This window comes from Cydia splendana, chromosome 16 (genome assembly GCF_910591565.1).
Source record: "Cydia splendana chromosome 16, ilCydSple1.2, whole genome shotgun sequence".
Classification (NCBI taxonomy): Eukaryota; Metazoa; Arthropoda; class Insecta; order Lepidoptera; family Tortricidae; genus Cydia; species Cydia splendana.
The window spans coordinates 12,723,651-12,846,025 of record NC_085975.1 but is presented as its reverse complement, the minus strand read 5'-3'; the positions used below and the strand labels follow the sequence as shown (position 1 = coordinate 12,846,025).

General features: G+C 39.4%; 8 protein-coding genes, 2 long non-coding RNA genes and 2 other non-coding genes across 12 annotated transcripts; 6 read left to right on the top strand and 6 right to left on the bottom strand.

Annotated features, from left to right (window-relative positions):
• Positions 1-2,890: 2,890 nt before the first annotated feature.
• LOC134798309 (uncharacterized) lies at positions 2,891-10,979 on the top strand. The gene is made up of 6 exons (XM_063770707.1): positions 2,891-3,028; positions 3,142-3,251; positions 3,748-3,881; positions 4,704-4,741; positions 4,863-4,972; positions 9,029-10,979. Exons 1-6 carry the CDS (start codon positions 2,966-2,968, stop codon positions 9,180-9,182), a joined length of 609 nt encoding a protein of 202 aa, XP_063626777.1. The 5' UTR covers positions 2,891-2,965; the 3' UTR covers positions 9,183-10,979.
• Positions 10,980-10,998: 19 nt separating this feature from the next.
• On the bottom strand, positions 10,999-13,807 carry LOC134798308 (calcium and integrin-binding protein 1-like). Its single transcript, XM_063770706.1, has 5 exons — positions 13,673-13,807; positions 13,465-13,567; positions 12,474-12,621; positions 11,699-11,823; positions 10,999-11,134 (listed from the first exon to the last, which is right to left on the bottom strand). Exons 1-5 carry the CDS (start codon positions 13,762-13,764, stop codon positions 11,024-11,026), a joined length of 579 nt encoding a protein of 192 aa, XP_063626776.1. The 5' UTR covers positions 13,765-13,807; the 3' UTR covers positions 10,999-11,023.
• An 8,607-nt stretch (positions 13,808-22,414) lies between these two features.
• Positions 22,415-34,524, bottom strand: LOC134798306 (uncharacterized). The gene is made up of 7 exons (XM_063770705.1): positions 33,315-34,524; positions 32,513-32,859; positions 31,220-31,375; positions 30,820-30,951; positions 30,184-30,745; positions 29,452-29,627; positions 22,415-23,070 (listed from the first exon to the last, which is right to left on the bottom strand). Exons 1-7 carry the CDS (start codon positions 34,341-34,343, stop codon positions 22,656-22,658), a joined length of 2,817 nt encoding a protein of 938 aa, XP_063626775.1. The 5' UTR covers positions 34,344-34,524; the 3' UTR covers positions 22,415-22,655.
• On the top strand, positions 24,328-26,062 carry LOC134798017 (uncharacterized). The gene is made up of 3 exons (XM_063770351.1): positions 24,328-24,880; positions 24,955-25,847; positions 25,926-26,062. The coding sequence occupies exons 1-2, from the start codon at positions 24,328-24,330 to the stop codon at positions 25,581-25,583; spliced, it is 1,182 nt and encodes a 393-aa protein (XP_063626421.1). The 3' UTR covers positions 25,584-25,847; positions 25,926-26,062.
• An 11,765-nt stretch (positions 34,525-46,289) lies between the features above and the next one.
• On the top strand, positions 46,290-68,960 carry LOC134798305 (uncharacterized). The gene is made up of 9 exons (XM_063770704.1): positions 46,290-46,589; positions 49,185-49,334; positions 50,539-50,690; positions 51,867-52,073; positions 62,944-63,075; positions 64,732-65,107; positions 65,415-65,456; positions 65,646-65,714; positions 66,456-68,960. Exons 2-9 carry the CDS (start codon positions 49,187-49,189, stop codon positions 66,476-66,478), a joined length of 1,149 nt encoding a protein of 382 aa, XP_063626774.1. The 5' UTR covers positions 46,290-46,589; positions 49,185-49,186; the 3' UTR covers positions 66,479-68,960.
• Positions 68,961-71,390: 2,430 nt separating this feature from the next.
• On the bottom strand, positions 71,391-71,463 carry Trnav-cac (transfer RNA valine (anticodon CAC)). Its single transcript has one exon. It is a non-coding gene; the product is annotated as a tRNA-Val (tRNA).
• Positions 71,464-71,660: 197 nt separating this feature from the next.
• On the top strand, positions 71,661-80,410 carry LOC134798304 (trimeric intracellular cation channel type 1B.1). Its single transcript, XM_063770703.1, has 7 exons — positions 71,661-71,901; positions 74,564-74,720; positions 75,339-75,511; positions 76,654-76,753; positions 77,227-77,347; positions 78,515-78,678; positions 79,448-80,410. Exons 1-6 carry the CDS (start codon positions 71,781-71,783, stop codon positions 78,668-78,670), a joined length of 828 nt encoding a protein of 275 aa, XP_063626773.1. The 5' UTR covers positions 71,661-71,780; the 3' UTR covers positions 78,671-78,678; positions 79,448-80,410.
• On the bottom strand, positions 72,697-72,768 carry Trnap-cgg (transfer RNA proline (anticodon CGG)). Its single transcript has one exon. It is a non-coding gene; the product is annotated as a tRNA-Pro (tRNA).
• LOC134797897 (uncharacterized) lies at positions 75,838-76,557 on the bottom strand. Its single transcript, XR_010145126.1, has 2 exons — positions 76,058-76,557; positions 75,838-75,988 (listed from the first exon to the last, which is right to left on the bottom strand). It is a non-coding gene; the product is annotated as an uncharacterized LOC134797897 (long non-coding RNA).
• A 2,125-nt stretch (positions 80,411-82,535) lies between the features above and the next one.
• LOC134798316 (UDP-glucose 4-epimerase-like) lies at positions 82,536-105,494 on the top strand. Its single transcript, XM_063770722.1, has 8 exons — positions 82,536-82,696; positions 99,764-100,017; positions 100,460-100,573; positions 101,224-101,400; positions 102,534-102,714; positions 103,697-103,785; positions 104,514-104,706; positions 105,337-105,494. Exons 2-8 carry the CDS (start codon positions 99,778-99,780, stop codon positions 105,426-105,428), a joined length of 1,086 nt encoding a protein of 361 aa, XP_063626792.1. The 5' UTR covers positions 82,536-82,696; positions 99,764-99,777; the 3' UTR covers positions 105,429-105,494.
• Positions 105,495-106,381: 887 nt separating this feature from the next.
• LOC134797896 (N(6)-adenine-specific methyltransferase METTL4) lies at positions 106,382-113,162 on the bottom strand. Its single transcript, XM_063770245.1, has 6 exons — positions 112,909-113,162; positions 112,599-112,822; positions 111,866-111,994; positions 110,750-110,924; positions 107,823-107,985; positions 106,382-106,541 (listed from the first exon to the last, which is right to left on the bottom strand). The coding sequence occupies exons 1-6, from the start codon at positions 113,110-113,112 to the stop codon at positions 106,402-106,404; spliced, it is 1,035 nt and encodes a 344-aa protein (XP_063626315.1). The 5' UTR covers positions 113,113-113,162; the 3' UTR covers positions 106,382-106,401.
• Positions 113,163-114,581: 1,419 nt separating this feature from the next.
• Positions 114,582-120,099, top strand: LOC134798337 (uncharacterized). Its single transcript, XR_010145176.1, has 3 exons — positions 114,582-115,274; positions 116,455-116,556; positions 118,333-120,099. It is a non-coding gene; the product is annotated as an uncharacterized LOC134798337 (long non-coding RNA).
• Positions 120,100-122,375: the final 2,276 nt, after the last annotated feature.

Here is a 122,375-nt window from a genome sequence, read left to right as displayed (position 1 = left end):
TTAATTTACTATATGCAGAACTGCAGAATTGTCATGTGTAAACATACAGTAGAGTCCGGTTATAACGACGCCCAAGGGACTGCTGATATTACGTCGTACTAACTGGACGTCGTACAAAACGAACTGCCAATTTTAATATATTTTTTTAATCAAAATAATTACATCATTTTGTATACTTATGCGATAATCAAAGAAAAAAAACAGTTCTTTTAAAATATTTATTTACGTTAGTATTACGACACCTTGTTTTAAATGGAGAGACTTGTGTGTTTAGAAGAAGCCACTTTTTAAGGTACCTACGCGTACTCACTCGTCATCCGCAAATTACTCGAATCCCGTAAAATATAAAATCGTAATTCTTGGGGATCTAATCAAGATGACGTGGTTTTATCACACAGTTCCTATGGCCACCTCCTGTGTCCATCATCAGATCAGCTCGAAGGTACTTACCTACCAAAATATGTATTGCATTGTCACCCAACTTACATAATTATGTATGTTAAGTTTAAGCTCAATTGAATAATGGGAATTGGGTTTTATTTAGTTTACAAAATTACGAAAAGTCACATGACTATTTCATCTTGCTCCGTATAGGCAAAAGGGGGAGCGGAGTTGGGTGCGCGGGACGGAGTAAGCTTCTTACCAACAATTTATTTGTAAAAACTACGTCGCTCGTCGTTGTAACCGGACTTGACGGACGGATTTTGAGTCAATTTCCGTCGTTAAAAGCGATCGGTCATTATAAGCGGAGTCGTAATAAACGGTTGTGCTTTCATAGTAGCTTGTACTAAAACCAAACAAGTGCCTATACTTTCGTCGCTATAAGCGGTTGGTTGTTATATGCGGAGTCGTACTAACTGGACTCTACTGTATATTCAATTATACTGGCTTTTTTAATCTGCTAAGGACTGGCAGTAAATACAAAAGAATATTACAGGCCCATTTAAATACAAAAAAATACTAAAATAACTGAAATAAATTCGCATACAGGAGAAAATTAAAAAGTTTATATGGGTATCTGCATTTTCAAAAGATTTTGAACTTTATATATGACTTAATGATCAATATTTTTTGTGGGTAAATCTTTACTTTATGGACCCACGATTTTTGGGGCGGGGAGGGGGGGAGGGGGGAGGGGGTGGAGAGGGCTACCCCCCAGTCCAACCCCCATGGTGAGGAACCCCATGGTTATGGAGATATTCATGGTTAAAGTTTGTATGGAATTACTAAGAAATAAGGGATTACAGCAAATTTTGAAGGAGGGGGTGAGGGGTGAGCGGGGGCGCGCTTCGCCCGAAGGCCCGCTTCGTCGCCCCTGAGGTCGCGAGCTGACGAGACCATAGCTCGCTTGTGGACGTCGCCGGCTCGCTACGCTCGCCACCTCCCCCCCCTGCGCTTCGCTATTTGGTCTCGGTCGCTCGCTGACCTCGGGGCTACTCCGCGAGCCTTCGACCTCAGCGGTGACGCTATTGGATCTGGGTTAGCTCCGGCGCTGCGGAAGAGCAGCCCTTCCGCCCTCGCGTGACAAAGCACGCTCACTACACTCGGCTCCGCAGCTTCGGCTTAATGGTCGCCTTCGGCGACCAGCCTCAGCCGCTCGCCTCGCTCGTTCCCGCGCTCCGTCACGGCGGGCGAGGGCTGCCCTCCCTCCGCGCCTCCGTTTTTGGAATTGCTCTCTAGGGGTAGGACAGACAAGACCACGTGGATAGTGGGGTGCTCTGATTCGGTTTTAAGTGACCTTGACATTTTGGGTACCTTGAGATTCTGGTGACCAAAGATTTTGGTGACCTTGAGATTCTGGTGACCAAAAATTTTGGTGACCTTGAGATTTTGGTCACCATAAAATTTCGTGACCTTGAGATTTTGGTGACCTTGAGGATGGTGGTGTGGTATAAAAGGTAATATAAATTAACAAAAAACGGCACCTATCGACATCTGCTATTACATTTCTCCTTTATTTCATAGTAATTTCATACAAACTTTAACCATGGATATCTCCATAACCATGGGGTTCCGCGCCATGGGGGTTGGACTGGGGGGTAGCCCTTTGCACCCTCTACCCCCCCATACCCAACACACCCTCCAAAGCGTGGGTCCATAAAGTAAAGATTAGCCTTTTTGTGTTTCATGGAATAAGAAAGAAGAAGAAACACTTTCTACATTGTCATAGTCTTTTAAGTTCCTGAGAACAATGTTATTATGGATTAAAAAAAAAACAACCCACACACCATGTCCCACTAACCTAATCCTCACTAGTCATTCCAAGTTTCAAAGGATATTATAGTTATTTTTGGCAAAAACTGAACCCAAATAAACTAGAGAACTAATATTTGCCGCATTATGTACGAAGAACCCTTTTACCGCAGAACTATGCACCATTAGACTGACGTTTCGTGCACGAAAAAAATATGTTAATGATGTCCATGCGACGTAGACGATGTAAAATAACTGCGGCCACTTATTACTTAGATACACGCGCTAATAACAGTCATTAAACCTTGTGCCGAAATGTACTCACCATCTAGGAAGAACATTCTTTTCCTGGATGTCAAAATTATTCCAATGCACTGAATGTAGAGCGGACAAAAATAGTTCACCAAAAATAACAAAGCCTGCTGCCAGCGCACGTTATATTATTTGACTACAAGTCTTTGTGCGTCGCACCCTAAACATAATTATAGTTAAATAGAGAAAAAGCTTTATAATAAATTAGGAATTATTATTGCAAGATGTGTTACAACAAAATTAAGGATTTTGTTTTGACATTTCCAATTGACATTTTAGTACGATGCCATTTTTATTTCGGTCTATTGTCTATGATTACGTTGAGCAAGCAACGAGTAAACTCATAGAAAAAGTAGATAAGTATAGTAAACTCGTCACTTTTGGAAAAAAAAACCGTCGAAACAAAAAACACCTAGTGACATCATTCATCATTTTGATTTTTTACAAGATTTGAAGCAATATGGTTAAATATTTGTTGTTTTTAGATCCTATGCGGGAAGAAGAAGTAAATAAATTTTATACAGTAAGTCTTGGATAATCTCATAATCTGTAGTCGTGAGGTCTCGCCTACTTAACTGAAATGTTAATTATAATAATTAATAATAATTTACCTAAATTTATTCAAATTTATTTCAGGCTTGTCAAATGCACAGAAATTATTATAGAGGATATCCTAAAGCTTATCATCCATTGAGCTACTTCAGCAACAGAGAATATAACTATCAATGCCCTCCTGAAATGTCTCAGTAAGTATTTAAGAGCTCATTTTAACCTCCTTTTTATCAAGCCCCCTCCTCACTCGTGCGCGAATCGCGGCGCGAAGCCGCGCACGCGAGTGTGGCGTCGATTTTCGCAGACAGCGAAATCGACTCCACACTCGCGTTCGCGGCTTCGCCCGCGATTCACGCACATAGTCTGGAGGGGGCTTCAGACACTGCTATCTTGCTGTTGAGAGTAGGTACCTGACAGGAAAATAACATGCACCTTGTTTGTCTGTCTCTCAGCAGAAAGTGTCCAATGAAAATGTAGATGTAATAGCCCCTTAAGTCACTAACGCCATGTTCTGCTTATGATAGCCATGATACTCATATTCAAGGGATAACTTCGGCTTTGTACTTGTTGGATATATCCCTGCTATGTACTTATCTACTATTATCGTGCAATTAAGAAATTGTGTCTTCTTGACTTATTCAATTATTGATACATCTGCCACTGAGTATTTACTTATTCATTTTATTCCAGTGTTTACCTCGGTTATCCATCATACTATGTTAAATACAAGCAGCCGGCAGTTTTGAATATTTCTCGGGGCCGAACAATAGGTTTTCCGCCCCTGCCCGGACGCAGTCTAGCTCCTCGGTACAATAAACCACCCTGTAAAGCATACAGTCGTTAGGAAATTCAGCTGTATAGATTATTAGTTACATCTATTTCGAATAACTATAATAAATAATAACCATGTATAACGTATTTTTTACTGTCATAACCAACTTACCCAACATCATCATTATTGCCGTTTTTAATCCACAGACTATGATGAGGGTAGGCCTATCTTTTGAGTGGATGATGTCACTTTTTATTTGCCTACCCACAAAATATAGAATGCTAGTAAAAAATAGCACGGACCGTTACCGGTATAACTAAAAATCTAAATATAGCATATACAATATTTCATTAATATTATAGAATAGTATTTAGGTAAGGATTGGTAAGGATATATAATGATTGATCAGATTAGCTAAATTATGTACAAACATATACATAAACAATCGTGATACCGAAATTGAATACCGGTTAGTTTGTAAGTATGAAAAATATACCGGTATTTGGTCCCTAAAATTAGAACTAGTAGGAATTAGATCATTTAACCTAATAAAGCCTGACCAGGAATATATGATCACGCGCCATGTTGCAGAATTTCACTGAAACATTTTTTCTTTTCATACTATACTGAATTAACTGTCACTTGATTACCTAAATAATGTTTTGGAGACTATAGTCTACTCAAACTTGTTAATAAAATTTTCTATTCAAACTGACTACAGTCTTGTCTATGGCATTACGTCAAAATTTTATCAATGGGCAATGGCGCTAAAAACAAAATCACGATTTACAATAAATGGATAAATTTCTGTTTCAACAACAATTACTAGTTTCCTGATGATTTTAAATTTTTAACATGGATATTTTATTCGTCGATAATAAACGTCAAGATGAAATTGAATTGTTTTATGAGGTAAGATTTTTTGCATTTTGGTTTATTTGATTTGTTCGCTGCACAGCATTGTTTTCAAATTTACATGGTTACTGTCGCCTTATTACTTTGAATAAAATAATGCATTTTCTACTTTATGAAGGCATGCCAGCGCCACAGGAACTACTACAGAGGCTATCCTAAGGCGTACCATCCTCTAACGTACTTCCTAGACGCAGATTACATGTGGCAATGTCCACCGGATCTAACTCCGTAAGTACCTATTATTTTTCCATAATGATAGTAATCGGTCACCAAAAGTATAAGTAATACATTTTCAAACCCAAAAGCCTTTACACATATTATGCCAAGAACGCCAAGTACACATATGGGACAACGTAATAGGCCAAATATATTAGCACGCAGTCGCCACCCCTCAAGCGCCTCTGAGGGCCTACCTCCAACCACCTCCAACCTACCTCTAACTCTTACGTATAACGTACTAAGACCTTTTTAACCGACTTAAATCTTTTTGTACTCAGTTGGATTAGTCATTTAATAAAAATTCTTAGTTTTAATTTTAATATAGGTATGTACTAGATTTAATAATAATTTGTATTTGGCTTAGATCCCCACGTCACAGGCTAAGCCTAGTGTGGGGATCACTGTACTTCACCTATGTAACATCCAAACTATGAAATAAATATGTTTTTTTTAAATTTACGAGTGCGACAGAAAGGCAACACGTCGATCGAACGTGGTTCGCGTTAGGCCCCCTGTACGGCTACCATCAGTTTGGCATTGACATAAACGCTATCGTGAACGTGACTGGGAGCGGAAGGCAGCGCAGCGGCCCGAATGGCGGCGCCTCATTAATGATAGAGTTAACATTTTTGAGACGGAACGCCGCAGTGAGCTCGACAAAAAACGTGATGAGCTTAAGGCTCGGCCGCCAACCTCAATTTCCTACAACTATGTAGCAGGCGCGGATCCAGCCCTCAAAAAAGGTTGTGGTCACAGCAGCCACTCCAAAATCGGCCAAGTGCGAGTAGGGGGTACCTGATGATTCCCCGACCAATAAATTCGCAGAGGGATCACAAGCGATTTATTTCAGTCTACGAGTATACACACTTAGCGCCACTTGCACCATCCCACTAACCCGGAGTTAACCCGTTAAACCGTTAACCCAGTGTCAAATTGTACTGGTAACCTTGGTATTCTTCTCATATCCTTGCAAATAATTAGGGCTCTGTATTCAGCTGGAGTACCTACCCTAATGATTCCCCGACCAATTTTTAGCAGATTGTCAATTTGCTTACGTTTCGCCGAAAATGGTTTCGTAGAGTCAATTAAGAGCGACCTAAGAGCGCATCAGAGAGTGGATCAGCTACACTCTAATAACACGAGCTAAAAATTGCCTAGTCCAGAGCACACAGTCGCTGGGGCCGAAATCGGTCAGGAAAGCATCATCATTCAGTTCGCTTCTGTGTAAATTAGCAGACCAATTATTAGAGTATTTTTCATTTGGTAGAGTAATCTTTTCATCAAGCAACCTTCAGCCGAGTAACGTTTTATAACTTTTTTTAAAGTTTTTGTCAAGTGGCACTCGATCACACTACATATAAGTATACTTAAGTGCTGTGGACGGTTTTACCTGTGGACACTAATACCGGTATTTAAGACGAAACAGGAGCAGAGTTTTAAATATTTTAGGTAAATATACCCGTCTCGCTAACGGAAGCGGCACTTAAAAGTAGTGCGATAAGGACAAGGCGAAAAATCCTGCGTAAAAATTTCAAAAATCGAGGTTTCGTACTCCTCTGTTTCCTCCTCCAAAACTTAACCAATCGTAACCAAATTTGGAAATCTAAATGATTATGAAATTATCTGTGTCGGACCGTTTTGCTTTTTTGGCTAATTGTCAGTTTTGAATCCCACGCCTCTCATTGCGGCATAGTCAATTAGGCCATTTTGGCCATTTTTGAAGGGCTCTAGCGCCTTAAAAAACAAAAATATCAAAAAAAGCAAAACGGTCCGACACAGATATTGACAATATTAATCTGTGTTGAAAAAATCATTGCTCTAGCTTCAAAAACCACGGAGGAAAACGAGGAGTACGTTTGTATGGGGAAATGACCACTCCCGTTGGCTCTTAAAGAATTACTAACGATATGCTACCATCGTGGACTTAAAAAAATGCATTTTCTTATATTACTAACAATTAGTTATTCACCATATATATACCGGGTGTGGCCTGTAATGTGAGCAAAAAATTTAACTGTAGGATGTACTCCTCATACTGACCAACATTTGTTCAGCGACTTTTAAAAATAACTATTGGTTTGATTTTTAATACACTTTAAAGTTTATTCTAAGACGCAATGTATTGCGAATTTTGTTATGTTTAAGGCGTGACAAGCAACGTCAATCACAATGATATGGCGTGGCGATGGCGTCCATTGAAGATAATATTTATTTTGTATGAAAAATAGGGAGTCTAAATACTTCATAAATTTTAAAAGTTGTTGAACAAAAGTGTCACCGTTTGAGGAGTACAATCTATGTTTTAATTATTAGCTCGTGTTACAGGCCACACCCGGTAAATGTAGAGATTTTTTTGGTTCTGAAAAAAAATTATGTTAATAACTTGTAATTGTATATAATAAAAGTGTTATTATATTAATAAACAAATTTTATCCTCGTAATATAAATGTTTTTTGTGAATTCGGTAAATGTAAGTGTGTAAAAAAATCACAAAATAAGCGTCAAGGTTTCATTGTTGTTTTCTACAGTTTTCGCATTTCGCCAGATGTTTAATTGATAACTAAATAGTATGGTTAATAAAAAGGAGGTAGAGTAGTGTACCTAAGATGGACACCGTGACTAACGAAAAATCAAGCTTTATTCGTCTAAAGCTTTGCGTACTAACGATGATTCCGACGTCTTTGTAGACCCGGCCTGGAGACAATATCAAGTCCAAAATAATTGCTGGAAAGTTGTACCAAGAATATTGACCATAGGTACAAACCCTGTCAAATATCATACAAAAATATCAATTTTAACATTTTTTTTATATCTCTGGTTCCTATTTAGCTACCGTGATAAAACTAGTCTGCAATTATATACTATTTAATAATTGTTTAAAAGAAATAAATAAGTTTTTGACATTGTCAATAGTTTATGATTTATGAACAAAATAAGGCCAAAATCTGGATAATGTCCACATGTAGAGCACTTGCCCCTACACTTAAGTGTAGTCGGAATTTTACCAAAAATGGCATGCGATTTTTCGTAAGGTCTATGGAGCCCTTTCCATATCCATAATATCCATATAGACCTGCGCTCTAAAACTCCTATGACAGTCAATTAAAAGCTGAAATTATTTTAAGCAATTGTACATAAAATTCTGAATGTTTAAATTTAAGACTCCATAAGTTAACAATTTAAAAAATTGCTGTTTATTTTGTATCACTAATTTGAGTTGTCAGCTGATATAAATACTTATGACAGCTAAGAGTTCTATTTCACTAAGTACCTAGGTACCGTGTTTCGGCCAATGGTTAATTTACTCGGGCAATTTTGACGTTCACCAAACGATCATTGTACGAAAAGTAAATCTGCGTATCGATCAACTGACTACTCTGCGTAATTACCTATACCTAATGAAATTCTGCCAAATGTTCCTCTGCCAAAGCGTCTGCGAAACAAAAATCGGCGTAATTCTACTCAGGAAATCAATAGGGCATCCTATTAGGGTTGTGGGCATGCCCACCGTGCCCACAACGGTGGATCCGCGCCTGCTATGTAGGTGGTGTGCTGACGTGCCCAAAATGCGCTCGAGTATTTAGCAAGAAGATAGGGTACGTGAGCCACCTAAGAGCGCATCAGAGAGTGGATCAGCTACACTCTAATAACACGAGCTAAAAATTGCCTAGTCCAGAGCACACAGTCGCTGGGGCCGAAATCGGTCAGGAAAGCATCATCATCGTGAACGTAATTTACTTTCTATGCATCTCGCTCGTACTGACATATTAGTGCGAAAGAGATATATAGAAAGTAAATTACGTTCACGATAGCGTTTATGTCAATGCCAAACTGATGGTAGCCGTACTGGTCCTCGCGGCTTGCGAGTGCCGCGGTCGGTCGTCGAGTTCTATATTACATTTTCAAGATGGTTGAAATTCGACTTAATGTTACTATGACAATGTTCAAATTTGAGTTCGATAAAAGTGAATCATAGAACCCTGTAATATTGAGCCAGCGATATATGACTTCCCGTACTTCACTTCTATTCATACCTACCTACTCGCCAACTTTTCTTTCCCGCAGGACGTACCTTAGTTTCCCAGTGTTCCACGTGAAGTACAAGCAGCCGGCAGTCCTGCCGGGCAGCACGGGCCGCACCAGCGGTATACCGCCCATGCCTGGGCGGACTCTCGCTGGACGTTATAATAAAGCTGCTTGCAAGGCCTTTATCAGATAGACCAATACTCAAGGGTCTGTATTATATCATCAACTTCAGATAGGTACCTACCTACAGAGATCCGCACCAACGGTTCGCCATACCTGCCTAGCTGGACTCTCGCTGGCCGATATAATAAAACTGCTTGCATGGCCTTTATTAGATAGACCGATACTCAAGGGCCTGTATTACCTATACCCTACCATCAACTTCAGATAGGTACCTACAGAGATCCGCACCAACCGTGGCATCAACGGTTTGCCATCCCTGCCTAGCTGGACTCTCGCTGGCCGATATAATAAAGCTGCTTGCATGGCCTTTATTAGATAGACCGATACTCAAGGGCCTGTATTACCTATACCCTACCATCAACTTCAGATAGGTACCTACAGAGATCCGCACCAACCGTGGCTTCAACGATTCGCCATACCTGCCTAGCTGGACTATCGCCGAGAGTTATAGTGAACCTGCTTGCAAGGCCTTTATCAGATAGACCGATACACAAGGGTCTCTATTACCTATAGCCACATACCATCAACTTCAGCAAGGTACCTACAGAGATCCGCACCAACCGTGGCTTCAACGGTTTGCCATCCCTGCCTAGCTGGGCTCTCGATGGACGCTATAATAAAGCTGCTTGTAAGGCGTTTATTAAGGCTCCAGTACACAATGGGCCATTGCCGGCCACTCCAAGGGACGCATTTATGCGTTAGAGGGAGCAAGTGATATTGCTATCTCATTCTACCGCATGGCTGCGTCCCTTGGAGTGGCCGGCGATGGCCCATTGTGTACTGGGGCCTTTAGATAGATCAGTGGTTCCTAACCTGGGGGTAATTACCCCCGTGGTGGCAAAACTGGTATTTTACGGAGGTAATACGCTAACCTAATATAACAATACAACAAACGCACACGTTTTATTTTTTAATACCATTGGGAGGAGGGGTAAAATCAGGTTCCCTAGTTAGTCATAGGGGTGACAGGACTGAAAAGGTTAGGAACCACTGAGATAGATCGATGAACAAGGGTCTGTATTATACCATCAACTTCAGATAGGTACAAACAGCAACACTCTTAACTGTCCATCGGTGGACCTTATGCCATTTGAAATAAGACTAATAAGGTTTACGAACGGTCGTTAACTGACGCGGGCGATAGTACCTACAGAGATGTCAGAGATCCGCACCAACGGTTTGCCATCCCTGCCTAGCTGGACTATCGCCGAGCGTTATAATAAAGCTTATTGCAAGGCCTTTGTCATATGGAAATATTATTTGAATTGCACCTAGATGATGTGGATCACAAACCCTCTCAAGGCCCCTGTACATATTGGGCCAACGCAGGTCAGTCCAAGGGACTCAGCCATGCGGTGGAATGAGATAGCAATATCACTTGCTCCCTCTAACGCATAAATGCGTCCCCCAGACTAGCCCACGCTGGCCCAATACGTACAGGGGCCTTCAGATACAACTAATTTAATTCGGAAAGCAATATTACCAGTTTATCCAAATCTACCTGGCACTAGACAAAGAAATATGTTAACAGCTCGCTGTAACGTGCCTCTGTTTTGTGTTGTGTATCTTGATTTACTGGACTGTTAAAATTTGCCGTACAGCGCCATCTACTTTACACGTGCCATTAACCTATTTCTTTGTGTATGCTCTTACTGAATCACAAGATTATTAATGTCAGAGAGATTATTCAAGGAATTGTCTCCGTTCAAAAAAAATTGGCCTCTTAGATTTCCAGATTTAAAAGTATGTATGGTTTCATTAAATATAAAAAAAAGGAATTTCTGAAATAAAATACAAGCTGTAGGTACCTAGTTGTTTTATTTCAATAGAAATAGATAATGTAGACATGAATTATATCCTGAAATAGAAAGATGTCTCAAACTCTGATATCCTCGACATGCATATTTTGAACTCGCTCAAGCCCATGCTTCCTGCGTGGTCTAATTTCAGCTCATTTAGTATCTGTAAAGTATACAAAATTGGTACTTAATTTGAATTAAAAATGGGGCTTGCTCGGCAACCTAATCCCAAAAACTGGCTTTACCAAGGCGACTACCATCTGATCTTCCAACCCAAAGGGGAAACTAGGCTTTATTGTGAATCACTGATTAATCGTGTTTCCTCACTACGTTTCCTACTCCGTAATATCTGTTAAGCGACCGCTAATTGTTTTTGTAAAAACTTAAAGCTATGCCTATAGGCCCTGTGCATGAACTACAGGGGGCAGCAGATTCGTCAGATTTTTGGCTCGAGGAGTAAATGTGTCGGTTATGCTTTCGATGTAGCCCACAAGATGGCAGAACCACCTCAAGGGAACGTACCGACGAGAACGGTAGATGGTAGCACTTGCTTTGGCAATGTACATGTGCACATATGTTTCCGATTCAGGCCACAAGATGGCAGACCCTCCAACGCGCACGGTCCCTATATTTATAATTTTTTTGGGAATTGAGCAAAAGTGTGAACCGAGTTTGACAAGACAAGTTTTTTTTTATTGGAATTACCAAACAAATAGAAGATACTTACAATGTCAGCAATCTTCTTCTTGGAGCTGATTTCAATGTAGTGTTTTTTGTTACTCGTATGCTCAGTCAGTCTGTCTATTATTCCGCTTATATCCTGAGCAGATATTTGTCCGTCTTCGTCTAAGTCTACAAACAAACTTACATCATTGACATAGATATCTAGGGACTGGCTTTACGGGCAATAATAATGAGGCATGACAGGGGCTAGTACAGCGGTGTGAAACCGCTACAACGCGATTGGTTGATGAGTTCGCATCACGCGCGCGATTGGTTGACAAGTTCGCATTACGCGCGCTATTGGTCGCAACTAGTTGCATTAGACTGCACGATTGGCTGGAATTCGTGAACACCGCTGAACTAGTACCATTTTTAGTTCCCCATTAGCCCGTCCTTAGATATGTATGATACGTCAATGACTTACATTCAATAATCACTCTATACTACAGGTATATATTATAAGTAAGCATTTGACAGATTTGACTCAGCAATGTTTTACCCATTTTTCCCAGCTAGGTATAGGTATGCATGAGGTCCGCAACTTTAAATGGAAACTTTTTTTCACAATTTTAAGGTCGTAGGGTAATTAAAGGTATGAACTTTTCAACATTTTACTACAATTCGAAAAGACCAGAAAACTTTACGAATGGGTGCGCGCAACTGTGCCTGGTGTTAGAGCCTAAAATGACAGAGCACGCCATGTAAAAAAAAATTGGGTTTAAAAAACAATTTACTTGACTTGAGCTACTGATGCGCATAGCCAATAATCACAAAATTACCGTAAATCCTAAAGGCCCATTCAGCCTTCACTTCCACGGGGCATTCGGAGCTCATAGCCGAACACAGGTCTAGCAGGTCCTCGAATGAGAAGCACTCGTCCTTTTCGGAGGAAAACACTCTGAACAGCCGATCTTGGAAAGGGTTGTTCTGAAATGAAGGGAAAATTCATATTAGGATATTAAGTAGGTACGTTTTTTGAAAAGATGTATCCCGCCGAGTTTGTTGCCGGTCCCATATTGGGATTCCCTGCTCCAATTGAGGGGGGATTTAAATCTTCTCGAGGCAGTGTAGGGTTGGAGCCGGTGTAGCTTTATTTGACGTTCATAAGCGCATTGTAATATGCCTACTTGAATAATAAACTATATTTATCTTTATCTTAGGTACCAATGTGGTAGTGTCCAAGTAAAACCAAACAATGTACTATTAACCCTTTGACCGCTAAAGACGACGTCAACTGATGCCATTGAAATAAATACTGATGCGCGTGGCTACAGCGGAATATCGACCTTCGTGCATTGCAACAAGGTTCACGACGACGCGCCGCACACGATAAACTGTGTAACCAATAAAAAAAAGATAGGCGTGACGGTGGGTAGGTACTTACATAGATACTTATTTTGCGGTTGTGGTAAAACATGGTGGACCCCGCTCAATGAACGTCGCGTCCCTTGTGGTGATTATGAAATTAATGTCACTATGAGTACCTATTCATTAACAGTCTTTATTCTTTACTTTTCTCTGCCTGCTCAATAACTTATTTATAACATATAGGTACTTATGATACTACTAATTGACAGGGGCGGATTTGCAGTCTTTGCCGCCCTAGGCCCCAGGCCCTGTAGCCGCCCCTTATTCAGCACCCATCATATTGACTACATTTTGAGTTATTATATCTTAATATCTTGCCGCCCTAGGCCTACTTTGCTTTAGGCCAAATCCGCCACTGCTAATTGATTTGAACACAAATGGTGAATATAAATATGAACTTACTCTAAGCACATCGAACTTTTTCAGGATCTCTTCTTTGCTGAATCTGTGATGATAGTTGGCTTTAATCTTTTCCGGATCGATAGAATATACTTTTTTCATCAGACTAAAACAAAAGAGACGATCATTCTTTACACATTTTCCGAGAATTTAAGTGTTATTTACCTTAATTAACTACATGGAAACTAAAATAATGAAAGGTATATCTTACTATAGTATCTCTCCTTTGTGCAGATAAGTTAACGTCGTATAGTCTTCTAAAATATCCTGCGTAAGCCCAGGATACGAATGAGATCCTCCCATATTGCCACAATGTTCACAACACAACAATACGGTAATTCCACTATCAACAATGAACGAATGTTTCCGATGCTGGATTATCTTATCTTGTAATAAAGCATCGTATTGTTAATTGGCGGAATCAGATAAGAGCTAAATAGTACTCTTGTTTTATCTAGAAATCGAATTAAACGAACTAAGCCACAATGAAAATGATAGTACCGATCGCTAGCAACACTCTTGGTTGATCACTGCTTTTGGTAAATTGCAGCTTTTTCCTTGTAGCCAAATTGATAACACGTTCGATTTTTTAAGTAATCTTAACATGTTTAATTTTAGTGGTTTATTAAGTAGGTACCTATATTGTGCCATATTTTTTTAAGAGAGACAAATTTAAGTCAAAATAGAAAGTGGAGTGGGGCGCTTGGTTTGTAAAATACTACGAGAAAATTGATAATGTTTTAAACTGTTTGAATTTATAATAAAATACTGCTCCGCCATTTGATGTTAATCAAAAATATTTCAAACCGCAAAGAATATTCTTGTATAGTAAAGCCTGACCAGGAATATATGATGTGTGTTCTTTCATGTTTTATGTTTCTTTTTGTACAATAAAGTATTTTACTACTACTACTACTAATATATGATCACGCGCCATGTTGCGGAATTTCACTGGAACTATTTTTTTCATACTATAGTGAACTGTCACCCTATACAATGATAATAACAGCACCCTCTTGACAATGATCATATATTACCGGTCAGGCAATGCCTTTATCCGGTTGCATAGAAGATTCTTCGACAGTTTTTAAAACAACGCGTTGGTGGTTTAAGAATAAAACAGCATGTAAGAGAAAAATAATTTATTACTCTAAAATATTGTGAGATCGTACTCAGCAATAGTAACAAAACACAATAAACGGTCTTAATTCAATTGTTAAATAAAGAATAGCTCCTGCAAAACATAGCGCGCGAAGATTTAGCAATGCAATTAAAGCTGTCTCTATCTCTATCGCTCTTGCATATAGGTAGTGACAGGGATAGATATACATTGGATCAAATATAAACGGTGCTAATAAATTAACCAATCAAATGTCGTTTATAATAGTGTGAGTGCCATATAGGCCCCGTGCATGAACTATAGGGGGCAGCATAGGATAGGAGTCGTTAGATTTTTGGCGCGAGGCGTAAATGTGTCGTTTATGCTTCCGATGTAGCCCACAAGATGGCAGAACCTACTATGCACAAGGAAACGTACCGACGAGAACGGTAGAGGTAGCACTCGCTTTGGCAATGTACATGTGCACATATGTTTCCGATTCAGGCCAAAATATGGCAGACCCTCCAACGCTCGGTCCCTATATCAGCATACACAACACGCCTTCATTCTATATGATCTTGCCCGGTTTGGTGAACCAACCGATATGTACGTTAATTATAAAAATAATAATTAGCAAAACTATAAAATGGGAAGCACAATATGAGCGGTAACATGTTATAGAATAGCGTTATTCTGTTGTCTATGGTCACATGCAAGTAAAGAAATCTTAGAGCATTTAGTAACTGGTGACGTCATGGCTGTAATTTTCTGTAGGAAACAGTCTGCCGATTTTTGCGGGGGAGGGGACGTCAAATGTGTGCTATTTTCTACATGATTTGTACGTAACGTACAAATAGCCATGTCAGTCGATACAAAAGTTTCCACAATTGTGCAAGTTTTTCGGCAGAGGGGTAAGCTCTTAAAGGCGACTCCAGTTATTAAATGCTCTAAGAAAGAAATAGAACTGTAAAGGCAGCCCACACTGGCGAACGGCGCTATGCACATTTTATACGACTTATTATTATGCTTCTTAAATAGGCGAAAAGGTTTAAAGATTCCGTCAATATTAGTCCCTCTATGCATAAGCCTCTGTTAAAATAGGTTTTAATACCTACACATTTTAAATCCACAGATAAAGAATACTCTTTCAGCAGTAAGCCCCCATTCGGACGAGAGCTTTTTCAACGCGCGTTAAAAAAGCGCTTGAATATGTCCGCACTCTAAATTCGATTTAACGACCAAGGCTTAAAGTGGAAAATCCAACAACGCTTGATAAAAAGCGCCACCGCTGTCGTATCCGTTTGTGTCATTCAAACGCTTTTTTAACGCGCGTTGTAAAAGCGCCCGTGGGAACGAGGGCTAAAGGTTAGACAGACGTTAAAGTTTTTATAAATAACTTATAAGTAGGTACATCTACCGTGCCTTTACATTCGTGCGTAGCGTGCGCCGCAGTGGGGTCCGCCTTAAGGGGCCCACTGATTAAGAGCGCTATTACATTTCGGCGTTGAGCGAGTTTAGGTATTTTACGCGCTGCGGCAGGCCGTGCGAGCTCAGTACGCCGATCCCTTCTACCACACTCGCACTACAATGATGGATTAAACATTCTTGATCCTTCGCGAAGCATATTGAAATCAACCATAACAACACTAACTGTACTTAACTTTTAAAGTTCTAAAACTGTTATTTGGTAAGAACGAAAATACTAAATGCAGTGCAAATGTACATAGGGGCTGTTCATAAATTACGTCATCTATTTTTGACGATTTTTGACCCCCCCCACCCCTCAAATCATCCAAAAATCAAGCTTCGGATGAATCTGTTTCCTCCTAAGTCATGTTACCATCATCCGATGTCCAGACCCCCCCACTCCTCCCATTTGAAACGACGTAATTTATGAATAGCCCCATACTTGTACTTATGAAGGTATATTACTCGAAAGAAATTATAGGTACCTACTCGCTTATTTACATGTTTCGTCATTGCATTTGGTACCTATAGGTTGTAAAGTTTGTATCAACGAGGGTTTAAAAACGAACTGGTACTGAGGATCTGATGATGATTAAGGTGGTCACGGATACCAATCAACCATGTAGTAACATGATTAGGCTCGTTTGATTCGTCTCAACAAGATCTTTGACACTGAAGATACACAGGGTCTGATGATGGAGCTTGAAGGTGGCCACGGGTACCAGTCTATCATGTAACTAAACAACTTCGTGTTTGGGCTCGTTTGATTCGTCTCAACAAGATCTTTGACACAAGATAGTACTCAGGGTCTGATGATGGAGCTGGAAGGTACCATTACCAATCAACCATGCAACTAAACCACATCGTGTTTAGGATCGTTTGATTCGTCTCAACAAGATCTTTGACACTAGGTGATACTCAGAGTCTGATGATGGAGCTGGAAGGTGGTCACCGGTACCAATCAACCATGCAACTAAACCATTTCGTGTTTAGGCTCGTTTTATTCGTTTCAACAAGATCTTTGACATAAGATAGTACTCAGGGTCTGATGTTGGAGCCGGAAGGTGGTCACCGGTACCAATCAACCATGCAACTAAACCATTTCGTGTTTAGGCACGTTTTATTCATCTCAACAAGATCTTTGACACAAGGTAGTACTCAGGGTCTGAAGATGGAGCGCGAAGGTGGCGACGGGTACCTGTCTGTCATCATCAGCTCCATCATCAGACCCTGAGTAGTATCTTGTGTCAAACATCTTATTGCGACGAATCAAACGAGCCCAAACACGAAGTGTTTCAGTTACATGGTAGACTGGTACCCGTGGCCACAGTCCAGCTCCATCATCAGACCCTGAGTACTAACTTGTGTCAAAGATCTTGTTGCGACGAATCGAACGAAGCCAAACACGAAGTGGTTTAGTTGCATGGTTGATTGGTACCGGTGACCACCTTCCGGATCCATCATCAGACCCTCAGTACTACCTTGTGTCAAAGATCTTGTTGCGACAAATCAAACGAGCCCAAACACGAAGTGGTTCAGTTACATGGTAGACTGGTACCCGTAGCCACAGTCCAGCTCCATCATCAGACCCTGAGTACTAACTTGTGTCAAAGATCTTGTTGCGACGAATCGAACGAAGCCAAACACGAAGTGGTTTAGTTGCATGGTTGATTGGTACCGGTCACCACCTTCCGGATCCATCATCAGACCCTCAGTACTACCTTGTGTCAAAGATCTTGTTGCGACAAATCAAACGAGCCCAAACACGAAGTGGTTCAGTTACACGGTAGACTGGTACCCGTGGCCACCTTCCAGCTCCATCATCAGATCCTGAGTACTATCTTGTGTCCAAGGTCTTGTTGAGACGAATCAAACGAGCCTAAACACGAAGTGGTTTAGTTGCATGGTTGATTGGTACCGGTGACCACCTTCCGGCTCCAACATCAGACCCTGAGTACTATCTTGTGTCAAAGATCTTGTAGAAACGAATAAAACGAGCCTAAACACGAAGTGGTTTAGTGGCATGGTTGATTGGTACCGGTGACCACCTGCCGGCTCCATCATCAGACCCTGAGTATTATCTTGTGCCAAAGATCTTGTTGAGACGAATCAAACGAGCCCAAACACGAAGTGGTTTAGTTGCATGGTTGATTGGTACCGGTGACCACCTTCCGGCTCCATCATCAGACCCTGAGTACTATCTTAAGTAAAAGATCTTGTTGAGACGAATAAAACGAGCCTAAACACGAAGTGGTTTAGTTGCATTGTTGATTGGTACTGGTGACCACCTTCCGGCTCCATCATCAGACCCTGAGTACTATCTTAAGTCAAAGATCTTGTTGAGCCGAATCAAACGAGCCCAAACACGAAGTGGTTTAGTTGCATGGTTGATTGGTACCGGTGACCACCTTCCGGCTCCATCATCAGACCCTGAGTACTATCTTGTGTCAAAGATCTTGTTGAGATGAATAAAACGAGCCTAAACACGAAGTGGTTTAGTTGCATGGTTGATTGGTACCGGTGACCACCTTCCGGCTCCATCATCAGACCCTGAGTACTATCTTGAGTCAAATAAATACATATAGAATAGATATGAGCGCCGATAGGCATTTAGCCGGCGGCGGCGCGCCGGTCAAAATCGGTCGGCGGCGGCGGCGAATCGGCGGCGTGGCCTTGAAACACCTTTGATTAATGAAAAAAGAATTCAAACCAAAATTTTACCGAATTTACACGTTGTTGCTGTAAGAAAGTTATAAAATAAGTGCATTTTTCAATTGCAAGCAAAATTTATTGAATAAAGGTACGAAAAAAGTTTTATACAGTATAAACGGTATCGAGCGGCATCAGAGGCGGTCTTAATCTTGGCGAGGCCCTGGCCGGAAGATCTTTGCGAGGCCCTTATCTATTGTGCTAAGTAAAAAGTAGCGGATTGACTGTATCAGGGAAACATCTGGTCGACTGTCCAAAGAGCCGAAGTGAGGAAAATCAAGCTCCGTTATTAACCAATATCGACCCAACAAACCAGTTTATGTCAAAAAGTGAGGCCCAAGGCCGAGCTCCACCTAACACCGAAGATCAGATTCCGACGCCTTCCCATCCGAGGCCAGAGGCTGAGCTACAGGTAAGCATACAGCTTAGAATCGAACGCCAAGTGTGACCTTGGCTGACGGCCGAATGCGCGGAGTGCCGATTACGGCGTGCTTCTGTGCGAGGCCGAAGGCCAAGCTGCAAGAGGGCAGAGCTTGGAATTGGTCCAGTGTAAGCAAGACCGAAGGCCGATAAAGACCATGGCCACAGTGTTAAAGACCTCTGGGGCTCTCCTGTAGGTGCATTCGTGCGAGGCCAAAGGCCGTGCTGCAGTGGAGCTAAGATTGGAGAAGAACCAAGCATTTTAAAAGCGAGGCCAAAAGTTACGCTCCAAACGGGCCGAAAACTTGGAGGTTCAGATAGCGGCTTACTTCTATGCGAGCGATGCGAGGCCAAAGATTGGTCTGCGAGAGAGCAAAGCTTGAAATTTGAACAATGGCCAAGCTTAAAATGAGACCTGATTCCGTTTCCGATGCCTTCCGTGCAAAGCCAACGGCCGGACCTTTGGGCGTGAAAACGCTTAATATCTGAAATTAACCCCCTTTTACACCTTTTTAAGACATTTAAACCATGCTTGCAATAATTGAATTCGCGGTGAATGACGGATGAGCTAGCCAGCTGGCAAAATTAGTCATTTCGTTGCTCTAACACTAGTAGCGCGGTTACCAAACAGAAAAGTTTGAATTTACCATCGATATTTTAGAATTATATGGACCTAAAATACCTTTTGAATGTCTATAAGCTATTCAGACTGGCGCCGTTAAAGATCTAAACTAGATAAAATATATATTATCTGATTCTGAAAGTAGTAGTATCTAACAAGGTCACGCCGATGCCACGCCGATAGCGCAGCGTCGGCGGCGGCGGCGCGTAAATTTTGTCGGCGGCGGCGGCGCGCCGGCGCGGCGCTCATATCTAATATAGAATGTCAGGTCGTTTCAAATATTTTTAATCCTGTCCGGTAGTTTATTAAACTGTACCATTATAAATTATAATACTATAAAAACGGTGCTAGGATCAAAGTCTCTCGTTGCGGTTTACACGCACACAGTATAGCGTTTTACACGGCGCCCGCCGCACACAATGATAAAAAACCTCGTCGTCGCCGTTGAAAATGTGCGGAGCCGACCGACACACGTCCTGCCTCTACAAGCTCTGCCGCGGCACTGAGCTGGCGCAGCGCGCGTCATCGGTAATATAGAGTAGTTTTCAAAAAATTGCCAAAAAATTATAGTAGAATTTCATAAACACTAATGTATACCAACAGTATAAGCAAACGTTGCAGATTGCTTGAGTATGAAAATGACTTCGATATTAAGTAGATTTTCGTAGGAATTGACACTTGTTTCGGAGAGAAAATCGAGTTCATTTTACTTTGATTTTCTCTTTCTCAAAGGTATGTAGGAAAAATATAGTTTGATATGCCTAAAGTACAGGGTATTAGTAATACAAAATAGCCAGGTTTAGCAGAGTAAAATTCTCATCATTTCCAAATAAGAGCTCGCCAGTCAGTGCTTCACGGGGTTTTTCGGAAACGACCATCAGAAAAAAAATCATTACTAATTTAATAAGTCCTTTTTCTAATATTTACAACGATATTTATAAAGATAAGAAGACGCTTTTACTGGAACAAGTACTCATTGTTTCTAATAATGAGCGCAAAGTCCTGAATTTCGTCGACTAGTATCATCAATTTTGCATTATTTCGACTTTTCTTGTAAGAGCGCTCTTAACAGTCCGCCGGACGGTATCGGCCTGTCAGTTAGAACAAAATTTTGACAGTTCCGAACAACTGACAGGCCGATACCGTCCGGCGGACCGTTAATCAGTGGGCCCCTTTATATGCCAATCACCCTACATGATCTACAAATATGTAGCTATAGTGTACGTATCTTGACTAATATGACGCGAACACTGTCAAACGTAAAATAACACTTTAAACTTATAAACGAAATAAAGAATCACTACTAAGTAGGGTTCCGTAAGCAAACTCGACTATAGAATAGACTATAGAGGTGCCTGCACCTTGCTTAAGACGAAACAGGAGCTGAGTTTTAAATATTTTAGGTAAATATACCCGTCTCGCTAACGGAAGCGGCACCTAAAAGTAGTGCGATAAGGACAAGGTGAAAAATCCTGCGTAAAAATCTCAAAAATCGAGGTTTCGTACTCCTCTGTTTCTTCCTCCAAAACTCAACCAATCGTTACCAAATTTGGAAATCTAAATGATTATGAAATTATCTGTGTCGGACCGTTTTGCTTTTTTGGCTAATTGATATCAGTTTTGAATGCCACGCCTCTCATTGCGGCATAGTCAATTAGGCCATTTTGGCCATTTTTGAAGGGCTCTAGCGCCTTAAAAAACAAAAATATCAAAAAAAAAAGCAAAACGGTCCGACACAGATATTGACAATATAATTCATAATTCTTATATTAATCTGTGTTGAAAAAATCATTGCTCTAGCTTCAAAAACCACGGAGGAAAACGAGGAGTACGTTTGTATGGAGAAATGACCACTCCCGTTGGCTCTTAATAATTCCTACTTTTTTATTAATTCCTTATTTGGGTGTATTATATAATTACTGTAAATCCAAATAAAAGGTGCAGAGCACCTTGCTTGTACAGTGGCCATCAAATAAATCGGAGCAGCCGAGGTGCTAAAAAATATATGAACACGCACTCTAGTGCCTTTATAAGGGCTGATTTAGACGGGACGCGAACTCGCATGCGATTTTAGTTACATTGCGGACTGTTGGTTACGTCCAATTCAACCGACCGATCAAAAACCGTAATGTAATATAACTCACATGTGCGAGTTCTCGCATCGTCGAAATGTGCCCCAATGCCCCCAATAGAGGCGTGATCAGATATTTGTGAGCACCTTGCCCGCTCTGATATATCTGACGGCGACTCGACTGTAAGGTATGATTATATACTCACGCAAATAGACAATTATTCGCGTAAACTATAAAATGTACGTGTTAGTCACTCTCACGAATAAATGACAATGACAGTGAAATGTTAAAAATTGCTTACAGAACCTGAGGAAAATGGCGACACGATATGCCATATTTTATCAATAATATATTAATTAATTGCATCTGGTCTACAATTGTCACCAAGCAAAAGCGGTTTCTAAGTTGCACATTCAATTCATACTAATACATTTAATTAGCCCTCGCTGTACACCTATGCATTATTTTAAATCATTAATATCTCAGATAAACGTGACAATGACAGTAAATTTTAAAAATTATTATTCTCTTTACTCAACAATCTTATCCTCCCATAGAAAATTCGAATGTCGCGCTTTTTTTCTACTGACAAACTTGTTTGACCGGCTTTAGGTATCCAGCGAGGTAATTAGAACTAATAACTTCAATACGCTCAATCATCTAGTGACGCTAACACATATAAGCAAAGTCATTTCATAAACCAGATATTCTGTGTCATTGCCTACTTAAACCGTTAAAATAATATCTCAAACGCAAACATTATCAAAATCAGTCAGTATCTTAACAATTAAACTTTACAAACACATCACCTTTTAGGAAAATCGAGATTGTCAAAACTAATTTGCCTGCGGGCTCTCATTTTAGCCGCCTCTTCGAATGAAGGCATCGAATTTGATTTGTAGAGGCCTGACTTGTCCAGCATGCTAAATCCACTGCTGCTGTTAGAGCTAGAGTCTACATTGATAAGTTTGTCTTGGAGGACGTTTTTGGAGCCGCTCCGCGGTTGGTCCTGTTTGAAGGAGCCGTTGCAGTTCTCTTTAATTTGTGATGTTAGTGTACTAGGTGCGGCCTGTCTTGCCTTGAACTGTTGGTAGGCGTTGGCTGATATGTAGCCGGAGAGCTTACTGTTACTGTCGTTGGTCAGCTTCATTTGCTCTTCTTGGAAACAGTCCTCGATGCTGCGGCCTTGGATGATCGCGAACACGTATTGCCGAGCGAGTCTGAAAGAATTATAAGTTTTAATTAATAAAATGTATAAAGTTGAGTTCAGAAGGTAACCTGCGTGATAACGGTTAGAAAGTAGTCTTATCTTTTATTTACTTAATTAAATTGGGGTTAACCAATACAACTGATAAATAATGCATTCAATAAAAATAAACCATCCAATTTAACCTTTTGCCAAACAGAGCGCATCCATCTGCCGTGCCACTGACGCCACGGGGGTGAAATTTAGTTTTGTAAATAAATAATGCCAACCTAAAAGTGGGGTGTTTTTCAATAGATTTTCATCAAAAAACGATCGACGTCAAATACCGTCTTTGGCGTCGTTGTCACGATTTTGCGTTGACCTCAATTGCCGTCTGTGGCGTATAAAAAAAAACTAAAAATGTACGGTATCGGGTCGCCCATAATTCCTTTACGGGCCATAAAGCTCTATTCCCACCCGCTTGCCTAATTTTAGTAATTTTATTTTTTGGTTGAGCATTTTTACTACACCTCATGAAAAAAAGGAACGTACGTCCAACTTGCTACGAATATTTTTGTAGCGTTGCCACTGGCATAGATAACTCCAAAGGATACAATCTTAAAGAGCTTTAGTAGGTCTTCTAGGCATCAGAATATAGAGCCTCTTTTCTGGCTGTATAGTAACTCAGCCTCCTTGCGGATCATACGTGGTCCAAAAGGAGCCGGTCACAAGCCCGGGTAAATGAGGAGTGCACTGGTCGTGTTGTTATCTTGGGGGAAACCCCATCATGGCAACACGCCCCAAAACCCCCAGGGTCAAGGTGGGAGGACGTGCCGAGGGCCCTCACAGCCGGCTGTGGGCAGCGGGGGGTTGGTGCTGATTGGGCTCGCAAGCGGAAGAGGGGAGGGGGAGCAGGGCCTGTGATGTGTCTAGTGGAAGGGGAGGGGCAGTTGTCGAGGAACCCCGGGGTGTCGCGGAGAGATGCCCTTGGGGTGAACCGCCTCTGCTCTGAACCGGAAGCTGGAGTGGTGGGAAACATGTGCACAAGTGTTCGCCCCGGGAGGTCATGAGCGACTTCCTTGGGGTAAACCAACGTGCACATTCCCATCACAATGAAGCAACACAGGAGCTGCTCTTTCATGCTTGCGAGCTCACTCAGCATAATCGCTGTCGCTAACGACTATGCGTAGGAGAGTGGCGTCACTGCGTAGGAGTAAATGTTGCTGGGTATAGGCAAGGGAGCACTGCCGACCACCCTAATTTTAGTTTTTCCCACAAATTTAAATAGTGTATGGATTCTAGATTAAAAAAACAAAAACCCAAAACCAACACCGCGCAAGCGGAGAAGAGACCCGTAAGGGTAGAAGTGCGTGAGGGCGGGAAACCAGCTGAGGGACCCCCGACCGTCTCGAAAGAGCGGGAGGGCGGGAAGCCAGCTGATAGACCCCCGATCGTTGAAGAAGGTGGGACTCTGAGCTCCGACGAGGAGAGTGGAGGAACACAGAGAGAAGCAAGGCAGGGCACTCCAGATGTCTTACAACTGGGTGGCCTGACTTTGAACGAAGAGGATGCACTGCTCAAATCACCATCGAAGGGGGAAACCATTAGGGAGGCCACACCGATGGAGCATGAGCAGTTCCACAAGTATGAGTCGAAGGCTCAGAAAAAGAAAGCCAAGCTGCTTAGGAGGAGGGCTGCGACTGCTGGGGAAGGGAGTGGCATTCCCGAGGTATTTACCAAAGGGGAGGCCAAGCCCGGCCCGAGCAGACGCGGCTTAAAGATAAAAAGACAGAGTACTGATGAGGGTCGCTCGGAGCGTCCTCCAGCGAAGCGCCCGAACCAAGGCAAGGCGGCCGCGGAGGGACCACGGAACGTCGCTAAGGCGAATCGGGGTCTCGCAGTGGCTGTGTGCCGAGAGGACGGACTCTGGCGAGACTCATCAGAAAGAGGCTTACGCAGCTGATTGAGGTGGTCGTCCTGAAGGTAGTCAGGGGGGAGCCTGGCTTAGTAGCGCCAAGATTCGCTACGTCGGGGTTGGTGTCAGAAGGATTCTTCCTTGTGACACCAAAAACGACGGAGTCGAGGGAATGGCTGCTAAGTCAGGACTTCGGAGAGTTGGATGGCCACAAAATCATCGTGCGTAAGCTGGAGCAGACCAGGGTGCAGGTTTGGGTTCCGGGCGACACGGACACTGAGTACGTAAAGGAGTTCCTTTACGCTCAGAATCCCGATCGACCGGAACTCAAAATTCTGCACTGGAAGGCAGTAGGTAGGGAGGCTCTAGAGCTAGGAACCCGACTGACCTATATGGTTCCAGACGGAGTCGAGGAGAGCTGGGGGCAAGAGAAGACCAAGATTCTGGACTTCTCGGCCACCAGCGTACGAGTCCGGATTCTGAGGGCGAATCCAAATCCACAACCCTCAGAATCCAAACAAGAAGGACCAGCAGAAGCACCCGAGCTGAAGCAGGAGAGTGCTGAACCCGTCGATGTCCATACGGGAGGAGAGGGGAGTATGGATGTCGCCGGCAGTGAACTCTCCGAGTAGCAGCTTGGGGACAACAACACTACACACAAGAGATGAAAAGAAAGGGAGACACACAGGGAACACTACACAAACACACACACACCAACACACACACGAACATATGCCAAGTAAACCTCCAACATTGCAAGGATGCGATGTCCGAGCTGGGACAATATGTTAGGAGGGCCGAAGTTGACATAGCACTGCTGCAAGAACCTTATGCATGGAAAAATCGGGTGGCAGGCCTGGGACATCTTGGGGGAGCTCTCTACTACGAAGGGAATGGTGAGCTGCCTCCTAGAGCATGCATTTATGTGAGCAACAAAATAAGAAACATGGGTTGTGTCATGACCTATGTTACAGAGACCTTGTTGTGGTGGAGACCTACTTCATGAAAGAAGATGGCAAGAGATACAAGGTGGCGCTAGCGTCCTGCTATTTGCCGGGCGATGGAGTGGCACCCACGAAGGAACTAGAAGAAACGGTACTGTGGTACAGAGGTAAGGGGATTCCACTGATTGTTGGTTGCGATGCTAACGCACACAACGAGGTGTGGGGTAGCACCGACACCAACGAAAGGGGCGAATCATTGATAGAATTCATAATTAGCAATGACCTAGAAATTATGAACATAGGTAATACACCAACGTTTGTAACGAGAGCCAGGAAAGAAGTGCTTGACATTACCATGGCAACGAAAGAGGTGAGCGACAAGGTAAAGGGCTGGAGGGTGGATGTGGAGGACAGCATGTCTGACCACCGCAGATTACTCTACAGCATCGATAGTCGCGTAGAGAAGATGAAGGTAAGAAATCCACGTAAAACCGACTGGACGAAGTACGAAGAGGAGCTAAGGGAATTGGCTGTCTCGGGAGTCAGGTATGAGAATGTGAATGACCTAGAAAATGGGGCTCGCAGACTGAAAGAGATCATAGTAGGAGCATACCACAAGGCCTGCCCGGAGAAGCTGATACAAACAGGCAAAGGGCAGCCATGGTGGAACAGAGAACTACAAAAGGTAAGGAAGAAAGTGCGAAGGGCAATGAGAGTGGCGACAAAGAGGGACGACTCTCAGAGCTGGGACACGTACAGAGAGGTCAGGAATAAGTACACCAGACTAAGAGAGAAAGCTAGACTAGAGGGCTGGAGGAGGTTCACGGGAGATTTAAACAGCTATTCAGAAGGGGCACGAGTAGTGAAACTGCTGGCAGGGGATCGATCGTGCCAACTGGGTAGTCTGAGAGTAAATGGAGACTTAGTTACGGAACCAGAGGAGATATTAAGCGTCATGCTGAAATCACACTTTCCGGACTGCAAAGAGATGACAGAAATGGAGGAGCAGGAAGGTCAGGAGGAGTCAGACTGGGCAGCGGCATTGGAGGTGGTGGAGGAGGAGAGGGTAGAATGGGCGATCTGCTCCTTTGCGCCCTTCAAGGCTGCGGGCCCTGACGGAGTCCTGCCGGCACTACTGCAGAAAGGATATAGATACATAAAAGAGGACTTAGTGGAATTATACAGGGCAAGTATTGCACTAAAATACATTCCAAGGGTGTGGAGAGAGGTGAGGGCGGTTTTCCTACCGAAACCGGGTAAGAAATCATACCAAGAAGCGAAGTCATTCAGAAGCATAAGTCTGTCGTCGTTCGTACTAAAGACTTTAGAGAAAGTGATAGACAAACATATAAGAGAAAATGTGGAAAGCAGTGGAGACCCGCTACATGGGAATCAACATGCATACATGGCAGGAAAGTCAACGGAGACAGCCCTACACAACCTAACTTTAAGGGTGGAAAGGGCACTAGAAACGAAACAGTACGCACTAGGCTGCTTCTTTGACGTTGAGGGGGCTTTTGACAAAGCAACCTTCGAGGCCGTAGAAGAAAGTCTGAAGAGAGAGGGCATCCGACCGACAATAGCGCAATGGATAGGGAGAATGCTAAAAGGTAGATCCATTACGGCGGAGCTGGGAGGAGTAACAAAGACGATTAGTCCAAGAAGAGGGTTCCCACAAGGGGGATGCCTGTCCCCTCTGATGTGGTGCCTACTTCTGGACTCAATGGTAAAAGAGCTCAACAGAGGAGGCATGTACATGCAGGCTTACTCTGATGATGGAGTGCTGCTAGTGAGAGGAATGGTTCTCACCGTGATAAGAGATATAATGATAAGAGGTCTCAGACAGGTACTGAGGTGGTGCAGAGAGAGAGGGTTGGATCTCAATCCATCGAAAACGAAACTAGTGCTATTCACTAATAGAAGAATAAAGGAGATGAAACCCATAAAGATACAAGGAATAGAACTAGACATGGTGGAGGAATTGAAATATCTGGGCGTTACTTTAGACAGTAAACTCAGGTACAAAACTCACATCAAGGAGCAGACGGCTAAAGCTATAAGAACACTGTTCCAATGCAAAAGGACAGTAGGAAAGAACTGGGGACTGAAGCCAGGAATGATCCACTGGATCTACAAGGCGATAATACTACCCAGGGTGCTATATGGAGCAGTGACATGGTGGCATAGAGCACATATTAAAGAAAACCAAAGAGAACTAACCAAAGTCCAGAGATTAGCGTGCCTCATGATGATGGGGGCTATGAGAACGACCCCGACACACGCAATGGAGGTAATGCTAGGCTTGAAGCCACTCTGGATTGAGGTGGAGAAAAGAGCCACAGAACAGTGGTATAGAATGAAAGCATGCAAGGAATGGAGAGGAAGCTGCGTGGACAAGAGACACGCGCTGATACAAAGAGAGGCACAATCAAAACTTGAAATGTTGATGGCTAGTAATGACCTTATAAAGAGGCAGGAGATTTTTGACAAGAAATATAGAATACACATAGGAGAAAGAGACAACTGGAAGGTGGAAGTCGGACACCCGACGACCATCTGCTTTACGGATGGCTCAAGAAGAAGCTCGACGAAATTAGCAGGAGCGGGCATAGTGATCCCCAAACTGGGAGAGAAAGTATCAGTACCACTGGGCAGATATGCTAGCGTGTTCCAAGCCGAGGTATGTGCTATAACACGCTGCGCAAGCATAATCAAAAAGAGCGCAAAACAAGAGGGAGCTGTTGTAATATATACAGACAGCCAGGCAGCACTAAAGGCACTAAAGAAAATATCAGTTACCTCCTCGCTCGTGAGAGAATGCCGAGAGGAGCTCAACTTGATAGGCAAGCAAAGAAGTGTCACGGTGGCATGGGTACCAGGACACCAGAAAGTAACGGGAAACGAGAAAGCAGACGAGCTGGCGAGGATAGGGGCGGAGACGGAATACATAGGTCCGGAACCGGCTCTGCCTATGTCAGCTGATGTCACGAAGGGAGTCATAGAGAAGGTAAAAGAGATGGAAGCACAGAGAGAATGGGAAGAAGAGACTGGATGCAGACAGTCGAAGATGATGATCAAAGGTATAGACCACAGGAGAACCAGGTATCTTTTGAAACTAGGTAAGAGCAGTCTGAGACTACTGACAGGTATCATTACAGGTCACAATACTCTCAACAGACACCTTAAGATAATGGAAATCAGTAGAGACGCCTCCTGTCCACATTGTGGAAAGGAGGAGACCAGCTTACACTTACTAGCAGAATGTACTATGTACGCGGCACCGCGATATAATACATTCGGTAGAGACACACTAGAAGAAAACGAACTAAAGGACGTCGAACTCAAAGATGTCCTTCTGTTCTGCAGGAAAACAAGAAGATTTGAGGAGAATAGTGTGGGAATGCCGCCGGGACAGTAACCTGCAGCTCCAACTCCAGGGAACCGGGCTGAATGAACGCGACAAGCGATCGACAGCCCGCCTGCTTCCGGCCGGGCGTCCCTACACTACATCTACATCTACATCTGGCTGTATAGTCAAATTTATTTAAATACTCACTTGAGCATAGTTTCCGAGGTGGACAGCTTGGGCGAAGCAAACTTGGCGGCGTGAGGCGGCAGCGTCAACAGCCGACGAGTGAGCCTCGCTAGGGCTTCAGCTTTCTCGCGGAAGCCGGCGGAGGACATGCGCCACCCGTGCACGCGGAGCGCCTCTGACACCGCCCATAGGAGTTTCTGAAATATTTATACCGATTTGTTAGGCTATAACTGCGAAGCACTTCGTTCGTAAGTTCTGTGATTGAGCAAATACACGACACGATTTTCACCATACTAACGACGTTATATCTGGATCAGGCCGCGTTCCCAACATGCCAATCGCTTACGCTTCGTAGCGATCGAAACGCAACTGTCACTGTCGCACTAATATGGAAGAGTGATAGAGACACAAAGCGTTTCGTTGTCGTACGATAGCGATTGTCATCTTGGCTAAGCTGGCTGAGCATATTTTTGCAGAGGATGATCAGAGTTGACAGAAGAGTCAGTGTCAGGTGAAATTCACTTTAGAGAAGAAGAAAAAAAAACACTATATCTGGTAAATTAGGTTGATTTTTCATGGATCTGACAGGTTCACTACTAAGGAAAAAATGAGACCGATTGAATCACGCAGGCACAGCTAGTATTTTATTCAGATCCGTGCACAGTTCTTATCCAGAGAGAATTAACGTGTAGAAATCATCATACTAGTCTAGGAAACTAACTAAAATCTAAATTGTGTAAAAAATTTAGTCACCTTCTTGTGAGTTTCATTTAACTCCACAGAATTCCTTCTAGTAAACACTTCAGACGCCCGCCTATTCATGATATGCGGAGGCATGCTCCCGATCGTATCCCCACCGAACGACAGACTCTTCGCGATCTTATTTCTACTGCTTTCCGGTTGATCATCTAACGCATCCAGTTTACGCTTTAAGAAATGATCACTCTGAGTTCCATCAGCGCTTTTTGTTTCAGCACTCCTGTCGGGGGAAGAGAACAGAGCTCTCTTGGACTTCATAGCTTGAAGAGGCACTGATGTGCTAGCGGTGCTTGGTATCGACTTTCTATTCTCCGGACTGACAAATAAAGCTCTTTTTAGAGTCTCACGCGGCTGTGATCTTGTCATACTGTCAGAATCCATAAGTAGTCTTCTCATTATCTTCTTGCGGCTAGAGCCTCCGCTTCTGGTCTTTGGGGTTTTGGCGGGAGTCTTTTTGCCTGGGGTCTTGCGGCTGGGCGTTTTCTTACCCGGTGTGCGTCTATGGCGGGGACTTTTTCTTTCAGCAGAGTTGATGAGCTTCCTGTGTGGGAAATAACTTCAAATTGTTTGTGTTAGATACTTGATCAGAGAAAAATACAAGGGTTATTTTTGTATGTCTATTCTACTTACTTTTTATCAATGAGGACCATTTTAGCAGTGCCTGCTTGGGCCTTTTCATTGATTGTAGCAGCACTGCAAAATGCTTGCCGTCGGCGCGCCAAATGTGATAAGCGTCTACCAGGTGACTTTGCTTGTGCCATCCTGAAAAAATTAATTCGTATTTAATTGTAACTCTTCACATTAAGAGCAAGTAAATGCAAATCTGTAGAGACGTAGCACGTAGGAATAACGCGAGGTAAGAAGCAACAATGATGCAAGATTGGTGGAAAGTGGTGGAATGGACATCAGACGGTACTGATTCAAGTCAAAATAATACAGCCATAAGCATAAATAAGTAAGAAGTTTCATATTACAGCTAAGTGTTTTACTTTTATAAAGTCATTTCATTTGATGTGTAAGATATGCTTACTTGAGGCGAAGTGCCTTCCTCTTATGTGCACTACTAGGCGACTGGTTTCCTCCGGAGTAGACGTTGACACTGGTTTCGGTCTCTGCACCAACATATCTCTCACCGTAGCGCAACGCCAGCATTTCCATCCTCTCGGAGTAGTTTGTCACATTGTAACTGAAACAAATTAACAATAATAATGGCTGGATCAAGGGTTGGATGCAGAAGGAAGTATTTTATAGTGCTTTTATTTATTTATTTGCCTTCGAATTCCTTATAATCATTTTAATAAAAATGTCTAGCCTAAGATCAAATATAAATGAAAGTAAATTTAGGCAAAGGAAGGCTTATGAAAGTTACTCTTTAGATTTTTCTGAGAATGCTAGGAAGTAAGAATTGGTTTGACATCAATACATATTATAAAACAAAGTCCCCCGCCGCGTCTGTGTGTATGTCTCTATGTATGTTCGCGATACACTCGAAAACTACTGAACGGATTTTTATGCAGTTTTCACATATGAATAGAGTGATTCTTGAGGAAGGTTTAGGTGTATATGTAATTGTTAAGGTTTTGTGTAAATTGGTTGACTACACGTGCGAAGCCGGGGCGGGTCGCTAGTTATTTCTAAGTTATTTATAATGCTTAAATTTTTTTGATGGCAACAGATCATAGACTGCTCATATCATAACCTTGTCCCCTATTAGAAAAAAAATTTTTTAGATAATTTCTTCAACATCTGAACAAGTTTTCTGTGTATAGCCAATCTATTTCATTTGATTTATTATGTCTTAAGTGGCAATAAAATGTTGCATAAACACAAAACTAATAAATATAGGTCAGCAATGATAACAAAGATTAAAGTTGTGTATTGTGAGACCTATTTAAGACGTATAATGAAAATATCCTAATAAGAACTGCTTATCTGTATTTGACTTTGACATAAAATTCAAGATAATGGTAACCAAGCCTAATTAATTAGGTGATTAATGTTAACCAAATTATGGTGTGATAGTGAAATATAATAAATAATAACAAAACCTATTTTATTTGTGATCATTGATCACATTTTATCAATGCCGTCATTCAGCATGTCAATAATATCTCCCCTCATTGAAATTAACCAAAATAAATCTAATTAGCAAGAATATTAGGGTACTTTATAGTAGAAATGTCTAGTTAACTATTATTGCCATAGATATAATTTATATGTTAATTATTTGCTTGAAAAAATTGGATTCACTTGACTCAATATAGGTATTCACATGGTAGTATTTACCACCATCATAGCTATACCGATATAAAACAATACTTACTGCACATCATAATGCCTGCACTTCAGCAAATCAGGCCATGCTGTTTCCTTAGCCTCCGCTTCGCTGCACATCTCAAGCACAATACTCTTATCATTCGCACTAGTGTCTAATTCATATACAGGCTTCTCCTCTTGTCTAGAAGACATTGCAGTTTCCTCTATTGATACTGTCGGTATTTCTACAAAGGATACTCGCTTAGTAGGAGTAACAGGGATAATGGGTTCAGGGTCTACTTTAACCTCATTGTTAAATGCTGGCAAGTTACAGTAGTATTTTCTTAGCATCTCAGTGACATCTGCGCGTAGAGTTGTGACTGATGGTGGTGGTAGAATTCCTTGGAGCTTTTCCTGTTTAGAAAGTAAAAATTGCTTGTATTATTTTATTTTTTTATTGAGAAAAGTGGCGCTGTCTTGTGTCTGAGGCCAAGTTTGTCTCATTTTGGGTTGCTGAGCCAACAGAGTAAGTAAGTAGTGTTATTTTGGGATTGATATGTAAAAATCCTCTACTGAATGAGGAGACAATAGCCTAAAGAACTAAACTTAATGATTATTATTAAACTCTTAATTTAATGAACACCAAAACTCAAAACTTCTTCAAGAAAAATTACAGTTATTTTTATCTCCAACTAATTAAAATGTAGTCACCATCAGATATATTAAAGCGGCCAACATGCTCAAAATATCTGAACACACTGTCTAACGCCTTAACAATAGGGGCGTGTTCAGATATTTGTGAACAACTTGGCCGCTCAGATTAATCTGATGGGGACTGCACATGTAAACAAAATACTCAAAATCCTCACCTCCATTTTCTTAACCTTCTTCTTATCATGCTGTTCATGGTTCTTCAAAAAGCTCCAAAATGGTTCAGGTGCTGTATTCGCTTTAGCATCCTCATCATCTGAACAGAACATATCCGGGGAGCGCACACCACTATCAAACGAGGCTTCTAAAGACGAGTAACTTTGGTCATTACTCCATTTTATACTTTTATCTTCCGGCCTCGGAAATAGACTCTCTTTTCTGGAGAAATCCTCATATTGTGAATCTCCAGTACTCTCAGTACCTTTAGTACTCCTTTCATCTGATATGTCACTAGCAGAAGGCGTGTGGCAGCTCTTCTCTTCAAAAGCAATGCTAATATTCTCACTTATATTAGAACTATCTGATTCTTGAGATTTGTCATCTAAAACAAGCCCAGCATTAGCAGTCAGAGCAGTTATAGGGTCAACAATAGGCTTCAGCTTCTGCACATGTTTTATGGTGCCGTTAAATGACAATTCGCTGATCGGCAATTTGAAGACGCTTTCGGAATGTCTTACGTCACGAAGCATGTCGACTGCATTATTACTGTTTTCCATAGTAGAGGTTATAAAAATTTGCTGTTTAAAACAGCTGGATTTAGATTCATCCGAAGATACGGGGACGTCGGCCGGGTCAGATTTGTCCGTGAGGTTGTGGTCCACCGTAAGGGAAGAGCTTTCATTCAACGAATGCGCTAGCGATGTGCAAGGAGAGCCAATTTTACTAATATCTGCTATCAAACTACCCTTCTCTGCAGTATTTTCGTTCAGACCCAAAGAAACACAGTCCACTTGGGCGGTTTCATAATGTTTACTATCCTCTTTAATATTCTTTTGGACAGCAGCTGACAAGTCTATGTTACCTCCAATACTTGGGTTTCCGTAGTCACAGTTACTTAATAATGAAACTGGATCGGGTTCGATTTGTTCACGGAAAGTGTCCACTACGTTGAAACTTCTCATGTAACGCTCATACAAAGAAAAACTATCACTCATAGAACGGCAATTTGAGTCTTCAAACGATTCCATTACCACCGCATTTTCTCCACAATGTATGTGGTAGAAATGGGGTATTTTACACTAACATTATGAAATCGTATTAGAAGTAATTTAAAACATTAATTGATGCTCACTTTGTCCCGGAAGCTAATGAAAAATGCAATCAAAAATGTTGTAATGTAACTGCAACAAACCCGCCATCCTTCCAGCCGCACCATAAACAAATTTATATTCTTTTTTTTAATAGCGCAAGCTGAGAACCATAAACAGTATAGACTTAAATCGTTCTTGCCACACGAGGGTTGCACTCACAGACAACACCGATATATTGTAAGTCAAAACAATTTGTACATCAGTAAGAACCAGGAAAACTATACTCATCCTTTTCTTTTGGGTGCTAGTACTAAAGTAAGACAAAGATAGTATGATTCTCTCTGTCTATGATTGAAATGAGACAGTCCTGTGACAAACTATACAATTTAAATTCTAGACTAATGATTAAAATGTTATAATTAAATTAATTAGTATAAATTAATGATTCAAACTTTAAACCCAATAGTAGAAGAGCCGGCCGCAAAATTTCTAACCGACTTGATACCACGATGAAATGCACAATGGTTTCCCAGAAAAGTTATGCTAAGTCCGAATTCGATAGTCTGCCACGGCGGAACTTGCCGAAAGTACGAAAAAGAAGGCCACTTCCGGTGCGAAAAAAGGGGCTGATTTAACCCATCTGATACCGAGATAGTAGTTATGGCAGCAGTTAGAAATTTACATGTAGACACAGAAAAGCGAAGTCTGCCACTATTTTTTTTGCCGGAAGTGCTTGGCAGACGCTCTCAAAGGTGACCATCGGGACCCCTTAATTAACCCATCTGATACCACCATGAAACCAATGCCAGTCGGTAGGTATGAACTCTCATGTCAGGAATATATAAGTCTGCCAAGGCTTTTCCTGCCGAAACACCATGGCAGACGAGATTATGTAAGCAAGGTCGCCATCGGTTACCCTACACTAACCCATCTGATACCACCATGAAACCAATTCCATTCGGTAGGTATGAACCCCCATTTTAGGAATATATAAGTCTGCCAAGGTTTTTCCTGCCGAAACACCTTGGCAGACGAGATTATAAGCAAGATGACCATCGGTTACCGTACACTAACCCATCTGATACCGCCATGAAACCAATTCCAGGCGGTAGGTATGAACCCTCATTTCATGAATATATAAGTCTGCCAAGGCTTTTCCTGCCGAAACACCTTGGCAGACGAGATTATGTTAGCAAGGTGTACATCAGTTACCCTACATTAACCCATCTGATACCTCCATGAAACCAATTCCAGTCGGTAGGTATGAACCCTCATTTCGGAAATTTTTAAGTCTGCCAAGGCCTTTCCTGCCGAAACTCCTTGACAGACGAGATTATGTAAGCAACATCCGCATCCGTGAGACCGGTATACGTGATTACTGTAGGCTTATTTATTACTTTATGCTTTTACATATTTGTATATTATTATGTTATTAATGAAATATATTTATAATTTATTAAACCTATACCTAATACATTGGGAATTCATTACCTGCTTACGGCAGTAGTAGGGAGTAGTGGGTGAGTTCTGGCTCACTTAGCCAGGCCAACAGTCCCTCCCCCTTTTTTTCCCTTGTTGAGGCCCTGCAACCTTACCTTGAACCCAACCTAATGTCATTGTAGCTCGAATCTAACCTAATCTATTTTTATTGCTTTTAGAAAATATTCTAATAACAATTATCTACTTTTGCAAAGTTAAATGTTGAATTCTTTATTTCGCAAAATGGAATTTTAATGTGACTATAATGTATGTGCAATCTACTTAGAAACTGGGTTTAGAAATATAAAAACACACATTTTATATAGGATAATAGGTTTATTCAAGTAATATTCTGAACATATGAGATATAGTAACATCATTACTTATTCTGTGTACAGTGGAGAAAACATGCAAGTTGACATTTTTCGTTTTAAAATAAAGATAAACTAAACAGTATTTGCCACAAACCGATGTTAAAAAACTTTGCAGTTGTTGGTTGGCATAATACCATCTCTTACAATTTCTCTTCATTAACATTTTATGATACCTTCCTGTTTTTATTTACTTAATTTAATTTTTTACTTTTTATGTGATCGGTACTTCATTTATTTTAGATTTTGGGCTAATATTAGTTTGTTAACCGACTTCCAAATCTCAAAGAAGGAGGTTATCAATTCGGTTGTAGGTTTTTTTTATTTTTTATTTTTTTTATGTTTGTTACTCTATATCTCCGTCATTCCTGGACCGATTTTGAAAATTAGTTTTTTGATTGTATGTATATGCATACAGATTGGTTCCGTTTTTGTCAAAACCCAGTTCTGATGATGGGATCCATGAGGAATCGAGGGAACTCCTCAAATTTTAAACGCATACATATAGTGATTTTTGGGTTTTTATCATCAAATTAAGCATACACATTCAAAAAAGTGACATTTGATGAAGTGCAACTGCTGATGATGATCAGAACGGAACTCTTCAACGACGCATAGTTCACGTTTGGCGATTTGTCGTCTTCGTTATGTTTGTTAAGCAAGTCAAGTTTTTAAGCCACATTTTTGTCAAGCTCGAGTTCTGATGATGGGATCCATGAGGAATCGAGGGAACTCCTCAAATCTTAAAGGCATGCGTATAGACATTTTTGTATTTTCATCAGAAAATCAAGGATTTTCATTAAAAACTGGCGCATTTGATGAAGTGGAACTGCTGATGATGACCAGAACAGAACTCTTCAACCACGCATAGTTCACGTTTGGCGATTTTTCCTCTTCGTTATGTTTGTTAAGCAAGTCAAGTTTTAAAGCCACATTTTTGTCAAGCTCGAGTTCTAATGATGGGATCCATAAGGAATCGAGGGAACTCCTCAAATATTAAAGGCATAAGTATAGATTTTTTTTGTATTTTCATCATAAAATCAAGCATTTACATTAAAAACTGTCGCATTTGATGAAGTGGAACTGCTGATGATGACCAGAACAAAACTCTTCAACGACGCATAGTACACGTTTGGTGATTTCTAATTTCGATTTTGACTTGGACTGCGACCCGGACTCGGACCCAGAACCGGACTTATACCCGGATCCGGTTCGGACCCGGACTCGGACCCGGACTTGGAATCGAACTCGGACCCGGACTCGGACTCGGACACGGACTCGGACTAGGACCCGGACTCGGACTCGGACCCGGACTCGGAACCGGACTCGGAACCGGACTCGGACTCGGACCCGGACACGGACTCGGACACGGATTCGGACCCGGACTCGGACTCAGACTCGGACCCGGACTCGGACCCGGACCTTGACCCGGAAAACCACTATAATATATATTATATTATAATGTCTTTCCCATCACGGAACAATGGTGTTCCGGACCTTTGGGAGGCGTGCGCGGAGCCGAAGCCAACACGTAGAGGCCCTTTTGACACTTTAATGAAATGTAAGGGGTACACCGAGCGGAGGCTGCCCTTGCCCGTGTCATGGGACGCACGCAGAGGCAGCACCCGCTAGGGTGTAAGGACTATTGAGAGTTGATGGAATCTAAAATGAACTAGGTTATTGGGTGAAAGCGATGGACTAAGAACTGAGCTATGGGGTAAAAAACCGGACGCCTGCCTAATAAAACGGTATGCAATTTTATTTCCGGCAGACGGTGACTCGCCCTCACAAGATGGGCCCCCACAAAAAGCGACATCTAGGATGGCTCAAGGGCAACACCGGTGTGAGCGGCTCAGGGGTGTCGAGAGGTGTGCGCCGCTTTCTACCCAGTGGCTGTTAACAGCCACTGTGCCAACTCGCGTCTTATGCATATTTCACTTCCACCCCTGGAGCTTATAGCTCTAACGACTCCACTCTGGCCGGCCGGCTAAGGCAAGCCAGAGGCAGAGAATCCTGTCCCACCCACCCTCCTTGCGGGTAACAGAACTCTCCAGGAGCACTCGGGTACGTGAGGTCGCTAATCCCCAACAGCTCGCCACAAGCTGCCCTGCGTTGACTGCCAATGTGACGTTTAGGGTCACATGTAGGTAGAGATAGATAGGTTAGAAATGAAAGTTTAATTTAGAAAAGGTATTTAATATTATTTATAATTACAGGAAGTTAGCTAGGGTCGTGAGTCCGTAAAACTGAGCTGACACAGAGATAGAAATATAGAAACAAGTCCTTAAAAGGAGGCACTTTCCTGAGGCTCTACATCGCGGGCGTCGCAGTCGTAGATGGCTCTGCGGTACAGCGCCGAAGTCTCAGTTGGTCCAGAGTAGACCAGGATGGCTCCCCGCTGTGATTCTGGATCCTCAGCTCGGAACGGAAACCTTCCGGGATACAGAGCTAATATTATAATTATTATTATTACACGTAAATTTGTTCACGAAGAAACCGTGTGCCGACTCTTCATGCCATTATATTTTTAATTTGCTGTTATTCTCTACAAATCGACACTAAAAGTATCAAAATATCAAAATATGGAGTTCCGTTTGAGAAAGAAGCAAAACAATTTTGTCTTTGACAGTAATTCAATTATTGTGTGATTTTGAAAGCTAGACAATTCAAGATTTATATTTTTACTCACAAAGACAACACAGAAATTCAATCTCAAATGTAAACCTTCGAACAATTTCCATACATTGACGACATCACTCAAAATTCTTCTTCAAGTCAGATGCCCCCTGGGGCTGCACCGGAGCACACGTATAATTCTTCAAATAAAAATGACAGCTTGATTTGACATTAAATCATATACGCACACGAGAAAGTATACCAGTAGATAAATTGTATTTCAAAAAATAGGGTACATAAATATCAGCTCGCGTCTCCTTTAAATTTGATTTGCTGTTATTTATGGGTCATAATGGTTGAAAACCTCAGTAAACTATCTTAAAACAATACGATTACAGTCGAATTTAAGAATTATGTTCCTTCAAATCAAAACTCGCTTAAAATGAAAAAAGTTTAAAGACTCATCCTTTACTGATTGGGATTAATTTTCATTTTACGTCATTTTAAAAACGTATTTGACTTCTGTACGTCAATTAATTTTGATGACAATTGTAATCTTGTAATATATTATAGAACTTTTATCTAAAAATATTGCCTATTAACAGGAAGCGTTATGTAATTCGTATAAGTAATACCTGAAAGTCTTGTACCTAGATCTGTAATACCATGGATTGCGACGAATAAATGATTATGATTATGCCGTTCGTTCCGTCTATATGTATAATGCGTGTACGTGCTGTTCTCTGAAAATGTTCAAGAAAAAATAACGGCTAGACCAGCACGAAGTACTAGCGAGTTTTTGCGGCTTTGGAGACCGAGATAAAGCTTACAGGCCAATACCGCTGTGGCCTGGTTATTGTTATGTATACCTATGTATCGAATGTTTTTTAAAAAAATTTACTATAAAAAGCAATGTTTTATTTCGATTAGGTTTACATTTTGTGCATATTGTATATCTGAAGTATTTTCGTACTAAACTTGAAACTTTCGTTGAAACTAAATAAAATAATTATTCCTAATATACAGTCACCTGCAATTTATGTTACACAACACACAACGAAGGCCGCAAAAATATCTGACACGATCTTATTTGTAGAACCATAAGAGCATGTCATATATTTTTGCGGCCTTCGAAGAGTAGGTACCGGTCATTATCACCAACTTTGCCCGCATTTAAAAAAAACACGAATTTCTCAAAAAAAAAACAAATCGTAATTACTTTATTTGCTCAGCACGTCCATTGTGATCAAACGCATCAGTTTATTTGAAGAAAAAATATTTTTATCGTGTTTTTACCCATTTTTTTGCGTTTTAGAGGGTGGGCAAAGATATCCGGAGTTTTCGCCAACATTGCCCACGTCAATTTGGTATTCAAATACAGCTCGTATGATGATGATGTCTAAGGATCACTGGTTTTGGGCAATCCTACCATTCCCTGTTAATAACTTAGCGATAAGTGTAAAAACTTTTAAATAAATTTGCTGGGCAATGTTGCCTACCCGTTTTTGCTCATTTCCATATAAGGCTCGCCTAAGCATTTTACAAAGGCTAGGGTTGTCACTTTTGAGAAAATCTGTTACAATAGTTTAATGGCCAAAAATATGATTTTTGCTGTGTTTTTCATTAGTTAACGGGATAAAACATCTAAGTAAAGGATAATAAGACAAATTAAATACAGTATATATTTATAAACTTACTTTAGTGTACAAACATAACCTTATTTTACATGCGAAGTTGGGTAAATTGGATGAAAGTGAAAACCCTAATCCGTTTTTGGTGGTGGGCAATGTTGGTATGGATGCCAAATCACCGGATTACTTTGCCCACCGCTAAAACTCGCTAAAAATTACAAATTAAAGATATCTTATTGATACTGTTTTAACACCCCCTGGCACTGATTAAAATAACCGACTTGGTTTCACATTACATCTCAAAACTTTTTGAAGTGAAAATTTCTTTAGCGGCGTGTAATAGTGCCCTTGCGGCCTATTTGCTGAATAAATGTTGAAGTTTGAAGTTTGCATGCCAAGTTTCGTGCTTTCTGCCGGATGGGACAGGATTTAGGATGGGTCAGACCAGGACCGCATTTTTGCAGGTTCATCTTTTATTAGCCAGACTCTACCTCCATACTAAATCGAGCTAAGGAGTCGCACTATAAAGAAATATTGAACATTTTCTTTCAAGTTGATATACAGGGTGTCCATGCATTAGGGTATTTATATTCAATATTCAATAATTTATTCATAAAATCAATACAATTTTACACGTCAATGGTATTTAGAACCAGTATACAAAGTGTCATAACAAATTACGATTTTTTTACTTTGGAGCAACCTGTATGTGTTAGTAGCTCCTGAGGTAATAAATAGTATGACTAGATTTTGCCCTGTGCGCGGGGCCCGAGGGCCCCGCGGTCTTCTTGTAGTTTGTTGTTGGTGCTGTTGTTTTTGTTGTAGTAGTAGTAGTAGTTTGTTTTCCAAAGGGAAAAATAAATAAAGTTGTACTTTTGCTAGGACGAAAAGATCCGCGTGAAAGCACTACATTCCCGCAGCTCGGCCTGGCCTCGCGTGCTTGGGAACTCGTAAGGGACGCTCCGGGCCTTCGGCCCTACGCGGAGCTCGGCCTTCGTCCTTCGCTGGGTTTCGAAGCTCAGCGTCGGGCCTTCGGCCCGCCGCTTCGCTTATTAAAACAGTTGGGAGGGTTGGTTTTGCTTCGGGGCTTAAGCGGGAAGTTGGAGCTTAAACACGACCCAATAGGAAAAGTGTCTTAGACAAGCGAAACGGCGGGCCGAAGGCCGAAGGCCGTAGGCCAACTTCCCCCTCTCGTGTGACGCTTCGGGCCTTCGGCCCTACGCGGAGCTCGGCCTTCGGCCTTCGCGAGCCTCGACGCTTCGCCGTCGGGCCTTCGGCCCGCCGGCTTCGCTTATCAAGACAGTTGACTTTGTAGAACGTTTGGGGGAACTGCATTCACGCAGCTCGGCCTTCGGCCTCGCGTTTTGGGAGTCGGGGTGGAGGCTCCGGGCCTTCGGCCCTCCGCCGGGGTCGGCCTTCGGCCTCCCGGCCTGAAGCTCGCCCTTCGGGCTCGCTTAACACACTTTTTGTATAGGATTTTGCTTTGTTCGTCATTCCCGCAGCTCGGCCTTCGGCCTCGCCCAAAATTACTGGGGGTGGGGCACGCTTGGATATTCGGGGTGAAGCTCCGGGCCTGACGGCCCTACGCGGGGTCGGCCTTCGGCCTCCCGGCCTGAAGCTCGCCCTTCGGGCTCGCTTAACCTACTTGGAAATTTGAATTTTGCCCTTGTCGCCCGCCATTTTGGATTTTTCCAAAAATTTTTTTTACATGGTAATGCTGGGCCCCCTTGCTCGCCGCATGCCAAATCTCAGCGCACTCGGACCAACTTGAAAAATTTAAAAAAAAAGTCGGCCATTTTGAATTTTTTTAAATGCAGTTTGCTTTGTTTCGGGGCCCTCTATGACATTTGGTCGAGCACCTCCCACCTACCTTGCACCGTTTAAAAGTTGCCATACAAAATTAAAATGACCATTATTTCCGCCATCTTGGATTTTTTCCAAAATTTTTTTTTTCATAGGAATCTAGAGGCTTCTATCTCTCGCCATGCCAAATCTCAGCGCGCTCGGACCAACTTGAAAAAATAAAAAATAAAAAGTCGGCCCGTTTGAAAATTTTTAAATGCAGTTTATTTTGTCTCGGGGCCCTCTATGACATTTGGTCGAGCACCCCCCACCTATCTCGCACCGTTTAAAAGTTGCCATACAAAATAAAAGGGGCCATTTTTTCCGCCATCTTGGATTTTTTCGAAAATTTTTTTTCTCATACAAATCTAGAGGATCCCGAGATTCCGTGACCAAAATTTCAGCGCGCTAGGACAAACTTGAAAAAAAATAAAAAAAAAAGTCAGCCATTTTGAAAAAAAATGGCGGCGTCAAAAACTGCCAGGGTCCCTCTATGACATTTGGTCGAGCACCCCCCACCTACCTCCCACCGTTTGGCCGGGCCGTCGAACATTTTTCTGACCGGAAGCGGTAGGCCAAAAGTCGGAATTTTCTGAAGTCACGAGACCGCCCTCTATACGACCGTACCAAAGTCTAACACCCCACGAACCTCCTTCTGGGAGAACAATCATGTCAATTAATCAGTCGTGTTGCAGCTTTAAATAAGATTAATTATTAATTATTAAATTATTAAATTAAATTAAATTAATTAAAACTTTCTTCGACCGTTTTGATTATCTTTTTTATTTATGACATTAATAAGATTCTGACTTTTGACAAATGTCATCATTGCCGCACATTTTCAAACAAATTGTCAAAAGCACTGCCAATGATTAATACAGTATGTTTCTTTTTGTTGTCGATTATTGGAATTAACTTTTGTTTGATAATTTAATGTTTTATCTTTTGTTCTAATTAAAAAGAAATTACCGTTAGAGCATTTCTGAGAAGTAACCCTATGTGGGATTTCAGGGTTTGTCCAATGGCTAAGGTCATCCTGTATTTAAAAACGTAAACGTTAATGTTTTTGGGATATATGTATAGTAGACTATTTATACTCCACATTGATACCATAAGAAGTTAATAAAACTGCCTGAAAGTTAGAGAGGACTATGGAGGAGATTACTGTTTACTAGCTTTTGACTTAACTCCTGGCCCCTGTTTCACCAACGTGACAGGTGCGACGAATTGTAAAATCACTGTTGCTGACGTCACAGGCATCCATGAACTACGGTTACCGCTTACCATCGGGCGGGCCGTATTCCTGTTTGCCACCATCATTGTATTATTTAAAAAAAACTTTATGATATCGGAAAAAAAACAGATATTTCTCTTGCTAAGTTTATGACAATTGTCACAGAAACACTGCAATTGTCACGAAATTCCGACATATAACTCATTACCTGTCAAGAATTACCTACAATTCTTCTAGATCTTTGACAATTGTCAGAAACTTCACAGGAGAAATATCTGTTTTTTCCGATATAATAAAGTTTTTTTTAAATAATACAATGATGGTGGCAAACAGGAATACGGCCCGCCCGATGGTAAGTGGTAATCGTAGCCCATGGATGCCTGTGACGTCAGCGATAGTGATTTTACAATTCGTCGCACCTGTCACCGATGTGAAATTGGGGCCTGGCCTCTATTTCACTACGGTGGCAGGTGCGACACTTGTCGACATCACAGTTGGTACTGACGTTACAGGCCTCCATAGGCTACGGTAACCGCTTACCATCAGACGGGCGGTGTGCTTGTTTGCCACCAACATGTTAATAAAATAAAAACTCCATTATATCGCCAAATACTAAGTACTTATTTTGCGAAGCTAATGACAATTGTCACAAGAAACACGACAATTGTCGGTAATTCTTGACATCAAATGAGTTCTGTGTAACACTATATGAGTAAAATGAATATAGGCGTGGAATCGAATGTATTTGCAGCCAACAAAATGCCAATGTTTGTTCAGCTACCTGTTCACCTGTTTAAATTGCTTATTATCAATTTAGATCCGGAATTTAAACCTGGCTGACATCGGATAGCCATTTATATTGATGTCAATGGTGTTGGTGAATATTTTAATTCATTCGGGCGAAAACCGGAAGGTTGGTTGGGTATCATAAAATGTTCATGGAGAGAAATTGTAAAGGCCCCAGTACACAATGGGCCATTGCCGGCCACTCCAAGGGACGCAGCCATGCGGTAGAATGAGATAGCAATATCATTTGCTCCCTCTAACGCATAAATGCGTCCCTTGGAATGGCCGGCGATGGCCCATTGTGTACTGGGGCCTTAAGATATGGTATTGTAATCAACAACTGCAAAGTTTTTTTACATCGGTTTGTGGCAAATACTGTTTAGTTTATCTTTATTTTAAAACGAAAAATGTCAACTTGCATGTTTTCTCCACTGTACACAGAATAAGTAATGATGTTACTATATCTCATATGTTCAGAATATTACTTGAATAAACTTATTATCCTATATAAAATGTGTGTTTTTATATTTCTAAACCCAGTTTCTAAGTAGATTGCACATACATTATAGTCACTATAAAATTGCATTTTGCGAAATAAAGAATTCAACATTTAACTTTGCAAAAGTAGATAATTGTTATTAGAATATTTTCTAAAAGCAATAAAAATAGATTAGGTTAGATTCGAGCTACAATGACATTAGGTTGGGTTCAAGGTAAGGTTGCAGGGCCTCAACAAGGGAAAAAAAGGGGGAGGGACTGTTGGCCTGGCTAAGTGAGCCAGAACTCACCCACTACTCCCTACTACTGCCGTAAGCAGGTAATGAATTCCCAATGTATTAGGTATAGGTTTAATAAATTATAAATATATTTCATTAATAACATAATAATATACAAATATGTAAAAGCATAAAGTAATAAATAAGCCTACAGTAATCACGTATACCGGTCCCACGGATGCGGATGTTGCTTACATAATCTCGTCTGTCAAGGAGTTTCGGCAGGAAAGGCCTTGGCAGACTTAAAAATTTCCGCAATGAGGGTTCATACCTACCGACTGGAATTGGTTTCATGGAGGTATCAGATGGGTTAATGTAGGGTAACTGATGTACACCTTGCTAACATAATCTCGTCTGCCAAGGTGTTTCGGCAGGAAAAGCCTTGGCAGACTTATATATTCATGAAATGAGGGTTCATACCTACCGACTGGAATTGGTTTCATGGCGGTATCAGATGGGTTAGTGTACGGTAACCGATGGTCATCTTGCTTATAATCTCGTCTGCCAAGGTGTTTCGGCAGGAAAAACCTTGGCAGACTTATATATTCCTAAAATGGGGGTTCATACCTACCGAATGGAATTGGTTTCATGGTGGTATCAGATGGGTTAGTGTAGGGTAACCGATGGCGACCTTGCTTACATAATCTCGTCTGCCATGGTGTTTCGGCAGGAAAAGCCTTGGCAGACTTATATATTCCTGACATGAGAGTTCATACCTACCGACTGGCATTGGTTTCATGGTGGTATCAGATGGGTTAATTTAGGGGTCCCGATGGTCACCACTGAGAGCGTCTGCCAAGCACTTCCGGCAAAAAAAATAGTGGCAGACTTCGCTTTTCTGTGTCTACATGTAAATTTCTAACTGCTGCCATAACTACTATCTCGGTATCAGATGGGTTAAATCAGCCCCTTTTTTCGCACCGGAAGTGGCCTTCTTTTTCGTACTTTCGGCAAGTTCCGCCGTGGCAGACTATCGAATTCGGACTTAGCATAACTTTTCTGGGAAACCATTGTGCATTTCATCGTGGTATCAAGTCGGTTAGAAATTTTGCGGCCGGCTCTTCTACCACAATTCATATTTTTTTAATACGTATAAGATTTGACGCCGTATCCTATCGTGTGAAAAGTCTTATTAGATTGACAGCTGTCAAAACTCGCAAATATTTCATGTCATTTTTCGTGTTTCTTCGTTTTCGTTTCATGCGTTGGGTGGTTTACGTGCGTGTTTCGTCGGCATATTTGGTGTTTCGAGTAAATATTAGAAACTTACAATCGATTTCATGAACGCTTTCAAATATAATATATCACCCGCAGTTGCGTATGCGCATGCCAGTAAACAATCCGCCGATGTGATTTTCTAATTGTACCACCAATTGCAATTGAACCGGATTCCGTATTTGTATTCTATTGCCTTTGAATTGGAGCGGTATAAATATATTCAAGAGTGGGTAAGTTTATTAATTTATTTGTTTTGGTTGGGTACTTATTAAACTGATTGCTACTGTACCGATAATTAATAAGTTTTAGCCATAGCCGTGATTGTAGTCAGGTAGAAGTAAATTATCATTTATTAACAAATCTTTCTACTTAATTAGCATTCAATGTGTAGTTGTTTACATATTAGTTGAGTAAGTAACAGCAGGTAATATGTAAATATGTGTATTTTTAGATTTTTTTTAAAGTACCTACAATTAATAAGTGAAACTAAAAAATGGGACAAGTGCGAGTCCGACTCGCCTACCGAGGGTTCTGTACTTTTTTAGTATTTGTTGTTATAGCGGCAACAGAAATACATCATCTCTATCTCTATCACGGTTCATGAGATACAGCCTGGTGACAGACAGACAGACAGACAGACAGATGGACAGTGGAGTCTTAGCAATAGCATCCAGTTTTTACCCTTTGGGTAAGGAACCCTAAAAATTGCAATTTCGATTTTTTATGAAATACCTTATGGTTTATCTTACTTAAATACTTAAGTTTCTTATTCTATTCTTACAATGATAAATATATTTATTTTAACTTGTAAGTAAATCACAGTGTTAGATAGTTTTCTAATCAGTATACAAGTGAAACAAACAAACCACCTATCAATTACATTGGTGTGGATTGGATATTTGTCAGCTCCGCGGCCCCCATATCAGCCAGATTGCACTGACCTCTGCACCTTATACTGGCCATATTATCTATAAGGTATAAAGAAGTCAAAATGATGTATTTATGTTTGCTGCACTTTGTATACCTTGTTTATTGTAAAATAATTACTCGGCCAAACAAAAATAGCTCTTAATGGTAAATTATCTTAATAATGCACAGTACATTATTAAATATAAAGGTGATAACAGTGCACTGAGTTTTTCTATACTAACAGTATGCATGAATGAAATATAAAAGTTTTTATTGGTGGTGTGTTTGTTAACTCTGGACTTAATTAGAGGTAAAATAATTATTTTGTAATTTAGATGCTACTTAAATTTAAAAGTGGAAAAATTACTGTCTGGGGTGAGACTTGAACACATGGCCTCTGGATCAATACTCCAATTTCTACTACTTACAATACTTTTAAGTTTATTCTAAGCTTATAGCACTGTTCACAGACATTTCTGCTTGTTAAAAATTAAATTAGATGCCAATTGTTCAGGCAACAATAGATTTTCTTTGAGATAATGGAAAGACCAGATCACTTACTCTTAATCAAAATTTTAGGTCCTGCTTTTGATTCAGTAAATTTGAACTTTAATGCTAGGTAAAATTATTGGCACATTTTATTTCTGCCTAATACTGAAATAATGTATTTCTACAACCCATTTTTGTAGGTAATATTATTTTCCTTAAATAATGTCCAGTAGTCTTCTGGATATTTATGGGAGTACTAGCGACCCGCCCCGGCTTCGCACGGGTTAATAAATTATACAATACACCTGAACCTTCCTCAAGAATCACTCTATTGATAGGTGAAAACCGCATGAAAATCCGTTCAGTAGTTTTTGAGTTAATCGCGAACAAACACACAAACGGACAGACGCGGCGGGGCACTTTGTTTTATAAAGTGTAGTGATTATCTACATTATTATTGTGTAGTTACATGTAAAATGTTTGTTTCGTATTTAGTGTATTCAGGTACTTGCAATATGTGGCTAGGTTTTAGAATATCATGTAGTGAAAATGGAAAGCAATCTAATAAACATAGTTATTAAGCATTTAGTAGATAAGTTGTGAAATGGCTTTACTACTTCCGCAATTAGTCTTAGACCCTGACCTCTGACTCTATATTATACTCACTTGAGTTAACTTCTTTATTAGGCTGAATATTACTGTACATAATTATGGCAATTACATGCAAACACTTTTTTTATTGTTTGTTATTTTTAACTTTTCAACTTTTAGTCTATCCTCGTAAGACCCAAGCCAATGTTTACGCTTTAAAATTTAGAACTTTCTTTTATTTCTATAAGAGTTCAGAACTCGAATTTAAGTTGTACTTGTACAAGTACGCAGGGACCAACGAGGCTATATATTTACTAATTAATTTAAAGCACAGAAAAAAATATAAAGATACTTTCTGTAGCAAAACTTACCAGATTAAATCATAAATTTGTACTTGTGTCTATGAAGATCACAATTTTCGCGTAATAGGTACCCGTAAGACACGTAGTGAGGTACCTAATGCGTTTATCGCTTTCTAACACTTTAAGACCAATAAAACGAAAAGTTTATTATAAGTTTGATGGTTATTTTACGACTAGCTCACCAGAGGGCCTACCGCGAACCACGTTCGACGTGTTGCCTCCCTGTCACACTTACCTTCGAGTTTACAAGTGCGACACAAAGGCAACACGTCGAACATAGATCGCGCTAGGCCCTCAGGAACTCAGGAGACCGGCGGAGGACGAGTGGGGAATATTCTCGTCTCGCGATATCTCTGCTGGCGGTCGGTAGTTTTCGTATGGTGAGAGTCTCGCTTGCATAACTCGATTCTTCTCTAGGTACTTAAGTTGCCATTAGCCTGCCCTAGCCCTGCTAATAAAATTCATTATTTCCAGCCATGGAATTGGTAGTGCTAGTGAAGGAGGGCTTCCAAAATGTCGCGGAGCATGCAGCCAGCTACAAGTTCGGACAAACGGTGCTCCGACATGTGGACAAGGCGCTGTGGGTCCTGGAGAAATGCGCACGCTGGGCCGTGCCCCCGCCATGTAAGTTTTTCAATACCCATTTTTGTATAAAGTAGCCTAAAGGCCTGCGCAAACCGGCGGAGCACAGCGCAGATCACCGAGGAGGATTTACGCCGCGCAGCGCACACCGGCGAGGTAAAATCCCCTGCGATACCGGCGCACCAGGGAGCACTTCGGCGCATACCGGGGGATGCCGCGGCATGCCGGCGCCTACCGCCGCGGTATCCTCTAATGTGCTCCTTGATGCCGCGGAGTAACAGTCCTCCGTGATGCTCCGAGGTCGGTCTCAAAGCATTTAAATTTATACCTGAAGGTAATTGAAATAGGGTAGAAAATACATTGATAATTTTAAAGTGATCTGAGTTGCGCTCCGCGGGTTTGCGCAGGCCTTAAGGCGTCTTCACATCGAATGCCTATCCGCAAGTCGCTCCGGGACATCGCAATATACATGCATAGCGCTGTCTTATCAGTGTGATAACCACGTAAACGGAGCTATTATACCTCTCTCACTAGTTTTCCAAATAACTAAGGTACTTACTACATTATCGTTGTCATGGTAATGGCTTTCATCTCCCTTTTGGAGCTGTGTATTGATATGGCATAATGATGAAATTCAAGAGTCCACACCTGAACAGAACATGGGGCTTTCGCGTCGATGAATAGGTAATGAGCGGGGTAATCGGGGTAATTAAGTATGATGCTCTGTTAGAAAATATCCTCATATATGTCAAAATTTTCTCATAATAGAGATAAGACAACCAATAAAACAGATTTTACCATCTAACCAGAAATCTTATTTCGCCTTTAGCAACCCTTCCAAGTCATTACAAAATGAAGCTTTTATAAATATTAAATATACACGGTGGCTAAAAAATAACTGTTTTCCCGTTGCCAGAGAGGTTCTGGGAATAATCCCTCAAAAGCATAAACTGAGCAGCTTTTACCATGGGACCTACCCCGGTATCGCGAAAAAAAATTTACCCTCCCCCCCTCCCATACAAAATGGACCAGCCAAAATGTATGCGGTATAACGGGAATGCAGTAATGTTTTAGCCACCCTGTATATAATACTTTACACTCTCGCGTTTTGTACACATAATTAATGTCATTAACGGGTCTAATGCGATTAAATTTCATTATTTTACCTTTTTTCAACCAAGCTGAAACGTCGGAAAAAACGGTAAAATAATTAAATTTTATAAATATGTCTTGTTTTTTTTCCCAGTGGACCCAGAAGAAAGGCCTCAACCAGAGCTCGTCCGGCCGCTGCCGTGGGTGTTCTTTTTAATGATGCTGGTAGCCCTAAGGATTACGCGGGAGTCCATATCGCTCGTAAACTTAGTACTGGGCAAGCCACCGCTTCGATCTGCTGATGTGGTAAGTTTGATTACTCTTGCCGCAATACCAACAGATCATAATGCTATCTCCTTTAGTCTTGTTCAGATTAACCAAGAATTAATGAGATGGCATTATGACCTGAATCGCCACTTAGTTTTGCCACCCGACACTAGCGTCTTTTGAGCGTCGGCTTCTAGTCAGCGCTATGGATAGCGTCGCTGCGCAGTTGCGCTAACGTTGCGTCGAGCAGCAGCCATAGATATAGTTGACTAGACGCCAACGCTCAAGAGACGCTAGTGTGGGAGGTCTCCTACATAATGAATACTAATAAGGTGTTTTGTTAATACAGTTAGTAAAAATAATGTCAATGAACTGTGAATATAGTTGATCTAAGATTTTGTAGCTTAATTAAGCAAATTAATCTTTGAACTAAACTCATTTATCACATGACCCAGGTCATATCCGCGTGTAAACAGAACTTTACCACTAATTAACATAATGTTTCAATCCACATATAAAATTTGCGTGGGCATATTATGTAGCCAACTTTGTACAGTGTCAGATCATAATTGTATGTCATTATCTCATTATTGATGCAAGGTTTTATTGCTGTGTACTTTTTTTTAACAGTGATCTACACTGACATGAATCTAACAAATATACTCTCAATATGGTCGCGAGGTTGCGTTGTGCATGATATGCATGAGAAAATACATGATGTGTATTTGCTGGACCCTTCTGGTCTCGATCATCTGATTACCTCGATATTATCACAATATTCCATTGTCACCGGCCCTTGAAAAGCATACCACATTTGAGCCCTATCGAAAGCCAGGAAGTAGTTCTAAGTTCTAATGTAGTTTCCAACATTCGGCTAACAGGTACTAACGAACATGGCAAACTAAATAAAAAAAATATGGTTGTCTGTAAAGTCGGTTTACGGACGATAATTTTGCTTGATAACGTCATAAAAAAACATTACCATTACATTACGTAACGTTACCATGGAGATCTGTCCACAACGTTACCATGGAGATCTGTCCACAACGTGACACTTTTTTGTGCATGCTACCGGTGTCCGGTGTTCATCGATTTATAAGACGTTCCACGTCAAAACGTGTAAAATATCTATCTATATACTTGTAAAATTGAATAACCCCATTTGATATAACCAAATCACTATTTACAACCAACTAACCCTATTCCATATTCCAGGTGACATACATTCAAGGCAAACGTCGCTATCTGCGCACATTGAAGTACCAAGGCAACAGGATGATGAGGGCCCGCACGGGCACCACCCATGAGCCGTGGTACAGTGGGCTGAGGTCGCTCTTCGAGTTCACCATGTGTTTTAGAAGACAGTCGATGCACTATGGCAACAACAATACTACCAGAGTCAGCAATAATGATGAAGTCCTGGTAAGTGTATCTTTCTTTATTAAGCGGTCTAGCAGGTTGGGTTGTTGTAAAAATAAAAGAATGATGGAGGAGTACGGTAACTACCTCAGAAAAATGGCAGGTAACAGAATGATGAGGAGTACGGTATCGGTAACGACTCGAGAAAAATGGTAGGTACTGCGGGTTGAAATTCCAACATAATTTACGCTTTGAAATAATATACTTATTATTTCTCCCTAACACTGCTGCGGGGTTGCGAACTGCATCGCAGCCATAATTGTCTTTTTAGTTTTAAGATATGTTTTATAATAAGTAATATGTATGCTAGTTTTAAGGTATTTATCTATGGGCCAATAGTTGCCTGAAAATAAATATTTTCATTTTCATTTTTCATTTCATTACTTAGGCCGCGGTATAGACGCCAGCGGGCAGCAGTGACGAGCGAGCGTTTGTAATACATTTGAACAAGACTAAATTTATGCATGGCTCTCCGCTCCGCTGTCCGCTTGTAATCACACCTCAGCCCTCGATAAAACGCACTATATCTCTACTCTCAATCGCTGTAACATAGTTTATGTATGACTAAATTGACGCGATTACCGCCAGATTGAATCACAATGACTTCTTATCGAGCACTTTACACAAACTATTAGACTATTAGACCATAACCGGCGATTAGTCGTACCTACTCGCAGCAAAGGCGTTTAACCCTTTAACCATTTGACATTCCTTTCTAGTAATTCGATTTCAAACCGTAATGCTTATAGTAGAGATGCGTTTTTGTTTTAAGTATAACTAATAAAGGGTTAAAAACATCTTCATACTCGAATAGAAAATTACTAGCGCTAGCAACCGTGGTTGTGGCCCAGTCATTGATGTTTTAACATTCGCCATTTTTGCTTTATTTTTGGCAATGACGGCAACTTGTGCCGTTGCATCGCCTTAATGCTGCCTCTGATAATAAAATAAATAAATATTATAGGACAATTTTACACAAATCGACATTTTTTTATCCTATTATAGGATCGAAAGAGCTCGTGATTCTGAGTAGAAATAACACAACAGTGGTAAAAAAGGTCACATTATTATAAAAATGGCAAAAAATGCTCAATAAGGCTTGTGTTGTGGGTGGGGATACTATTGTTTTCTTTGCTTAGAGACAGAATTTGTAAGATAGTGACTATACGGTAACAGAGTTCAATTGTTTACCCATTTAGAGTGCAAGCAAAAAGTTTGGTTTGGTTGTTCAGTACATACTCCATGAAATGTTCAAAGTTATCCCTAAATGCAATAATTAAAATCCTTGACTTTGCAGGTTGAACGGTACAGTCAAGGTCTAAGATATCGATTGCTACCAATTCACCAAAATATTAACCTTAATGTTATGACAATAAGGTCCAATATACATTGTTCGTTTCATTTATCACCTTAACAGTGTACACTGTATCGAGATGTGACAATTTTAATTAACTGGAGGGGGCACTGTACTCTCAATGACAAAAATATTTTGTCTTCGATTGGAATAAACTAGTCTGTATCTTTAGGTATTTAAATAAAAGTAAACAAAATCTACCCTCAAATAGCTCCTTAAGCCAGTTGAGGGTAGATGAAAACATTACATGATCAAATAAAGTGTCATTCTATGGAACTTGTTAACTATGTAAACAAAAGTCACTAGTAAATTTATCATTCAGAGACAATTTCAATATGGCGGTTTGTTTGGTGTACTTTCGTTTGGGCCAAATACCTTTCGCCAAATTTCACTTCCCAACAAACTTATCGCAATAGTTTCATTTCCCAAAGGAACCTTTAGCAAAGTTACATTCGCATATAATTTATTTGGTCAAATTATCACTTGGCATGATTTTACTTTGTCAAATGTTGTTAGGACAAAAAATTATTTAGCAAACGTTTTTTACTGGCTAATATTATATTCCAAAAAGCCGTTAAGTGGGTTAGGTTAGGTTTGAACTGCGATCCTCACAGAACCGAACAAAAGTGGGTTAGGTTAGGTTAGAACTGCGAGCCTTACAGAAACGAAATGCTACTCGAAAAGTGGGTTTCATTAGGTTTGAACTGCGATCCTCACAGAACCGAACTGCTATCAGAGAAGTGGGTTAGGTTAGGCTAGAACTACGACCCTTACAGAAACGAAATGCTACTAAAAAGTGGGTGGTTTTACCTCCTTTTCTATATAGTGCACCATCTACAATAATCTTTCACCGGCCCCCATAGAAATCGTTTTTTTTTCTTAAAAATTATAATGTTTATGGTTCAACTAATCACATCCGAATGCGTAAAACATAAACAAAATGATAAAAAAAACCAAGGTCGGGATTAAGTATTTCAAATAAAAGCCAAAATAAAAATATCTATTGGTATGTAAATTGTATGCCATGCAATATGCTATAATGCTATGCTTAATGATACATTTGACTAAATAATTTTTGGTAAAATGAAACTTGTCCAAGTAATTATTTGCTAAACAATAACTTGCCAAAAAAGACTATTGCTAACTGAAAAATTGCGATAAGTTGTTTTGCCAAACATTTTTTTGGGAAATGATAATTTGGGAAACATAGTTTGGGATGTGATACTTTGGGAAACGTTTTTGGCCCATTCGTTAGTAAACCGGTTTGTTTACATAGTTAGCAAGTTCCATAGAATGACACTTTAATGTAGGTTAGGTCGTTCAGTGACAGGTTAGCCAATGAATGTTATAATATAACTACCCGAAAATGTACAAATTGTTTGTTTACTTTTATTTAAATACCCAAAGATACAGACTATAAGATAGGTCAAGTATTATAATGTCTCTAAGTACCTATTTTGTTTGCTGCGTAACTACCGGCCTTCGCCATCGAATCGCTTTGTGTCTCTATCACTCTTACATATTAGTGTGACAGTGACAGTTGCGTTTCGTTCGCTACGGAGCGTTAGCGATTGGCATGTTGTCTACTGGGCCTGTTTAGATCAAATTAAATAAATAACTTTCTTTTTAAACTTTCACGATTATTAAACATTATCAAACTACACAACGGGACTTAACCGCGTATTTAAGTTTTAAGATTTACCTCCGACGTTCTTCTCCGAGACCACGGGGACAACGCCGTCCTCGAAACGTCGGAGGTAAATCTTAAAACTTAAATACGCGATTAAGTCCCGTTGTGTAGTTTGATAATTTTACACAGATCGACCTAGTCCCACAGTAAGCTCAATAAGGCTTGTGTTGTTGGTACGAGACGACGATATATATAATATACACATATATACTTATATATTATATACATAGAAAACATCCATAACTCAGGAACAAATATTTGTGATGAACACACAAATAAATGCCCCTACCAGGATTCGAACCCGGGATCTTCTGCTTCGTAGGCAGGGACACTACCAGGCTAGGAGGCCGTTAATCTTGATTCCTTACGTCTTATGTTAGTTACCTTATGTTCGTATTTCTGATCTGACTGTTTTTGCTGGCATGTATAATTAGACGATAACGATATATTACGTACCTACACAGTCACTCACAATAATTTCTTGCACGCTATATTTGCGTGTTTTGATATATATGTCGTAGGCCGATCGTAATGTTCCTGTGTAATGTTTTGACGATAGTCACATTAAACCAATACATAGGTAGGATAGGTTCGTTAGGTTGCTTCAGATGCCCGAAGGGCTAACTGCCCAGAAATAGGAGCCCCGCGTAGCGGGGCTCCGTCGACTCAGGGAACGAGTCAAATATTTTCACGTTTCACGATATGCCTAGGAATTTCACGATATGCCTGATCCTACGATCGGCCGCCGACATATATACAAAATATGATCGCATTAATTTAAATATAAGAATTAGTAAATTAGTATTATTGTGGTATTTTCAGCTACTTGAGAACCACCTACCACCACATGAGATACAGTACCGGCCAATAATATATCACCTCCATGTTTTTACGGTATAACCTTTTTTATAACTGGAAACTAAGTGATTTCCACCTCACTACTTTAAGTAGTCTAGTATAGTGTGTAGCTTTCAAATAGAGCTCGACGGCTAATCCTATTGTCTATTGTTAAGTAAAACCGCTCGTGCCACAACCACCTGCATAAAAAATACGTACTTCGGTTACTGAGTGCCGGCGAGTCGAACGCTACAGAACCAGTCTAAAATGTGTCATCGAGATGAGTAACAAAGGCGCATTATCGGAGAGCGCACCTACACTGGTTTTTTGAGCGTTGGACTAGCCCGCGCTCAGGTGCCAAATAGAATAATTAAGACCCTTTTTTGCAGGTAAGTAGCCTGTGCGGTTTTACTTAACAATAGACAATAGGATTAGCCGTCGAGCTCTATTTGAAAGCTACACACTATAGTATTCCTTTGTGCGAGCAATGAGAAAAATTGGTCACATATCATTATTTGTATAAAATGACTAGTAAAATATGCAATCAAAAAACTAACCTATCTAGACACGCGGGAGCGTGTCCAGCCAAGTTCAAAGAAAAAGGAACTGGCGACGCAGCAACCGTGTGTAATATTACACGAACCATTTCGAGCTACTTTTGACCCCTTCACAACTTGAAACCTACTTAACCTACACAAATGAAATTTGGCAAATGTATTCAAGCCCCTTAGCTTGTCTAAAATACAAAATTTCATAAACGTAGCTCAAACATTTATTGACAAATTAACGTTTAAAAACCGGCATTTTTGTGACTGACTGACATATAGATCACAAACCTAACCCACTTCCAGATGACCTAGAAACTTGAAATTTGGCATCAAAGTAGACTATTAGGTGTATATAGAGGGAAAAATCTGAAAACTGGAAATTATTGATATTTCGATGGAAAAAAAAATATTAATACTTATAGACCAAAAACCTAACCCACTTCTAGATCACTTAGAAACTTGATATTTAGCATGAAGGTAGACTATTAGGTGTATATAGTGGGAAAAATCTGAAAACTGGAAATAATTGATATTTCGATGGAAAAAAAATAATTAATACGTACAGACCAAAAACCTAACCCACTTCTAGATGACATAGAAACTTGATATTTGGCATCAAAGTAGACTATTAGGCGTATAAAAAGGGAAAAATCTGAAAACTGGAAATTATTGATATTTCTATGGAAAAAAATAAATTTAATACTTATAGACCAAAAACCTAACCCACTTCTAGATGACTTAGAAACTTGATATTTGGCATCAAGGTAGACTATTAGGTGTATATAGAGGGAGAAATCAGAAAACTGGAAATAATTGATATTTCGATGGAAAAAAAATAATTAATACGTACAGACCAAAAACCTAACCCATTTCTAGATGACTTAGAAACTTGACATTTGGCATCAAGGTAGACTATTAGGTGTATATAAAGGGAAAAATCTGAAAACTGGAAATTATTGATATTTCGATGGAAATAATAACAATTAATACTTATAGACCAAAAACCTAACCCACTTCTAGATGACTTAGAAACTTGATATTTGGCATCAAGGTAGACTATTAGGTGTTTATACAGGGAAAAATCTGAAAACTGGAAATTATTGATATTTCGATGGAAAAAAAATAATTATAGACGGTCAAGCAAATCTTGTCAGTAGAAAAAGGCGCGAAATTCTAAATTTCTACGAGGCGATATCCCTTCGCGCCTACATTTTTCAAATTTGCCGCCTTTTTCTACTGACAAGATCTGCTTGACCAAGTATAATACTTATAGACCAAAAACCTAACCCACTTCTAGATGACTTAGAAACTTGATATTTGGCATCAATGTAGACTATTAGGCGTATACAAAAGGAAAAATCTGAAAACTGAAACTTTTTGACAATTGACCGCGCGTTAGCGAGGGTCTCCTTTTCAGCTCAGGCAAACTGCTTTCACGATGAATACCTACTATAGTAATTTCTGTACAAAAAGTAATGATATCCCAACAAAAACATAAATGTGAAATGGGAGCCAAGTTCAATATAAAGAATATGTGTCGTTGTTGACTCGCCGACAAAAGAATTGAGATCTATATGGGTGCCAAGTTCTGTGTTGTGTAGAAAATCCTGAAATTATAAAGGATTTGACTTGGCTAGTTTTTACCAACAAACCAAATTTTAGAAAAGTAGCCTATACGTAAAAACTAGCCAAGACAAATCCTTTATAATTTCAGGATTTTCTACACAACACAGAACTTGGCACCCATATAGATCTCAATTATTTTGTCGGCGAGTCAACAACGACACATATTCTTTATATTGAACTTGGCTCCCATTTCACATTTATGTTTTTGTTGGGATATTATTTACTCTATAAGAGTTCATACAAAAACACACAATATCATTGGCCGGTGCGTATGTGACAGACATAGGTTCTATAGAACGATAATAATACCGGTATTCGATCCTTGATTTTATGATCGTCTGAGATTGAAGTGTCCAGAAAGGCCTACCGCGAACCACGTTCGACATGTTCCTCTCTGTCGCACTTGTAAATTCGTACACAAGTGTGACAGGGAGGCAGCACGTCGAACGTCGTTCGCGGTAGGTCCTCAGACAGCACCCGTCAAATCTAATCGTAAATGATTAAAATGGCCCTGGACTTGAACTCTGAGCGAAGTCTGTTTCCTATTTTTGTTGTTATCAATTACTTAACTACATAAACTAGTGCAGATAAAACTGGCTTTATTCAATTGAACAAAAAAATTATTTGGTCATAATCTAAAAAAACTAAACTAAATTAATCTAAAAAAAAACGGCCAAGTGCGACTCGGACTCGCGCACTAAGGGTTCCGTAGCATTACCTACGCAAAAAACTGCAAAAAAAAAATCACGTTTGTTGTATGGGAGCCCCACTTAAATATTGATTTTATTCTGTTTTTTGTATTTGTTGTTATAGCGGCAACATAAATACATCATTTGTGAAAATTTCAACTCTCTAACTATCACGGTTCATGAGATACAGCCTAGTGACAGACCGACAAACAGACGGACAGTAGAGTCTTAGTATTAGGGCACCGTTTTTACCCTTTGGGTACGGAACCCTAAAAATAACAGGGTAATAAAAAAACTAAACTAAATTAAGTAATCTAAAAGCGGTATGGTACCGAGGATGCTGGCAGCATTTCTTCGCTGGATTCTTAGGCTGTTTCGATCTCCTGTGGCGTCTCTGAGTCTCTTCAACAGGTATTTGAAGAGCGAGGGCACCACTATATAGGTAAACTAATTAAGTTTACAAGCCTTGTGAAGGTTAAATAAAAGATATCGCAAATCACTACACCTTATAAAACAAAGTCCCTCGCCGCGTCTGTGTGTTTGTATCTTTGTTCGCGATAAACTCAAAAACTACTGAACGGATTTTCATGTGGTTTCCACCTGTCAATAGAGTGATTCTTGAGGAAGGTGTATAATTTGTTAACCCGTGCGAAGCCGGGGCGGGTCGCTAGTTGTGATATAAGTAGGTACCTAAAACTCATACACGTGACACGTGGAACACAACTTTTAAGAGTATGTGCAATGTGCATTAATTATTATTGTAAACACCACCCGCTTATCTACTTTTACTGAATAGAGCGTGACATTTTTAATAACTCATAAAACTTTTTATTGAATTCATAATTATGTTTGCTTTCAAGTAAAGATATTATCTTTATTTATTATTCTTCATAAGTACAGTAAAATACAAAAACACATAAAAAAACAATAAAAAATACATACAAACACATTATAAAAAACCTAACCTAGGGTGCCGCCAGCAGCGGGGCAGGGCCCAAGCTACAGGTGGTCAGGGCCGCAGAGTGAGGAACCGGCGGACTATCCGCGCCGTGGCCAAGTAAAGATTATTATTATGTTTTTTTTTTGGGCCAACAAATTAGTATTTACATACAATGTATATACAGTGGTACTACTAAACAAAATTAATAACTAGCTTAAATCTAAAATAGGCCCTTGAGGCATTGTACCAAGGATGCTGGCGGCATTTCCTCGCTGTATCGCAATGCTGATACGTTGTGCGAGGTAGCCGCCAGCTCTTCGGTCACCAGTTACGTCAACCAGACGCTTCGCGATTTCTGCGAACAACTTATGCGCGCTGGGGCCCCATGGACCTAGAGTTTCAACTCCAAATGGTACAAAATGGTACTCTCTACCGAGGCTCTTATATTTGGTACGTTTTAGAATTTCGGCGCTTTCCGCCGCTCCGCCCGCTTTTACAGTAGTCCGTTGGAGGTGCGACGGTGCCAGTGTGTCTACGCAGGTAGCATCCCACACCAACATCCGTCCCAAGCTCCAAGGAACTAAGGACACCCCATCGAGCCTCTTGCCATCATCTCTGATAATGCCAGTCGGCTCAAGAAGAGCAGGCACATTGATGGTGGCAAGAGACCGACGGATTATGTCATTAAGCGACGCATGTCTCGAAAAACGGCCTGCACTTTTTTGACAAGATAATCCGTGGTGTCCCAGTCGGTCCACGTCCGTGCCACAAGAGCATATGTGTGGCGTACACACCGAAACCCCGAGTCGCAAACCAGTCGCCAGTCTAAGGGAGGCCGGATCCAAGAAAGTACCAGTATTGGGCGAATTATTATTTTTTTAGTAAAGATTTCCACTTCGAGATGGAGTATTTTTATGTTATGATATGAATTTTCGACAACCGATTTTATGACGCTGATTACATAGGCTACATTTTTGGAGGGTCTTTTTTAGGATTCCGTACCCAAAGGGTAAAAACGGGACCCTATTACTAAAACTCCATCAGACAGTTGAAATCTTCACAGATTTATTATTATTTCTGTTGCCGCTATAACAACAAATACTAAAAGCTGATTAAAATAAATATTTAAGTGGAGCTTGGTCAGTTTTTATTTACGACAAAGCCCTATTATATGGCGTGAATGTTTAAATGTTACGTACTTTACTTCTAACTCGTATTTGAGACATGGCTAAATCATTTCGGGGCAAATGCTTGTAAAACAAAATGGCAGATTATTTGGCTTATTTTTCCAACTCGTATTTGTTACTAAAGAGTTACTAGAATCATCCAGATTGATCCATACTTAGCATTACAATTAATGTCATACCTACTACGCGTCGAATGATAACCTCCATTTAGAAGTCTGGTAAGGAATCACTTTGGACACGCATGCATTGTCCGAGTGTGTGTAATCAGCTAAATATAGACGACTGCAAGTTTATTGATATGTGTTGTGTGTACAATTGTACATATATGGTTAAAAGTATAGTAGATGGAACTTTTTGTTGTATTTGAAGTGTGACGGGTATTTCAACAATAAAGAGTATTACAGTTCAGAGCGACTTGTCCTAAGGACTTGCCTTGGACTTGTCTTATTCCGTTGCCGGGCGTCAGACCGTCAACATCTCCTGAGGATGCCTCGTAGAGAGGCGAAACACGTGTCGAGTATTATTTCATTGGTGGTGGTTTGTTATATTTATTTTTGCGGTGGTAGTAGGGATTGCAAACCGGATTGATTTTCAATCCGGCCGGATCCGGACGGATTTTGGCCACAATCCGGTAGGTCCGGTCGGTCCCGTTAGGTATAAGGATATTAAAGCTAATTAAATGACATATTTTTTCAAGTTTTATACGTTATATGAGAAACAAAGGGTATTTTTAAAAATGTATTCATAAAACAACAATTTAAAGTTAATAAGAACAAACTTTTTTCCGTAAAATAGTTTTATAGCCTAAATCACAAATAAGTAAATAATTCATGAATAAATATTTGGGGACAATCTTATATACAGATCGACCTACTCGTATCCCCAAACCAATCAAAGCTTGTACTATAGGTACTAGCTAGCTAGGTAGTACTACTAGGCGACGATATATATACATATAGTATATTGATAAATACATGCTTATATACATAGAAAACACCCATGACTCAGGAACAAATATCTGTGTTCATCACCCAAATAAATGACCTTACCGGGATTCAAACCCAGGACCATCGGCTTCATAGACAGTGTCACTGAATGGTCACTACCCACTAGGCCAGACCGGTCGTTACAAATGCCTTCCATAACATCTCCATCCTTTAATTTTTACTTCTAAGTATATAAGTAATCGTCGTAACGTGCCGATTTGTGCCACCAACATGAAAGAAGAGGAAATCCTCCTCTGTTCTCAATCATCGTCATATTAAATATCTTCTTATTTTACTAAATCTTGACTTTTTCATTCATTCTTTATTCTGTTTAACTTCTTTCTTCCATCCGTCGCCTTTATCTCACCTAAAACGCTCAGTGGGTGCTGTGTGCGGTATTTTTTTCTATCTTCCCGGATCCGGTCCGGATCCGGTGATTTTAACCGGATCCGGTAGCTCCTAAAATGTGCCGGATCCGGCCGGATTACCGGATCCGCCTGACCGGATTGCAATCCCTAGGTGGGAGGGTGGGAACATTAATTGCATGTAAAAAATACGCAAGTAAGTATAACGGGTTAGCACTGATTGACTAGCACGTTATCTTTTCGCGGATTAGCAAAGTAATATTTTGGTTTTAATTCCTAAGAACTTCGTTGGTTTATGGCTTTACAAATAAACAGTACGACCACTTGGTTAGTTGGTTACCAATACCGAAGCACGTTATGATTAAGTCGTTAGGTCGTTATTTACCTATTCTCCTTAACATAGTGCTTTCACGATAGTAATCTAAAGGAGCCTGGGAACCACCTTTAGCAATTGAATCCCATTATCCCATGAATTGGCTCCTGGTACCTGTTTCTACGAATACGATCATAATGTGAAACAGAGCGAAAACTAGGCTTTACACGACGATCCCCAAAAAACTCATTGATATTAAGTAGATCGAGTTCAGCGGTGGTCAGCGCTCAATAATAATTATTTGTAATGTTTTATCGAAATATGTCTATTACTTTCAGGTAGTGAAACGCAGCAAGCGCCCCCGTCAGGAAGAAAGTCCCGCGTCCACCAGCGAGGCGACCATGGAGCGGCTCATAGAGAAGATGATGGTCGACTTGGACGCTGACTCAGATGAAGACTCTAGCTATACGGTGAGTTGTCACACTAGCCAATAGTGAAGTAGCAAGCGCCCCCGTCAGGAGGAAGGCCCCGCGTCCACCAGCGAGGCGACCACGGAGCGGCTCATAGAGAAGATGATGATCGACTTGGACGCTGACTCAGATGAAGACTCTAGCTATACGGTGAGTTGTCACACTAGCCAATAGTGAAGTAGCAAGCGCCCCCGTCAGGAGGAAAGTCCCGCGTCCACCAGCGAGGCGACCATGGAGCGGCTCATAGAGAAGATGATGGTCGACTTGGACGCTGACTCAGATGAAGACTCCAGCTATACGGTGAGTTGTCACACTAGCCAATAGTGAAGTAGCAAGCGCCCCCGTCAGGAGGAACGCCCCGCGTCCACCAGCGAGGCGACCATGGAGCGGCTCATAGAGAAGATGATGGTCGACTTGGACGCTGACTCAGATGAAGACTCCAGCTATACGGTGAGTTGTCACACTAGCCAATAGTGAAGTAGCAAGCGCCCCCGTCAGGAGGAAAGTCCCGCGTCCACCAGCGAGGCGACCATGGAGCGGCTCATAGAGAAGATGATGGTCGACTTGGACGCTGACTCAGATGAAGACTCCAGCTATACGGTGAGTTGTCACACTAGCCAATAGTGAAGTAGCAAGCGCCCCCGTCAGGAGGGAAGCCCCGCGTCCACCAGCGAGGCGACCATGGAGCGGCTCATAGAGAAGATGATGGTCGACTTGGACGCTGACTCAGATGAAGACTCTAGCTATACGGTGAGTTGTCACACTAGCCAATAGTGAAGTAGCAAGCGCCCCCGTCAGGAGGAACGCCCCGCGTCCACCAGCGAGGCGACCATGGAGCGGCTCATAGAGAAGATGATGGTCGACTTGGACGCTGACTCAGATGAAGACTCCAGCTATACGGTGAGTTGTCACACTAGCCAATAGTGAAGTAGCAAGCGCCCCCGTCAGGAGGGAAGCCCCGCGTCCACCAGCGAGGCGACCATGGAGCGGCTCATAGAGAAGATGATGGTCGACTTGGACGCTGACTCAGATGAAGACTCCAGCTATACGGTGAGTTGTCACACTAGCCAATAGTGAAGTAGCAAGCGCCCCCGTCAGGAGGAAAGCCCCGCGTCCACCAGCGAGGCGACCGTGGAGCGGCTCATAGAGTAGATGATGGTCAACTTGGACGCTGACTCAGATGAAGACTCCAGTCGGTCTAGTATGAGTTGCGTTCTCGCGCGCGACTCCATACATCTAGCGCGACTTCAAGTTTGGACTCCCGCGCGAGAACGCACCTTATGCTAGACCGCCAGCTATACGGTGCGTTGAAACAAAGTAACTTGCGTTGACTAAGTGTCTATACGGGTGATAGTCTGGAAAATAGAGGGAATTTAATCTTTCGGCGCTGAGCTTTTTGTCTTCAAATTATTCATATTATTTAATCCTTCTTAAGCTAAATTCAAGATTATGCATTATACCTGCAATTCAAGAAACAGGGTTAGTAAATTCTTAATTAAGTTGGTTGAAGCGTTTTCAATGTCCCAATTGTTTATTCTGAGCCCGTGTTTTATCATTGAATTAATTCTTTTCAACTTAGGATAATTTATGACCTACTTACACATTACCTACTCTTTAACTTATAAATTTGTATTTCATTTTCACTTTCATTTCCAGCTCACAAACGCCACAAGCCTGAAAAGTGATAGGTCCGAAACCGCCGAATATGACCAAGAGCCCACTCCGAGCGAGGAATCCGCCCCAACTAAATCGGAAAACGAAACGCCCGCCAAAACACCCGAGCCGAACGTTTCAGAAAAACCGGCCGACCATCCGACCGAGACCGATAACCATCCGGCCGAAACCGATAACCATCCGGCCGAGACCGACCAAACCCAAGCCGAGGAAGCCACGGAAGAATTCAAGCCAGCTCAAAACTGCGAAGAGAAACATCTGAACGCAGAACAACCCTCCCCTTTGGTCGACTCGCAAACATTCATCCAAACTGAGAAGAAACGATACCAGAGGTCGCCAAGAAAGGACCAAAAAATGGGTAACAGAATCTTAGCTTTCTTTCTTCCTAAAGACTCGCCTGTAAAGAAACGTCCAAAAGAACTAAAACAGTAACGAAAAGGAAATTGACGCTTCCGAACGACGAAAAGTTCACTGTTTAATGCGATATTTGATACGAAAATACTCGGGTCATGCTTTCTCTCTCATTAGCATGACTCATGCTATATCGTGTAAATATATGCATAAATTTTAAAGCTCTCAAACTATCTGACAGTTGAACGAAAACAAAGTACAGGTATCTCACAATTTAGACGGGAAGATTTGACAATGATTTTCTTCATTTTCAGCGAACGGCCGGACATTAAAGAGTACCTCCGAAAGAAACATAGGTAACATACTTTATATCGCATGACCAAAAATTGCCCTGCAGGGCATTTAATGAGAGTAAGATCACAATGAACATGAATTAAATAGGAGGATATTTAAAAATGCATGGATAAAGAATTGCATGTTAAGATAAGGCTTGTGGGGTTGCTATGTGGCGGTCGGTTGAGCTATAGCGGTGATTTTGGCCTCAGGAGGTGACAAGCGGGACGCGGCTGTGGCCAGGGCTTCGTCGGCGGATTTCATCGCACGTGGGAAAAAAGGTCAGTTACTGAAGTTAATCCTACAGTCTGTATCTTTAGGTATTTAAATAAAAGTAAACAAAATCTACCCTCAAATGGCTCCTTAAGCCAGTTGAGGGTAGATGAAAACATTACATGATCAAATAATGTAGGTTGTAGTCAGGTCGTTCAGTGACGGATCCAGGCGGTTTTGTATTTGGTTGGTTATACCTAAAGATACAGAGTATAATTCTTGGCCTCTGACTGAAGTTTTGCTTTACATATGGCGCGCGGGATAAATAAATAAATTCTATAACTGTAGGTGTATTCTATCATATGGCGTCAACCGGAGACTGAGGCCTAAACTAGGTTAGGTGTACTACTATTAGATATTTTTTGCTCTGTGTGTTTTAAGGGGCCCACAGATTACCAGTTCTCCGAACGATATCAGCCTGTTAGTTAAACGCAAAAGGTGACAGTTCTGAACAACTGGGCCCCGTTAACTAACTAGAGACGGATGATCCCACAAACTCATTATTGAGTTTTATGGGCCTATGTTTACATTATATGATTTCCTATGTTTTTTTTAATAAATGCAAATTAAAATAACGGCATATATCGCCGCTATACTTACTCAACCTCGTATCTGCAACACTCATTTGATGACAAAAACACCCGTATTCCGAATGAAAGAAAAGCGACATTTCCATCAAATGATTGTTGCAGATATGAGGTTGAGTAAGTATAGCGACGTTATGTTATAAAACTAATTGTGCTTTTCAGATAACTACAGGCAGACACCGTAAGCTTGTGGCGCCCCCTACATAGTAACTATAAGTTTATAAGTCGAACAGTACTGAAGACTGTTCATTGTTTTGCTCATCTAGTTAACGTTACTTTACTTTAGGGACACTTCTTGTTATACTATGTTAAGGAATTACTTTTAAAATCAGCAGGTCCGATTTTATTAATATTAACAACTTCGATAAATTATTAAATTTTAAATATATTTTAAATATGACCCCGCATGAAGAAAGAGTTCCCTGATATAACGATTAATTTTTAAATTATTTAATCAATTATAACTTTATCGGCATATAATGTAATCTCTCTAAAATATCAATTTAGTTAACGAATATTTTTTTATTTATAGCTCTGTTTTGAGCAATTAATTTTGTAGCGAGTGATTGTATCATCTTATATAAGTTAAGTTTTTTTTTAAATGTTAACTAGGTAATAAACTAAGTTTCCTAAGAAATATTTGGGGTGGAGTATGCAAGTGCCTTAGATGTTAATGTTTCGTTCCATGACATACGAAATACTACCTTGAGAGCAATTATAGAGGGTTTAGTTTTGGACGGTCAATGTGGTTGAAATCAAGATGCTGGGATTTTCGAGTTAAGGTGCTTTGAATTTCCTTAAAATAAAGTTACTTTTTTATCTAAATTACATAAAACATCGTTATGGACTATTTCTTTAGTCTTCTTTTGTTATAAATCGCATTGATAAAGTTATCCAAATGCATTTATGCGTTTTCTAAGTCATTTTCAGTGATGTATATTTCCCATGTAGAAGAATATTCTTGTAAAAAATAAACAAAAACAATATTGACAATCCTAAACTAAACGTTCTGATAACTTTATGTATGCTTTTTTTATTTATTTATTTTGTCCTTAATCTGTAGGTTTTTAGGCTCTAACTTTGATTTCGGAATATTTGGTTGGTGTTAAGATTCATGTCGCTTGATAATATATAGTTTTACTAAAGCGATGGCCCTATATCTATTTGCATGCAGGCATTTTCATTTAAAATTATACACCTTCAGAACAGTTATTAGATGACAAATAACATTGTGATTTAAACTTTCATATGTGGATTTCAATCACATCTTATATCATATCTTATGCTTCATGTGCAATAAGGACCATTTTATCAGAATTTCTTGTCGCTTGATAATATATAGTTTTACTAAAGCGATGGCCCTATATCTATTTGCATGCAGGCATTTTCATTTAAAATTATACACCTTCAGAACAGTTATCAGATGACAAATAACGTTGTGATTTAAACTTTCATATGTGGATTTCAATCACATCTTATATCATATCTTACGCTTCATGTGCAATAAGGACCATTTTATCAGAATTTCTTGTCGCTTGATAATATATAGTTTTACTAAAGCGATGGCCCTATATCTATTTGCATGCAGGCATTTTCATTTAAAATTATACACCTTCAGAACAGTTATCAGATGACAAATAACATTGTGATTTAAACTTTCATATGTGGATTTCAATCACATCTTATATCATATCTTATGCTTCATGTGCAATAAGGACCATTTTATCAGAATTTCTGTAGGGTTTTAAAATAGAAAGGTCCTCATTGCATTTGGAGCATAAGGACCCAAAAATCGTGGGTTTTAATTTTAACCTCTGTTGTGCTGTAGAGCAGAAAAAATCGTTGTCGATAAACAATGCAAAAAGACGACTTAAAATTATATACTTTCATACACGGAAGGGTTAACCTCGTAAGACCCTCCATATAAAGTTTTCAAATTTTTAATTTGTACCTTATTCTATAAGTAAATTAGAACGAATTTCGTTTGTTTTATAAAGCAATAAAACAAAAGAAATGCTACTTAATTGTTTCATGAAAGGTTCAAATTAGATTGCACGAATATGTACTCTGTAATGTACATTTAGTCTCAGGAGGTTAAACATAGAGGCTGAAGCGTATAATTTTAAATAAATATGCTTAGGTGAGATTTACACACCCCTATGCTAGTTCTATGTATAGTTATATTTAGTCGTCACTTAGCTCTATAGGCCGCCCTTTGCATTTCAGTCCATTCCAGTCGAATTGAAGCTAATTTGGTTCCTACCGATATCTAGTTACTTAGTTTTAAATGTAATCAATTATTTAGAATATAATTATGAAGTAATCACAATTTTCTACAGTGCGTTTTGTAATAATACTTTTTATTTAATAAATTTTCAGTCGTTTAATTATTATAATTGTTATAGGTACGGTCTGATAAGAGATTATTAGATACAAAATTTTATTTATTGATCGAAATTTGAATTCCAAAGATTTGGCTGTGTAGCGATGAACTATCTGATAAGAAAAGACTGACGTTAAAATTATACTTCTTTTCTTTTGTATGTTTTCATGTAAATTATAAAATAAATATTATTTAATCTTTATAACGTTTTGTAAGGCTAACGAATTTTTGGAATATTTTATGAATTGTGAACGATATTGTTATAAATATATTTCATAATGAAATCATGTGTGGGTTTTATTTTTACTATCGTACCAACTAAAACGAAATGTATAGGTAACACCAGGAATATATCAGTACGCGCCAGGTCACAGAATAACTAGAATAGTACTACCGTACAGAAAATTCACTCCTTCACAAAAGTCAGATTTAGGTATAAAATTATACCTATACTCGCCGCCTGCAACAAAATTGAAACTTATAACCGCGCACGAACCGTGAATTTTCTTTTCTCAAAAATGGACGGCAAAGTCGACTTTGCCGTTTAAAAAATAGGTCGCGAAGCGCGTAGTTTATGGTCAGTCAAAAATTAAAAAGTTAAAAACATTGCAGTCTCGATTTTGGGACTGCAATGTTGCATACAAATTCCATTATTTGTCGAGTTCCAAACTTTTTAAAACTTGAAATGGCCATATCAAATGAAGGCACAGGCCCATTAAACAGCCAAACAGATGATTAGTACCGCGACTATTTAGCTGTCTCTAATAGGTTGACGTATTTTCGGCAGAAAAATACACTTCTATTTATTTATTAAAAAAATAAAAAGGCGCCAAAGCTAATTTTTTCAATTGTTTCTACTTTTTTCTGTGAAAATATATACGTAAGAACGTTGCTTTTGTAAAATATTTCTATGATATTTATATTTCTTGCACCATTTTTGAGAAAAGCATTATATATGACTCGGCTGGAAGGCTACTTCCTGGCTTCGGATTCAATTAAACTGACTCCCAAGGTCGTCCGTTTAAAACGAATCCTCAGCCTGCAAGTAGCTACTTCCGAGCCTCGACAATAATGTACTATTGCGCGAGCGCCACGTGAGACGACTATCTTGCGGTCGAGCGGCGCCCACTGCCATACGATTGCCGGCCCGTGCGGCGCGCCGGCCAAATGTACCTAAACTGCGTAGTGACACCCCCCTGGCCAGGTTGCGGAATTTCACTGGAACTAATTTTTTCATACTATACTGAACTGTCACCCTATACATGAGAATAACAGCGCCCTCTTGACAATGATCAAAATTACTGGTCAGGCATAATACCTATAGGAGATGATGACAAATTAATTTGAATTTTGACAATTACACATTTTGATGCTTCTTATTTGTTTGCAATAGGGAATATTACTGCAATGTTTTGCCGCCAGAGTGCTGCTCACTAGCTCCTCTAGTAAACCATAGAGTAACTTATACATACATACTGCGCCTTAAACTGTTTTTGACAAGTTTTCACAGACAATAAAATATGACATTGATGCATCAAGGCGGTTTGTTAACTAGGGCCTATCGGGAAACGCGAAAATCGACATTAAGTTATCTGCCACTTTATCGCTCGAATATGCAAGAGTGATTCGCTTAATAAGGCGAGCTTTGGTGTCAGCGAACGTCCCATGTATCATGGAGCCCCAGGGCCTAAGTCGTTTGGACGGCAAGAGACCGGATGGTCTTACACTTGTTCCTTGGGCGAAGGGCCGCAGCTTGCTTTGGGATGCCACGTGTGTGAGTACTTTTGCACCCACTCATCTCGCGCGCACGGTGAACAAGGCAGGTGCAGGGGCTGAAAGTGCTGCTAGGTTGAAGAACAGCAAGTACGCGAACCTTGAACAAGTGTACGATTTTGTCCCGGTTGCCGTCGAGACGGCGGGGCATTGGTGTGCCGAGGCCAAAGACTTAATTAAGGATATAGGGCGACGTTTAAGGGATAGGGCCTGCGACCCTCGCTCTGGTTCTTTCCTTGTCCAACATATATCACTGGCCATTCAGCGGGGTAATGCCGTCAGTATTTTTGGCACATTTGATCCGGGAGACAAATCAGAGTGGGGGGGGGTAATATTTTATTTAAGTTTTACTCATTCTTAGGTTTATTTTAGTTTATAATTTGTATGTTTAATCAATTTGTTAATACAGGGTGTTTGGTACATCGTTTCCCAAATTAAAATGGCAGATAGGTTGAGTCATTTGCTATCTTCCGCCTAAAAATTTTTAATTTTGCGCTCGTTTTTTTTTTCAGCTCTATGCCAGATTTTAAATTTTTACTTGCGCAGTTGTAAAAAAACCATGGCCAATTTTTTTTTCTAGGCATGAGAAGATAGCAAATGACTCAACGTATCTGCCGTTTTAATTTGGCAAACGATGTACCAAACACCCTGTATATATAGAGTGATAGAAAGGTTAGATAACGAAATTTCGATTTTTCTTGTTTCGCGGTAGACCCCAGATTGTGACGGATAGTGGTAGTGGCGCCTCCTACGCAGAGTTTCGCGTAATATTCCCTATTACATCATAAACAAAAAACCCTACCCATTAGGTAGACTTCTCCGCGTTACATTAATCTAACGACAATCCAAATAACTGAGTCTTATTTTATATTTAGCTACAAATGGAATGCCAATAAAATACAGACAAACATCTAACAAAAATACAAAACAAAACCAAAAACTGTTTCCGCCCGGGATCGAACCGGGGACCTTGTGCGTGTGAAGCACACGTGATAACCGCTACACTACGGAAACCATATCAGATACTTTGAAATTATCTATCTACTTCTAAGTATGTAATATGCAACGAAAATTAAATAATTTTATTAAAAGTTTTGCAAAAAGTAAAATCGACAAACGCGCCGGCTAATCTTATCTGTGAATTCATCGCCAGCATGGTTTGACAAAAATAATAAAAGCGTTCAATCAGCTCCGTCCACATCTCTCCAAGCTAAGCTCAGTCTCGCGGCTGCTCTGCCCGCGATCACACGCGGCCGCCGTACCGCCCTATTGTCGGTGTTTAGTTGTGCCATACATTCTTAAATAATTGTAGTTACCTCAAATATTCCATCATGGATCCCGAAGCCTTCTTAGACCTGGCCAACCAGGTCATAAAACTGAAAATGTTCCCGTATTTTGACATCGCACATTCACTATTATGTGCACTTTCCGTCAGAGAGGATTTGGGTGCTGGTGAGTTTCTATTTTTTAAATGAACCGCCAGTTCTTAATGTTAGCTTCCGTATCCTTGCGCTATTTTGCCCGTAAACGTAATGTATGGGGCGAACTAAAAATAAATACTGTACCCAGCTTAAAAATAGATTGGTTCCCTGCGGATCACACAACTGTACCTACCTATCTAATGCTAACCGGTGGCTAATTATAAAACACCATATTATATGTAATAGTTTATTAAACTTTGCCGGTGAATTAGTAATTAGATTATCTATTTTCATTTTCACATAAGAATGATGTTACTGCATTTGTAATCATATAAATATACATACGCAATCTTATCATCAGTGATAAACAATCTACGTTTTCATGAAAAAAGATAGATAAAATAAATTCAGAAAAAGTTTTATTCGTTTTGGAGAATATTTTAGGTTGTGATTATGATAACAGGTATCCTTGGTCCTGCAGATGTTTTGCAGCCAGCAAAGGGTCTAGGTTATGTCAGTATATTCCTATAGATGGCGTAAAAATAAACAATTCAAATAATGTTCATTTCGCTTTACCAAGCTTTACTATTTCGCTAGCCCAATATTACAGGGTTCTATGTTACATTTTCAAGATAGTTGAAGTTCGACTTAATGTCACTATGACAATGTTCAAGTTTCAGTTCGATAAAAGTGAAACATAGAAGCGTGTAATATTCGGCCAGCGATTTGTTAACTTTCTCCAACAATTCCTGAGATCATTCTAATGAAGGCTAATTCAATTTATTCCTAAAAATGCTAATTAAAAATACAAAAAGGCAATTTAGCCGGGCTCGTCCGGGATTTGAACCCGGGACCTCTCGCACCCGAAGCGAGAATCATACCCCTAGACCAACGAGCCATACGTACCGAGCGCGAAATTACTGAATCAAATCTACAACTTGCTACGTCATCACAACTGCCGAAAATTATTTACGCGGGCGTTGTCTAAAGTTTCTTAATTTCTCGTTTTGATGATGATGTTGCATTAATTTTATGGTCTAGGTATTGAGTAGCATTTTTAATATGATAATTGATAATACCAAATAATACAAATGTCTTGAGATGCAAGCATGCACAATTGCACTACAAACAAAATGCACCTATTATGATTTTAAGTTACCTAGAGTGTCATTTTGAACGTCTAACTTCTATGAAATTATGACGTATAAATGACACTTGCACTGCGTGTGCTATCAAAATTGTTGCAGACTTTTCTTGGTCTAACTCTACCAATTAGCGGAATTAGCCGAACATATAAATTTTTAAGTAAGTACATGGCATTATAAATAAATGGCATTTTAACCGGTCATGTCATGACTTAAACTACTGCTGGTATTTCCTGAAATAAAAGATGCTACTTTTACTTTTCACTCCTCATCAAACGGAGGAGAAGGCAATGTTTATGCTCCAAGAGTGTGGTTAACGATACATTAAATCAGCGGTCGGCAACCTTTTAGCAACCAAGGGCCACATATACCTATAGCAGTTAACGAAGTGGACGCGGGCCGCACTTTGGTAATATTTATGCCTTTATCACACATTGTCATTTGTCAATATTACATACAAAATAGCCAGGGAGGCTCGCGGGCCGCAAGTGAGAGGTTCGCGGGCCGCATGCGGCCCGCGGGCCGCTGGTTGCCGACCGCTGCATTAAATGGATCGCCCCCGATCCCTAGTTGTGCATTAGGGTGGAACTAAACACGGGGTGTTGATTCGAGTCCGCGCCCCTTTTATCATGCGGTAGGTAAAGGAAGTCATATAATAAATATGTAATAAACATTGTCTTCTTACATTATTATAGCTTTACTTCTTACTACGCATTTAATTTTACAGTGCTTTGTCTATAAGTGTCAATTAGGTAGGTATATCTAAATAAAATGAAATAAAAATATGGGAGCCAATACCTACCTATATTTGACGTGCTTATTGTTCAATTAGCTAATAGTTACAAACCTTGCGAGTTACGTTACACCAGTGGTCGGCAACAAGCGGCCCTCGGGCCGCATGCGGCCCGCGAACCTCTCAACTTGCGGCCCGCGAGCCCCCCTGGCTATTTTGTATGTAATATTGTCAAACAACAATGTCTGATAAAGTCACACTTAATAACAAAAGTGCGGCCCGCGTCAACTTCCTTAACTACTATAATGTGGCTCTTGGCTGCTAAAAGGTTACCGACCGCTGCGTTACACCATGCACCTAGTTTTAATGTATATAGAATAGAAGTGACCATTTTTGCGATTAACCTACCTACATTCATAATGAAACATACCCCGGTATGTAGGTACCACGTATACAACACACTGACGATTGATAAAATTGATAGATACGTCGCTCTACTCAATGTGTAACTCAATGTGTAGACTAACAAACAGACTTAAATTCCATGAATATACTACATTCATGACACGAGCCCAAAGCGTCCCCTTAGCCATTATAGGTACTCCGGCCCTCTTTCTTCAGTATGCTGGGCCATGAATCTATACCTACCGCGCCCGTTCTTAATGTTCTTATTAAAGGAAGAAAATACTCATTATTAGAAACCATTAACAAGCAGACACAAGCCGAAGCTTGCGGTCAGTTTTGGCGGTTATTACGATGGGCGCCAATCCTAAATAAATACGTCTCTGTTAATAAATACCTACTGTCTGCTTCAGGTGCACAGGCGTTCTCGCGTAAGCATCCTCTGGCGTGCTGGCTCTCCACCATGCTCGTGATCTTCGCGGGCGGCATGGTCGTTAACGGCCTTCTCGGAGAGCCCATCCTCGCGCCGCTCAAGAACACGCCACAACTCGTCATCGGCACAGTCACTTGGTAAGCTTCCACCATACTTTCAGTCGGTTCCTTCAAATATAGGTACGTTGACTAAGTCTTCTTTTCTTTTCCCTGCCCTTATCCCACGTTATGTGGGGTCGGCACAACATGTTTTTCTCTTCCATTCTCCTCTGTCTTTCTTCACCTCAGCACTCACTCCTTTCTTTCTCATATCCTCTTTCACACAATCCATCCATCGTTTTTTGGGTCTACATCCGCTCTCCGTCCATCAACATTCATCCCTAACATTCTTTTGCCTATATGGCATTCATCCCTCCTCATTACATGCCCATACCACGCTAACCTACTACTCCTCATCTTCTCCGTTACTGGTGCTACTTTCAAACTTCCTCTTATATACCCATTCTTAATCCGATCCTTTCTCGTCACTCCACACATCCATTCTCATTTCCGCTGCGTGCACTCTTTCTTTCATCCGCCACTTTCGTTCGTCTAAGTACCTACTCACTGTTAACTGTCTTGCGGCTGCCAATTGAGAGCAGTCCATGAGTTTAACCTTGGCGGATATTGGTCTCCGCTAGCTTTGCAATTTCTTGGTTTCTGTTTGCTATAGTTATTTAACTTGTTAGCTACAAATCTGACTTGCTAAATTTTCAGGTACATAGTATTCTACACACCATTCGACGTTGGCTACAAAGTGGCAAAGTTCCTGCCCGTGAAGATCGTCGCATCTGCCATGAAAGAGATCTACCGCGCCAAGAAAGTGTACGATGGAGTCAGCCATGCCGGAAAATTGTATCCTAACGCTTACATCATTATGATCATTATTGGTAAGTGGAATCATAAAAAGTCGCGTAGGCTGCCTTTCCACTGAGGAATTATGAGCGGAGAAATCAACCAATAGCATTGATTGTAATCTAGCGGTTGATGATTCCCGCACGTCTCTGGTCTCCATCACAGTGGAAAGGTAGCCTAAAATATAATTGAAAGAGCTATACATGAAGTTTTTGCAGAGGGGGGGATATAAAATCCGAAGCGAAGTAATCCGCCAGATAACCAAATAAATAGCCCACAATTGACAACATTTCAAAAATTTCAATATCCCTAAATCGAAAACCATTTCGAGAGGGGCTCCTGTAGATTACAAAAAAATATATTTTATATATTTTTTACGATTTTTTGTATTCAAAATCTCTAAAAATAGTTAAAACGGAAATTGACGTCACCCAGCTGCTTCAGTTCTGCCACTACAAGCAAAGAAATGACTTCCGATTGGGTTGACATTGTCATTGTCATTGTTTGTGACACTTGTTAATTTGTGATTTTATTTTTAACGTTTGAAGTTATGTGACTCGCACTGTTGTCTATGCTCAAACGTAAATTAATTCAACGTTTTTTCCAGTGTATGAAACAGATCCGTGACGTCACGATTCTCACAAATGACGTTTGTTACATACGCCCTTTTGTTTCAAGTAACAATATAAATAGATTTTATGACCAAAATATAGGACTTACGCAAAAAAAAAAAAAAAGGGTACCTTAAATTAGTGCGTTTTTTCGATGTAGACAATAAAAAGTAGCACTTAAAAATATGAAATGTTGTCAATTATGTTTCAAAGTTGACAGGCCAAAAGTGGCAGTGAAATGACCACATCTGTCGCAAAACCGACAACTACTAGCTGGCAACTTGGCAAATGTACCTAATGTATCTACGAGTTGCCCTGTGACCAGATGGCGAGATGAACAATCCGAGTGCCATGCCAGAAACTGGAAGTAACGTTTGTATTGGTCCACGTCAATCACGTCATATCAGATGTGAGGAAGATGTGCTATAAGTATTACTTATTAAGAACACCAGTCTGGGGCTCCAGCGACTTATAGGTACTATTGTATTTTCAGTCATGTTTGACCTAGGAGCATTGGAACAATAACATCCAATTGTCATAATATCATATTTTTATGCATTTTTCAGGAACCCTGAAGGGCAACGGAGCGGGTTTTACCAAGCTGGTGGAGAGGCTGATCCGCGGAGCCTGGACCCCGACTGCTATGGAAACCATGCAGCCTAGCTTGTAAGTACCTACTTGTTTAGCCTGTACCTAAAATTAAAATTTTCATGACAGACGAACTATAACCAACCAAAAATGCAATGAAAACGTACATACAGTAGCTCCAGCCAAAACTTGAAGAGCCCCTTCGTATGTATGTATAAACTCTTTATTGTATGTACAAAACATAAATTTATGGCACAGGATAGGTAGTACAAAGGAGAACTTATCCCTTTAACTTATTCTTCGTTTTCGTTTTTCTCATAATTTTCCAAATCAGTTCGACCTGATCGGCTATCGGGGAACATACATAGCAAAAGAATCACAATGAATACGGAACCCTCTACTTTAAAAAAGGTTTCTTTATTTCCTTTAGCCTAAAATCCTCTAGATTTCAATCAGAGGTCTGTTCATTATGTAGCTATTGTTGGTTCAGCAGACACAGTAGTTACGAGATCTAAATTCCAACCGCTAAAGTAAATTTATAAACTTTCCAGCTACACGAAGGCATCGCTGGTGGCGTCGGTGATCTTCGTACTGGACAAAAAGACCGACCTCATCTCCGCGCCGCACGCGCTTGTCTACTTCGGCATCGTCATATTCTTCGTCTACTTTAAGGTAAATTATTCTATTTATATGAATTGTTTTCGTCCTTTATCGCCTGCCAGCGTTAGTACTGTAAACCTGAAAAAGCAATAGGGATAGTACAGAGCCTTGTGGAACACCAAACTTTATTTCCATGTTTTCAGAGCAGTAGTCGTTTACCCTTATGTTATAGTATTATAATAATGACTATAATATTCGGCAATCCATTTACACGAATCCGTGACCGGTCTGTAAGATGGCAATTTCCACAGAATACCATAGTTCCAAACTCAATCGCATGCCTTTGCAGTGTTCATGCTAATACTTAGGTAAAGACGAAGAACAAGTTTAGATTCAAGATCATAACCCTAAATTGTTAAAATGTAGACATATTTTGTAACATTCTACTTTAGTCGGCAACGAGCAACTATAAGATCTATGATCATAATAACTGCTATAATTATTATACTGCTTATACTAACTTGTATCATACCTAATAGTTACCGTGGACTTGGCCTTGTGAAATAATCACCTCATTTTCCATTTATGCAAAGATCATTCAATGAAAAGACTAAGCCTTGTGCCAACGAGATAAGAGTTGTTTTCAAACCGCTTTCCAAGTTATAAAATCAATGATCGCTATTAGTTACAAGTTACAACTTAAACCACTGTTACATAGGCAGTCAAGTTTACAAACAACCAATTTGGTATCTGGTAGTTCGCGAACTATACTGGAGATTATTATGAAATGGTTGAGTTTCATAGATAAAATACAAGTTTTGGAAGCTTTTTCCATGTGCAATATTTTTGAAGAAGGAAAACATTGCTAGAACACATAAGTAACTTAACTATACTGAAATAAAACTAAATTCCAATTAATATACTCGTACCTACTATGAATGATCTACGGCAGGGGTCTCAAAACTGCTTACGGCTCGAAAAGAGCTAACTTCCATAAAATTCCGCCCGAGAGCGGACGCCTGACCGTGGCCCTTGGGTCAAAATGATTGGAGACCCCTTTAATTTCTTCTTCTCTCGTGTCGTATCGAGGTTCCCCTAAACAATAGATGCCCAGAAAGCAGCGGTACTGTCAACCCAGACCGTGGCGTCTCTCAGGTCCCAGACCCCTGATCTACAGCAGTATACACAGAATAAAGAGAGAAAGAAACTACCTACTTATGAGTTCTATTATTTTTCCAGCTATCCTCCATCCTGCTGGGCATCCACGATCCCTTCGTGCCGTTCGAGAACCTGTTCAGCGCCCTGTTCCTCGGCGGGATCTGGGACTCCCTGGCCAAGCTGCTCGGCAAAGGCCAGCCTAAGGAGGAGAGCAAGGACGTTAAGAAGACTAATTGATGTGACACGTAAGTCAGCTTTGGTCTTTAACCCTTTGACCGCGCCAAAGACGTCAATTAATGCGCGCTACAGTCCAATGTCAACCTTCGTGCTAATACCGACAATAAGGTTCACGATGAATTTAAGCGCCGCACACGATAGTCGCGTCCATACATTTCACATCCCTAAAAACGCACACATACACGTTTTCACGCACACATGCACAGCTTGAAACCACCAAAAACGGCGACACCTTGATTCATCATCACCTGTGAAAATGTCAACTGTCTAGCTATCACGGTTCGTGAGATACAGCCTGGTGACAGACGGACGGACGGACGGACAGACGAACGGACGGACGGACAGCGGAGTCTTAGTAATAGTGTCCCGTTTTACCCTTTGGGTACGGAACCCTAAAAAACAGACAACGTTGGGGCCTTGGTCGCGTCCAAAGGATTAACATACAAAACCATTGACGGGTATAATGCCATCGGCATTCTTTTGCCGTCGGCAAGGTCCAATTGTCCATCCTCACATCTTGGAAATGAGACTTAAAGGTAATGGTATCAGAAAATCCCGTGCTGTCATGTGAACTGACGTACTTGTAAAAGTTTCTAGGAAATTAATATACAGTATGGTGTCTCTCTAAAAAGTCTAAAAGAAAATCAACCGGTATGAAAAGAAATAAACCAACATAAACAAACATATTTGTAACATTAACATAATGCTTTTGTAGCCCTTTCACGTTATCTTCTCTTATTCAAATAATCTGTAACACGATTGCATTTTTTTTTCCAGGTCACAACATACTACGCTACTTTATCAACTGACACCGACAATGTAATATAACGGTCGCAAAGATACTTTAGTATCAAATAAAAAAAGAAAATCGTAAAAAAATAGAAAAAACCTTTAAATCCTAAAAAAATGGCACAACGACCAAAGTTTTTTTTATTTGTTTTGCTGTTAGACTAGTCATATAAGTTTAATTTAAATCCCTACGTATGTAAGTAGTATTGTTTGGAAGTATTCCTATTTCCTATGAATTGCCAAAAATAGATTACATAAAGTGTACTTATATTGTGCTGTGACTCATGGATGACCTAAAGGCACCTAAATGTATGTGACGTTTTTAAGAAAAACTTTGTCTATAAGGACAATTTTTGACTGCATCTTTATTGCAAAAGAGCCTTGATGACAACCGACAATAAGTTACCTTTTGCTTGGAAACGACACATGATTTATTGACAAATACCCTACCGTTCTCCTTGACATATCATAAGCACGAATGCGCGAGGCCCGCTTGGTGGCCGAACATTCGCGAGTTCCACAAAAAACTGAAAAAATATGTGAGAATGTCTGCGTATATGTGAAGGAGCAAGTGATGTAATGACTATTTTATGTTAAGTATGCGTCTGTGTGAAAAAAAAAACAAAACATGATCGAGCATTGTAATTATTAACTGTATTATTATTTTAGTTTAGAATCGAACGACACAGAGACCGACTTCCTTTTCAACAAAATTTTAAAATAGTTATAAAGTACACAAAATGACAATTTATATTAAATATTGAAAATTTATATTAAATAGATTTTATTATTATTGATAAATAATAGTTAATTCATATTATTTGTAACATGAAACGCCTGATCGAGCCGCAGGGTGCAAGCGACGAGAGACACGCGTTTCGTGAGAATTGGTATAATTTAAATAACATTTGTTATGAAAATATGAAAGGAAGTATTAAATTGTTTTATTAATTTTATTGTTTTATTTAAATAATTATACTCCTACAATTTAGAGTTTGTTCAACTAACCCAAACATTTCAAAAGTAAGTAAGCCCACAGAAAAACAAATTCTAAAGTTAGACCAAGAAACGTCTGCAGCGATTTTGATAGCCCACGCAGTGCAAGTGTTATATAAGTCGTCATAATTTCATAGAAGTTTGACGTTTAAAATAACACTTGCACTGCGTGGGCTATCAAAATCGCTGCAGACTTTACTTGGTCTAACTCTATATTCCCTTTTTTTTAGGGTTCCGTAGCCAAATGGCAAAAAACGGAACCCTCATGGATTCGTCATGTCTGTCTGTCTGTCTGTCCGTCCGTATGTCACAACCACTTTTTTCCGAAACTATAAAAACTATACTGTTGAAACTTGGTAAGTAGACTATGTATTCTGTGAACCACATTAAGATTTTCACACAAAAATAGAAAAAAAACAATAAATTTTGGGAGTTCCCTATACTTAGAACTGAACCTCAAAAATTTTTTTTTCATCAAACCCATACGTGTGGGGTATCTATTGGTCTTCAAAAATGATATTGAGGTTTCTAATATCATTTTTTTCTAAACTGAATAGTTTGCGCGAGAGACACTTCCAAAGCGGTAAAATGTGTCCCCCCCCTGTAACTTCTAAAATAAGAGAATGATAAAACTAAAAAAAATATATTTATTTAGGTACATTACCATGCAAACTTCCACCGAAAATTGGTTTGAACGAGATCTAGTAAAGCCGACCACTGACTAACAGGCCGCCGGACGATATCGGCCTGTCAGTTAGAACAAAAATTTGACAGCTCCAAACAACTGACAGGCCGATATCATCCGGCGGACTGGTAATCAGTGGGCCCCTTAAGTAGTTTTTTTGAATACGTCATAAATCGTAAACCGCAATTTTTTTTTATAATGCCGAGCGAACATGCGCACCAACGAAAATGTGCAAAACCGCCATTTGCGCACCAACGAACTCGCCCTCTTCGTAGCGCTCGTAAGGTCTTTACGAAGTAATATATACATACAGGTGGCTATAAAATAACTGCATTCTCGTTGCCAGGGAGGTTTTGGGATTATACTGAGCAACTTTTACTATGGGACCAACCCCGAAATCGCGAAAAAAAATTTGGTTATGTCATACAATTGGCTGGTCCATTTTCTATGGGAGGGTAAATTATTTTCGCGGTGTCCCGTTTGGTTTAAGCTCTAATAGTAAAAGTCAAAGTTGCTCAGTATAATCCCAAAACCTCCATTGCGACAGGAATGCAGTTATTTTTTAGCCACAGTGTACCTATTAATCAAAGGTCTAACCTCTCGCGAACTTCATGATTGTAGAGTTTGTTTTAAGTCACGTATTATTAGGTCAAAGATTTTCGGTCAACTGAGGTCCCAGCACCAGATAGTCGAAAGTGAAGATAGTCTGACAGGCAAGGCCGTAACGGGACTGTGGCCCAAACTAGCCCATCCGTCCAAGTTATGTGGTTACGGTATTCTGCTGCCAACTTATCTGCGCTCGCTAGAGCTTTACTGCCTTGGAATAAGGTACGTTATTATGTGATGAGGAGATGAGTTAGTGTGGTGGGTTTGTAGCTTCAATGGCGGCGAGGTCACTGCCGGAGACTGGACCCGGCTGCTGTCACACCGAAGCGAATGCGAGATAATGGCGGTTATGTGCTGATGCTCGCATTAAATTTATTTATGGAGAAGAGTTCAAATTAACTGGAGGTTTTTCTTGTGCAGCCATGTAGGATTTACGTTATCAGTTCACCCTAGATAAGAGTCATTGCTAGGGGTATTACCAGTCCCACACACCGTGCGTAAATGCATTCCCACTCCGTCAAAAAAAAGGTAGGTATTACCAGTGGTATTCAAAATTTCTGGATCTGGTGGCCTACCCAACGAAAAAAAAAATGTTACGAAAGGTCACGTAACTATTTCCATCCAACAAGGTAACAGTCGTACAGTCAGTACCAGAATAAATGTAAACACATCAATATTGCAGGTGTTGTCTTTTACACCTACATGATCCCTTACTACTACATCTACTAATGAATGTATCCCCCATTGTGCCCTCATCAAAATTCGCATCACGTGTGACAGAGGACCAGGTTTGCAATGAACAGTGACGTGTGCGCTGGCGCGTTAGATGCGCGTGCGCGTGCTGCCGGCGCGAACGCGTTCCATTTTTGAATATTTTTACTTTTTAAAACCGTTTTTGTAACGTGCCAGTGCGTGCAGTGAAGTATAGTTGATGGGAATTAGGAATAGACGTAAGTACTTAAATTTTGTGTTATTACAATAACTCATGTTTTGGTCAACAGGTGGCATGGTAAAGATTTTCCTTGATAGACGTAACTTAATGACTTAATTATTATTGGAAAACTTTTATTGGCTGTCTTTTTATACAAAATCTAACTCAAACTACCTACTGGTATTTAAAAAACTATGATGTTGCGATATAGGTACTAATAGTATTGACTGGATTAAAGTTAGAGAAAGTTATAAAATTATATTTTTAACAAAAATATATTATTTGATTGTTAGTTACCTATATAAAACGGTATAATTAGTACCTATAATAAAATACTAGCTAAGTAATATCTGAGATGGAACTAGGGCTCGCGGTCGAGTCCGTGTTTCGTTTACACGTTTCGAATACCCGTTTCCGAATAACACGTACACGGTTTTCTGGCCCGTTCCGCACGTGTAATTAAGAAACGTGTAATTAAGATCCGTCTCCACGGATAAACGGGTATTCGAAGAAACGGATCTTATTTACCCGTGGCTCCGGACACGTCCTTGACGAGTAGCGAAGGAACGAACCGGCGCGGCGTACTTAAGAGTTAGACAAAAGATTCATGACGAGTTTCCATCATATTTAACCTTATTCCGGGGTTCATAGAGTCGAAATTCAATAAACGGTTTACAGAACCCTTTCCTGACCAGGTAGTTTTTGCTTGCAATGTTGCAAATACGAGTAGAAAATTAGAAATATAATAGGTATACCTATGCTACTTATCAAAATAGTATTTTATATAAGACTTCAAATACTTTATGGTTTATTAATATAACTTGATAGCAATAAATTTAAAGTGCTTAAAAAAAATAAAAGCAATAAAGAGTATAAAGACTTTACGTTAAAATCTGGCCATGCATGATCTGGTAGGTGGTGGTAGGTAAGTATACAATATTCTTACCAATTGCATATTTTTAAACAGTTCTTATATTTTTAATAATTTGTATTCTGTATATTGTATGTGTGAGTTTTTACGAATATATTCTGTCAATAAGAAATGTATATTTTTTAATCTAATTATTTTTAAGTTACGTAAGCCAGACATCTTAGTATTATTATAGTAAACCTCGTAAAAATTAATAAATACAGTGTAAACTCTATATAACGACACTGAAGGGACTGCGGATTTTTCGACGTTAAGTATAGAGAGTGGTTGTTAAATGGAGTGAAATAAAAAGGTCATCTTACTATTCTAAATATTCTAATGTATCTGTTTATAATATACTTAGGACACATTTTGCACAAGAAGAACATTCATTTCATACAAATAACAACGCCTATTAATTTATAACGTGTAACATCTTGTCAAAAGTCTAGTGCCCGAGGTAAACATGTCCAAGTTGATCATACAAAAACAAAAGACAAATTTTCTTAGAATCTCCGGTACGTCAGTCGAAGTAAACACGTGCTAGATAATAAAACAACAAAACAGCAAACAAAAAAACGTACACAGTTGCAGTTTATATCAATTTCGGCAACTTAGAAAGTATTTCTTAATGATGTATTATGCCGTATTGTTGTCGTTAAATAGAGTGAGCGTGACGCTATATAGAGTGTATTACTGTATAGTAAACCAACCAAAGTCAAGCAATTTCGACATTTTAAGGAGTTTGTCGTTAAATCGAGTGACGTTATAAAGAGTTTACACTGTAATCATGTGTAACTGCCAATAAGTAATGTATTTACAACTTTTAATATAATTCAGTATGAATTTATGAAAAGTAAGACTTTTCTTAAATTCATTATCTTATTGTCATATAAAATGAACTTTAAGACTGTACTAATAAATATTATTTACAATTTTAGCAACAAAACAACAAAAAGATTTTAAATTAAAGTAACTTGGAAAGACTGTATTTTACGAATTGGCCGACTAAGTGGCGAACTGGAGTCATACCTACTTACCTAAACACAATATCTTAAAAGTCATATTTATTTCGTGTTCATTTGGTTCTTTAATTTTAGCCGCTGCATTTGTTACAATTTCATATATGTGTAGACAGGTTCTCCTTATTACACCGACATAAAGCTTATTATTAGCTATGGCAGTTCTGATTATGGTTTGGGACGCTAGTTGTTTTCTGCGATATCAGACAAAAGGGTATTGGAAAACAACACGTTCTAATGAATGGACAACCACCGGCCGGCATTTATTACCTGAGCACTAGTATGAAAGTGACCCCAGTCAACATGAATGATTACCAATTTTGAGATCTATTTTAATGTATTTAGCAATATAATTGCAAGGTAACCACGGTAGCATAGGTTTTTAAAGTTCTCGCGTGAAATCCTGCGTTTCAAATGCCGCTGTAGTTTTTTTTCTTCGTTGGTAGATTAGTTAACAGTTAGGTAATTGATAAAAATAACAAATAACCACAAAGTAGTAGTAGGTAGTATTTGTGTGTTGTGTACCTATTCTTCGCGAAACTATATAACTTACACCATTATATATAAAATGTGTTTCTTTGATTGAAATGTAATATGTAATGAAATTAACTTAAAAGCAATTATAGTAAAAATAAATTGGCCACACGAAGGGTTCCGTACCATTAACTATAAAAACGGTGACCCATCCAAGTACTTAAGTCCCAGAGCCCCACTTAAGTCTTTATTTTATTCTGTTTTTAGTATTTGTTGTTATAGCGGCAACGGAAATACATCATCTATGAAAATTTCAGCTGTCTAGCTATCACAGATCACGAGATACAGCCTGGTGACAGACGGACGGACGGACGGACAGCGGAGTCTTAGTAATAGGGTCCCGTTTTACCCTTTGGGTACGGAACCCTAATTAAGGTTCTAAACTAGGGACGAGTAAGTTAAAATTTAAAAATAGTAGACTATGTAGAATAGGGACACCTACTTCCATTCATATACAGAGTCATTTTTGGACCGTTAGCCATATTGTGCGAGGTGATTAGGTCATACTGAACAACTTTTTCTATGGGACCAACCTCGAAATCCCAAAAAAAAATTGGCCTTCCCATAGAAAACGTCGACATCCACTCGACCAAAATGTATGAAACGGCCAAAAAAAATTTTGTGATTTCGGAGTTGGTCCCATACAAAAAGTTGTTCAGTATGGCCTAACTAATCACCTCGCACAATATGGCATACGGTCCAAAAATGACCCTGTATTGTATAGTTGGTTAAATATGTTATATTAACACATGTGTTAAAACTGTTATAAATAATTTTAAAAAAAATTCGTACGCTAAACGAGTTCATCTGAAGTCAACATTCAATACTAGACCTTGCATACCCAGAGCTAGAGCATTGATTAGCTCAAACTGTTTCGGATCCGTTCGGGCCGGTCTTAAGTACCCGTGTAAACGGAGATACGTATCTGAGAAACGTTTCTTGGGAACGGTTCTTGGATACGTATCCGGATCCCGGCGGTTCCGTGTAAACCGTGTTCTTAGCACCGCCGGTCTTAAGAACACGGGTATTCGTTTCGGCGTGTAACACGGATACCGGGAGCCCTAGATGGAACCATTTCCATGAATTTGCCTCATCTCCGGTAGCCATTCGGCATAAACTAAGTGACTTCAAACCGGTCGTTTCTCAGTAAACATGAATCATTCATTCATTACGAGATCATCCTGTATAAGCATCTGCTTTTAATATAATGGCCGACTGTATAATCAAATGTCAAAGTCATTAGAATGAGACGAGAATGTGTGCAATTATCTTTTATGTCGAGTTGATGTTTTTTCTCGGTAGATGACACTGTTATTCAAAACAGAAATAACTGTGAATCGCGCTATCAGAAATATATCGTAGATAATTTATACTTGTATAGTGTGCCTAAACCTAAAACATATCCTTGTGTTGGATAAAATTTAAAGTAAAGTTTTGTTAAATTTGCAGTTGAAATCATGCTGCATTAATCATTTTGGAAATAAGTGCTGGCACACGGGTGATTTTGAAATAACAAAAAGTCACCTAACAACCCTTAGCTCGAAAATCGGGAGGGTGGAAGTGACTTTAACTTTTTGAATTTACCCCAATGCACCTTTGGTATATTTCCGCATGTAAATTTAAAGTGTACTGATAATATGTATATAATCATATTATCAAGATTCCAATCTAAATCTTTCTAATTGAATGAAATAATTATGTTATGATCGATATCATTTAATTGATGAATTGATATACAGTTTGCTTGATTACATTAGATTAGATTTTATTTTCATAATATATAGCAAAGTACATTATAAATAATAGTCGGGTAGTTTATTGTCGGGTAGTTTTAAAACATCATATCTGGGAGACCGAGCATTGCTCGGAAAACATATAAAAACTCAAAAATCCCAGAGATTATAAGACCTAGATGGATTTATCTCCCCCGAAAACCTCCATATAGGTAGCAAATTTCATCGAAGTAGTTAGAGCCATTTCCGAGATCCTCGAAATATATATATATAAATAAAAAAGAATTGCTCGTAGGTATTAGATAGCATTACATTATAAATGGTCAGGTTGTCGGGTAGTTTTAAAACATATTTTTTAAATATGTCAACTAATGTCAAGTGAAATCGAAATTCGATCTGAGGTAAACACCTTCATTTGCAAAGTCAAACAACATAATTAATCTGAATCTAATTTTAATTGTTGTAGTATTACAACATTGCTCACATCATTTATAATTACCGCGGTCATAACATTGCATCAAGGGTGAATGAACCAAGCCCCGTCAGAAAAACGTAAAAAAAAGTACGGGCGGCGTCGATGCGCTTGCAGTTTATGTCAACTTTCCAAACCTCGCATCTTCCTGTTGTACGTGTAGATTTGATAGTGAACTTTAGACTTTTGAATTTAGAGTTGATTTTATGATGATATAAAAGTAGTAAATAAGTGGCGGAGAAAAAATAGAGGCTGTGCAGGTATCGGTATAATCACAGGAAATATTAAGGTATAATCGACTACCTATATTACCTATAGTGAGGGAAATAGTGTCACCCAATGTATTGGACGTACAAATTTTGGTATCGGATGAATTCACTTGGCACTAGTTGGCACAGATATAGTATACGTAAAGCTAAGCCAATCCAGCCCGGTAGCCATCTGCCACCCCCTGGTGGGTAGGCAGGGGGGCATCCAAAGTTACACGCCGCCGCGCTTTAGGTAAAAAATCATATCGGCTTCTATTTACCTACCGCCTCGAGTTTGGCATCATCTCCAGATAAATCGGGCATGAGGAATTCATTTTTGAGACATTTAATGTACAGTTTAATAGAAAAAAATAAAAATATTGACGAACAAACCAAAATCGGTTTGCTATTATTTTTATCCAACTATTACTATACCAGCCGAAACGACATAATTATAATCATAATCATATTTATTGGTAATATCATATTACATATTACATGTCACGATAAATTTAACAATTAAGTACATATAAAATGTGTACGAGGCATAAGAAGCGATTTTGAAAAATTCAACCCCTAAGGAGGTTAAAATTGGGATGAAAGTTTGTATGGGGTTCATGTTTTATTTTAAGCTAGGAATTTCAAACTTCGTTAAAAGATATATTATTGAAATACAAGAAAACTAATTTCAGCGTTTTTGAAAATTCATCCCCTAAGGTGGCGAAATAGGGGTTGAAAATTGGTATGGAGATCAAAAAATTTTTCGAGTGTGGGGCTTGAAACTTTTTATATGCGCATATTATTAGAATACAAGAAAAGTAATTTCAGCGTTTTTATAAATTCATCCTCTAACGGGGTTAAAAAGGAGTTGAAAGCTTGAATCCATTACAAATTACTTTGACTTCCCCCCCTGCCTACCTGCCAGAGGGTGGCGGATGGCTACCGGGCTCAATTAGCTTAGCTTTACGTATTCTGTGCTAAGTGAATTCATCCGATACTAAAATTTGCACGTTATGACACTACTTCCCGGGCTACTACTAACAAATATGTAGGTATACTATGTGCAAATATTTAGTAGGTACCTATCCGTAGGTACAGCATTTTTACAAATTTTTAGGGTTCCGTACCCAAAGAGTAAAAACGGGACCCCATTACTAAAACTCCGCTCGCTGTCCATTTGTGTGTCTGTCTGTCACCAGGCTGTATCTCATGAACCGTGATAGCTCGGCAGTTGACATTTTTATAGATGATATAAGGTGTATTCCCATACCATTTCGTGGCACTTTCTCTTTTTTATGTTTCTCTGTTTAGTATAAGTTTTTATTTTGTGTTTGTGCTTACGAATAAAATTATTTCTATTCTATTCTATTCTATTCTATTCGGGTAATTCCGAATGTCGAAACTGTCGGATAGTTCCGAAAAGAGACTTTTATTATGATGGAATTTTGGGTGATTTTCATCTGTATTTCGGAATTATCCGAATTTCGGAATTACCCGAGTAAACATTTCTGTTGCCGCTATAACAACAAATACTTACAAAAAAAAGGTAAATTTGTACGGAACCCTACATTTTTTCAGTATTAGTAGGACTAATTCGGTCTACTTGCCTAAATACAAAAAAGGTCTTACATAATAATAAGGAAAAATGTGGACCTGTTTTGAGCACACGTGCAAAATGTTATCTTCGACGTAAATATATCTATCGATAAGCGCCGCCAAAATCTAATCACTTATATTAACTGCCGTGATTTAAGCAAATACGATTATCTTGACCATAATATATCGTCACTTAGACTTAGCTACAGACTTGTAGGTATTATTGGTAGGTATACCTATAGTCCAACATAAGTTTTTTTATACCTAAATATATAACTTAGTAAATTATTTGTTTTCCGTTACGTAGGTAAATAGTTAAGATTAAAATTGTGATTAGTTAAGATTGAAGTTGTGGTGACGGCATTCCCGCATTTTCGAAGATAAAGGTAGGGTGCATGTTATTTCTTTTAAGCGTACCTTTTTAATATTGTACCTACTTGCAAGGATCAGCCTAAGTTTTTTTTGGTGCCGTATCCGTAGGGCTTCCGAAACTTTCGTCGTCTGTGTATCAGCGAGCTGTATCTAATCGTCAAGAAATTACACTAAAATTTTCACAATACAGAAATCGGCAATTAAAGTATTTTCTTTTGATGCTAGAATTTGATGCAAGAATAAATCTGACATCCATCCATGCTCGCAAACTCAATTCAAAATATTAGTGGAATCTTAGAACAAAAGTGAACATTTTCCCAAGTGAACAGGACGTAGCGAGAGTTCAACGTTTGCGAGCCACAACCACAAAGCAGGATAAATTATACCTAAAACAATGGCTTGCAAAATTGTGCAAACTACGTTTAGCAAGACGTTAATAAATCTGGGCGGGGGGCGTCAGCGCGTAAACAGTGTTTATCAAGCGCTCCCATTTAAAAATTAATTTAACTGGTACAAAGTGTGTTGTCTTCTATTAAACTTACATCAAAATATTCGTAATTGGACAGTGATTGTATAGTGCATAAACTCAGTGAAAATATAAGTTAGAATTTAGGAGATATTACACAAAACCGATTATCATCAAAAGTGCGCGCGAATTTCGGCAAACGATTTTAACAAAACGCGAAAAGTTATATGAAACGCTGCGGCACTTGCGACGTTTTGGACGTTGAATAGACGCTGCAAGTTCTGAGAATTGAGTGACCTCTGTTGAACTTTGAACAAACAGTGTTATTTTGTGAACATTATTTCTTTGTTTCTTTGTTAAGTGTTATCTCAATAAACTGTTGCCGTGTATAATAAGCCCCCTCCAGACTATGCGCAACTCAGTGATTATAAACATTTAGAAACAAGAAGTGATGATAATAACTATTATAAATAACTAAACTTATAAATTGCTCAACTGCCGCGAAAACGACACAATTTTCAAAAGTCAATGACCTCACAGCAAAACTCTCAAAGTGCAAATAAACTGTGTTTCCACAATATAATAGTGTCAGTGTATTATAATAACTTGCATATCCTGTGACGGAACACAAATCCAAGAATATTATTATAAAACATAATAAAGTAAGCTGCTTATAAACTTCTGTTGGACATTCAAATTCAAATCAAAACACGGAATGTAAACAAACCATAACCCAATAGAAGCATAGAACACATGACCAATCAGGTACCACTACCACAGATAAGATAATGTTAGCACAGTGCTAGAACATATACGCAAAGGAGTGTAAAAGACAACAACGCCATCTAGATTTTGATTCCGATAACACTCATAGCAAACTTACTTCCGAAAAGAAAAGAAACTTATATATTTTTTCTTAGCGAATGGAACACACAGGACGATTACAATAAAAATACGAGTTATTTAGTCCAAATAATACCAGAAGCTTATTATTTGCAACAAAATGGGTCAACCAGCTAAATGTAGACGATGTGACACAAGAATCTCGAGCAGACATTCCCTCGACTGCTCATCTTGTCAAGTTAGATACTGTTTAGACTGTCTGGAATGTATAGGAGTGGGTGGCAAACGATACACGTTAATGACTATGGATGATAAGAACAGATGGAAGTGCCGGAGTTGCTGCGAAAAATCGCTACAACAACAACCAAGTACTCCTTTGCCAAAACCTGGCACATCAAAGCTGCCGCGCTTAACATTCCTACAGACGAGAGGCGGCACCACCAGAAAACAACCGAAGGTACAGAAGCCCTATATTGATGACACGATTGTAACAAACTCATCCACGGAAAGCAATGCACTAATTGAGTTAGGTGATACAAAGTCCTCTCTAGATGACATAACAATAACGCCAAATAAGCCAGCGTCAAGTACAATTGTAGACTTGAACATTTCACCAAATAATCCCCAGTTGATCACACTAAATGGGCCAGCTCCTTCACAAACAACGCAGGCCCTCCAGCTGTCAGTTGCTGATTTTATAAAAATAATAGACGAACGACAAGGAAAACAGAAATCACCTAGAACAAATGGAACGTACCAAAATGTACAAACAAATTCGACATTAGAATTTCACACCCCGACCAAGTCCCCAATCCAAAAACAAAACTCAACAGAGAACTCTATAACCATAGAAGCCTTCAGCAAGCTTCTTGATGAAAAACTCGAATTAAATAACCAGATAATTATTTCACGTTTCAAATCTATTGTACAGGACGAGATTCATGCTGCAATATCTCTATGTAAGTCAGAAATGACCATAAAAACCGATGATCTCTATACTAGACACTCACATATAGAAGACAGTATAAAAAATCTAAGCCAAAAAATACAGGTACTCGAAAATGAAAAGAGTGAGCTACAAAAAACCATAAAGCATATACAAGATAACACCCCACAAACGGGCTCGACTACATATAATAAAACTTTAGTCCTACATGGTCTACACGAACACTATGGAGAAACAGAGGAAGATGTTCACCAAAAACTTATATATATATTTAGTGACCTGATGAACATCAATATAGAAAATTACATAGAAGAAACTCGTCGTATAGGGAAGAAAAAACAATCGAGACCATTGGCAATAGACCTTATAAGTAAAAACATTACAAAACAGATACTTCAACATAGACACCTTTTCCGAAACACAGGTCTTACAATCACAGAGTATTTAGACGAAAAATCTCTGAACACAAGAAGAAATTTAATAAAGATACTACACGAAGCAAGACGTGAAGGACATCATGCGGTAATCACAAATAACCAAGTAATAATAAACGGTAAAGTGTATGATTATTACAAACAACAAGAGGTTACGCATCAAGAACAAGATAAACTAAGTACACCTAAGACTCCCACTCCGCGTACACAGGAAACTGAAATAACTGCAGGAAACCAAACTAACAATCGTAGGAATCATTCCTTTCGGAACTGACTTTGGAATATTTATACAAAACGTACAAAGTTTAAAAAACAAAACACAAATATTAGAAAGTTTCTTGAGCGAAAAACAGTACCAAGCACTCTGCCTTACAGAAACATGGATTAAAAAGGACCATAAGGACATCATTAACATACCTGGATATCACCTTGCTGCCAGCTTCTGTCGGACTGACCACAGAGGCGGAGGCACCTCGATTCTACTAAGAGATGGTATCGAATACAAGGAGAGACCCGATATCACAGAACTTTCAATAGAGTGTGTTATTGAGTGTTGTGCTGTAGAAATTAAGCCAGACATTTTATTAGTAACTATTTACAGACCCGACCGTTGTATAGAAACATTTTTCGAAGTTTTAGATCAACTTATATGCAAATTAAAAGTAAAAAGCCACAAGCATGTTATTATAGCAGGCGACTTCAATCTTAACAAATTTCAGAACTCGATTTACTATCAAAGATTAATTAATACAATGCTAGAACTCAATCTCCGTCAAATCGTAGATGTACCAACCAGAGAAACAAAAAATTCAGCAACCTGTATTGATCTTATATTCTCCAATTATAGAAACTTTGAAATTAATGTAAAAGACGAGGGACTCTCCGACCATAAAACTTTAATTTACAACTTTAAACTGAACGTAACTTTGTCAAATAACACGTATAGCCTCCAAAGAAATTTTAATAATACTAACGTACATAAATTTAAAGTAGCTCTAAATGACATTAAATGGAACAATATTTTATCTGGACACAATTGCATTAACACTAATTACAATATTTTTCATTATCATATACTCACACTCCTAAATAAGATTATTCCCCAAAAAAATATTAAGATCAATAATAGAAAGAATAAACCTTGGCTAACAAAGGGCATTAAAAGGTCGTGCCTCCACAAGAGATTATTGAGAATTGTAGCCAATAAAAATGATAATGATGTTTTTAAGGAACATTATAAGTCATATTCAAAAATTCTACAAAAATGCATAAAGAAATCAAAAAAACTTAGTTACATACAAGACATGAACAAATCAAATAATAAAACCAAAACTATGTGGCAAGTAATAAAAAAGATAACCGGAAAAGATAAGCGTAAACAACAGAAAAATATTGAGCTAAAAATCCAAAATACTGTAATAGAAAATCCCCAGATCATTGCTAACACTTTCAATGATTACTTTACCTCTGTAGGCCAAAGCACCGGCACCAATACGCCCCGCGGCCGCACTTGCCCTTCCCCCTCTGTTAAATCAATGTTCCTTCAGCCCGTGACTGAACAGGAAGTGAAAAAAGTTATAGAGAATCTCCCAAATAAATACACTTGCGGCTTCGACGAGATACCTCCAATTCTAATAAAGGCATGCAATGATGAACTAACCCCACCGCTTACTTTATTAATTAACCAGTCCTTCCACGAATGTAGTTTTCCAGACAAATTGAAAATAGCAGCAATCAAACCAATTTTAAAAAAAGGCGGAAAACAAAGTAACCTTGCCGACTACAGACCTATTGCTCTCCTACCCACAATCTCAAAAATATTCGAAAGATGCATAGCCGACCGAATTTATAACTTCCTAGAAAAGTTTAACTTGTTACAAGAAAACCAATTCGCTTTCCGCCAAAATCGATCAACCACCTTAGCTGTTTATAGATTTATTCAAGGAGTACTAGAACATCTTAAAACTAGAAGCTATGCAATTGGTCTTTTTTTGGACATGTCTAAAGCCTACGACAGGGTTTCACACCCAATACTGCTCAACAAACTCTATGAAATCGGGATCCGTGGCAATGCTTATAACTGGCTAAAATCATACCTCAACAATAGACAACAGTACGTACAAATAGATCATTACCATAAAGACTCCAACCAATTAATGAAACTACAATCTAAATGGCACACCATCAACAGCTCTATCCCCCAAGGCAGCGTATTAGGATGTCTGCTGTTCCTAATATATATAAACGATCTTCCTAAAATAACCAACCATAAATGTATCATATTTGCCGACGACATCACTCTCCTGTTTAAACATGACAACAACTCTGACGATTACTCTCATATAAAAGAAACATTCACCAATATCTCTGACTGGCTACAGGATCACAACCTAGTAGTAAATACAACCAAAACAAAACTTATGCAATTTAGGCCCTATCAGAAAAAACCTACCGATCTAACACCGCTGTTGCAGGATTTAAATATAAATGAAGATACTGATTGCACTTTATTAGGAATAACTATAGACAATCATATCAACTGGAAAAAACACATTGCTAAAGTTCAATCTAAACTATCAAGTTTTATTTTTGCTCTGGGCATTCTGAAGTCAAACACACATACAGAGTGCGCTTTGTCCGCTTACCACTCTTACGCCCAAGCCTGGTTACGTTATGGTATTATTCTATGGGGCCATAGCAGTGACGCCCACGATCTCCTTATAGCCCAAAAAAAATGTGTCCGCATACTAACCAATATACGACAAACAGACAGTTGTAAGAAACATTTCACTAATCTCCAAATTTTAACTCTCCCCTCTCTCTACATCTTAGAAATTTCTACTTTTGTCATGAAGAACATACAGTTATTTGAGTTTTGTAAAAGTGCACGTCGTAACAATAACCTCATCCCCCCGGAACCAATTTTGGATATTTACAAAAAAGGCCCTTATTTCAGAGCAATCCAGATTTATAATAAGCTGCCAAACGATATAAGAAATATAAAAAACCTTAACCCATTCGTGTCAAAACTAAAACTACTTTTAATATCGAAGGTATACTATTCGGTCCAAGAGTTTATGGAGGATAAATTTTCATAAGTATAAGTACTACTAATAATTATTAATTCTTAACAATATTATTAACCCTTTTTGTAAATATAAGTTAACATAGGACTTACTTAATTCAAGAAATAAGCTAGGATAAAGTTGTTATTATTTAGGATATTTATTTATCTTATGTAACAGTATTATTTATTGTTACAGTTACGTAACACTATTTAGTTTAAAAAAAAATGTTCCATAAATAACTAGACATAAGATTAATTTGCAATGCCCTACCAGGGTGCCATGTGTTCTAAAAATTTTTATTGTAACAACTTTATTATGTACCATGGTTCGCAATAAAGGATTCTATTCTATTCTATTCTATTCTAATAATCAGCAAGCACAAGGGTACAGAAATTGTTTATTGGTAGCTCTGACATTTTAAAATAAAACTTCAGATTGTTCTAACTGCGTCTTTTGAAGAACTTCTTGACTACTACTATTTGCATTTGAATGTGTTGTATAACTGACGATTGGATGCAGTTTATGTTAATTTTCGTAAGGGGTAAAATAAAAATAAAAAAACAACGCAATGGGACGAATGCTGCCAACACCAGGAAACCTGCTTTCAAATAAAATACCGCATCCAAATCGGTCCACCCGTTTAAGAACTGTTAGGGAGACCTGTTATTGGCTTTATGATTGTATCCTAGTTATAAGTTTATATTGTTTGTAAACGCTGTTGGTCTACTAATGAAATAAAATAAAATAAAAGTGCTACGGTGGCTACACACACACACATAGCGGCCAAACTTATAGTTATGGTGTCGGGGGTTAAAAACAGTGAGAAGGATAAAAAGCTAAAGGCTGTCCCTGACAACAAATAAATAGACAAAATAAACAGAGCTGCAATGCAATGCTCGTCCGCCACTTAGCAAGACTATAATAACTGGTATCCCCTTAGCTTAGGGCGATGGCTTCTGGTTATGCTAGGCTCCTAAAATAGAACTATGTGGCAGGGCAACATCCTTTATTCTACTTTAAAGTCTCACTGAACCATAGTATAGTTACCTTTACCTATATGGAATTTGTAGAGAGAGCCTAACTGCTAACTGCACAAGTTATCACTTTTCTTCGTCGTGACGTGAAATGTACGGTACATTTGTTCCATTTACAGAATCCTTATAATATTAGTGACGTTAATATTGATTAACCATGGCAGAGTTAAGTACGTATAATAGTAATAAATGTGATAATAGAAGCAGCCTTCCGTACATAAACCATGAGTTTTCCTATAGATAAATTTCTATACATAATTGTGAAATTTGCAATAAGGAAAGATTTCGGATACATTCACATTGTTGGATTGGGAATTAAATTTTCCACCCCGAAATGGAAACTCCGTTTATTTTTTGTGACTTTTTTTATTTATTTGCCATTTTTATCTTTTTGGTCCCATTTCGTAGTATCTGTGCCTCTGTGGGTTTTCCTCATACCAGGAAAATAGGAATATTTATTTTATCAATCAATCTTATCACCGATTAATTGCTCTTAAGTAGTAAATCATGTTTTGCATGCTATCGTGTCTTCTTTGATTGCCGAACGTGACTACCACAGGGTCACTTCCGTAGGTTTAATGGGATATTGTATGCAACAGACCGCCCAAAATTAAATGCTAACTCAATTATGCATATAATAATCATATCTTCAACAACAAAAACGTCTCATTGTTCTCATAGATTAATAGGCTTGGTGCTACTTTACCACACTAGTGCGATAATTAGCATATTACGTAACTATGTCGAAATTTTAAAGGGTCATATTTACTGTAATACGTTGTACGATACATGTGCGAATAGGTAATTCGCAACTCGTGTCGATTTACAACACTCGGTCGTGTTTTAATTTATCGCCATTCGTTGCGAATTCCCTATTTTTCGCACTCTATCGTAATGTACTATTAAAATCTCGCACTCTTTCTTTGGTCTCTTATCGACCAATGAAAATTCGACGTTCAGTTTTCATGTACGGATATGATGGTCGTTCTTGTCTACGTGACAACGTGATAAAACGGTGTACGTCACTTTCTATCCCACGGTGTTAAAAAGTGACAGTTATTTTATCACGTGGATAAAGATGGATAAAGCTATCCATAATACGCCGGCGGACAGGGTATACATTTAAAATGGATATTACAAAACCAACCATATATTCGGCATCAGTAGTCCGCAATGCCACTTGTCTCATAAAGTTAAAAGAGATGCCAATAAAGATGGTGTTTATTAGTGGTGTCCTTGATTTAGCCGTCAACTTTCTATTTACACCCGCGGCCGTTGAACACTTGGCATCAAACTGTAGAAACTGGCACGACACTGATTAAGCGAAAACTAATATCGTGCATAAAACAACACCTATATCACGCAATGTCGATCTGCATTAATTGAGAAAAAATTTGGGAGACCGAGCTTGGCTCGGAAAACATATAAAAACTCATAAATGCGCGTTTTCCCAGAGATAACACCTAGCTAGATTGATTTTTCGCCCCCGAAAACCCCCATATAGCAAATTTCATCGAAATCGTTAGAGCCGTTTCCGAGATCCCCGAAATATAATATTTATACATATAAATAAATAAATAAATATACAAAAATTGCTCGTTAAAAGGTATAAGATAAAGTAGGTACATGAGGATTATTATCAGAAAAAACCGGGCAAGTGCGAGTCGGACTCGCGCACGAAGGGTTCCGTACCATAATGAAAAAAATAACGAAAAAAGAAATGCAAAAAAAAAAACGGTCACCCATCCAAGTACTGACCACGCCCGACGTTGCTTAACTTTGGTCAAAAATCACGTTTGTTGTATGGGAGACCCATTTAAATCTTTATTTTATTCTGTTTTTAGTATTTGTTGTTATAGCGGCAACAGAAATACATCATCTGTGAAAATTTCAACTGTCTAGGTTCAACCTATCACGGTTCGTGAGATACAGCCTGGTGTCAGACAGACGGACGGACGGACGGACGGACAGCGAAGTCTTAGTAATAGGGTCCCGTTTTACCTTTTGGGTACGGAACCCTAAAAACGCCGACCGCTGATGCCGATTCGTTCAATATAGCTATTTGTCTTGTGGATACGGTACTCGCTGTTATACCGTTAATAAGCGGCCGAATGTGAACAGAAAACACAAATATTACAAATAGCGACGTATATGTTAATGTTAGACGTATTCAGGGACCATTCCGGCGGTATAACTAAAAATCAAAATATCTCATGCCTGTTACAATATTTCTTTGATATTATAGAATAGTATTTAGGTAAGCATAATGATTGATCACATTAGCTAAATTAAGTGCATAATAGTAGTTTATGTGACTGCTACATAATGAAAGGCATTAAAATACGAGTGTGGGTTTATGAAACGAATGAAATGAGTTTCATAATAGTATCACACGAGTGTTTTAATGCCTAATTATGTACATACACTGATTTATCTACACACATATTATAAACTTTCTATGATATATTCACTAACCTCATATAACAGCCGACATTGGGGCACTTTCCTCTCTGGCGGAACTCGCGGATATGAGATGGCGTCTCCGAAATATCTTTATCGTATATTTTACACGAAACTTTTGTTATAGTTACTTTAAAAGCAACAAAACAAATTATTTTTTACTTACAAACTAATTAAAAGATAAACTGTACGTCAAATGGCGGCAAATGAAAACTTTTTTCACGCATGTCACGCATCCGTAGTTTTTTTTTTAATTCAAAGACAAACTAGAGTCGGGGTCGATTACCATATCGTCCGATACCAACTTACAAGCGAGATTTGTCAATATTGTATGCAATTGCCATTTGATTTCGAATAAAACGTCATCTCGACTGGTATTAGAATAGGGGTCAAATCAAATTGCTTTTTTTTTCAGAGATGTTCGAAATTTGAATGTCATTACCAAATCGATTTTGATATAGTAATGAAGCTATTACCACATTTTCACAGATAAGAAATTTGCTGTAACAAAACAGTTTATCGTAATGTGGGGCATTATTTACGGATTTTGAATGCATCATAGAGAGTTTATGATATGTGTGTAGATAAATATAGTTACATAAACAACCGTGATACCGAAATTGAATACCGGTTTATTTGTATGAAAAATATACGACGTATTAGGAACTAAGAACTGTGACATCCTTAGAATTTGCAATGATGTGCAACAGATACAATTTATTTCCCTCAGAAAACACACGCCTCAGTAGATTTCACTAAATTCTTTCCATGCCAGTACAGACACTGTGCTATAAAGCATACGACTTTCTGCATGGATTAACTGAACAACAACATCAATAATCAATAATAATCATGTCTATTTTAATGGATTAAGTATTTTGTTATGTTTCGGTTAGTGTTTGTGACTAATCTGAGACCAATTTAATCAAAATCAATCTTTATTTCCAGAGTAACAAGGCACAATGCCACACTTCAAGACCATACTCGTGACCGGTGGAGCCGGCTACATAGGCAGCCATTGCGTTGTAGACTTAGTCCAGGCTGGACACGAAGTTGTGGCTATAGACAACTTCGCCAACGCAGTGGGAGATAATGATGGGTCACCAGCGTTGAGGAGAGTGGAAGAGATCACAGGGAAGAAGGTCACGTTTTACAAGGCTGATTTGCTGGATAAGGCGCAGATCAAGGACATTTTTGACAAGGTAAAGTGACTCATTTATAAACCGATTCGACGTGACCACACGCAGCCATTGCGTAGTAGACCTAGCTCAAGCGGGACATGAAGTTGTCAATGGCTCCATGATGATGAATGGTCCCTGGCGCTAAGGAGAGTGGAAGAGATCACTGCGAAGGTCACATTTTACAAGGATGGATGAAGAAGTACTTGTCCTGAAAAAGTGTTTGGTCACTTCTGTATTCAACACCCGCGGCAAAGTAGCCAAACTGGAGCCAATTAAGTTTTAATGTAGCGTCTATCGGCATTTTAAATGTCTTAATAAAATGAACAAGCGGGTGGAAAATTAAGTTCTTTATAAGCCTATCGCTCCTGATTTGGAATCGCCCTGCCATTGTCTTGATAAAATCTTTCTCACATATCAATCAGGTGTCTGAATGTTTTTGTAATGTTTTTGTGTCATTTTCCAGCACCCAATAGACTGCGTCATCCACTTTGCGGCGTTGAAAGCGGTCGGCGAATCTATGCAGCAGCCCCTTCTCTACTACCAGAATAACTTGCTTGGAATGCTCAACCTACTCGAGGTAAGACTTCTAAAAGTCTATGGGGGTTTACTTTTTAATAAGGGATTTCTCATCTGAAGCCAAAACTATCCATTTGAAGGTCGATCAGTCATTATCGAGAACATACCTATATATATCAATAAGAGTGATGTAATCAAACCTTGAGAAAATGAACATGTCTTCTATAGACAAAAACCTATACCTTACCCACCAATATGTTTTATTCATATGTAGAATTGCATCTGTAAAGTTGAACACATGACAATCCTACAAAATATAGGCCAATAGACCAATAGATAAATAAAATAGAGTCCACGCTATGTGACCCGAAAAGTTTTACGTAAAAGTACCTACGGCCATACATTATCACTGCCAAGAGTGTCAAGTCGATGCAAACTTAGCTTGGTAGTCTACCGTATTATACAAAAACCGGACAAGTGCAAGTCGGACTCGCCCACCGAGGGTTCCGTACTTTTTAGTATGTGTTATAGCGGCAACAGAAATACATCACCATCTGTGAAAATTTCAACTGTTCTGTCTATCACGGTTCATGAGATACCTACAGCCTGGTGACAGACAGACAGACGGACAGTGGAGTCTTAGTAATAAGATCCTGTTTTTACCCTTTGGGTACGAAACCCTAAGAAGTAACTATTCACACTATTTTCTAGATAATGCGTTCACACAACTGCTTCCAAATGGTATTCTCATCATCGTGCACGGTGTACGGCGAGCCGAAACATCTGCCGATCACAGAAGACCATCCCACGGGGAGCATCACGAATGTCTACGGCAGGACCAAGTATTTCATTGAAGAGATGCTCAAGGATCTGAGCACAGCTGATAAGGTTGGTGTTCAGACATTTGTTATTACTGAAAACTAGTAAAAATATAACAAAAAACAGTATAATATTTCATAGATCCTAGAAATTTTGAGAGTTGTTAATTTTTGTGATGTGAGCATATTTCGCTTTAACTTTTGTAACTAGTCAGGTTAATCAGGCCCACTATGTATATATTTGGGTGAATCAACTTTTAAAACACTGATTCCATGTCCCTAGACCGACAGTCCTGTCTAGACTCCCAGAAAAAAGTTTAATCCCATACAAAAATGGTGTGTCCCTGATTTTTGTATGGGAGCAACTTTTTTCTGCTGCGTAACCGTACAAAATGTAACTTTTATCAGATCAAGTCGTCAATTTTAATGTGTTAATTAAATACTTATGGATCTATGCCCGTGTAAACAAAAAAGTCAAAAATTAACATGGTTTTTGAAACATCGATTGTTCTTTGCTATTAGGGAGTCTAGGAATACGAAATCCGTGTTATAAAAAGTTGATTCACCCATTTCCCGCTAGTAATAGACTTACTGCAACATCATATTAAAATTTAAACTGTTTTGTGTCGTGCTAGTGGATCACGCTTGACCTTAATCCGATGACCACTTATACATCAATTATTTTTGTGTGTTTAATTCATAGAAAACAATGGCTTCAAAATGTGGGCGTCATAACGGTTGTAACTAATAAGAGGTTTCGTTCGTATGAACTTGATAAATAGAATGACATTGATCATAACTAACTAGAAATACATACACTTCTAGCTTAGACTGCTAATGGTGACCTTAAACTTTAATTAGTGTTCTTCGTTATGTTTAGCACACATAAATATAATTCCGGGTCACATGAAATCAAATAATATAATTATTACTCAGTAATAGGTACGCGAAACAGTTTTTGTTGTCTCATTTAACCGATAGATGTCCTTAAATGAAGAGCGATTTCTACATCGCGCAAGCTTCCCAAGAATAGATATTGTCAATTACCGATAAATGCTATTTGTAATTCTGTTCCCACGCCACGGCAGTAAGAAAGCAATTAGAAATAGCCTTATTGATCAGTCAATAACTCATATATCTACTTGTAAATGGCTTCTGAAACGAAATATAGTTAGGTAAGACAAAAATAAAATTATTTTTCAGAGATGGAACATAATATCACTACGCTACTTCAACCCCGTTGGCGCTCATCCCTCCGGCCTGATAGGCGAAGACCCGACCAAGGAGTTCACAAACCTGATGCCTTTCATGGCGCAAGTGGCTCTGGGCAAGAAGCCAGTCCTCACAGTCTTCGGGAACGATTATCAGACTCCTGATGGCACTGGTTAGTATTATATCGTCCTTGTTTCACTTAAGGCAAGTTCTATGAAGATCTGTAACGTGTGAAAGAGATGGAACAATCTCTACGCTACTTCAACCCCGTTGGAGCTCATCCCTCCGGCCTGATAGGCGAAGACCCGACCAAGGAGTTCACCAACCTGATGCCTTTCATGGCGCAAGTGGCTCTGGGCAAAAAGCCAGTCCTCACAGTCTTCGGGAACGATTATCAGACCCTGATGGCACTGGTCAGTATTCTATCGTCCTTGTTTCACTTAAGGCAAGTTCTATGAAGATCTGTAACGTGTGAAAGAGATGGAACATATCTCTGCGTTACTTCAACCCCGTTGGCGCTCATCCCTCCTGGACAACTAACAGTCACCGCGTACTGTATGTAGCCGCAATTATGTATTTCAGCAGTCGGCGGCTTTAATAGTTAGTGCTTCTGGGCATTTTCCGCAAATCGACAACCATTGTGCCTATTTTGCGTGAAACGAGGTAGCGCTACTCTAACCACCCCAGCTCCTCCATGAAGCCTAGCAAAGTTTTCAGGTTGCTAACTGCTTCTTTTAGTGTGCACGGAGTACCTAGGTATTTGCTCCTGTATACTACTACCTGTTTGCAGTCCAGGAGAATATGTTTTGTTGTTTCCTCTTCTTCCATGCACGCTCTGCACTGGCCTACTTTTTACGCGTCTTAATACGCCTTTGTGGGCCGCAAACTGATACCATCTGCCGTGGAGATTAAACGCTTTTATCAGAATTATACAAATCCCTTTTCAACTCCATTTATTATTAGACAGAGACTATTACCGCTTTACAACTTAGAATCTTTCAGAGAATGGACCGTTCCGATTAAATGCGATGGATCGATGGATGGATGGAATGGATGAATGGATGGATGGTATGGAATGGATGGATGGGTGGATGGATTAGATTGATTGATGGATGGTTTTAATGGGTCTTAAAACTCGTTACTCTGTTCCACAGGTGTGCGAGACTACATCCACGTCATGGACCTGGCCAGCGGACACGTTGCAGCTTTGAACCTGCTCAGCGAAAACCACGTTGGACTTAAGGTACTCTTCAAGACACTAAATCCATACTAATAATATTATAAATGCGAAAGTGTGTCTGATGTATGTCTGTCTGTTACCTCTTCACGCACCGCTGAACCGATGGTAACATAGTTTAAGTCCCGGGGAAGGACATAGGATACTTTTTATCCCAGAACTCACCCCTCAAGGGGGTGAAAAGGAGGGTGGAAACTTGTATGGGGAATCAATAACCGCTGATCAGATTTATATGAAATGAAACTTGGTATGGATATAGTTTGAGCTGTGGGGAAGGATATAGAATAGGTAGTATTTATCCTCGAAATCATCTCTTAAGGGTGTAAAAAAATGGGGTGGAAATTTATCGAGTGGACCAATTAGAGGGTGAAAACTTGAAAAGAAGGATGGAATAAAAAGCATTTTTGTATAAAAATTAAGGTAAAGCTAGTAATGAAAATAAAGTTGGTCAAGCAGATCTTGTCAGTAGAAAAAGGCGGCAAATTTGAAGAATGTAGGCGCGAAGGGAAATCGTCACATAGAAAATTTGAATTTCGCGCCTTTTTCTACTGACAAGATTTGCTTGACCATCTATAGCTACACAAGGGACTCGCCAATTACAAATTTTCAACACTCCAAATAATTAAAAGATCCTTTGGATTCAATATGCATGTCTCAACATGTGTTTTAAATTTTAATGACAACGCGACAAAGTAACCTGATCAACTTTATTGAGCATTTGTTTAAATTTTCAGGTCTATAACCTTGGCACCGGCCGTGGCGTGTCCGTTAAAGAGTTAGTAGAGGTGTTCGAGAAGGTGACCAACACGAAGATTCCTCTAAAGTACGAGGCCAGGAGGTTGGGAGATATCACAGCGATGTGGGCGGACGCGACGCTCGCCAAGAACGAGCTGAATTGGGTCACCAAGCATACCATCGAGGAGATGTGTAAGCTGTTATCATTAGAATATTCAAGAAGATCAAAAGTTTAAAATACGAAAAAAACCTCTTATCTTAAAGTCATTGGTGGACTTAACGACATTTAGGTATAGCCTGTCCGATTTCTAAGATCAAGTTCGCCATAGGTTTACTGTGGCGGACTTGATCTTAGAAAAGCGGACAGACTATAACCCGCTGCTGCTATAAACCTCAAATTTATAAATGAACTACTTTACATTAGGACATTTTTAGGTACCTACCTATATGAAAGAAGCTAGTAGATACTGTAGAAGTGTAGATAATTCGGAATATTATAACAGATTACCGTCTTAAGTTCTTGCTCATAGTAACTTGTTAGAAAACCCTGAATTTGCAAATAAGTAATAAGTAGATGTAGAGAAAATAACACAAAAGTTTAACCTCATAAAGCCCAAGGTCCTAACTATAGTCCTTATTCAGTTCGATGAAATTTAAATCATATTCAATTGTAATAGACTTCCTTTTCTTTATTAATATTTTTGAACAACATCAAATCAACTCTATTTCGTACATTGTAGGTTCAAATTTCAGTAGCATATTTTGGCTTTTGCATTTGTATGGCTGGGCCGCAGGAGATTAATCAAGGATATAAAATTGCAGGCACTGATTTCTGGCGATGGCAGACGATGAACCCGGATGGCTACCCCAAGAAAAACGTTAAGACCAGTGTCATCGTGAACGGGAAGAGTTAGTTCACTTGGACACAACACTATGACTTATGTTACGCGTACTTATTATTAATAAACTAGTATATTTAATGTCTCTGGCTACTTTTTCTTAACCTCATCTTTTTACTAAAATCCACTTTGGCGATGGCGAAAAATATATTCTAATTTGTATAACACTTTGTACGCCACGCCGACAGTGCGCGGCGCGTCATCGTGAACCTTGTTCGGAATGCATTAATAACTCACATTTATAGACGGGTCTAACGCGAAATTAATTCAATTACCTTTATTTACCGACGTTTCGACACAGGTTTAACTGGTTGTGGTCGCGGCTAACTGATGTCCCAGCAAAATGTCAAAACAGAAATTTGTGCAACTACACAACGAAAAGTGTATGGAAAAGAATCTTGTTCGGAATACACGAATGTTTGTTATTGGGCTGTAGCGCGCGCGTCAGTTGACGTTTTTGGCGGTGAAAAGGTATTGAAAAATAAAGAGATAATATATCAACATTTTCATACATCTATACCTGCCAGCTCTGGCAACTCAAACTCTAGTACTAAAACGTACGTGTTAGTACAAAGCGGCGCACGGCTGCTACGCTTACGTTTTTACTCAACTGCTCAACAGCAAATTTAGACCTAATTAGAGGACAAACTTCTGTAGAAGGTAGAGAAGCAATAGAGAGTACTCTCTCCAGGCGGGTGTTATGCCTGGGGACCGAAGTCCACTGAGAGTTGGTAGGAAGTTATATATATAGCAACTGACATTTTAAAACTCCGTAAGCGCGATGTAGGCCTCTTACTAATTGCGTTCTAGCTCCCTAACGCCATCTGTTAGATTATTAATGGCACGACGTTGGCAGTGACAGCTAGAAGAGACGCCACAGTTCTGTTAATTTTCCCTGGGCTCTGTAGCAACTGCTGACGACGCAACCTGGATCACCGCTTGAAGTGAGACGAAAGTAAAACAAAATGTTACCTTTCACTTTTATTCATCAACTAACTTTCTCATACAGTGATACATGCTGCCATTTTAGCGGCTCGAAGCCAACGCTGGTCGTGTTTGGTAGGAGGTACCTCGCGAAAAGCTCCAGTGTTTGAGGATTGCTTGTTTTCACGTATGGCGAGAGAAGTTCTGAAATTAAATTGAACATCAGTGCCTTGAGATAAGGTTTGTTTTTATGGTTATGGATGTGCTTTGTAAATGATGAGATGAGCTAATTGACCTGAAAGTAAATTTTGGAAACATCAATTGTAAATACTTAGGTTAAATTCCATCCCACAACAGAACAGTTTATACTCACTTGTAAACACAAGTGAGTATAAACTGTTTTGTCACTCGCGCGACATGTTCCGGAGAGCCTAGGTCCGCTTTCTCAAGCACTAACAGTCAGTCAGTCGCATGTCGCGGGAGTGACTAAGAACAAGTGAGTCTAAACCGTAAAATTATTCAATGTTAGTATGTCTCACAACAGTTTAAATTCGATTAGAACAGTTTATGGCCTGGAGAACTACAGAAATGATCACTAGAGATTATTAATTTGTCCCTGATATCGTACCTATTTAAATTTCAAAAGTAAAGTAACACGAGAACATTTTTATTTTTATTCAATTTGTCGCCGCGCATGGGTTAGCCGAAAGCCCCTTGGATTGCAAAAAATTACTGGATTTCTAAAAAAAAACCGGGCAAGTGCGAGTCGGACTCGCGCATGAAGGGTTCCGTACCATAACGCAAAAAACGGCAAAAAAAAAACGGTCACCCATCCAAGTACTGACCCCGCCCGACGTTGCTTAACTTCGGTCAAAAATCACGTTTGTTGTATGGGAGCCCCACTCAAATCTTTATTTTGTTCTGTTTTTAGTATTTGTTGTTATAGCGGCAACAGAAATACATCATCTGTGAAAATTTCAACTGACAGACAGACGGACGGACGGACGGACAGCGGAGTCTTAGTAATAGGGTCCCGTTTTACCCTTTGGGTACGGAACCCTAAAAATGAATAATAGCACCTCATGCGTAGGTATGACATCCTTGTTCCTCGCGTTATCCCGGCATTTTGCCACGGCTAATAGGAGCCTGGGGTCCGTTTGACAACTAATCCCACGATTTGACGTATAAGCATTAGTTTTTACGAAAGCGACTGCCATCTGACCTTCCAACCCAGAGGGGAAACTAGGTCTTATTGGGATTAGTCCGGTTTCCTCACGATGTTTTCCTTCACCGAAAAGCGACTGGCAAATATCAAATGATATTTCGCCGAAAAACTCATTGGTACGAGCCGGGGTTTCAACCCGCGACCTGCGGATTGAAACTCGCGCGCTCTTACCGCTAGGCCACCAGCGCTTTAGTAGGTATGACATGCATTTGAAAATTGTAGAGTGGGCACTGGGCAGGACTCATAAAAAAATTCTTTACCTAGTAATGGAGGTTTGTGTGAGTGCAGAGCGCTCGGAACGCTGACGATTAACTGGTCCTCAGGCACTGTCACATCCCCAACTTTACCCAATATAATCCTCTCGTAAGGTTGCTTCTTGCATCCAGTACTGAAGTCGCATAGCGGCTCCATATTTGTTGTGACCTGAGGAAGATAAAAAATATATTTAAAGTAAGGACGCGAAATATGAAGAATAACGTACATTTACCTACCTGCCATGCCCTATCCTCCTAAGGACCAAGGTCCTATCTATAGCACCTCTTCAGTTCGATGAAATTTAAATCCTATTAAATTAGAACAGAGCCGCTTTTCCGTTGTTTCGTTCAATTTTCCAACAACGCAAAATCAACTCTATTTCCTACTATATAAGTTGCCAATTTCAGTGGCAAGTTTTGGATTTTTCATTTGCATGGCTGGGCCTTAGGAGGCTATGTTGCTGTCCCGCCCATGATGCCGGTAGTCAATGCCACTATGCCCAATACTACACCTACCTACCTACCGTCTCCAATTCTCCCTCAATTGCTCAAAGGTTAACTGGAAGAGATCCCTTGAAGGGATAAGTTCGCCTTTGTACTAATGACGAATGTTATTTTTCCTGTTTTGTTTTGATTTTTGTACAATAAAGTGTTTTACTACTACTACTACAATGAAAGCTTAACACAATGTAAAGGCATTTAAGGCATGTATACAATGCCCTTTTACCCTCTCAAAAACTAGATGGCGCTCACACTGTAGTTAAAAAGCACTAGCCTTTTACCAAATGTGTAACAAAAAAGGAATGTTTCTTAGAATTTTGGGAAATATGGTGGAAGTTGTTCAACTTCATGTACTTTACCAGTATACCAATTTTTATAGAAATCTAAGATGTGATCGAAATGTACAAACTTTTTGAGAATTGCTCACCCTACATTTTATCAAAGTATTTTTTACTAGCGACCCCCGACTTCGCTCGGGTTAACAAATGCACCTAAACCTTCCTCAAGAATCACTCTATGATAGGTGAAAACCGCATGAAAATCGTTTGAGTAGTTTTTGAGTTTATCTCGAACATACAAACACACAGACGCGGCAGGGGACTTTGTTTTATAAGGTGTAGTGATATATTTAATAGATCAGCAGTCTCACTAAAATAGATCAGCAGAAGTGGAGATGGACTGGCCACATGTTGAGAGACAGGCAGGAAAAATGAAGCAAGATCGTAACGGATTGGTACCGAAGAGGTTGCACACGGAGCCAGAGGAGACCTCGAATAAGATGGGAGGATGAACTCAAACTCACAGCGGGCCCGAACTGGAGAAGAGTGGCCCACGACAGATCCCAATGGAAAGAGCTGGAGGAGGCCTTTGCCAAGCGGCACACTGAGCTTAGAGACATACTCTAACTCAGAATAAAAGGGCTTAATACACTCGCGTGCAAAAGTATTGCATCACTGCATTTTTTCAACCGCACCCAATATATTTGTAAACTGGTTAATTTCGCTAAATTATTTTAATGTGATCATATTTCTTGAAGTTTTAGCTTTATGAAAAGTAAAAAAACATGGAAAACGGCCCCGTATTTTTCAAATTATCGGCTTTTCCTGATTAATGAGCAGTTTCACGTTATCACGCGCACGAGTTGCGCTACCCTTGACCCCTATAAAACGGGGGGTAGAGAAGGGGTTGTCATCAGTCACTTATCAGAAGTTGATCGTTACATATCTCCGCATATTTTTCCGTGAAGAAGACCTGGAAAAATGAAAACCACTGAAGCTGAAGTCCGCCAAATCGTCCAGCCCCTGCAAACAGGGCGTAGGCAACGTTCAGTAGCTGCCGAGCTGAATTTAAGCCAATCTACAGTTTGCAGAGTTTACCAGATGTTCCAGGGGATTGGATCCTTTACTTCAAGACCAAGAAGCGGCCGCAGAAAGTGTACATCAGAGAGGGACGACCGCTTCTTTGTCACAATATCTCTCCGAGATCGACACCAGACAAGCATTGCCATCCAGCAGCGTCTGCGTGAGGTACGAGGAGTGGCTGCCAGTGAGTGGACAATAAGAAGAAGACTTAAGAAAGCGAACTTGACACCCAGGAGGCGTGCAGCGGGGCCCAGATTGCTGGCGCGACACCGTACAGCCTAAACAGAGTTTGCTGAAAATCGTAACGACTGGACCATTGAGCAATGAACCCCAGTTCTCTTCTTGAACGAGTGCAGAATGTGCTTGAATGGATGTGACCGAAGAGGAAGAGTCTACAGAAGGCCAGAATGATGCACCTTATGCCGGTATTTTTGATGAGGGGTTCATCCTAATGCAGGATAATGCCCCGTGTCACACCGCTAGGGCCACCGCAAGCCTATACCTTCTCGAAGTGGGCATCGACACCATGGACTGGCCAGCGATGAGCCCGGGCCTTAACCCCATTGAATACATGTGGTACTACCTGAAAAGGAGGGTTTGGAAGCGGAATCTTGCCCTGGTCAATAATGAGGAGCTGAAGGCCGCCTTGCTGGAGGAGTGGGACGCTATTCCTCATCATCATTCATCACATTAAAAAAATAATTAGGTCTATGAAAAACCGCTTGATTTGTGTAAGGAGGGCTATGGGTGGCAAAACCAAGTATTAATTTAATAATAATAATTTATATTGTATTAAAAAAAATACTTTTATTCTCAACTTTCCTGATTTATTTTTGGAGCATTATGCGACTACTTTCAGTTTTCTGATTTTTTTAAAGTCTTTAGATTCGAAATTTCAATGAATTTACCATTTTTCTAATGCGTTAGATTATAAGCTTTCAGTTGATACCAAAATTTTCAGAATCGGGTATAGAAAAACAAAGATATTGGGTGCGGACGAAAAAATGCAAAGTGATGCAATACTTTTGCACGCGAGTGTAGATAGATAGATAGTGATACATATTTACTTACCTTCAACCAGTACCAAGTAGTCAAATACTCCACACCCCAGCGAGGAAATATCAACTCTTTAACAGCAGCAATATTGCTTGGAGCGTTTGTGCACCACATGGCAACAAGGCAGTTTGGAGATAGCAGGTTCCTCACGGGTATGGACGCAATGTCTTCATTGTACATCATGGAGTAACTGAAAATTGGAGCAGCAGGTTAAGCTAAGCAGGTGGACTGATGACCTGGTAAATGTCACAGTAGTCCGCTGAATGCGGGTGGCGCAAGACCGGTCATTGTGGCACTCTTTCGGGGAGGCCTATGTCCAGCACTGATATGATGATGACGAATGATGATAATTTTAAAAGTTAAGTATTAGAAGTTTTGGTTTGTTGCTATTTGTAATCTTTTAATGAAGAAATATGGCTTTGCTACTTTCAAATATGTGATTTAATTTCAGTTTGACAAAATTAAACTTAAAAATTTAAATTTACTATTTAAAAAATATCAAGGGTATGTCACTATAAAGTTAGTAAAGAGGGCTACCAATATACTAAAAATTAATACAAATTCCAACAATACAAATTAACGGAACGGAAATAAGCTTGATTAACGGAACAAATTAAAAAAAACCAGAAGATTTTAAGCAGTGGTGGGCAAACTTTTTTATGGGGGACCAGAAAGTTTAAGAGATTTCAGAGGTGGGCCAGAATTGCAGCTAAAATTCATTTTCATTATTTTGCAGGCCATATACTAATTATTTCCAAGGACCGACAGTGGGCCAGATAAAGTCCTTTCGCGGGCCAGAGCTGGCACGCCATAATTTGCCCACCACTGATTTAAAGTTAACATTCCGATGATAGATACAGTTGTATGTTATATAAAGGGTTTCCTAGATCAGGACACAGGGACGTGATTTACCGTATGTCTATTTTTTATACAATAAACTTTTTTCATTTTTCATTTTTCATTTTTTCAAAAGATGGTTGGTTGCACTAAACTGTTCGTATCGTTAAAGAGTTCGCTAAATTTTTATGTATGGAAAGTCTCATAGTAAAGCGCCGGGGCGCGCGGGGTTAAGGTTGATCAGTCTGTCAAATGTGGTTGGTGCAACTGGCCCTAAGAATAGTTACATCAAACCTGAGCTTATCATTGGCATGCTTCAGTCTCCTTATGTATTTGTTCCACCAAGGGGGATCTGCTACCACTATGTCAAACTTACTGCCATTTAGTTTTACACATTGCTCCTTCACACATCCACAATAGAATCTGAAAATTAGACCTTAGTTAAACTATAAACTGAAGTAGATATTACAGAAAAAGTGGCAAAGCTCTTCAGTGGCGAAGGCCGGATTTAAACCAGCGGCTTTAGCTAACCGGGCTGACGCCATGAGCCCCAAGGCCAGCCCCTCATGGCGGAACTTATTTCAGTTTATAATTTATATATAGTAGCAAAGAGAATTAAGACTAGGCGGCTACCTCACACAACGTATCAGCATTGCGATACAGCGAGGAATTGGGAATGCCGCCAGCATCCTTGGTACAATGCCTCAAGGGCCTATTTTAGATTTAAGCTAGTTATTAAATTATTTTATATTTTATTTTAGTAATACCACTGTATATATCTTGTTTGTATATAAGACTAGAGGAAATAGTCATAGTAAATTATGTCATCAGTACAGTAAATATACTGACAACATAATTTACTTTGAAAATATTCCTCTATTTCAAATTCGCTTTGAAAGTAGTACTTCAAAACACAGATCAAAATACCTATTCGTAAAAATAAATTTTTATTTGTTCCCAAAGTTGCCCTTAGTTAAAAAGGGTGTCGATAATTTACATTTTGCACTCTAATATTTATAATATTTACCTACAATTAGCAGGTATAAGGAATTGTTCATCCTTTACTGAACATAAAATTGCGGAATCAGAATTATTTCCACCATTTATGCCACTATGTTCGAACACAGTCGCTTCAAATAGCTTTAGTGCTAGATCCCGCACCTCACTTGAACTGCTTTTTGCTTGACTTCGCTTCAGTTTTGGTGGTAGCTCCTTTAAAAATTGCTCGTACATATTTTTCACTCTTGAACACTGAAATATTTCAAATATATCAGATGTAAAAATTGTATTAATTCTTTTATTAAACATTAATAATGCTACGGTTTTTAAGTACGTACTTCTTCATTTAATTCTTGATTTTGTAGTTTTCTTTTTTTATTAGGTACTTCTTTAAGTTCTTTGTCAATAATTATATTGAACAAACACTGGTCAATTTTGAAAGCTTTCCTTTCGTCACTGGAAGAAACCTTGCTATAAACATTATTAATGTATCCACTGTGATCTACTAATATATTACAGTTATTTTGGTATTGAACACTCATTATTTCATCAGTGCTTCAATTCGTATTAGTCAGAAATTAAATAAAGTATTAAAAATATTAAAATACTGCCGGCTTTCAAGAAATTGGACCAACAACTGAAACTCAATTTAAGCAGTGTTGCCAGGGCTCTGGAGTCATAAGTTACGTTTCGTTTCCCTAAAAGTCACGTTTTTGCTGCTCAAGTCACATTTTTATATTATTGTATTGTATGGGTAGGTAAATCGATTTTGTTAGAAGAAATTCAGAAAATAATATATTTCACAAAAAATCTACTAACCTTTTATGATTTTTCCTCAAAAAGAAAAAACGGAACCCTTATTTATAGGATCACTCGTGCGTCTGTCTGTCTGTCTGTCCGTCTGTCACAGCCTATTTTCACGGAAACTACTGGACCAATTAAGTTGAAATTTGGTACAAATTGGTGGAATTAGTGACCCAAAGACGGACATGTAAGTCATGTAAACAAATGAATTTTAAGCATGGGGGCTACTTTTGGGGGGTCAATGAGAAAGTTAAAAAATTAAGAAATAACCCAAGCAAATTAGAAAAATCTGCGGAAATAATTCGAGTAGTTTTGAAAATTGGTATATACCTTGTGGTGTCTAAATAAACATACTAAAAGTCCTCGAGGGTAGGGGGTGTGCTGAGGGTGCAGGGAGGGTTAAAGGTACCTTTTTTCTTATTTTTGCTCATATCTCGAATATATGTACAAATAGCATTATAATTACTTCGGTACTACTAAACTAAATTAATAACTAGCTTAAATCTAAAATAGGCCCTTGAGGCATTGTTCCAAGGATGCTGGCGGCATTTCCTCGCTGTATCGCAATGCTGATACGTTGTGCGAGGTAGCCTATTACTTCGGACAAAAGTTTTATCATACAATTTCCTACAAATTTGGTTATGTTTAATTTTACTCTACGATCAATACTTTAGGAGCTTCAGGTTGTTAAAGTTAAATTAGAGTTAAAAAATAGACGGTTTAAGTAATAGGGTCCCGTTTTACCCTTTGGGTACGGAACCCTATTACTAAGACTTCGCTGTCCGTCCGTCCGTCCGTCCGTCCGTCCGTCCGTCCGTCTGTCACCAGGCTGTATCTCACGAACCGTGATAGCTAGACAGTTGAAATTTTCACAGATGATGTATTTCTGTTGCCGCTATAACAACAAATACTAAAAACAGAATAAAATAAAGATTTAAATGGGGCTCCCATACAACAAACGTGATTTTTGACCAAAGTTAAGCAAAGTGGTCAGTACTTGGATGGGTGACCGTTTTTTTTTGCTTTTTTTTTCGTTTTTTTTTTTGCATTATGGTACGGAACCCTTCGTGCGCGAGTCCGACTCGCACTTGCCCGGTTTTTTTCGTAATTGTTCATCATAAATAAAAAATTTAGTTTGGAGTAAGCAAGTTAAGTGACCCTGCGGGCTTAGCAAGGTTATATCATATTGCGCGTGGAATCTACTGTCGTCTTTTAACGATAGTCGTATTTTTATCGTTTTGCTGAACATGGTTACGGGCTACGATAAGAATACCACGTCGATATTGTATAAAGTTATCCACTATCATTCGTAAGTGACCACGATTGTCTATGCCTAGAGTTTATGAAAAATCCATTTAATGCCTGGCTTTATTAAAATGTCGGACGTGTGTCGGACGATGTTTGAAAACGAATAGTTAGTTTTATTACTACACTTCCAAATTGAAAAATGTTTAAATGAGTGACAGCTTTATACAAATTGACTTACATTATAACATGCACGGATAATCGTGTTTTCTCAACTGACAATTCACTTGACATTGACAAGCATCGCGTACGCGCATGATTCAGTGAATTTAGTGAACATACAAACTAAGTCGAAGAAAAATACTGATTTGCTGTGTGAACTATAGGAAATGCCACCCAAAATGTAAGTTTCTCTAATTTATTTATAGAAAAAGTTATAGTTCGTTTGATCATTAACTGGTTTTGTCATGAATATGTTTAATTTCAGACGATGCTTCGGCGCACAAGAAAATGCTAGCCAAATATATATAACTCAGCATCCCCTGTTCGCCTACACCTACAGGGAGATCCATGAGCCTCTCGGAAGCCAGAGATACAAAATGCAATGCTTCACATTGCACATAACTTCTAAGATCCAGAAGAAAGGATTGAAGATGTAAGTACACCTTTCCTAAACTAAAATCATGAAAATTTACTGGTGCCTTTTAATATTATTGACACTTATTATCTATTTCTTCTCATTCTATCTATTATGTTCTACTAAGTGACAAAAGTTTGTTAAAAACCTGTTCTATCACTACTATAATTTCAGGAAGTTGATTTGGCAAAAATGATGTGTAAAAGTTACACTACAACACTACCTATGCATACATTTATTCACACTGCATAAAAAGTGCATACGCATTCTAACAAATATTAACATCCTTGAAACCCGTAGACCTCACTTTAAAAAAAAAATTTTTTTTTACTCTGTATATTCTAGAAGCTAGTTTTGTAGCAAGAATAAAAGTTTATTGACAAAGAAAAAGACACACTTTATGCCATAACTCTAAGACATAAAGATAAAATATTATTAATAAGTATTTAGTTTTTATGCCTGTTCCGGATGTGAACTCCCGCTCACTTAAACTTTAAGTCCTTCCTCTTTATAACCGTTTTATGTCTAATTGTTTTGCCGTTCAGGCAACCTATCTATGGAATGCACTCCCTCTACCTGTAAGACAAGCCCCAAGAAAATTTGTTTTTTGAGTAGTCATGCTCGGTAGTCATCTGCTAAATGTCTCGTCTAGTGTCTATCATCCCATATACATATTAGTACATTTATTTTTATAACATATATGTATGTTTATGTTAGTATGTATATCTAAGATATACCTATTGCATTTGCTTTTTGATTGGTTTTTGCACCAACCTTTAGTGTTTATATGTGACGTCCCACGGGTAAATGTACCTTATGGCGGTTGGCGCTTACTCTATTAACTATTAACGCCGCTCCAATATTATTGCGGCGCTATGCGACGTAAGCGCCAGCCGCCATAAGGTACCTTTTGCCGTGGAACGTCACATATTTGTTTCTATGGTTGACTAGTAGGTGGTAGATAATGCCTTTTGGCATTAAGTTCGCTATTTTTACGTAATTATATATGTTTGTGCAATAAAGTTTATAAAATAAATAAAGTAGCCATACCCACAAGTAACTTACAAATTCCCTGCAAGAGTTAGGCCGGCGCCCCACTGCTGCGCACGCTATGTGCAAGATAGGGAAAGCTGGAAGTTACTCCACCGACAAGTTACTTAGTAACTCTTAAGTTAATGATGATGATCTTCTTTTCCAGGGTCCGTCGGGCCTGGGCATTATGATCATCGAGGGGCGGCACACGGAAGCCGGCCGAGGAATCTTCGTCTCCGACTTACAAGAAGGCAGCGCTGCCGAACAGGTGACTGGCAATTGTAATTAAGTAATTGTCATAATATTTGGATAACCGACCTTTATCTTTCTTTTATTTGAGGGAAGATAAAATTCAGATAGATTGAGTGCGATATATATTGTAGAGCAGGGGCCCATTTCTCGGACGGTATTAGGCCGGAGCCCCACTGCTGCGCACGCTATGTACATGACCCACGTTCCTATACAAAATTTCGTGGGCTTGCCCACGGTTTGTATTAAAACGTGGGCCGTGGATGTAGCGTGCGCAGCAGTGGGGCGCCGGCCTTATTCAATACAAATAAATTGTATTAGTACCTATTCTACTAAGATTATAAAATAATATAATACCTACTAGTACAATATTCTTACTTATAATATGTAATATAGGAATACTAGGAACAGTTATGTTAGCACTAAAGCTGGCCATATACATTTGACAGCTAAGTTTGACCCACTTCCCGATTTCCAATTGAGATGAAATTTTGCATACTTACATAACAATATGTAAATCGGATGACAATTGCAATATTATGATGACATGGAGCCTATCTGATGATGGAGATATGAGGTGGCCATGGGAACACTGTGATAAAACAACGCAAACTAATTGTGCTTGGTGTTGTTAGAATGGACTCTGAGTCTGAGTCTGAGTCTTAGTGAGTATTAGTTGCCTGTTGAAAGAAAAGTACAGTCAGCGATAAAAGCTTATACCAAAAATGATATTTTTGCTAAAAACTTATTTATATTGTTAGGGCTTGGGAGTAGAAGCTGGTTTCTTTACTGCTGGCAGCTGGAATATTTTTTTTTGTGTTTGGTAAAATGGTTTATTGTACCTATACCTGACTATGGGAATGATTTTAGCAGCCTATGTAAGTGTGTGGGTATGTTTGTGTCGTATAGAATATCGTGGTACAGAACTACACTTGATACATAATACAACTTTAATAACGGATAAATAATTACATTTATGAGAATATTCTGTATGTACATAAAAATATTGTAAATTTTAGGAAAAATTGTGAAATTCATAATATTAATACTAGAAATAAACATAAGCTCGCAGTGCCCTTCACTCGGCTCCATAAAATTAAAAAATCATTCATGGGTAATTGTGTAAGATTTTATAATAAACTTCCAAACCATATTACTGAATTATCTATTAATAAATTTAAGAATTATGTAAAGCGTAAACTTATTTCTAAAGCTTATTATACCACACAAGACTACATGAATGATATTACAACGTGGGATTAATTGTTATTCGAAATGATTATTTATTTATTAGGTATATTTGATTATTGATGAGGAAATGGATATTCCGATGTAATACTATCTACTTCTTTTGTTACTTATGCTTTTTTTTGACATTTAGATTTTATTCTAGAAATTCTAGACTAGTATTTTTTTATACAATCTTTTTAATGTTTGACGATCCTTTTGTGAAATTTTTAGTGTTAAATTTGATATGTATAATAATCCAATTTTATTATGGCATAATACTAACATCAATAAATTGCTCTGATAATTAGATTAAGATTAATTACGATTCATAAGAGCTTGTTGCTAGGCCTACATGAATAAAGTAAATTTTGTTTGTTTGTTTGAACTAGAACAAAATTCAATTTATTTTCAATCGATAATTCGGACAACTGTAACATAAAAATCCCCCTGGCTTAAAAACGAGAGCTTTCTAAAAGTGACATTAATTTCACATAATTTGGCAATGAACCGCTGTAAGTACTAGCCTGCGCCTGACCTCATCTAATATAATTTGTTTCTGTTTCAGTCATGACATATTGGAGGCTTGAAAGTGCACATACCCATACATTGGACGTTAAGCTCAACGAGACCATGCGATGCATCTCAGGCACTATCCGATCTACAACCGCCACTGGCTGCCGGCATTGAGTCACATTGCCCCTCCTCACATCCGACGACTCAAGGCGTTGAAGAGGGAGGCTGAGAATATCACGAATAACCCCACCCTGACCCTGTGCTACAGCTGGGAGCCTGAGCAGCTTTAATATTTCGGATAGGTGGATAGCGGAATGGTCAGCTTCGGCAGCTCGGAGTTGCTGTATATCTGACCCAACTAAAAAACCAAAAGGGTTTGACCTTCCTCGGAAAATCTGGTGCCGCCTGAGAACCGGACACTCATACCCTGGGCCTGTTGAGGACCTGAAGACCGTGACACCTGACTTGGTTGCTTAGCTTGGCAACCTCAAGGCTACACTCTGAATGCCACTTTATTGGAGCATTCCACGAGCTGTCCCGTACAAACGCATTTTATTTCCTGTGTTGCGACTTTTTTTTTTCGCCATTTAAAGCAAGCGAATAATTTTCCGTGCATGTTTGACCATTTGTCATAGAAAAGGAAACTCTTATACCTGCAAATCTCCAGAAAATCTGCATTTCTACGGGACAAACGGTAGTCAATTTCATGGAATGCTCCATTGCCAAAACATGATAAGTTGATGGCAGAAAAAATATTAGGAATACAAACCATATACCTACATATAAATTCTATGTTAAGTATGTACTAAGTTATTCTAGGTTAAGTACTAACTTATTGTCTACTCTATACATAGGTAATTACATTTAGCAAGACATGTTGGCCGTGGGTACCAAGCTCAGCATGTGCTAGACTGGCGTCCAGCGCTGGTTTTCAGTTTGGCCCCTTTTTGTTGGAGGTCTGAGAGGAATGTTGATCTTTTCTACACCGTTAAGCATTCTATTTATATTGGAAACGAAACTTATAGATGAGCAGTTATGAAATAGCAATAAATGTGCCCCGGGCGACGTCCAAGGGGGGGCGCCAAAATGGGCTAAAGACTACCTCTCCGCCTTGCCAAAGGCAGCAGGGAAACTTTTGTCAGTCGTATTTACCACCACTGTGAAGTGTGAAATGCGGATGGTAATCTGGCCCACAGCGCAAAGGGAGAAAGACGATCTTTTAGGAACTCTTTTTGCATCGAACTCGATCTTGAAAGACGACGGTAGCGCCCTACCGCCCACCATCCCGTAGTGTGAATACTCTATGCCAGAAACTTCTATCAAGCAGAGGGATATTCGGCGGGAGTTGCTATGCTTTCGTTTTATAAGGCGAGCGGGCCAAGTGCTTCAGAGTTGTGTCCAGTGTTAGCGCGTCTTTTACGTTAGGGGTCTCCTGTCGAAGTTACCATCTTATGGACTGTCCAATAGACTACCTATGCAAGTGGATCGCTAGCCCTTTATCCGGCTGGCGCATATGAGCCGTAGTTGACGGAACCTGATGCTTCAATAGCTGCTGCTGCATATCTGTGACATGTTGTCTATCGACGACATTCATCGATATGTGGACTACTGAGGATTCCTATACACTATACAGGATGGCTAAAAAATAATTACATTCCCGTTGCCAGGGAGGTTTTGGGATTATACTGAGCAACTTTTGCTACGGGACCAACCTCGAAATCGCGAAAAAAAGAGTTTACCCTCCCATAGACTTTCGACCAGCCAAAACGTATGAAACAGCCAAATTTTTTTCGCGACTTAGGGGTTGGTCCCATTTCGTTAGTTCATTTCGTTTCGGAGAGGGGGGGGGGGGGGGGGGGGAGGCGCAAATTTGGTGCCTGCCCCGGGCGCCATATCCTCTAGCTACGCCACTGCCCTCGCTCCGAGACGTTCCTGGTACAAAAGCTGTTCATAGTAATCCAGCGATAAAGCTGCTGGCATGATGGGCACTTTCACACCGGGTACGGCAGTGAATGATTTGTTTGTACACCTACATTTAATGTGTAAATAAACTTTGTTTAATTTTTTGGCAATAGTTGTTTTATTTACGCATTTATAATATTCTCTCTAGCACAGAGCCGAAATTGTTAACTTATCTATAGAGTTTAGTAAACAAAAAAAGACTTGACAACACCACAAGTGACGAGAATTGTCATTCTTGTATCTACCTAAATGGAATTTAACATAGTTTTTAATATTCAACATTAGTTATTGGCGTATTGAGTCTGACCGCAGTTATAGTCACTAAAGTAGACTTATTAGCATAATAGAGCATTTAGGAATATTCTTATTTGACCTTTTGACCGCCAGACTCACTAGACGTGTCGTTAAGACGCGCCTTTTCATACAAACGTAGTCCACATTTTTCTCTCTGGATAATAACATTAAATATTTTGATACAATTTGTTGTATATCATATCAACATCAACTACAGCCATGCCCCTACATTTGTTCTTTTTTTTATTTTATTTTAATTATTATAAGAGTTAGGAGCATTTAAAAATTTGTATGAAATCTGTCTTCCGCTCCTAATTTTTACAATAATCAAAAATTCGAACGTAGGGGCATAGCTTTATGGTTAATATACATTAAATTATGTAAAAATATTTTCCATAATGTCAATATCCAGAGAGGAAAATGAGGACTACGTTTGTATGGAGAAGCGGAAGCGGCCATCTCCCTTTCCTCTTAAGTAAGAACGTGCCTAAAATGTTTTTATTACCTATGCTTTCATTGTACTATACTGCATATGAGTCGGATTTTACGTTTAGAAGCTATATATCACAAATTTTGTACGCATAAGGCTAAAATGAAAAATAAGAATAAATGACACCTACATTGAAGCATGCCCGGGAATGGTGTTCTGTGTGAAGATTATCCGTCTTGAATGTTTACTAGTCTCTACTTGTATAGAAATATAGGTAAATTAGGTAGGTATTTGTGTGATAGTAAAACATAGTAATAGGCGAAATATGTATTTATTAAGCTTATTAAGAGCCGGTTTTGTGTATGCTTGCATGCTTAGGAAGTTTTTTAGGAGCGTCTTCTCTAATTTTTCCCTTGATCCACGAGACGTTTTCTGGAAGAAAAAGAAGGAAATAAGTAAAAGTAGGTTCATGTGGCAGCGATGGAGTAAGTATTTTCACATGAGTGCAGTCTAGTGCACTCAAGATATATACTAAACAATCGCCAGGAATAATATCCATTAAACAAGGCAGCACATTAGAACTAGGTGCCTTAGTTAAACCTAATAAGTATTGCATTCCCAGATTATATATGCCAGAGATAACTACTTATCATACATAACTATCAAACAATAGGTAGGTACATATCTCAATGCACAATACAGCCGCACTCATACTTATTCAAAAAAGTAAAAGTTACTAAGACATTCCTTGTGGAAAGTCACAGTTTAATACTTAATTCAGTAAGTCAAAAGAACTTACCTTCTGTTTACAGCATCTACAAACTGCTTGAGGTTCAGGCTTACAGTAGTGTGGCCAATCCAGTAAGTAGTGCTCCAATGGACAAGCCATGATCTTGACTAGTCCCACGTTGGTAGTTGCCATCAGCTAGCAGGTGTAACTGTTACACACCAGCAGCTGCTGCTGCTGCTGGTGGTGTAGGTGTGCTGCTGGTGTGGTGTATACTGTTAGAACCTAAAACAAATAAGTACCTAATTAAAGTACCGGCCAATAATATATCACCTCCATGCTTTTACGGTATAACTTTTTTTATATTTGTGAGTGACTTCCACAGCTTTAGGTAGTTTAGTAGTATTCCTTGTCCAGCGATGAGAAAAATTGGTCTATGTAATGATTTTTTCATAGAGGTTTTTTGTTTTAATGTATGGTCAACTTCATTATTTTTAAAGAGCTTTTTTAGTAATATGCTGAGTCTCTTATTGTAGTTCACAGTATTTCAGTATTCATAATATCTTATACCTTTAAACGAGCAATTCTTGTATATTTATTTATTTATATGTATATATATTTCGGGGATATCGGAAACGGCTCCAACGATTTCGATGAAATTTGCTATATGGGGGTTTTCGGG

Excerpts from the sequence above, each read along its gene's own strand:
- LOC134798305 (XM_063770704.1), top strand. The coding sequence starts at position 49,187 with ATGGAATTGGTAGTGCTAGTGAAGGAGGGCTTCCAAAATGTCGCGGAG. Across the intron at positions 52,074-62,943 it reads GCAATAATGATGAAGTCCTG|GTAGTGAAACGCAGCAAGCG; the intron begins GTAAGTGTATCT and ends TATTACTTTCAG. Across the intron at positions 65,108-65,414 it reads AAGAAAGGACCAAAAAATGG|CGAACGGCCGGACATTAAAG; the intron begins GTAACAGAATCT and ends CTTCATTTTCAG.
- LOC134798308 (XM_063770706.1), bottom strand. The coding sequence starts at position 13,764 with ATGGGAGGATCTCATTCGTATCCTGGGCTTACGCAGGATATTTTAGAA. Across the intron at positions 12,622-13,464 it reads AAAAGTTCGATGTGCTTAGA|AACAACCCTTTCCAAGATCG; the intron begins GTAAGTTCATAT and ends CCTTCATTTCAG. Across the intron at positions 11,824-12,473 it reads ATGGGCCTTTAGGATTTACG|ACTTAGACGAAGACGGACAA; the intron begins GTAATTTTGTGA and ends GTTTGTTTGTAG.
- LOC134797896 (XM_063770245.1), bottom strand. The coding sequence starts at position 113,112 with ATGAGTGTTCAATACCAAAATAACTGTAATATATTAGTAGATCACAGT. Across the intron at positions 107,986-110,749 it reads CTACTTGGTACTGGTTGAAG|GTCACAACAAATATGGAGCC; the intron begins GTAAGTAAATAT and ends TATCTTCCTCAG. Across the intron at positions 106,542-107,822 it reads ACACAAACCTCCATTACTAG|AACTTCTCTCGCCATACGTG; the intron begins GTAAAGAATTTT and ends ATTTAATTTCAG.
- LOC134798017 (XM_063770351.1), top strand. The coding sequence starts at position 24,328 with ATGGATTCTAGATTAAAAAAACAAAAACCCAAAACCAACACCGCGCAA. Across the intron at positions 24,881-24,954 it reads AGCGAAGCGCCCGAACCAAG|GACGGACTCTGGCGAGACTC; the intron begins GCAAGGCGGCCG and ends GTGTGCCGAGAG.
- LOC134798306 (XM_063770705.1), bottom strand. The coding sequence starts at position 34,343 with ATGGAATCGTTTGAAGACTCAAATTGCCGTTCTATGAGTGATAGTTTT. Across the intron at positions 32,860-33,314 it reads AGAAGGTTAAGAAAATGGAG|GAAAAGCTCCAAGGAATTCT; the intron begins GTGAGGATTTTG and ends CTTTCTAAACAG. Across the intron at positions 30,746-30,819 it reads ATGGTCCTCATTGATAAAAA|TTATTTCCCACACAGGAAGC; the intron begins GTAAGTAGAATA and ends AACAATTTGAAG.
- LOC134798309 (XM_063770707.1), top strand. The coding sequence starts at position 2,966 with ATGGTTAAATATTTGTTGTTTTTAGATCCTATGCGGGAAGAAGAAGTA. Across the intron at positions 3,882-4,703 it reads TCGGTACAATAAACCACCCT|ATAATAAACGTCAAGATGAA; the intron begins GTAAAGCATACA and ends TTTTATTCGTCG. Across the intron at positions 4,742-4,862 it reads AAATTGAATTGTTTTATGAG|GCATGCCAGCGCCACAGGAA; the intron begins GTAAGATTTTTT and ends TACTTTATGAAG.
- LOC134798304 (XM_063770703.1), top strand. The coding sequence starts at position 71,781 with ATGGATCCCGAAGCCTTCTTAGACCTGGCCAACCAGGTCATAAAACTG. Across the intron at positions 74,721-75,338 it reads GTCATCGGCACAGTCACTTG|GTACATAGTATTCTACACAC; the intron begins GTAAGCTTCCAC and ends CTAAATTTTCAG. Across the intron at positions 75,512-76,653 it reads CATCATTATGATCATTATTG|GAACCCTGAAGGGCAACGGA; the intron begins GTAAGTGGAATC and ends TGCATTTTTCAG.
- LOC134798316 (XM_063770722.1), top strand. The coding sequence starts at position 99,778 with ATGCCACACTTCAAGACCATACTCGTGACCGGTGGAGCCGGCTACATA. Across the intron at positions 102,715-103,696 it reads TCAGACTCCTGATGGCACTG|GTGTGCGAGACTACATCCAC; the intron begins GTTAGTATTATA and ends TCTGTTCCACAG. Across the intron at positions 103,786-104,513 it reads AAAACCACGTTGGACTTAAG|GTCTATAACCTTGGCACCGG; the intron begins GTACTCTTCAAG and ends TTAAATTTTCAG.